This window comes from Gymnoscopelus microlampas (genome assembly GCF_963454915.1).
Source record: "Gymnoscopelus microlampas genome assembly, chromosome: 22".
Classification (NCBI taxonomy): domain Eukaryota; kingdom Metazoa; phylum Chordata; class Actinopteri; order Myctophiformes; family Myctophidae; genus Gymnoscopelus; species Gymnoscopelus microlampas.
Window position 1 is genome coordinate 12,796,860 of NC_139959.1, and position 134,663 is coordinate 12,931,522.

Consider the following 134,663-nt stretch of genomic DNA (forward strand, 5'->3'; position numbering starts at 1 on the left):
ATAGTTTGACTGTTCACAACAATACTATCTATCTCGTTACTTCCACTTGTCCCCGATGCAGTGCCCTCCGTATGACCCCACACACACGTGTCGTGCACGCGTTTAGTCACAATGCAATGCTCTCCACACAATGCCCCGTGCGCACACACACACACACACACACACATACATACATACATACATACATAAGCAAGCACGCATAGCAACCCAAGTCCACAACATCAACATTCCATGAATCCCTCATCGTCTCCTCCTGTAACTCAGTTTGTCAGTATATCCCCCACAGTATATTGACTATACTGTGGGGAATGCGGTTATTGACTGAGTTAATATTCTAATGCAGTCAACAGCATTCATCCTTCAAAAGACTTTTCCTTCAAAGAAAAAAAGAAGCACACTCCCACCGTCTGTTTATCAGTTCTTCATCTGTTCTCAGACAGGAAGGGACCACCCCGCCCATCACCCTCTGTATGAATGCATAGATAAGAGGAATGTGAGCTCTTTTCATCCGACACACGTTTTCCATCATATGTCAGTTGCTCAATGTCAGTCTGCTTCATGTACGTATGTGCGTGGGTGCGTGCATGCTTGCACAAGTAAAGAAAACTTCACCAGGTAAAAAGCAAACATTTCAATTTATTACACATGACAGCTCACTCTTACTAGAAGTGATAAACCGAGCAGGAGCAAAAGTATGATCAATCTTGAAGACAGAAACCTAAAATTGGACAAATCAATAAAGCATGAACGGCACATTAAATGGTATAGCGCCCACCAGTCTCTGTGGGAAAAGGCACAAACGGAGCGTAAAGGAAATCTCACTGGATACATGGTGAGTCACCTGTGTGCACGGTGACTAGGTAACACATTTCACAGGAAGGCTTTTCTGTTTGTTCTGGTTGCACTCCCTCTGGTCTGTGCTGCTGTTCTAGACGTACTGGTATGTTAATGAGTCACATTAGTCATCCACTGACCTGGAACTAGACCATGTTACCAGGCACAGAAGGACACAGTCATGATTTATACCCCACTACCATCCTCCTACTCCTTTGTCTATGGAATCCTCTCTCAAACACCCGCTCTCTCTCGCTCTTTTCTCCTGTGACTCCTCCCTTCTAATTCTCCGTCCTTCACCTGCCATGGATTCTGTCTCCCCGTCATTTCCTCGGATCAATAAGATAGGTTCAAGGAAACGACCTGGATGGAAATCACAAGACAGAAATAGCGCAGGTTTGACATCGTCTTCCCCTTTCTTAGTTACCCTTCACCCACCTCCTCTCCTGACCTTTTCCTCTGAAGCCTAGCTTATATGTATGCACTGTACTGTATGTATTGGCCTTACCTCAAACAACTCAATTTCTCAGAATGACCTCTGGCCATTTTTTCCCCCCGCAGGCCGTCAGGTTGGCTTAACAGCTCTCACAGAGAGCCAGAGAGAGCCAGAGTACATGCATTTAATTGTACTGTAATAACTACTGCAACGGAGTGGTCCCGTTCTGGAGAGCGGTTTGCCACTTCACACTCGACAATACACCTGCCATGGGTTAAGTTGATTGAATGAACAATTGAAGATATGTCTATGACAAACAGAGTTCCCTGGAATGTACAGTATAGATAGATAACGATACAAATAAAACACTCAAGTTGAACTTGAACTTTAATTGGAAGTGGAAGGCAGTACTTTGCTTGAGCCTCTGGCCAAGTGAGTCCAGTAGTCCATTGACCTTCAGAGGAGGAGCATTCTGTCTCTCCTCCAACACGCCCCCTCCGTTTCTCCATCTGAAATACCTACGGGACTATTCATGCTAGTCTTTAGCTGCCGTGTCCGCACCCCTCTGTCCCAGCACCCTCTTCTTGAGTAGGTCCAGTTTATCGGTGGCCAGAGCCTCTCTCAGGGCCCTGAAGAACGCGTGGTAGTGGGCTGTGTTGTGGAGCATGAGCAGCACTCCCGCCAGGAGCTCATTGGTCACCAGGAGGTGGTGCAGATACGCCCTCTTGTGGTTCCTGCAGCAGTAGCAGCCACACCCTTCCACCAGGGGCCTGAAGTCCTCCCGGTATCTGGACAGAAAGACGGGCAAGGCAGAGACACGGTCAGTTACGGAGTTCAACAGAGGTCAACAGAAAATTACACGTTTTGGGTCACTGTGAATGAGTGGCGAAGAAATGGTGGGAGCAACCACACAATGTCAACAAGCGATCTTGAGCTGGTATTTCAGAAGTGAAATAAAGGTTAGGATAGAACAATAATGGTGGGGGGGGGGTTGTATGTGTGTTTATGTAGTCTTGTATGTTATATCAACGCAATCTCTTTTTTGTATACAATGCTATACATTTGTATGTGTATATACGTGTATGTAACATAAAAACTGTAAAATAAAGTTGTAAAAAAAAAAAAGGATAGAACAATAAAATAATATTAACAATAAAAATCTCAACAAATCTCCAGGAATATATTAACGCGACAAACCTGTTATCCTTCAGGTTGATCTCAAAAAGAGTTATCAGCTGTGCTTGGTCTTCCGCATTAACAGCCCCATTCTCTTGTGACTCCCCTACAGTGTCTCTCTCTTCATTCAGCTCCAGCACTGCCAACAGATGCATTAGTCACGTCAATGCAACAATCCCTAAACACTGTGCACAATCTCACCCCCTGCTAAAAATAAATATTTTCCCTAAATGATAATCACACCTAAAAAAAAAACACCCCATTCAGAGAACCCAACCCCAATTACAAACAATGCTGTGTGTCCTTTCAGCCATTTTCAACCGATCTTCAAATAATTGGTCCTCACTAATGCTCATGTTGGTACCATTTTTAGCTGCGTACTTGGTCTGGTGTCCCAGAGGGCTGTGAACAGTTCAGAGAAACCCGCCTACCAGTGACAAAGCGAATAGAAACTGTAGGCTTTCTATTCCTGGAAAGTTGGCAGCAATATAAAAAATAAAAACAAAATTAAATGAAATCTTGTTTGAAATGACCAAACCTGCCGATGATGTCACTGGTAGGCAGATTTCGGAATTGTTCACAGCCCTCCTCTGAGACACAGACCATGAAGACAAAAATGGTACCATATTATAATTAGTGAGGACCAGTTATATGAAGACAGTGTAGGTTGGAAATGGGTCAAGTAGTCCTTTAAGAGTTGTCAAACACAAAAGCGGCACGGCGGTGAGTAAGGACATAAAAGAGAAGAAAAGAGGGAGAAGCGATGAATAAAGAAACTGGGCTACAGCAACACACATGAGAGTGGAGATGAAGGGAAATCGAACAATGCCATTAAGTGCTGGTGCTAAGGCAGTAAAAGAGAATGGGAGATGATTATGAGTCCAAAAAAGGGCAAAGCATAAATTAAACATGAGAAAGTGAAGAGGATGGGGAGTGCACGAGACCAGTGGTTCTCAAACCTTTTCGTGCCAAGGACCCCCAAATTGATAAATATTTGGCCAAAAAGTTTTTTTTGCTAGAGACCCCTAGAAGAGAAGATTTGTGATTCTTGATACTTTAAAGATAAGGAAAAAAAATAGCAGATGTACAAGCTTGCAGCGTGGCACGAAGTGACGCGCTGTGAGCTTGTATATCTGCTATTTTTTAACTCATTGAGTGCCACAATCCGTCAAATCCGTCACGTGGCCTGACGCCCAGAGCGCCACAATCCGTCATAAAAAAAAAAATCAAAATAAAAGTTTTTTTTTGTTTTTTTTTTTGGGGGGAAAAACATGTTCAGAGCCCAAGATATGATGATTTGAAGATTTGCTTTTTTTTTTACAATGAATTTTGGCTGTGGCACTCAGAGCCAAAATTCCATAAACATGAATAAATAAGCTTGGCACTGAATGAGTTAATAGCCAACGTATAAATGGATAAAGTGCTTACAATTATTGTCATGCTAATATTAACACATTTTGCTGCGGACCCCACCTTGAGAACCACTGCCATAGACAGAATGTAAGGTTAAAAAAGCGGGAGTCTATTATTTGTTTATTAATGTAACGCCCGAGAATCTAACCCGGGTCTCCCGTGTGGAAAGCCAACATCTTACCCACTAGCCCAAAGGAGAATTCTCCTTTCGCCGGGACAGATATTAGGCTGCTTCACCAACTAGTCGACCAGTAAAAATCTCTGGTCGTGAAATCCCTACATCAGACAGAGTCTCTGAGCCACTACTGCTACACTCACCCCCCCTTTTGACCTCCCCCTACCGGGAAAACCGATTCCGGGTCACGACACCAATGTAACGCCCGGGGATCGAACCCGGGTCTCCCACGTGGAAAGTCAACATCTTAACCACTAGCCAAAAGTGGAATTCTCCCTTGAACAGGGGATATGTTAGTTTTTTTGGGTCATCAGGCAGAGAGGCTCTGAGCCACTACTGCTACTATACAGTACTCCTTCCGATTTCGACATCTGGAGGTGCCAGAGTTCAGAGAAAAAGTTCTAAGACCGCCCAGCCAAAGCATCTCACAAGTCATTTATCACAGAAGAAAAAAGATTAAAAAAACAACCGGAATTAAAAAAAAAACAGGAATAGATGGCGAGAAGGAAGAGTGAAAAGAGAGAGCACGGAAAAGAGGAGTGTGACCAGAAAAAAACAAAGTGAGAAGGGTAGCAGGTGTGCTAGCATATGGTCTGTCGTGTCGGTGTAGAGGATGATTAGTCTCCACCCCACAGGGTCTTCTAATTGGTCCAAGAGGGGAATTGGAGTCTCTCGTCTGGGTTTGCTGGTTGGTACAGCTCTGTTCTCACCTCGAATGAACTCCATCACAGTCCCTGAGCAGAACTGATTATCAGAACTTCACTTTGTCACATGACTTTAGAAATAACTTTCTTAGCTAAACAAAAAAAAAGAATGGATGGAGGCCACAGAGGGCACTGTCATTGCCTCCCAGATAGCACACTAATAATGATACCTCTTCTCTGCTTGTTTTGCTGGGGACAACGAACAGAGTCTAGGGCAGGCTTTAATGGCTACCTCCAATTAAATAGATGCAACGACTTTCACTCTACATTGATTTGATTTCACCGGTAGACTTTCTTTCAACCCAATTATTTGAACTGACCCGAGGAAAGTGAATCAGGGGTCACCACCATGCCAGCTTTTTAAGGGAATATTGCCGTCGGCACCGTAGTACTTGTGATAGATCCACAACTTCCCAGAGCGTTCTAGTCCATAGGGAAGGTCACGAGCGTCCTACCCAGAAGAGACAAGCGCGGGAGAGCAGCCGTAGTAGAAGTGAACGATCGTACCTATACACGACTCGTAGCGCATTTGATCAGACTCCCAGAGTTACCAGCCAACTAGCCATCAGTAAGGAGTAAATCATTAAGATTCCATGAAAGAAGAGGTGAATTTGAACACGAAATTCACAGGGCGGCTGTGACCAAGAATACGACGCCCAGCATGAAGATCGCCTAATTTGGCCAACCCCAGTGTGGCATCACAGCATGATGTCACATCTCTAGAGATAAATACTGGCACTGAACAGAAATAGATTCGGAATTCTTCGTATTTCTGCCACAGGAGATAAGTATTTGATCATATCAGTTAATCAGATATCACCATATCTTTGATACCAAGCATATAATTGACTGCCAAGGAAGAAGAACTCAACTTCCAAACCACGGGATTGAGCCTTACAACCTCCACAAGAAGAAGACGAGCAAGAAAGATAGCTCTATCTTGCATCACAGGGGCTATCCTACTCAACACCCCCCATAAACCAGTCCTACGGATATAATATAATACAAGATAAACAATATCTTCACTACAGACCACATGGTCAAATACATGCATGCACTGTCAGTAAACAATAATGCACAGCTAATGATGCAAAAACAGTAAAACACTGACTACTAAAGTTACCTGTCTGCCCCCCTCTCTCTCCGTGTGTTCTATCTCTCCCTCCCCCCTCTCTTCTCTTTCTCTCTGTGTTCTCTCCCTCTCTGTGTTCTCTCTCTCTCCGTGTTCTCTCTCGCTCTCTCTCTCGACTACAACAAAGAGCAAGCAATTCGTGCTGAATTCCATAGTTGACATTGAGCAGCGACAATAATATTACATTACTATGTGCACAATAACAAAACTGTATATAAAGCCTAGCCTACATCTGCCATAGAACACGTCCATGCCCTCCTGGGACTCATCGCTGTTAAAAGTTGTAACACTCGCTTGTACTCACCCAATAATTAACTTGGGGTCAGCTAATTGTCCTCTAGTTTCATATCCATTTCCATTTGAGACATGCATTTAGTAAAATCTCCACTTTCCCACGAGACAGAATGCAATATGTCATCCTGACACTTTACTTTACCAAATTAATACATCATACACATTCGGGAAATATTAGAACACACACACACACACACACACACACACACACACACACACACACACACACACACACACACACAAGCTGTTAGGCACATATTAGTATTCTAATACCGTTGAAAATATACTTCCCCCACCCCCACTTTAAGCATGCACACCTCACCTCACACCACACACTACCAGCATACTCAAACATTGAATATTTGTTGTTCCACATCAGGGATTGTTTATGAGAGATTATAGTTACAGTAGTGAAATCATGACTTTCAACCATGCGCGGATGCAGACAGATTTGTTTGTCAGAGACAGTTATATGGGGCGGCAATAGTTGTGTGGTTAAGGCACGTACTGCATAGGCTCTGATACCTGACAGCAAGTTCCGGGTTCGATTCCCAGGCCCTGTGGACCTTTGCTGCATGACTCCCCGACTCTCTCCACTTAACTATCGCATAAAGGCATACAGTACATTCTTGGTCTTTGATCAAGGGCAGATGTGGCTCAGAACATACTCTTGAGTTACTGTGGCCATCTAGGAACCAAAAGTTCCCGGTTCGATCCCCTGGTTATTATTCAACAGCATGCCACCATTAAGAACGTTACCCTTGTTAAACACACTGCTGCATATGGCATTTCAAAGCAGTAGTGTATCTACCATGTTACGCTATATACGTAGTATGCTGTCCAAGATATATATTCTTTTATCGTATACCCTCTACTAACCATTTCATTTGGTGACAACGCGCATGTCGCGAGTGTGCGAGGGAATAACATTGTATACCCTCCGAAAAAACTAGAACACACCACTGTTTCAAAGTGTTTACTCAAGCAGTTGGGAAGTCCCTTTAATTTTCTAAGAAGAAAGCAATATCGTTCCATGAGGAATGGAGTTTCACACCACACTGCTTTCCACTAGGTATAATCTATCTATGTATATTCACATTGTTGAAAGAATGATTTTCCTTGTCAGACAATTCCATGGTGAAATCACAGCTTTCTATGGGTGGGTCTTTCTCTGCATACGGCGCTGACCCTCAGGAGGAGATACTTCAGTTGTTTTTCACATTTTGGCATTAAGAACAAACGAGAAAGAAAAAGAAAACCTGGACCAATTCCCTTTGGCGGCATAGATGGCGCTTTACATGAAAGGTCACTTGCTTACCGGAGCAGCAATGTGAAAAATAACAAGGAAGTGCACCCAAATTCTAACGTCTCCTTTGATAAAACATGTGTGTAAAAGAAAAAATAAAGAGAAATAAGTTACAATCAAGCTCTCAATTCCAACAAAAGTCAAATTGCTCCTTGTGTGCTTTAACTGAAATGCTTCGTCAACAAAACTTCAGGCAGTTATCAAAATTAATGACCGAAAAGCAATTTCTCTCCATAAAAATGGGTTCTGCAGTGTCAAAATGAGGGATTGTGGCATTAGATATACTTGTATGCCTGTAAGCAGTGAAGGGAGATTGACAGGAGTTTAAATGGGGCATTGTGCAGATTAGAAGATGATGTGAATTTGATCTGCATTCTCCTGACAAGCTCTGTACATTGAACAATACTCTAGACTAGAGGTCTACACTTTATATATTGAGATTGTACACATAATCATAATGCATATATAGTATACATACACCTATATACATAGATAAGTTCTTATGATGGGTTGTCCCTTTCCATAACACCAGATGTACTAGTTCTACTTTTGGGTGTCAAACTTCACTTGCACACTCATCAATTTCTCAGAAGATAAACATTATTGCTTACCGCCCTAAAGACCATGTTAATAACTATAATTTGAATACTGGAACAAAGTACCAAACTGTTCTACGTCAAGAGTTGATCTAACACCGAACTTCATGTCATGTCATAACACCGATGCACCACACCTGTAGTTGGCGCTGTACCTGCGCGCTCCGGGTCTGAGGAGATGTCGAAGTCGAACGAGAGAGCACAGCCTCGCTCTGTCACCTGGAACGGGAAGAAGCTCTCAAACAGGTCCACCCCCGCTTCTGCACATGCCAGTACCTCGTCAGGCCTCCCCACTCCCTGGAGCAGTCTACGTACAGAACACACAGCAAGCACAGGTATCAAACGGCATCAAAAAAAGAACAAATACAATGAAAGGAAATCATGCATGACCAAAAGGCGTTGGTCAGTGCGCTTTCTTTGGCCGAGCGGAGCACTTTCAAAAGTTGAGAATAGTTTTGAGAAATGCGCTCAGGGACGTGGGCCAGTTTTTAGCTGACCAATCACGATGGTAGACAAATGCAAAGCTGCATATCCGAGCTTATGGTCTATAATGGATGTACTGTTCTCCATTTTCCCCGTTGTCGGCCGTTCTGCTGTCCCAAAAAAAAGGACATTGCGAGTTCAATTTATCTCCTCTTGTTATATAAAATGGCCAATGCAGGATAAACAAAGTGCACATTGCACGATCCCTCTAGGGCCAGGCAGTGTCTTTTCTTCATAAAAGGCGGATAGTATGTTGCATTCACACCAGACGTGACAATTCTACTTGAGCGATATTTGCACCACACACAAACAATGGGTGTCTCTCTGTTTCGACAAAAATAAGTTGAATTTTTTTTCAACTAACGCAATTCACGTCACTTCGTGTGCAGACATAAAACATTGTTCTTTGTTGCGTCTTTACATTGAAAATAGCGTTACTCCAAAAATCCACATTGTGTATTTTTCTCCCTTCTAGTGTGTTCCAGTTTATTGGCTCTCTCCCTGACCCTCTGCCTGTAGGTACCATGGCCAAATCCATTTACCATTCCATAATGACCCTACACGGCCCAGAGGGAACCTCTGTATCTTACGGTAGCCAGAACACCCAGCAGCGACTCTGATCGGACACGATTCATGACTCAGCACTAAACCCAATAAGGCCGGCAGGGTGCCTCTGGGTAGCTGGATGTTGCACTTTGCTCCTTGAGGGTTCAATCTCAGCCTCAATCCTCAGAGTCACAGCCAGCGGAGATTATCCTTCACCTTCAGAAGAAGGGTTAGGGACGGTAGTAGTGTCCTCCAACGAAATGCCACTGAAATGCCACCGCTGGCTGGGAGAACTGGGAGACTCCTGGGAGAGATATTCTTTGTGTGAAACAAAGGCGGTTGTCATAGCTTCCAAGTGGAAAGGTGGGCGTTGCCATGGCTTCCAGGGGAATTAGCCACCATAATGGGAGAAAGGTGATGGTTGGCAAGGAAGGTGTGGATCAAAGAATGGAACGACAGGGGGCCAATAAGTCCGTTCTGGCAGTGTCTAGGTCAAGCAGAGGAGGAGAATAATGATATTTCTGACCCAGTATGAATGGGAGGTGTTGGGTGGTGCACATGGCAAAGAGCACAACGGAACTGTAAGGGTGTCTCTGTGTGATCGAGCCATTGGATACCTAATTGGCTGAGCTGGTCCCCCGTAAAAGGACACAGCTGTTCTCTGAATCAGATTATTATCGAGTTGAGGACAGAACATAGATGGCCACAGCTGTACCAGAGTCTGACAATATAAATGGCAGTCATGCTTGCTTGGTCTCATTCTGGTTATGCGCAAGGAAATGATGATGGAAGCTAAAAATATGTGTCAAGGGTCAAGTTATTTTCTCCCTTTTGCTATAAATAACAAGGCTAAAAATAGAATCCGCACACACACTGGTATGGCAGCTCCACTTAATTGTTTATTGCCGTTCTCAACATGTGTAGAAACGTTGAGAACTGCAATAAACAATTAAGTGGAGCAGCGATACCAGTGTGCAAATTCTATTTTTATTTTTGACTGTTGATCATTGTTTATCCAGCACCTGAGAGATGTGGATGTGCATGCATTATCTCCTTTGTTAATGAATAACAAGGCAACCTCTAGTGTTCAATAATTACAGCTCCTTACACGGAAAGCAAACAACGGCAGAATGACAGAATACAGCACTGTGTAAACAATAGGAAGAGGTGTCCTAGATTAAGTAAGTGATGATAATCAGAAGCATCAGTGTGTCTGTGTCAAAAGAAAAAGTAACCCAAAAACCATTAACCCATTCAATCCAGGAACGCATCCGTGTCATTTTAGATTTGAGCTGTAACCATTATTGTATACTTTGGCTATTAAAAAATAGCAGATCTACAAGCTCATAGCGTGGCACAGATCTGCTATTTTTGAAAAGTCTTGAACATTTGTGCAAATCTTTGAATACATATATATTTTTAAACAAAATTTGTAACTAAAATCTCTGCTTCTGGGGGTCCCTCGAAGAACATATTTTGATGGGGATCGGCTGCCAAAAACATTGACAAGAAAGAGTTTAAGAACTACTGATATAACATAATTTCTTTCAAAAAACTGTTAGGATTTAGAAGACATTTGTAAAGATTAGCAAAAATGGTCATGATTTTTTTTAAATAGCAGATCTACAAGCTCATGTGCCACGCTATGAGCTTGTATATCTGCTTTTTTTGAATAGCCAAAGAAATCTAAAATGACAGAGATGCGTTCCCTCAGCACTACAGCACGTGAAACACAATGGCCACCTGGGTTTGTCCTCCGGTAGCTCCTTGGTCACGGCACTGATGAGCTGGCTCCTTAGAGCCTGGTCCATGGAGCCCGCCTGGAGCCCGTCCAGGCAGAAGCCGGCTACGGGCCTTTTAGCCGTTTCCTTGGCTGAGCGCAACCTCTCTTCCAGGATGTCGCCTCCCTCCACCACTCCAAACACCTCCACCCCCTGCAGCTCCTGGCAACGACGGGAATCGATAGATAATTAAATTGGCCACGGTTCATGTTGTTTACAGGTGCCCGATGACTCACTTTAACAAATCCTACGCACATAGAATCGACGGTGAACATTAGCCATGGCTAAATAATGACATTTGCCACATTTCATGGTTACAGTCAGATAAATGGTGCATTTATAAAGCGCCTTTCATCAAAAGCGCTTTACAATGTGCATTACATTCACCCATACACAGACGCTTTCACACAATGTTGGCGGCGGAATCCATGCAAGGCACCAACCTGCTCATCGGGAGCAGTGAGGGGTTAAGTGGTTCAAGGCAACGGCGCCGGCATGAGGGAAAAAGTGAAGGGACATTAGTGGGTGGGTGGGGGGGGGGTCTGCTTCTTTCACACCCACACCCAGCATACAAAGATCAACGATTTATTGTGTATTAGCTTGTCTGGCACCTAGTTGATGGAGTTGAGAGAGCAACTGCACGTAGCCAGTAACAGCTGCTGGCCCTTCTGACCCCCCTTCCGCCTATGGTTCAAGGACACTTCCAGAGAACCTTCCGATTCCCAAGCGGCCGCAACACCTCCTGACCACTCAACCCATAGTGCCTACCCCAGTGAGCTGTTAGGGGGACCATTTGATAGTTTGAAAAAACTAAATGGTTTGAAAAACATAATACTAGTAAACCAGCATTATGTCCATAAGCTGAGCTACTGTCAATAAGGTCTGGCCGATAGTACATTTTTATCTAATGACTAAATTTTCTTTCTTCATTGCGAACGCGGAAGGAGGCGCGGCAAAGCCGCGCCTCCGCCCAAGTGGAGCATACTATGAAACTCTGCTCTCATTGTGTCTCTGTCTGTGTGCAGTATGTGTGCACTGCACTGCCTGTGTGCAACCAACAGAGTGGCGCCAGAGTGCAGTCAAAACACACACACACACACACACACACACACACACACAGTCCGTAAATGCACAATATTTTCGAGCTGCGTTCGCTTCCAGCGTTCGCGCGTCTTACTTGTAATAAATTGATGTATTATAGACAGTGGGACAATCAATATTTTCAGTGACTAATAGCAGCGGCTACAGTAAGTTCACAACATAACCATAAATTTACTTCATACGGTTAAATGATAGTTTGAGAAAATACTTTATGGTGACTTGCTCTTCTACTGTATGTTCTCATGTTATGCAAACTGTTCAAAAGTGAGTGGCTTTCTTCGTTCTTCAGGCTTAGGCTATTTGGTAAAGCAGCTATCACCACCCCACAGGGTGAAAACCAATGTCTTCCCTATCAGACTCTCATTTAGAAATATCACCCCAAAAAACATTACAAGCTATCAACGCACCGCGTCATGGTTGTGTCGACAGCTTATAGATCTGTCCTTTTGGGCACAAGCCACATAAACAATGAGGCGCGGCGGAGTATACAAATTCTAAGCATTTTGGTTACCAAATAAGCCTGTAACCTTAGCCTGTAACATTACGTGGTGAACAATAGACATGCTACTTGCTTGGAGCTTACGTACCCTTACGGATGATCCGATCATCTTATTAAAATATTAAGCAAATGCTTTCAGTACGTTGGGGCCCTCGCATGATCTTCTTCTACGCACCTGTCGCCTTTGTAGGTGTGCAAAAGACTTGCTTTTTGGTATTTCTTAATGTGAATTGAGAGAAGATTAACTCTTATCTCACCTGCACAATCTGCTTTTTTTATGTTGTTACTGGCTATGTTGTTTTGTTCTATTGTGCAAATAAACAAATAAGAAATACACTGAACATAATCATACAGTCTAATACCTCCCTTGGGAGACCAGTGCTTCGTCGCATGTACCTGCATGTTGTGGTGCAACAGCAAACACTCGTCCAGGTGGGCTAGAGTTCGGTCCACTGACTTTCGGACCCTTTTACGAGAGGGACTGCACTGCCAGGTCTCTCCGTCTGCCATGCTCTGGTACCAATCCGGCAGCACTGCCTTCTGGAGAGCCATGAACTTGGCTACCGTCAGCTCTATCCGCCCCCCACTCCCCCACACAGACACCGTCTGACAACGGAGATGTATAATTTGACAACTCAGTTATCTCAGACATCCAATGTCAGACAGCCACAATGAAAAATGCATCATTCATATATACTGTATATATAATGGTAAAAGCAGTGGTGGAATGTAACTAAGTACATTTACTAAGTACAGGTTTACTTAGTACTAAGTTTACATAGGTACAATTTTGAAGTATTTTTTACTTTAATGGAGTATTTCCAATTTTAAGTACTTTTACTTCTACTCTATTACAAAACATACATTACCCACTTCAGGCCTGTATACATTTCGGCAATTTGAAAATAGCCGATCTACAAGCTCACAATGCGTCGCATCGTGAGCTTGCAAGTCTGCTATTTTCAAAAGATTTTTATACATTTTATAAATTTGAAAACTTGTGAAATGGGACATTCTGAATAATGAGTACTTTCTACTTTTGGTACTTTAAGTACATTTTGATACCAATACTTTGGTACTTTTACTCAAGTAAATTTTACTTGTAACAGGTCATTTCTACATTGCAGTATTGATACTTTTACTTAAGTAAAAGTACGCAAGTACTTTTTCCACCACTGGGTAAAAGGTCATATTTATGTGCATCTCTCTGTTGATGAATATGTAGGGGAGGGGTGGCCCCTGACCTTGTTGGTTGTGTGGCCTGTAGGGCATTGTGCTGCAGGGTCATGGAGAGAGCAGTACAACACTGTATCATGAAGACCTGTGTGAGAACAAGAACATACTTTCATCAACAGAGAATAAACGCAAAGATGACTCACCGAGCAAAACAATATAAAAATGTTTATATAGTATGAAAATAGACGTTTACAAAGTGAGGTGATTAAGCTAGGCAGTTCAAGACTCTTAACCCTTTAAGACCGGGAACGCATCTGTGTAATTTTAAGATTTATTTGGCTATTCAAAAATAGCAGATCTACAAGCTCATAGCGCGGCACCGAGTGCCGCGCAATGAGCTTATAGATCTGCTATTTTTTTGAAAAATCGTGAAAATGTGTGCAAATCTTTAGTTTGAATATATATATACTTTTTTAAAGCGAAAGTTTTTAACTCAAATCTTAGCTTGTGGGGGTTTTACAAATGTCTTCTAAATCCTAAAGTACTTTTTTCCGAAAGTTTGAATTTTGTAAAAAATGTTTTACTTAGGTTGCTATATTATCAATGGTTTTCAAACTTGTCAAGGACCCCCAAAATAATATGTATTTGACCGCGGACCCCCTCCCATCTAAAAATATTTTGTTCCAGGGACCCCCAGAAGCAAAGATTTGAGTTAAAAATGTATAAAGATTTGCACACATTTTCAGGATTTTTCTAAAAATAGCCAAAGAAATCTTAAAATGACACGGATGCGTTCCCTTCCCGGCCTTAAAGGGTTAAGTTAATTCTCCAGACAAAGCCCAGCAGCAAACACCTCATATTTACAACTGGCCAATCACTGCTCTCACTCTCCACAGCCCCTGGAGCCAACAATTTAATAATGCTGTCCATGATGAAGTGATCAGGATGGCAATTATATTTGTAATTTCAACTTTGGTTGCCTGGGGCAGCATACTGCTTTGAGGTACACTTACTATACCATAGGTAAATGAGGTCATGCGTCTGGGGTATACTGTATATATAATCCTCAAAGGATAACTAGTTTTGAGTTGAGCTCCTTATGCAAATGGATGTTTTAACGCATTAAGAGCGGGAAAGCATGCGAGTCATTTTAGATTTGAGCTAAAAATCTGTATTTTATACTTTATAAAAAATAGCAGTTATACAAGCTCATAGCGCGTCACTTTGTGCCGAAAATCTTTTTTTTATCGTGACAATTTGTGCAAATCTTTGAATATATAAATATATTTAAAGGAAAAGATTTTACCTAGAATCTATGCTTCTGGGGGTCCCTGGCACAAAACATTTTCAGGTGGGGGTCGGCGGCCAAACACATAATTTTGGGGGTCCTTAACATGAAAAAGTTCCAGCACCACTGATAGCAACATTTTTCAGAAAACTGTTCGAATCGGCCTCAGGTCTTAATGGGTTAAGGGTAATTTGCTTGTGTCTTTGCAATTTAACCAGCACAAACACACTAGTGTATACACCAGAGTGATTGTAATTGTTAAATACTGTATGTGTGACATTTCCATTGCTATAATTATACCGACACTGTAAAAAGACAAGGCAAGTAATTTTGTATAGCACATTTCAACAACAATGCACCCGCCCCCTAACAAGGTAATTCAAAGTGCTTTACACAAAACATAAAAAAGGAATAATAAAACAATTGAATACACTTAAAATTAATTATGCAGGAGCTTTGATGGCAAGGTACATTTTAGACCATTTCAGAGACAAAAGGCAATTCAAAGTGTTTTACATAATGCATAAAGAGCATTTAAAGAGAAGAAAGAATGGAATAGGGAAAGATTGAAAATAGCATAATAGACTAAAAAGGTCCAAATGCAACAATCTACTTTTTCTACTCAATCAAGTCGCACACTATTGACAAAGATTGCAGGATGAACACTAATGATTTTGGCGACTCCCATGGCCTTTATTCTAGCGCAGTGGTTCTCAACCTGTGGGGGGGTCCCTAGCCTAGATGACAGTGAATTGACAATTTAAGACCTTTTTAATACCTCCAAAAAAGAAAAAGAAAAAGAAAAGACAAAATACCATTACTGCTGGATCAAATGGATAATACACAAGAACTCTAACAGAGACAAGGTTTGTGGGAAGGACATCTGATACAGAGGAGAGAGACTACTACAGTATAAAGATGTGACATTGTAGTAATGTGATTCCAAATTGGAAATTTAACAGTTGTATTTTGGTTTATTGTTTGGTTATGGTTCTCTTTTCGTTTGTTTTTTGTGTCTTTTTCTGATGTGGTATGTTTGTGTGTGTGTGTGAAACAAAAAAAGCAATAAAACTTTAAGTGACAAAAAAAGACCATTACTGCATCAAAAGTAATCAACAAACTATACTATAAAAATGTTAAAACATTGGCCAAATTGTCAAATAATATAAGTAAATGTTGAAAATAGCCGATCTACAAGCTCACAATGCATCACGTTGCGAGGCGTTGTGAGCTTATAGATATGCTATTTTCACAATATTTATCTTGTTCCTTGTGTCGTATCCTTCTCAAGATGTGAAAGAGAGGATGTTTGTCATTTTTGTAGAGACCTTTTCACAGCTGGTTACATTTGGCTACACATGCCACTTGATAAAACCCTCAAAAACGGTAAATATAATTGCAATTCAGTGTAAAAAGGCTGAATGGTTTTTATTCATACCACAGATGAGTGGCTTTCATTCCGCTACACTGCCAACAACAGACTGTTGATGATATTGCACTGTTAATTCAAATTGTTGTAATGCATTTGTAAGTGACTTTGTTATGGTTTATTATGGCAGGAGATGCAGTCGGGCCGTCGTCCCTAAGGTATTTTCATATCTTCAAAAATGGCCCCCTTTGAAAACAGTTTGGACACCCCTGCTCTAGTGCCTCCTTCAGCGATTATACATTATACTGTATGCTTTCCACCTCCACCCAATAGTCATTTTAATAGCCTTTTTTGATTACATCCCTTGTGGCTCCGTTGTCCTTACAGTGTTTGTCTATACGGAAGTAAGCTAAAAAAGGATTGCCACAGATAAGAGACCAGGCACCCGAGGATGTTTTGGGACAGACTACTACTACTACGATTTGAAGTTTAACCCATTAAGACCTGCGACCGATTCTACAAATGCCTTCTAAATCAGTAGTTCTCAAACTTTCTCGTCCCAAGGAACCCCCAAATGATATGTATTTGGCCAACGACCCCGCCCGGCCGCCTCATCTGAAAAGGTTTTGAGCCAGGGACACCCAGAAGAGAAGATTTGTGTTAAAAAAAATCAAAATGATTCAATATTTTGGGGGAAATTAAAATAGCAGATGTACAAGCTTGCAGCGTGGCATGAAGTGATGCACTGTGAGCTTGTACTGTATATCTACTATTTTTGAATAGCCAATGCTAATATCTCAAATGACACAGATGCCTTCCCAGATTTAATGGGTTAAACAATTACACTCGCATACAAATAAAATCTTAAAACACCAGTAATATTTTGAAATTTAGTTTTTGAGTATTCTCCTCCGCTATTGCCACTGGTTGGTGCGAAGAAAGAGAATGTGACGTCAACCAATTGAAAGTAATAGCAAAAAAAAAACACCTCTCAAGATGGCGCCACCTGTCCATTGAACTCCTCAAGCTATATTCAGGGATATTTGGCTTTCCCAAGTTCACACAAGTCACCGCCAATGCATCCCTGATAGAGAGGGCGGATCAAGTTCACATCCGGGCATTGTACTGTTCCTGGCTAGACACAAACCTTTTAACTGGGACAGTAGTTTGCAACATGTACAATGTACAATTATTGAGAAACATCCAGAGCAAAGTACCAAAACCAACTACAGACATAAAATGCCATGAAGCATCAAACATTAAGCTTTCAGATGTGACTTTGACAGTTCATCAACAAGCAACAGAAATACACTATAAGAAGGATAGAGCTCAGCATAACTACCCCAAACCTAGTTAATATTCAACACTGTTGTAGGTCTTGTTTATTTTGCATGTTTGTTCAACCAATTGATTGGTATTGTATTATTCAAATTATATTTTCTCTAGTGATTTACAAAGTGGTGTGTTCTACCGTCATACACTGTATACGGCGTACACAGTCCAGATTATTTTGGGAAGAAGCGTATACAGTCTAATAACCATTTCATCCATTGAAAACGCGAGAGCGTATACCCACGACCACGCGCATCGTAGCGTATACCCTCCGAAAAAAACTAGAACACAACACTGGATTTACAGTACTTGGTAAGAAAGAAAAAATAATTCATTAGAAATATGAATCAATCAAAAAATCATCATGGAGCTTGTGCTTGCATTACCTGAAAATGTCCTGAATCCATTCTTGAACTCCTCCAATACTTCCTGGTGTTCTGCTCTTGAGGAGAGGAAAGAGAGACTAACAATGTCAGGGAGAATGACCCAGCCATACATGAGAATACATGCTATAGATGCTAAACACATACAGTATCATGTATTCTACGGACGTACGTACGAGGTTCCGTGCATATAAGATGCAGTGGTGGTTCCTGGCATATTTTTCAAGGAGGGCGAATTTTGAGAGTATATATATATATTGTCGCTGTCGGCCAGAAACCTCCTATCTCCATATTCTATTTCTAACTTTTAGTGTTGTCGTAAATTAATGCCCTACTTGATCATCCTACAGCGGCGCGAAGATTGTGGATCTGCTACTTTTGCTATTTTTGAATTTGAATCCTGAAAAGTAACAGTTTTTGTTAACTTGACATTGTCTTATTGCATTTCTACCTACATGCAAACTACAAATACAGTATGTGTTTGTGTTCTGTTCTCATCTTATTAAGATGACTCATCTTACTCTCATCATGAGAGAGAGGCACACAGACAGACAGACACACAGACAGACAGACAGACAGACAGACAGACAGACAGACAGACAGACAGACAGACAGACAGACAGACAGACAGAGAGAGAGAGAGAGAGAGAGAGAGATAGATGGGGTGCTTACATTGTGGACAGGGTGAGCTGAGTGACAGAGGGCAGGTTGGTCAGGGTGTGTAGGGTGTCCTGTGTGAGGTGAGGTACCGTCCCACAGCGTGTGTACAGTAAACATCCAGGGACCTCCAGAGAGTGCTGCCCGGCCCTGCCGAGCCCTGTCAGAACACCAAGCCGGCATCCACCGTGAATCACACGGGACAGTTCCAGTTTCATCCTGCTGTTGTCTGCAACACAAGCACTGATTGATTGATTGAATACTTTATAAACAGTTTGCAAAAAGTAAAGAGGTAGTGGTACCAGTTATACAATAATGCTAAAAGGATAACACAAAAAGCCCAGATACCAGGGCTTGTTTCCATTGTGGACCTATGTATCAATTCATCAAGACATATTGATTGATTGATTGATTGATTGATTGATTGAATAACTTATTTAACAGTTTGCAGATTGTACAGAGGTACGGTTTACAATGATGCTAAAAGGATAACACAAAAAGCCCTAAAGGCTTGTTTCCATTGTGGTCCTGTGTATTCAATTCATTAAGACATTTAAAGACATACAATAATATACAATAATAAACAAGACATAATCAACACTAGCAGCAATGAACGTATATCTTACATTTTATACATATGATAACATATGATAACTAAATAATGACTACTTTTGTAGTTTTACTCAAGTACATTTTTAATACCAGACTATTACTTGTAACAGTATTTCTACATGGCAGAATTGATACTTTTACTTAAGTAAAATGTGTGAGTACTTTTTCCAGCTACAGTTATGTTCATCATGTTACGACGTTACACGTCATGTTACAATGAATGCACAGCACAGCCAAAAAAAGTGCTTGTATTTATTTAGCCACCACGTTGCTAAGTTCCACAATCACGTGCTTTATGCCTTCTAAGCATAATGCTTCGTGTACTCTTGATACCAAAATGGTGGCGTTTTCAGGGTTTGGAATCATAAGTAACATAATCATAATAATGTTTAAGAATGCATATTTAAAATACATATTTTGATATATTTTCCACTTACCTTCAGTGTGCTGTTGTTGGTAGAACGTGAATTGAGTGTCGCGTAAATATGACGTCACTCAGTGTTGTTGCCCCTGGAAACAAAAACAGCTGTTTGTGTGTCACTTAGTCATCCCGTTTATAAAACGGCCTGCTGCTATATAACAATTACTAGTGTAATTCATTATCGTATGAAATCAGTGTTGTAAAGTAACTAAGTACATTTAGTACCGTACTTAAGCACTATTTTGAGGTACTTTACTTTACTGGAGTATTTCCAATTTCCATAGCCCTAGATTAGAATGTCATCTTACATACATTTCATGTATTTCAAATACATGAAATGTATGTACAGACATTCTAGGGCTACAATTTCCAATACTTTTACTTCTACTCCACTACATCTCAGAGGCAAATATTGTACATTTTGATGCCAATTATACTTGTACTTTTTTTTCACTAAATTTTGAATTCCTGACTATTACTCGTAACAGAGTATTTCTACATTGCAGTATTGATACTTTTACTTAAGTAAAACATTTGAGTACCTTTTCCACCACTGTATGAAATACACTTTTACGGAGGGAGGGGAGCATAGAGGTATAATATAACGGAGGGGAGGGGCAACAAGGTTTGTTACCATGGTTACCAAAGAGACGCTTTAGGTGCAACAATGCTTTCGGGACTTGTAGTGCAGAGATGCTTGATTAGAGCGACCCTCACCATCAGGGTTCAAATGCATTGAACTACAATACCCAGATTACTCAGATGATCATTTCATTATCGCAGACAGAATGTTGCACGTTATCGACCTATTTTTATGATTGGTTTGTTTTGTAAACTATGTTTGTTGTGAGTAGGAAATAACGAAGAACAGTTTACAAGAAAATTGGTCGACATTAATGTAAATCACGTGTAAGAAATAATATTATCAATAGAGGTTTAAAACTTAGTGAGAATGGCATCACCAGGACACAATCGCCATCTCTTCACCTGGAAGAGATTCACTACCGGTAAAACACCTGCAAAGAAGAAGGTATGTTTTTCTTGGGTGAATAATCAGCCAGCACCATTTGACTTTCACTCAACATCATTGAGAACAGCATTGATAAATATGTTGTTGATTTAGTAATGCTCTGTTCCTATCCACAAGTTTCCTAGGGCATTGTGGGCATCACTTCCTGTCGATTTGATCCCTGATACCTGATCAAATCGACAGGAAGTGATGCCCACAATGCCCTAGGAAACTTGTGGATAAGAAGGTGACTGTATAGACGGGTTTCCGAGCGACGTCATCACAGAGCAGAATGCGCAATCTGCGCATGCCTGGGGGTGGAAGGCGCGTTCGAAAATACAGCCCTGAGCGGCAGTGAGCGCACTGGCCAATACAAACTAATAGGCGAGTGTGCTCCGGTGCTCCGGTGCGTAATTTCCAAACGCACCCATAGGCTTCCCCCCGCAGCTGCGCGGTCATATTCCTCTCAATGTTTACTAACAGGAAACCTGTCTATAGCCTCCCAGAGAACATGGGCACTTGAGGTAATCGGTTTTGGTGTCCAATTCACATGTATTCGTGGTGACTGGTCATGCAATTGAAGTCACATTACGTGACTGGAAGATATGTGTGAGTCATAACAGATACAGAAGCAGGAGGATGGGATATGAATAAGAACACAAGAGATTGTACAGCACTTCAACATTGCATCCTGTATCCTTGACATTGCAATGTCCTGATAAGGCAGCACTCATGGTGTTACAAACCTATGCTTATGCACGGTCGCTTATGCATATGAGAGTGAATCAGAACAGGGGTGCGTATTATCAAACCAATACTGCAGGGTGCAGGACAGGTAAAACCTATAGAATATCAAACAAATTGCTAAATCCCCCCAGGCAATAATCGTAATGATACATGTCAAGTGTACTCTTGGCTATGTGAATAAAGGAGAAGGGCAAAGGTATGAATTCATTGCCTATTTTCTCATTGCCCAGAAAACGGCTTGCTTTTCTCAGATAGATGCCTGTGGTGTGTGAGAAAGCTACGAGAGTTATTGACGTCTGGCGGGAAATGATTCCAAAATACTCTGTTGATTTTGAAGTGGCTTAACTATCCTGAAATAATCCACCTATTCCGTATTGGCTGAGCCATCAATTTACTCTGCCTGCGGCTCACTGTGAACTTTTCTGGGCATCAGGAAAAGGTAACAGAGAGAAACACGGTTTAGGCCATGTAGCCTCTGTGGAAAATCAGCTTAGCTTGAACTCATGTTTTTCAATAACAGGTGCAGTTGAATGATGGTGATATTGATCAGTGGATGAAGGTAAGAATTCTTTGACATCCTGTGTGTGCGTGCATGTGTGCGTGTGTGTGTGTGCGTGTGTGCGTGCGTGCATGCGTGCGTGCGGTTAATACCTGGTCCACACATTATAACACAAAACACCCACACAAACATTTACTCATCGGGGTGGAAGTGGCTCAGGGAGTAGAGTGGCCACATGTGTCATAAAGGTCCATAAAGGGTTATTGTTGAAGTGTCCTTGAGCTCCTCCAGCGAATGTAATACACGTTACAAAGCGCTTTAGATAAAGGCGCTATATAAATGTACCATTTACAGTACATTCCACATACCTCTCTCACCCAAAGCCCAGATTTAAGTGTAAAAGTGAAAACACTTTCCTAAAATGGGATTCCTAAGATTTTTTTTTTTTTTTTTTTAATTGCCTGAAGGTGTATCTTTAGGGCAGTTTTGAAAGTGAGTAGGGTTTTACACTCCTTTACTCCTTTTGGTAGGGCATTCCACATTTTTGATGAATAGCATGAGAACGAGACGAGTTCATTCGCTTTGTTGAGCCAAATCTGGGTTGAACATGATTTGTGGAGCTGCCTCTGGTGTTATGATCGTGGACTTGAACATTTTGGAAGTATTTTGACAAATACAGGGGGATCCCAATGTTGTGGTGTATCTTGAAGACCAGGCCCATAGCAAGTTGCTGTACTCTGTCCTCAACCCTGAACCATCTAATCCTAGCAAAATGAGCAGGGGTTAGATGGGTTTTGTGATTGACGCCAAGAAGTAGCCTTACTAGTTTGTTTTGGGATGTTTGGAGCCTTGTTTTTAAGGCCTTGGAGGTGTTGTGATACCATGTGCATGCATAATCAATAACCTTTTATGAGGGCCCCTGCAAGAATCTTCAGAGTATTCTTACTGACTAGACGTCCAATCCTATACAAAAAGCGTATTCTTTGGTTAACCTTTTTGATCACTCTTTCTGCGTTTTTGTTACCGGAGAGGTTTGCCTCCAAGATGGAACCCAGGTAGGTAATTTCCTCCTTTCTTGTGATAACATCATCACCCACTTTGATCGTAAAACTCTCAGCCTTGCTAAGGTTAGAACTGGACCCAAAGAGGATGGATTCAGTTTTACCCAGGTGTAATGATAGTTTGTTGTCGGAGAGCCAGATGCAGATCTTGTAGAGTTCAGAGCTGAGAGTTTTCTCAACCTGCAGCCTGTCCCTGTCCGAGACCAGCAGAGCCGAGTCATCTGCGAACAGGAACAGTTTGCAGTCACAAGCTGAAGACATATCATTCACATATATCAGGAACAGTAAAGGTCCTAGTATACTTCCTTGCGGAACACCACAAGTCACTGGGAGGGGAGGGGACTGGGTGCTGATACATCCTTTAATTAGTGTTTCGACCGACAGTCTAAACACAAAAATCCTCAAAATGTTGCTAAAATCGTTCAGGATTACAGTTGAAGTGGGCGGCGTCCGATAAAACAACTGTTGTGCTCAACAACCGCATCATCACAGATCCGCTTGTCCATGCATTAGGCGGGTGCATCCTGCATATATGGGAAAAAAAGCACCTTACACTAAAAAAGAATGCTTTACAACAACAGGTTTCTCATAATTTTTTTGTAGTATTAGGTGTCCTGAATAACGTACTAAAAGTTTACCAACGCTTGACCACTGGAAAGGTGTTCTTTTCAAGATGGCGTCCCAAGATGGACAAAACATCATTAAAATAGATAGTGGGGCACTTGGGAGCCCAGGACGAGTGCTCATAGGCAGTTTGAAGTGACAGCAATTATGTCACACAGTTGGATTGCTGGACCATACCGGAGCTCGGAGAGTTGTCATGTGGAGGAGGAGAAATTATACACCACGCATTTCAATGAAGACATTTCACCAAACGATGCATAAAATATACGCTTGTATCTTTGCCAGATCTCACTCCAAGTGGCTTAGGGAGCCTGCGCTCTCCTCGTTCTCAGCTCCTCCAAAAGCAAATTAGCATTTGGGACGAAACGATTTCTAGTCACGGCACGCTGGAGGAGGAGGCAGGAATTAAGGTATTGTAATTTAGCTTATGCGTTAGGCTGAGAGGAGTGTCGCCTGGCTCACTGGATAGTCCCAGTTGTCCCAAGTGGACCTTCATGCCGGCTCCTACTCCCGAGATAGGCACTCTTGAGTTAGCATAGGTAGTGAGGACAGTCCCCAGTGGTGGTGGTTGTAAGACCTCCACATGTTGCAAGACTGTGTCAGGCAGACAGCCGTGTCCCCATATGTATGCTGGTCCCAAATGGACCGCCTGGCGGGTCATGCTGGCTCCTATGCCCTAGATAGGCGCTCGTGAGTGGGCATAGGTAGTGAGAGGGTTGCCCCCCCTCCCCATAGTGGTGGTTGTAAGACCTCCACGTGGTGCTTGACTGTGTGTCCGGCAGACAGGGGTGTCCTTATGTCGGACTGGCTCACAGGAGAGTCGGTGTCTGGTTGGTGGCTGACCATTAATATTCCCAGGGGCCCCCAGTGACTGATCATTATAGCTCAGAGCATCCTCTCCCCTCTCCAGAACAGCTCCAGAACAAAAAATGTAGTCTGACCATTTCTGGCCGTGTATGCAGAAAGCAATGCTTGTTTGTTGGATAGCAGCAGGGACGCAGCGTGGAGGTCGGTTAGATTGGGATTCTATGGGGAGACTGGAGCCCAGGACGTCATGGGCTGTCCCCTATGCCTTCTTGCTGTTAAAAGTATCCAGAAAAAAAAGATCAAGGTTCATGGCTATTGTCAGCAGTACCAATCACTAAATAAAGTCATTTGAAATTAATTTTGCACTAAAACCCCACACAACTACTACAGTCTCAGGAATAAGAACATGTCTGTGACATGCAAATCTGAACCCTATCAGCGCCACACTCCTCCACACCCAGTAGACAGTATAGACACTAGATACATGTTGTGATAGCTCTGTACTGACTTGCACACCCTATCTGAGGAGTCCATCTTCCCCATAGACCAGAGAAGTGGCAATGTTTACCTACTGAGTGTCTTTGGTGCAAAGACACTCAGCGTTGTGACTCAGCTCGATTCCGTGAGTGAGTCTTAAGAATCATTCAATTGTAACTTTAGAAATGTGCAGATACCCTGTATACACTTATATACTGTATGTTGGTTTGTTTACTGTTGAGTGAGAAAACAATGCTGCACATTGATTAGTGCAACATTGCACATTAAGCTAATCATCTGGGGACCCCCCAAAATCATTTGTCCCGACCCCCAGTTTGGGAACCAGTTTTTTTTTTTTTTTTTGCTAGACACCTTTACAAACAAAATGGTGAAGAAATGTCTCTGTAACGAATATCTTCCAAGATTTGTGTAATATTCCCAGTCTATCACTTGGCAGCCATGTTTTTACAAATGTCACAGTACCACCCAGCAATAATGAATTTATTCCTTATTGGTATCAAAATTAATCTCCTCAAAGCTTCAACAGAATGTGAATTACGTGTATAGGCGATGAATACACAAATCCTGGGCATTATGTCATGTAGAAAAGGAAGAAATGTCCAATTACATTGTTAAATATGCTTATAATAACTTACACCTGATACTACAATAAACCATTGTTCCAATTATTTTAGGGTCAAACCATATTTGCAACCTACAGTATGAGCAGGACGGTACGCACCATGTGCTGTCAATCAAATCCACGACCGCGAGAGCCTCCATTCTAGGAATGAAACAATCACACAGTGCACAACACTGGACAATTCGGAGGAAAAATGGCTTTTCTTCTCTTTGCAAACCACAAACAGTCAAATAATATAAAACAAAACACCCACACAAACATTTGCTCATCTGGCGGAAGTGGCTCAGGAGGTAGAGTGGCCACTTGTGAACAAAGCGGGGCTCGCAACTCACTTGTTAAATGCTACAAAGGTTTTTTATTTGTGACAAACAGCAGATACTGTATCTGCTGTTTGTCACAAATAAGACAAACCTACAGTTTGGCTCATTATTCGTTCTTTGAGAGTGGCCACTTGTGTCATAAAGGTCCATAAAGGGTTATTGTTGAAGTGTCCTTGAGCATGGTTTCCTCCAAAAAATGTAATACACGTTACAAAAAGATTTAGAGAACATTTATATAAATGTACATCTCTCACCCAACTCACCCAATTCAACTAACACTAATATACAGTCACGGTATTATGATAAGATGATTCTGATTCTGATGCCAAAAAGTTGATAATCTTTTACTGACTAACAGAAGTTTTTGTGCCTCCTTCTGGTTAAAAGTTAAACCTACTGTACAGTACATACAAACCTACACCTTTTCATGATACATCCTTTAATTTGTGTTTCGACCGACAGTCTAAAAACTTAAAATGGTGATGTCGGTTAAGAAATCCTTAAAATTGTGCTTTTGATCTGACAATATGTCATTAAAAGTATTCCACATAAGTCTTTAGTTGATAATTCTTGTTTTGATAATGAGATATTTTTTCAGTCAATTCCTTTTTCCTTTCTTTTTTGTGCACAGTATTTGTTCCAGTGAATAGAGTCAATTAATTCACATCAATTCTTGTACATGTATTGAATGTTCATTAACGTGCACTGTCCCGTAAATAAACAAATAAAGTAGGTAAAGTAATTTTATGCCACATTTTTCATCCCAGTGAGCAGTAATACCTCTAGGGAGCCAAGGCACAGACATTATTTTGTTGGAGTGTTGGATCAGCAACAGTCAATAACTAAAGAACATTGAAGTGCAACACCTGTTTCATGCACAGTGCATACTCTGCCCCACTGATCATTACTTAAACCCTATATACTTTATTGACCACAGTCTCCCATGGGTCTATGCTTGGTCCCCTCCTTTTTTCTCTCTTCACTCACTACCGCTATTTTTACTGAATGTTTGTCTATTATACAGCAACGTGTCCAGGATAGAGATTATAAACTTCTTTTCACAAAAGGATTCATATGATCTTTGAAACACAGTCCTTGGTCCAGCCTTATAATGCTTTAATTTTTCTAGCTATTGGCATTAATTATATTGTGATCACTAAAACCAAAGGGCAGCAGAGCTCGCTGGCAATAGAGTAAATATGGTCAATGCATGTGTATTTTGTTTATAGAGTCTAGGCATTTAGCAGATGTTTATGTGTCTATTTGACCAGTTTCACTCCGCTGATGAATGTTCTTTTTCCTCAGCGTGTGGAGATGGCTTCTGAGTTTGCCGTGTCTGAAGCGTTTCATCTCAAGAAGTCAAAATCGGGAATTAACAGCCATATGGTGGCGTTACAAAGCACTGACCAATTACAAGATCACGACAACGCTTACAGTGAAGGTAGGTCAACCGATACAAATAATGACAGTAATTCCCCTGGAGACAGACTGTACTCTACACAGAATAGCAATTTAGCCTATGAAGGTGCACCCAATGACCCGCTGATGTTTGAGGTTTTCTGTCCTGTAGCTCAGGCTCTTCTCAGCGATTGGATGAACAGTAAATTACGTCTGGAGCTGGAGATGGGGGAGGATGATGAGCACCTGATGGGCTCCACTGAGACGAGCGGTTCTGGTGATGCCTTCGACACTGCTCCCACTACTGCCATGGGCTACAGCAACTTTAATGGTAGTAAGCAGTGAAGGAAAAGGCCTTACCCCCACTAAACCCTCCCCAGCAATTTTTTAATGCTTGACAAATGTGACATCAATGGCACGAGTGGGAGGTTAAGGCCCAGAATGTACAGAGATGGTACTTATATTGACTCTCACAGCTGGTGCAGAAAATCTCTCGCAGTCACATATGTAGTCACATACTGTATATAGCTTTGTTGAATCTAGTAATGTCTACTATGCATAATAATTTATATGTCTAGTAATCATATTAAAGGACGACTTCACCCATTTTCAAGCTATCGTCATATAATTGGTCCTCACTAATGCTCATTATAATATCATACCATTTTTGTCTAATATCGTGTCTCAGAGGAGAGCTGTGGACAGTTCAGAAACCCTCCTCTGAGACACAGAGTAGAAAAATAATTGTACCATATTATCATGAGCAATAGCTAGGACCAATTATATGAAGATGGGTTGAAAGTCGGTGAAGTCGTCCTTTAATGGTTATGGATTACCTATACTGTATATTATTAAGTATACTGTTTGCCGCTCACTGTTACACTGGCCTGAGCGCCAGTGCTAAAGATTGAATGTCTCAGAAGCTCTTTCACTTTCTCTCTCACGCACTCACACAATAATACAAATGACTCACACTCAGAAATGTACAACCACCTGGCTGAGGAGAAGGAGGACTGTGCGGTCAGCAGCTTCCTACAAGACCTGATGGAGCGAGAAGTGCTGGACTCTGGCGTAGCGGAGGACATGGCGCTGGACACCGAACGGAAGAAGAGGAAGAAAATCAGGGATCCGACGATCGCCATGGAGGCGCGACACAGACAGGTACCTCATCACAATGATGTGGAGTGGGGCTCTGATGGCCAACTGGTTAAGGCGCGTATCACATAGGCCTTAATGCGTGTCCCGGGTTAAATTCCCGAGCCCGGCCCGAGCCCGGCGGCAGATTAGCTGCATGTCATTCCTCGACTCTCTCCCTGTTTCCTGTCTCTCTCCACTGTACCGCCTGGGCTAAATAAAGTCTGAAAAAGAATGATCAATGATGTAGAGATTTGAGCACAGATAAATCCTCAGTGTTAATGCAACTCGGAAAGGGTAATTGTTACACTTACAGAGTTGAACCCTAGAATCCCTATTTTGGGAGGCAACATTTTCCAAAAATAGTTGACCTACATCTGCTTATCGGCTATTCTCTGTGGAGAGATTTGGTGTAGAGGGGGGGGGGAGTACAGAGCCAACCCTGGTCAAATAAGTATTGATTTACTAAGTGCTGTTTAGAGGGGTCAAAGTGGTTAACGCAGAGGCTTTTGAAGCAATTTGAAGCCCCACATGGGGTCCAGTGCTTTGCGCTCAATCACACCGACTGTTGCTGATTTGACTAAAGGTGCGTGAGAACAGGGCACAGCGGGACGCTGAAAGGGAGAGGCAGCAGCGGGAGAGGGAAACTCGGCGGGAGGCCAGAGAGGAGGCCAAACGCAGAGAGCGAGAGGAGGAGGCAAGGAGAAAGCAGGAGGCACGCAGGCAAGAAGAGATGGTGCAGCAGGAGATGGTGAGACTCCGTCGCCAGACGGAGGACAAAAGAGGCCGGGAACAGCAGGTTAGACAAAGGTATGTATGGGTATCCTTAGCATGAAAGGATTAAATAGATGTGGAATTTTTAAGTAAGTAAGAGTAGTATGCTTGTGATGAGCAGAATACATACTGCAAACTTGGCAGTGCCAAGAGATTTAAACCTAACCATTCCAGTTGCCAACGTGGCAAAGTTACATTGTTGTGTTTAGGCATTAGTGGGTTTGGTTAAGGTGAGTGTAATGATCTGGGGAGGGCCGATTAGCCAGTGACATAGACCATATTCACACACCGGCCATTTTGGAATTTTACATTGAAAGTGCCACCCTGTTGCCCTGGCAACGGGGGTGGCATTTCATTAACTTGATAGAAATATGACCACCGTGTGAATATGGTCTATTAGGTGACATCAAACCTCCCGGATTCACTAGCTTGTTGTAAATGTTTTTAACCTTTTGACAAGTTCACAAGTTGTCATCACAACCTGCGGAAGGAGGAGTTACAAATAGTGAAAAGCTCACAATGTAAGCTCACAATAGTGAAAATAGCACATCTGCATGTGGCACAATGCAATTGGTTGTGAGCTTGTAGATCTGCTATTTTAGCCACATGTTTGCCTATCTTTGCCAAACGTTCACCTGGTATGACATGCCCAGAATAGGTACAATATGGTTCATGTGTGTAATGGGACCAAGGCAGAGTGTGTAGCCATGTCACGACTCACATGTGTCCCACAGGGAGAGGGAGAGACGGGACAGGGAGAGGGCAGCCAGCAGCCTTCAGTCAGGCCCTCCACTCTCCACCAAGCAGGGGCACCAGGAAAAAGAGAATATATACAGAGAACAGCAAATACAGGCCAGGAAACAGATGGTCCACCTCAAGGTTGGGGTGTGTGTGTGTGTGTGTGTGTGTGTGTGTGTGTGTGTGTGTGTGTGTGTGTGTGTGTGTGTGTGTGTGTGTGTGTGTGTGTGTGTGTGTGTGTGTGTGTGTGTGTGTGTGTGTGTGTGTGTGTGTGTGTGTGTGTGTGTGTGTGTTCTTCTCTATTGTTACCCCAAGGATCAATTTTCGCCAAACACAATATTGCTTTTCATTGCTACGCCGACGATGTCCAAATCTATCTAACCCTCACTGTCAATGGCAATGACTTACTTCAGCGGTTACATGACTGCTTAAATGATGTTAAAATCTGGATGGACACAAGCTTTTTAAATCTCAACGAAAACATATTTTTTGGCCATGACACTGCTCCATCCACCCTCCAGTGTGCTTTATAAATAAAGATTGATTTGTGTGCTCATTTGCATAACTATTATTTCTGTTATGTTGATGCGTGGGTTCATGTTATTCTTTGTGTGTGTGTATAGTGTCTGCAGAAGCACTTCTCAGGCTGGTATTCAGTGCTGTTGCAGCAGAGGATACGAATGGGTAAGGCTGCAGCCCTGTGTGATTGGAAGAGACAGCTGAGGGTATGGCGAGCCTGGCGAGCACTGGTTTGGGCGGGGACGCGGCAGCGGGAAGCGCAGAGAATGGAGGAGGAGCTCCGAGCTGAAAACAGGCAAGGGCCAATCACAGCACACCCTGGAGACGTCACTGAACAATAATTAACCTATGAAATGATTATGTCAATTATTAATTTGTATTGATTGATTGATTGAATACTTTATTAACAGTTTGCAAAAGGTACAATAATGAGGTACAATAATGCTAAAAGGGTAACACAAACATCCCTGAGGGCTTGTTTCCATTGTGGTCGTGTGCATTCAATTCATCAAGACATATAAAGACCCTATACAAGAGATCATCAATACTAGAACCAGGAAAAGTATATTTACAGAAAAACATTGGGTCGATTCCTGCCGGGGACGCTGTGGGCGCTGGTGGAGTGTTCAGTGCCGATACCCTCGTTGGGGTTGGTGAAAGTGCCTTTCTGTGTGGAGTTTGCATGTTTGCCCCCCCGTAGGTACCCTCACAAAAAACATGCAGTAATCCTGGTCTCTATACTGTCTCCCCCTGGGCAGCCAGGGCGCTTGATGGAATATGCATATATTAAATATTGGGAATACTCCAGTAAAGTAAAACTCAAAAACTCAAAACTCAAAATTGTAAAGTACAGTACTTGAGTAAATGTGTTACTTTCCACCACTGATGAGAGTACATAATAAATATGGTCGTGTCCTCCACTCCAGGCGATGCCAGATGGCCACAGAGAATGATCGCAGGCGGCTGCTGAAGCGATGTCTAAATGAATGGCAACTCTGGTATCGGAGGCAAAAGGAACAACGGGAGCTTCTGAGTCAACAAGAGGAAACCCGTCGCAAGATGGCCGCCCTGCTCAGCGCTGCGTCAATGGGCAAACTCAACACCATGATGGCACCCACAGCTCCGGAGACGATAGCAGCTACACCAGAAATGTCCGACCAACCAGAGACCACTGAGAAAGTTAAAGACATACTCACACAACCACACGTTGTCAGAAAAGACACACAGGTACAGATACTAATGTTTAATAAAGAAAAACATCACATGGATGCAACTGGGACGTATCATCAGTGTTGTAGCCTGGGGTCATCGGGTGTTTTGGGTCTCGCAACATACAACATACACCCTCGCCCAGGTGACCCAGCCAGCCCCGACTTACGTCCCAGTAGCTACCCACGGTCAGTACTATAGGGCAAGACAGGGCAGTCCGCTTCTCCGGAAGTACTCTGCCGGGACTCGGGGAGGCTCTGGCACGTGGAGGGACTAGGCTCTATGGGTTGTCTCCTGGCCGGGCTCCTCCTTCGTCTCACCAGGTCCAGGACCTGAGCGCTGTGCCAGATCAGGTGCACCGCCCCGATCCAAACATTTCCTTCTGGCGTGATGGTTCCTTGGGTCGATACCACTAGTGTTTAACCGTCTTAAAACCCTATATAGTACACCTTGTTGAAAGAGGGTTAAACTTGGAAATACATGAATGGTTTGTCTGTGTATCATCATATTTTCGAATGTGTGACAGATGTACATCTGTACATTTATTGAAAAGACCTAGATAGAGTTGTTGCACAGTGTGCAGACAGCAGACATCTTTTTGTTTACTGAATTGGTTTCTAATTCATGAAAACTTGTGCTTTTCTCTCTGTGTCCTCGTAGGACGATCATCAGAGGTCAGGCACCCTAGCCCACAAACGCCATCCGGGTAACACCCCAGTGGGTGCTGTGGTTACGCCCACACAGCCATGGCAGGTGACTCGACGCCACGCGGTGCTGACCGCCGGCGAGCTCCCGCAGGCACGGCAGAGAGGTGACCATGTAGGCGCCACCGCGGCATCTCAGAACAAGGTTATTATAGTTTTGCATTTTTCATTAGATTTGGATTTCTTTTTTACTTTGTTTCTGCTATTTTTGAAGATTCTTAGTTTAGAGAGACTAAAACTAAGGACATTTTCTCTCTCTATATCTCTTCATTAGATTTAGTTAGTTTAGTCAGTTAGTTGTCATTTTTGTGTAAAGCCTTTTTTTTATATTCTAGTTTTTGTTTATTTCGCTAGTTTTAGTTAACTATAATAACTCTGTCTCAGAGCACAGGGCTACCAGCTAGCCGCTTTGAGCACAGGCACGCCACCCAGCAGCAGACCATCGCACAACAGAGGAAGCTGCTCAGAGACCAGCAGCAGCAAATTGCACAGCTCCAGGAGGAACGCAGCGTCATCGGATTGAAGAAGCTGGAGGCACAGGGAGCAGCAGAATTGACCCTGCTGCCTTTCCACGCAGTTTCTAAGCCCGGGGCCGGGGGGCTCAACCTTGACCCTGAAGAGCAGAGGTATAGGCTGTCTCATACTGTGTGGGAGCATTACGTACTGTATTGGTACAGTACATTTAAAGCGATGATCAAACTTTGACAGAACCGTGGGTTGTACTGTAGCTACCTGGCCAGTATTGTCAATCACCTTTATTTGCTGCTTCTGTGCTCTGTGAGCAAGAAACAGGGAGTATTCATTCCATTCAGGTCTCAAAATCACACTTGTCAGTAAAGTAAGCCTTGCCGAGCCATGACGCCCATAGGTCAGAAGCCTATTTTCTGTTTCTGTAACATGAGGCAGCTTGATGTATAAGTACACCCTCTGGACATGACGCTAGTATGTTGCAGGGATTTACCCCCAATCCAACCCTTGTATTGATGCTGAATGCCAAGCAGGGAGGACACTCTGAGCTAAGCTGGTAAAATAAATCACACTTGTACATGACGAAAATACAAAAAAAAGGTGATTCTTCCGATATAACAAACAATAGTCCTGGTATGTAATTAGGGGAAAGTGAAATGGCTGTATTCCTATTGTATGAACAGAGAAGCCCTGCTCTATAGCAGTGGTGTTTCAGTAGTTTTTATAATATAGTTTGTTGATTACTTTTGCTGCAGTAATGATGCTGTTTTCCTCTTTTTCTTTTAGGTATCAAAAATGTCTTAAAAGTCCTTAAATTGTCACTTCACTGTCATCTGGGGACCCCCCTGAAAATCATGTGGGGGTCCTGACCCACAGGTTGAGAACCACTGCTCTATAGCAATGATTACTATCAGAATATAGAGCTTTAACTTTTTAACAAACAATATCACTTACCCTACCTTTAAAATGCCTGACTCTGCTTCCCTGCACACAGTACATTTTATATTTATTACTGTCTGCATTTAAATATGTTGCTTTATAAGAAGTGTACTCATCCTCAAGGATTAATAATATCTGTCTTTCCAACAATTGAATTTCCGCTTGTTGACTTTTTAATACCCCCACAGTCACATTCAAGAGGTTAAGCGCAATGCAACAACATTACTATACTCCTCAAGCTTAGTGGGATGGGGGAAGTTGTGAGTGAGTTGGACGGGAATAGAATTATGTGTGAGAGTAATTTGCAACGATAATTGACTTAATTGAGGCTAGGAAGCCAAAGATCATCTTTATTAAAACAGTATACCACATTCCCCTGAGGGATCACCCACCCGCTTGCTGGAGACTAATAATTCTAAATATATTCCAGCAATAACAGCACACTCTGTGCTATTCAGTGCATATTAGTCAAGCTTGAAAGAGTGTCATTGACGATCGGGGTGGCTGCCTGGCTGGGGATGGTTGGGGGCATTGGGATCTGAACCTCGGGAGAGATTTTGTGTGTGTGTGTGTGTGTGTGTGTGTGTGTGTGTGTGTGTGTGTGTGTGTGTGTGTGTGTGTGTGTGTGTGTGTGTGTGTGTGTGTGTGTGTGTGTGTGTGTGTGTGTGTGTGTGTGTGTGTGTGTGTGTGTGTCTGTAGTACGTATACAATTATGTTGTATGTACGTTGATGTATTTTATTCTGTTGTTATTATTATTACTAGCCTAAGGTCTCTCTCATTTTTATGCACATTCGTTTATTACTATTATTACTTATGCTGCTGCAATGAACAGGCCATGTATCATTACACTACTAGACGATAAAAGGCAATTTTATTTGATATATCCCACATCATCATATTTATTTTTAATGCTAATCATAATCATGATTTGCATAGTATATATAAAGACAAAGAAAAACATGCAACGCTATGCATGGCATTTTATTTAATAGGGTCTGCGTTGAAAACGTTTGTCTCTGAAGGTGGGTCTGTACACAGTTATTTCACTATGTTTTCTCTGCATGTACTACTCCAGGGTACAGAGTATCCCCGAAGGAAAGGATGAGCCCGGCATGGCTCCCAGGAAGGCAATCGTCCAGCCTAGCCCCCATCCAATTGTCATGGGTCAGTCAGCATATCACTTCAGTCTGATTTGTGGTTATGCAGTACATGCACGCACACGCACACGCACGCACACGCACACGCACACACACACACACACACACACACACACACACACACACACACACACACACACACACACACACACACACACACACACGCGCACGCACACACAGAACAGACCTCCTTGCAGATGGCTGCAGAAGGCTTGTAGTCGTTGTTGTCTCAGTACAATTGGAAAAAGTGAAATTTAATTTCATGGCTCTGAATTTTATGAATAGAGGATGAACATGAAACTTTGTTGAGGAAATAAACAAGAAAGAGGCAGCCAGGCACTGAGGCTTAGCTGAACTTGCAGCTATATGGTTAGAATACTAACCGTGCACACATCCGCTTGAGAGACACCTTGTACCAACTCACCTGTTGTTAGGGGCTCTCTTTTATCTCTCCCTAAAGCCATGGAGGAACGTGCTCGCCAGCGAGCGGAACGAAGGAGAGAGGTGGAAGAGCTAAAGAGAAAGAAGGAGGGGGAGAAGTTGGTAAGAGTTTAAGGAATTATTTATGAAATCTATTTGGCCGCAGGCTTTTGAGCACACTCAAGGGAGAGTTCAAGTTAGAGTTCAAGCTGTATACTGTAATAACCAAGCTGTGTGTGTGTGTGTGTGTGTGTGTGTGTGTGTGTGTGTGTGTGTGTGTGTGTGTGTGTGTGTGTGTGTGTGTGTGTGTGTGTGTGTGTGTGTGTGTGTGTGTGTGTGTGTGTGTGTGCGTGCGTGCGTGCGTGCGTGCGTGCGTGCGTGCGTGCAGGGGCTATAGATTGTGTAGTGTTTGTATGGGTGCGTCGTATTCAGAATGCATAACGATTAATGCACACAAAAAAAGAATAATGAACACAATCTTTTCAGGCTGGGATGAAAGCTGCCGAGGAGCAGAGGCAGAGGGAAGAGGAGGAAGAGAGATGCAGGGCGGCGGAGAGGAAGAGAGAGGAGAGAAGACTACAAAGAGAGGTGGGAGGTACTTACTCAACTGTATGACACTCTGACACCAGAGTCAGAATGCAGGAAGCAGTGTTCTGTCCTGTCAGATAGTTGGACACTGGCTCACAGTGTGCCTGCACTCCCTATCACACCTTGAAATAATGTCACAAACACACTCACGTAAGCCTGCAGCATACTCCAACCGAACACAAACTTTGTTCGGCTAGGCTAGGCTAGGGTATGTCATTATTAAGAACAGAATGATAATATATATATATATATATATATTTATTTATTTTTAATTATTATTATTTTTTCTGCAAATGTCTGGAAACCTGCCCAAAAATCAGGAGTGAAACATTGGAATATCTACCAACAAACTACCATGGACTTTAACAGTAAAGACAAACAAACTGAGATCTCTCAACAAAAGGACTGAAGTTACTTCAAATAAGGATCCCTCTCATTTCATCTGGACTGAATAGCCCTTAACATAAGAGTGTTAACTATACCAGAAATGTACTCATTTAATGTATATGTGATGCCCAACATGACCTAACTTGCTCCAAGGAAAAAGAATACAAAGAAAGTTTAAAAAAAAAAAAAAGAACAGAATGATAAGAACTCCAGCAGTGCTTTTCCGACATTCTGCTCGGTACTTCTTGCACCTCCAACAGCTTCTGGCTAGCCAAACACCTCCCTAGCCCTCCGAACATCTAGGCATGTGTGATTGGTCAGAAGTTCAAGGTGGGGACGGTTTTCTGGTTTATCTTTGTTTCCATATTCTGCCCAAGGCTTGATTTTGCCTGCACTGAACAGTGGATAGTTTTGAAGAGGCGTTTGTTGAGGAGGTTGGATTTACAAACACCTCTTCTATAATCCCTTCCTGAGGTAAATGGTAAACATAACGTGTGTGTGTGTGTGTGTGTGTGTGTGTGTGTGTGTGTGTGTGTGTGTGTGTGTGTGTGTGTGTGTGTGTGTGTGTGTGTGTGTGTGTGTGTGTGTGTGTGTGTGGCAATGCGTGGGTGTGCAGAGAGAGCAGGAAAGTCGGAAGCAGGTCGAACAGCTCCAGGTGCTTCAGAGACTGGCCCGGCTGCACTACCACAGAACCCTGTTGATACGGCGTGGACTGGCACCATGGAAATGTCTCCTTCAACTCAGCCAGGCCAATGGAGAGGTAATTACCGGCCCACACAGGAAGTACACTCCTAGTTGTGGGCTGTGAGAAAAGTGTTGTGATTCTGATATGCCCACACAATGACAAAATGAGACACCCCAAGCCTGACCATAACTACTCGCACGCACGTCGCACGCACACACACACACACACACACACACACACACACACACACACACACACACACACACACACACACACACACACACACACACACACACACACACACACACACACACACACACACACACACACACACACAGGCCTATCCTTCCAACATAAATGCACACAAACACATAATAGAGAGATTTTTCAGGTATTTACTTAATGTAAATGTGTTATCAATCAAAGGCAGATGCCTCATGCTTTCATGCCATCCCATTGTTGTGTACCTGTCTGGCACCTGTGGTTGAATTACGATCTATTCACCGTTATGCACTGCCGGTTTTCCTTTCACTCTGCTCCAGCTGGCCGAGGGCCATCATAATCTCTCTGTGATGAGGCGGTGTGTCCTCGCATGGCAGCGAATCGCAAGCCATAACGTCGCTCAGAAATGTGCCTCGGCTGACCAACTGCATCAACACTTTCTGCTGCGCAGAAGCCTAAGCTGCTGGAAAAGAGTATGCACACACACACGCACACGCACACAATCTCTCAATCAAACAGCACAGCCAGGGTTCCTTTATCTGGGTAGATGAGGGGTGATCCATTCCTCTGCTTTTGATATCCCTCCCTCTGAAATCTAGACATTCAGATATGTTAATACCACAATGTAGTGAGTAAGTGATATTTTGGTTTTGTTTTAATAAGTGTTAAATAGCTCTATATTATGACAGTAATTATTGCTATAGAGGTTTGTTCAGTTACAGCTCTTTAGTAAACAGAAAATAAAGTTTCAGGGCAGCAATTTCAACCAATCTGGAGAGAGAACTCATACAGGATACAAGTGCAATCGGAAGTGAACAACAAACAAAAATGAGTTGACATGAAATGAGTTGACTGGGACAAACAATTTCATCCTGATTGGATGAAATTGTATTTTCTGTTTACTAAAGAGCTGGAGAGACCCCTGTTACTGAACAAACACTCCTGAGCAATGATTACTATTGGAGTTTTTAACTATTTGTATTTATTAATTAATTTTTACCCCAAAACATATCACTATTTGTCATATACAAACAAATATAGGGCTTATAGGGCTTTTTCTTTTTACAAATGGAAGCCTGAAGACAGCAATGATTTTCCATCCAATTATTTTTCCTCCCCTACTTGAAAAATATATATAATCGCTCTCTAAATCTAATTGATCTTAGATAGAAATGTGCTTTCATCCCAGAGTCAATTTGAATGCTTAACAACATTAAGAGTTTTTTTGTTTGTTAATGGGAAGATTTGTTTTATAACGCTATGTATGTAGCATTTTTTTATCTCTTAATCTCGCAATGTTGCCTTTTGTGAAACTGTGGTAGGCTACAATCTGAGAAATAAACATATTATCGCATTGTATCTTATATTATGCTTTTCTAATTCACTTCTACCGTATAAAGGCCCCTTGCATTTCTTCAACACAAGCTTACTTATGAACAATTATGTTTGTTTTTTCGGTCTAAAAGGTAATGTATTCTGCTCTTTGCAGTTATTGTAAACCAGACAGTTGAGAACATTGCATAAATGCTACAGTATAAGACAAATACATTACCTTATATAAACTCTTGAACAACATGGCACTGAGTGAATGTCGCCTCTTTCAGCTAAAGGACTGGCGTATGATTCAGGAAGCGCGAGCAGAGCGCTTCTATCGCATGCACACACTGAGGAGGATTCTGCTGGCACTGCTAGACCATGTGACTCAGGAGAGGCTCACAGAGTGGGACCGCCAAGAGCTGGCTCAGGAACACAGTGACAGGTACAGGTGACAGGTGTGGGAAAGGTTACTAAAGGTGCACAGCACACCGGTCCTTGTGAGGTGCCAGCCACCGGATTACACACAAATAATAAAAGGGTATAGCCGCACACTCATAGCTGCCGATGCAAGTTTTATTGTGGACACAGAGACGGAACAATTACCAACGTTTCGGACAGACTGAGCTGCCTTCTTCAGGGTGGCCCATGAAGAAGGCAGCTCAGTCTGTGTGGTCGAAACGTTGCTCATTTTTCTGTCTCTGTGTCTACAATAAAACTTGCCTTGGCAGCGACGAGTGTGCGGTTATACTCTTTAATTATTAGGTGTAGGAAAGGTACCAGCACCTTTCCCACATGAGCACATGAACTGTATGAGTGTTGGTTCCTGAGTAATGTTAATGTGGCTAAATTATTAACCATTATATAGCTGATGGAATACGTTAGAGCTTGTGTTGAAACACCAGTCATTAGGGGGGGTTTACTGAGTTAAGTTGTGCTTCTAATTATGCGGGGGGAGGGCTGTTGGATCAGATTAATAACTTGACATGATGTAACATGATGTAACTTGGCACAAGATGCTTCTCTCCGTGTACTATTTATTTTTCCCAGGGCAAACCACCTACATGGTCCGCACTACAAGTAGTCTCCATATCTCAACAGTCCTCTTCAGATGATGAGCAATCTATCCACTTGGGCTAGCTTGCTCCAGCTCTTTAGTAAACAAAAAAAAAGAAGAAAACATTTTTTTTTTCGGTAAGGATACTGATTTCAACCAATCAGGACAGATAACTAATACAGGATGAACAGATGAAATGGAAATAGCTTCTAGATCTTTATAACCGATAACAGTCCGACACTTCACCTCGACAGCAGACTCGCACGTTGCCCCACGGTGACAGCTGTCGCTCATAACTTCGGACACTCCCCACTTATTGCACTGTGGACTAGCGGTGACTCTTGCTGGTGTGAATTGGGCATAAAGCCTGATTTATACTTAGTTGTGAGCTGGTGTCGTGCAGATCTACAAGCTTGTGTTGCATTGCAGGCTTATAGATCTGCTATTTTCAGCGTGTGATACAAGTATAAATCAAGCATCATAGCACCTGCAACTAACTACCTGCAAGATAAGTGGTATGGGAGAGAATAATACCTTGGCACTTCAGTAGAGATTACCCAAATAAAATACTGGAGCACTCGACTGGTCAGCACATATTTATTATTTTGCAGGGGTGACGCACGTTTCGACTTGCGTCTTCCTCAGAGTCAAACAGTCTCTCCCTTCTACCTTCAACTAGCTGAAGCGCGCTGGACTTCTCTTTGTACCTACTGTATAAGTGGTATGGCTTTGCACACAACATGTATTTGCTCAGAACTCACTGGATTCTGTCTTCTCTCTAACTCTGAACCTCAGGCGGGTGTTGGGAGGCTGTTTCCTGGCTTGGCGGCAGTTTCCAGGTCTGCTGCGCAAGGAGAGGGAGAGAGAAGTGCGAAGGGAGAAACTGAGACGAAGAGTAGCTGAAGTTCTGCCTGATTTTCACTCCTCTCCTCTGGAATGCCTCCGGGAACAGCCCTTACTTTAACCCTGGCAAAAATGTTCCAATTGATTTTATTTTAAATAACAGATCTACAAGCTCACAACATGCAACACATTGTGAGCATGTAGATCAGCTATTTTAGCAATTGATTGTTAAGATGCAAAATGCACATGTATTCACCAAAAAAGGGACAATTTTGTACTCTTATTTCTCTGTTAAAATTAACATTGAGGGTTGTACAATGTAAAAGCACAGCACACGAATCCCATAGTATGCCTTGCAAAGTTGTGGAGGGGACACAATTTTAGCACATAAGTGCTACAAATACTGTACATACGGTATCTCTCGTTATGTCTTTCTCACACACTTGGAGCCATGTGTTCTCTAAATCATATCTCAACACATTTGTTGTCACTTTCATTTTTATCAAGAACACAGAAGATACATTGATATATTTCAAGAGAGCATCATCTTATGCTGCAATGTTCAGTGTTGTGCAAAAATACTTTGGTATGAATCATGTTGAAATATCAATGAAAATGTCATCCATTTGACTATCCATTAAAAACAAAGCTGCTAAATAATCTTGTGTATGGGCAACACCTGAGCCTTTTCGAAATGTTTTGAACAGTGCTGTAAGGAACATAGGGCCCGTTTTGGATTGCAACGGGACTTTTGGCACTTTTTTGGTATTAGAAAACTGGATTTGGATTTTCCTTTCCCATTCACCAACTTGCGGTCCAGTTCTGCAGAGATCTTGTTGATTCTTTTGTACCTTGGACTTAACATACTGATTGGTTACACACTTCACTTGTGTCACTTAAGCTACTGATGGTCAAAGTAAACTGTGTTTCCTGGTCACTACAACTGTAAAGGTTTCCCTTGACGTCTAGGACTGGATCTAGCACCAGTAACTGTTACTTTGGGCTAGTTCTTATTTTTTCCTATGCATTCGAAAAGGGCCCATTGAGTTGCTGTGTCAGTCAGCAAGCCTAGAATGAAGTAGGAGAGAAAGAACCGGAATGTTCAGGTCTGAGAGAAAATAGCCAGTGTGAGGGGACTTATTGATGTTGACAGACAGAGACAGATGAAAGTAGAGCATGGCAGCAGCGATGGGGGGGTGGGGAGAGGTCAATAGGAAAGCGATACAGATATACAGAGGACATAGGGCTTGTAACTCATTGACATTAATAGCAGTGGATGCGTCTAGTATCAGTTGGTTCAGGAGCATCTAACAAAAGGTCTGCTGCTGATGAAATAGGCTCTATGCACAGCAGCCATATTGGGAATGAATTGGGCCCCTTCCTTACTTCCTTCACAGGTGTTACCAATTAATACTAATTAAGGCTCAGTTCCATTTAGTGTGGCATAGTGGTTGTCTTATTTTCAAGGACCCCCATAACTCTGAGTGTACAAATGGAACATTTGTACACTCTCAGAGTTACACATGCACCCACCATAAGGGGCCATTTGGGAACCAAAATGGAGTGTTTCTAGTGAGCCAACATGCACAATATCAGCACCCTGACCAGAATGGAACAGAGCCTTCATTAGTATCATTGGTAACACCTGTGAAGGAAGTAAGAAGAGGCCCAATTTCTTTCCAATATGGCTGCTGTGCATAGAGCCCATTCATGGTAAATATCAGTCTTGCTCCATGGCAGGGTCATGGGCAGAGACACAAGTCTGAAGTAAAAAGGAGCTCTGCTGCCATCCGGTGGCCATAAACAATATAGCCATTGCAAATCATACTTTAGTCGGATGGCTTGAAGGGCCACTGTCATTCGGGGAGGATACGTACAAATTGTCACCCATAGTCATGAACTCCACCCAGTTGCCTCGGAAACCTCGAGAGTGGACACCCGTGTCCACAACGAGTCCCCAGTAGGCACGGCGGGCGGTTTTCTCTCGTAGGGCGATGCGGGTCTCACGCTCCGTCACGTTGAAGCTGACATTGATGACCTGTAGCACCAGCAGGTGGAGCAGCCCACCCGTCACCATACTGCTGTACCACGCACAGGTGAAGCACAGTGCAGTGCTGGAACATACAAAGACCAACAAACGCACACGTGCATAAGGAAAAATTAAACATCCTGATGCTACAACAAATCACAATACTAAGTGAATTATAGATAACTCCAGTAGAAGAAACCATAGGACCCACATGTAATACATGTAACACTTTAATTATACATTGCGTCGCTGTCGGTGGAAACCTTGTATGTCCAAAGGGACACAAAGTGTTCCAAATGGATCCAATGCAGTTATTATTTAATGACAAGCTCTTGTTAATATTTTCATTGGTTAAATATCTATAAAACCCACATACACACTTAACCACTTCCACTTTTTTTTTTATTCAGAAATAGCGTGGCGCCCGCTGGCCTAGCGGTCCAGGTGCATACCACATAAAAGCTCTAATGCGGTTCGAAGATCTTTGCTGCGTGTCACTCCCCGTCTCTCTCTTTCCCTGTTTCCTGTCATTCTTGAAGGCTAAAATAATCAAATGAAAAAAGCTAAAACAAGCAAAACGATTGAGGTTCTGGAGTCTAAATAAATTGCATATGCACACATTTCTTTCTTTTTTTTAACCCCTAATCCCTAAGGAATGGGACTGTTTAAACCAATACAGAGGCTTCCATTTAGTCAATTTAACTTATCCTCTTTACGTTCTCTGAGGGATTGAGATGAACAACAGCATTATGCTGCTAATCCAATCCCTTTTCAGGTGTAACAGATTTAAATTGATGAGACACAGAATTGAATTATGAAAAATCGAAATGTATTCATAATTTGAAAACACATATTACATAACCACATATTTTTGTCATTATACTCAATTAACAGAACGGTCTGTTCAGCAGACTGAGCTAGGTCTATTTTCAGACATGAGAATTAAGAACCACAATAGGTAAAGTGGAAATGTGAGTGCTTTGTCCTGCATTGATTTCAAATTTTGGATGTGCTACCTTTTGGGGATTTTTTCAATTCCTAATTTTGATATGTATACAGGATTTTGGATCTAGCACTCCACTGAGAAAACCCATTGTTGATAAGCAACCTCTTTTTCTTATTTAGGCAGCATTCTCTATCTGGGTCAATAAGGAAAATAAGGTAAGGAAAATTAAGTTCAATAAAACCTCACAACAGAAGGTGAATTGACTCTTTGTGCCTGCTGACAAAGCGGCTCTTTGGGTACTTGAGCAGTTTTTGCGTACTTTGTGCCAAGTATGTACTTGTGAGTGTACTCACATTACCTGAACTGGTTGTACACTCCAGGGCAGTAGAAGAGGGCAGTGAGGAGGTTCTGTTGGGGACACACACTTTGCAGCACCAGGCAGATCCCATACAGTGAGGTTAACAGGAAGAGGAGGAGCATCAGCAGAAAGCTGCGGTGATTGGCCTGCCCCACACAGCTGTTTATCCTGCATTGGCAATGGCGGAGAAGACACATAATCATTATAGAGTACACACACACACACGTGTACATAGACTAATAAAATCTACGACCCAAGGTGTACAAACAACTATCAACTAAATCTTTTCTGATCAGCAGCAGGTGAAAAGAACAAATCACTTAAAGGGACAGTTCAGTAAATCTTGAATTACCTTTTATTTATGAATTTACAAAATAGAGATTGACTATACAGAAAAAGCGCGGAAGTGATGTAGCCTACAATAATGCATGGGGGGGGGCACCCCAATAAAAGACAAAAATGGATAAAAATAAAACCCACCAAACACAGTGGTGGTCGAGACGCTGCACACAGACACCACAGATCCGACAGTGCCCCGTTCTGGGAGGGCAAACCATTCTGCATGCCGGGCACCAGTTCCTCAGGTCGCCATCCTTCTCCTCCGCCCCCGCTTGCTCCGATGACGAACCCGCGCCGCGGTTGTTCACCGTGGTTACCACCTCCTGCCTAGTGCCGTCGAAGGCGGGATCTCTGTCAGCCGAAGGGCTGTGGTAGGTCACTGTGCTGTGGATGTTACCCTGGTTCGGCCGCACGACGCCCGGCCCCTTCCTGGTGTGGGCGAGGGCCAAAAGGGTGAGGATTGTCCCTGCGGTCACCACCGCCAACCGCACCAGCCCCACGTCCCCGCACGGAAACACCTCCGTGACGAACACATAGTACATGTAGCCCAGCGAGAAGAGGGCCAGGCTGAGGAAGAAGCGCGTCCGTCCCTTCTTGCGGTGGGTAACGTAGTAGTACCACACTACTAGGGCCGGCAGGGCCGTCAGGACCACCACGCCAAGGAGGACGTGAAGGGCTGCCACATGCAGCAGGACAGGAAGCAGAAAAAGAGGCGGGATCACGGACAGGTCCACTTTTTGGGCTCCGCCCCACAGCCAGGGTATGCGAACGCGGTCTGACACTGTGGCAGACAGCCGTGATATGGAGTCAGCCTTCTGCGTCTCCCTCTTTAGCCATCTGAAAAGAGGAAAGAAAACATGAAGTAGTATTGGGGCACCCACATGTGTCTGATTGGATTTAGGACCCAATCATTTCAGAGCATTTTCGCTCGAACAGTTCTCTTATTACACAGAAAAATTGGCTACACATATTGTTACCCAACATTGTCCAGAAGTAATCCTAAAATCCCTTCATTACCCATCAGTGACAAGAAAAGGAAGTTTTTTTCCCTCCTCATAATGAAAACAAAGTCTACACAAGAGCTGGAGGCTGTTGTGGAACAGTATCCTCTGAAAAGAGGTGCTATCTATTACAGCACGCCGAGTTGATTATCGGATAGTGCTTCAACAATGAGGCACGATGTCACGTCAAATGCCTCTCACCTGTCGCAGGCCTCATCCAGGTCCTCGCAGTCACAGAAGCAGGCGGCTAAGTGGCTCCGCTCCCCACGGCTGTTCACATACTCACAACAGCACAGGCGATCTTCTTCCTCCGCCACCAGGTTTTTAGCTCGCTTCTTCATGACCGACAGCATTGCAGCTAATCAGTCAGCAGGCCTCCCTGCATGTGAGCGCACAGGGTTTATCACTAGAGAGTAGAGACAGAGTCCATCATGTGAGAAAACCGCTTTCCGAAAAAAAAAAGGAGAAAAAATAAAACCGAAGAAGCACTTTTAGCCAGACTGACCATTGCAAATAGCAGTTGAGCTGTTTCCAAACACATCCAAACCACCACCACAACAAGCATGGCTCTTTTTTTTTACCCTCTTAACATTTCTTAGGAAGGTTAAACATCCCCCAGGAAGTGATGTTGTCCCGTCCCACTTATCAAGGCGGGCAGGGAGCTAAATGGGATTCATATTTTTGCTCAGTTAAATAATTCTCCATTGTGAACTTGCTCCATATAACTGAAGCGGGGAACCCAAACAGGTTTCTCATTAGATCTATGTGATGTATTGTTATTCAACCAATCCATCCAATACGGTGATATTGTTCAAAAGTAGAATTCGGGGCTAGTGCGGGGGTCACAACACACAAGAAGTCATGTGTCTACCTATTTAGTTTTTTCTAGCTGAATGTATACTGTATGAGAGAGACGTTGACAGATGGGACTGGCAGCCTAATTGGCACGGTCTGTGTAGCGTGTATACTAGCCTTGGATCAAGACTATCATAGATGACTTTTGCATCTATGAAGCAAAAGTCAGACTCGATAAAATACATATGGTAGTCTTGATCCAAGGTAGCCTTGGATCAAGACTATCATCGGTCATAATATACGACAGTCTTGTATCAAGGCTAGATCCAAGGCTAGTCTGTGAACAGAAGTAGGAGTCAAATACCATATCACATCTGCTGCTGTGGTCACATGTAGTATGCTTATCTATCTCAATGTTCCAAAGTCCAGTCCGAAGCGATGTAAATGACATGAATGAATAATGAAAATATTTTCCAGAGATAAAACAAGTTTGTGTTGGTGGTGCAGTCTACTACCAAGTTCCACCAGGAAGACATTATCTACTGTACATAACATGCAGAAACATTATCTACTAAACTGCATATATATGTCTTTTTTGTATTGTTTGTTACTTTGTTTGTTGTATTGTTGCTTGTAGATGTTGAAAGTTTTGTTTACATCAGGGGTCTTTAACGTTTTTCAGGCCAAGGACCCCTTAGCTGAGAGATTGATGAAGCAGGGACCCCCACTGCATGTTGTATAAAACTGTGTTGCAGATTCAACTTTTTCATAGATTTCATAGATAGCTAGCTTCATACACTTGATTGACAGCCCTATATCATCGGTGTTGTGTCAATTCATGTGTTTTGTTTATTTCAGACATTTAACCACTTAAACCCATACTTAGTAAACTTAACCTTTGGCTCTGTACTTGGTCTGCTCCTTTTTCCCTCTATACTAGTCTACACCAAACCTTTTTGCCGAAAATAGCCAATCTACAAGCTCACAACGCCTCGCAGCAAGAGGCATTGTGAGCTTGAAGATCTGCTATTTTCGGCTAAAGTTCTCCACAAAATAGGGATGCAAGGCAAGGGTTCAAGTGGTTAAAGTAAGTAAAAAGATCCTATCACACAAAGATTTGGCGCCCCCCCTGTAGTAACTGAGGACCCCCTAGGGGTCCCGGACCCCCTGTTGATGACACCTGGTTTACATGATGGACCACTATGGAAACAAGCCTGTATAGATTTAACGTAGGCTGCTGTACTTTTAAATTGTCAATACACAAGATCCAATAAAACTTTTTTTTAACTTGGACATATAAATAAAGAATTCAATGTTTATAAACACACGCCAAAAGCCTCTTAAAATACCAGTCGGACCTTAAGTAGTGTAGCCTATCAGTTTGTGAAACATGGTGGCTCAGCAGTGAGTGAGACGAACGTCCTTCCCAGCGCTGAAGACAATATAAATATATAATATAAATAACATAATAACGTAACATACCTGCAGAAAATACCGTTTCATGTTTCAGAATTCACAACTACACAAGTATCACTCCGCCAGACCAGGGATTCTCAAGACGTTATGGTGTTGTGTTCTGTGTCACGGAAGTCGCTAGCTACGCTGGCTTCTGTTGAGGCGGTCATTAAATTAATGCAAGTATCCTGTCCGAGAGAGAGAGCCGTCAGAACGAATTGTACTTTAGTACTCTGACCTATTTATCCTAGTCAAGTCCATCCATCCATAGATGTATTAAAGAAAGCTGTAGTCTTCTTGACAGATCTTCTCGCTATTATTATTGTATTAACTCCACTGCGCCCTCTACAGATCTGGATCTATCTGTAGAGGGCGCAGTGGAGTAAATAAGACAATTTCTATCTGGAGGATATATTTTATTTTCTGCCCAAAAAGTTTGATTGGTTGATTGAATACTTTATTTAGAAAAGACATGGAAACAGTACATGGAAGTACAATTCACAATACAAGGTCCTCTAAACTGGATCGCTCATAAAAGCACAATGTCTTATTTAAAATGAGATCCCCACAGCCCACACACTCAAATCATGACATATTTCTTATTAAAGAACACACACAAATTGGCTGCAAAAAGACTCTCTTTATTGAAAGCAACTATGCATTACAAACGAATGTACAGAATAAACAATCTTAAGGAAAGAAAATTCCCCAACGGTGATGGTAACAGTATAAATATAATAAAGGTGCAAAATAAATCGACATGCAAACTGTGCATACTAGCTAACAATTTCTGTGTCAAGAATTCTGTGAGAAATTATTCATGACAAAAACCCATGGCAAATTATTCCTTAAGTTATTGTAAATACAATAAAAAATAAAATAAACTCTTAAAACATCAAAGGCATTTAAAACATTAAAATGTGACTCATGGCTGCATGTCATTTTTTTTTACCATACTACCTACTCACTCTGGGTAGTTGATGAAAAATCAATGGTATGGCACACTTTCATGAGAATAAAAAAAAAGTCTCGTACAGGTTTAGAGTACACTACATCCTTTGGAGGCAGTACTGACAATTGAGGGGAATTCGAATGAGGTGGAATGATGCAGCCAGCACCACCATTTAAGATGAGTGAAGAACAAGCCAGCAAAATGAGCTGGCAACACAAAGTCCCCACAGAAAATTAAACCCACCGTTCCACATGTTGATGACAACTTTTACCTCCCCCCACCACATACCAAAATGCCCTGGGACCCATAGTCACTAGCAACATAGTCTGTCAAGAGGCCTGGGCGCACCCCCTTGGCAACATCCTTGAGTACCTAAGTCCTGACATCACTCCCACTACCCCTGGGTCCCAGTGATATTGTCAGGTTGTGTGACTTGTTTATGATATTGAGTTACATTTGAGAACGTCTGTGTTTAGAGAAAAACAAAGTATTGTTTGGATAAATTAGTACTTTGTGAGTAAAATCGCTGGGGTGATTTGTTTATTTCTGGAACAGAGTTCTTATATTCCCTATGGGAATCCCAATACAAAAAATAACGCTGTGACCTAGGGGGATAGCGCCCTCTAGCAGCAGTGATGTCAGACTTGGTGTTCTATAAGAGATGTCAGACTTTGGTGTTCTATAAGAGATGTCTTCAGAGGCAGTTCATTGGTGCAGCCTTCACTGTTACAAGGCTGATGGGTGTTCACTAGTGGTCACCAGGTGGGTACCGTCACTGCAATGTTGCCGTCCTGTTGGTCATTGCAAAGTTCTCCTGCAGCAACACCAGAGAACTTCGGAGCTGTTGGAAAAGGATGAGAGATGACTCAGCAAAAAGAAGCTGCCGATTTTCTAATTGGACAACACCCCAGGAAAGTGAAGAATTGTATTGTCTGATATGTACTGTATGAGTATGCTGGATAATAAAACCTTGGAAGACTGCCGGTCATAATCCAGTGTTAATTCAACTATCAACGTGTAGAAATGGACCCGTAAGGCGTTAAATTAATGCAGAATTTTGCTACACAGCTTTGAGCCTTATTTCACTTTGTCAGAAAAATCACAATATCCCAAATAAAATGTAGAAAAGCAGTATGGACTAATGCTTTTGATTAATCTTACAGTGATGTGTCAGACTCACCTGTTCTAAAAGGTTAATGGAGTCCTGGAGGACAGCTTTTAATAGTTGCGTCTCCTCTCTGGTCCTGTGTACAGGGGGCTCTCTCTGCGCATACTCTGAGGCTAGGCTATGGATGGAGAGATGGAATGATGATCATAAGATATTGATCCCTGAGGGGAATTCAGGTATCATAGTAGCAACAGCAATACAAATTAAACAAACGAGATACAGAGTCAAAACCAAACAAAGAAGAATGAAAACATAACAGCTTAAATAATGAGCTTAGATGCTGCCCCTACATATCTGCACTGGGTCTATGAATGGGTGAACATGTACAGTATGAATACATAAATGTACAGTGATTATATTAAGGACTATATGAATGAATATACATCTATCGCCAATGAATATATATGAATGAAGTCGGTCAACAGTGGTATATGGATGAAAATGCACAGTCTACAAATGAGTATATGAATGAATGTCTAACAATGAATATACAGTATATATACACATTAATATATTTACGGCCCATCAACAGTGAACATAAAAAGGTCTGTCAACAGACATTCAACAGTGAGTATCTGGATGAATACATGTACAATACAGAGCACCAACAGTCTATGAGTGAATATACTGTAAGTACAGTCTCTCAACAGTTATCCTTAACAGGTATCTGTTAAAGGTCTTCAATGTATATCTTAGTAGTCCATGTGAAATAATCACATTATTATAGCATAATATAATAATAGTAATAAATAAGGTAAGAGAGGTATTTATATACAGACAGTGCATTTAACAGAGGGCTGTGCAGGGCGGAGTGAAGGGGAGATATGAAGGAATGTCATATGAGATTATGTCACATACAAGAGTCACTTAAATAGCCACATACTGAGGTTGAGATGTCTCTTGCAAAGTGGCCGTTTCAACATCTGAGTCAAGAGCTTAATTATAAGTATGCTGTTTAAAATACCACAGACCAGCCTCACTGCTCTTCCCTGCACTCAGGTGACCATGATTACCTACCTGAATCAGATATGCGTCTTTCTACAGCAGAGAAGGTGGAATCAGAGATTAAAAGGACCCCTTCACCCATTTTCAACCTATCTTCATATAATTGCTCCTCACTAATGTTCCTCACTAACATTATAAGATGGCACTGTTTGTGGCTACTTGCTCTGTGTCTCAGAGGTTGGATGTGGACAGATAGAAATCCGTCTCCAAATCATTGGTAGGCAGATTAGGTAATTTCAAACTTTTATTTTGCAATGCAAGAACAGTGGCTTCTATTTCAGCATGCTAACTTTCCAGAAGAGAAAGGCTGTATGTTCTACTAGCTTGGAATCCCCATCAATGATGTCATTGGTAGGCAGGTTTCTGAACTATCCATAGCCCACCAATGAGACGAAGAGTAGACAGACATTGTGCCATCTTACAATGAGCATTAGTGAGTATGTGGGGCAGTACTGTTATGACGGCACATTTCTTTTCATTGAAACCTATTCAGATTCTGATGTCAATGTAAGCGGCAGTGAGATAATCTGACCTAGCCTCATGCTTCTCCCTCAGTCGGTGCTTGGTGCTCAGGTACATGCGGTGAGCCACGTCTTCCATTGCCCCGAGCTTGAAGAATAAACCCAGGTTAAGCAATGTCAGAATCAGCAGGCTGTGGGGGAAAAGGAGAGGAAGCGCTGGGTTTAAATACACACTTGCATGCACACAAATGGGGATAGAGCTGGTAGTGGCTTAACTGAAGAAAAGCGCAGCAAATTTGACCATTGTGTGCACTTTAGATTTTAAATCCAGAAAGTATGAAACTATGGCCATAAACAGAACTTTTATTTTTTTTGTAAAATTGTCAGTATGCTGCTATTTGTTTATTATTATGTATAATATTTTCTAATTAACATTAAAACATGCAAAAAATAAATCACAACTGACATTAGCAGGCTGTTGACTTACATGACACTCATCCCAGCCACTATGGTAGTGATGCTCCACTTGCATGGGCCTTTCATTTCTATAGGGCCTGTAACAAAAAAAGAGCAAATCGGTTCCGTTAAGGATGGATTGCACAATGAAAGTCATGAACACTTTATAAATTTCATTTTAGTTTCAATCAGCCTCTTGGATTTTACATTCCGATCAGTTGTATGCAAACACCTTTTTGCTACATAAGTGTATGGAAAGGCAACCAAATTGTTACATTTCCAGTTTTGTTCTAAAATAATACATTCACCATTTGCAATAATGTGACGCTTATTTCTACAAACCATGTGATGTACAAGTTATCCATTAAGACTAGACCAGGGGTTGGCAATCATGCCTTTAAGATGGACCGGTCAATCTAGAGTGGCATTTTGGTCGATCATGGAGAAATTTTAAAACACAGACAAAAACATCCAATCATATTGACTGCCTTGGAAATGGATAAGTAGATCTCAAGTCCGATAAGGTTGCCCATCCTTGTACTAAACTATGGCATTTGAGGATGGAATCGCCTGTTGCATCCGACTGCAGATGTACACGTAAACAGAGAAGCGTTAAATAACCACTGTACCAATGTTTGCCTCTCTGATTTGTTCCGAGTCCGGCCCATACTGCTTCGTGGGCTTCATGTGCTCCTGCATCGTCCTGCTGTAAGTCCGCCTCCTCCTCCGCAGCCCGCCCATCTTCCCAGAGTCTCCGGCCCCTTGGTTCATCTCCGCTTCCTCCTCCAGTAGTTCAGATTCTGTTACCATAGCATCACATGCACAGGGGCCACAGAGTCAGTGTCATGGCATCACAAGGACAGGTGGCACGGAGTCAGTACCCTTGCATTACAAGGCCATGAGGCATGAGAGTCAGACAGTCAGATAAAAGGCCAGAGTCATATGGGGAAAGAAGACTATTTGCTTTCAAGGTCCCAAAGACCTTCCTAGCAGGCACACATTTCACAACACAGGGCTTTTTTTCTTACATCTATTTAATGAATAATTGAACAGCAAGGAAACCCTACAAAATCGTTGTGATGGATCAAAGTTGCGTGCATGCTCTACTACTGTATATGTAGACAATAGGAAGTGCTCTGAGCTCAGGTGGGCAATGCTGTCCATTTATATTCAACAATCTCCTTGTTGGCAGAGCCACTAGTGGAAGCAAGACGACAAATAATTGCTAAAACATTGGAACAAAGAGCGTTACTCACCCAGGTGCCTAAAATAATCCTCTAGGCCACTCCAAGAGTTCTTAGTGATAAAGGACTTGATCAGACCCCATGGCTGTTTCTTGTACTTCACATCTGTATAGACCCTAACAGCAGCACAAGAAAAGCTCCTGTTTTAATTCCATCAACTTGATAATGTACAACACAATTTGCCAAGACAGAACTGAATGCAAATGCATCCAAAGCGTTGCGTTACCTGAGTCGACACTTGCGCTTTGAGTTGCGTATGATGCAGTAGCGATTTTGAGTGTAGAAGTAGTCGTGGTAGGGAACATCATGGGTGTACACCTCAGCATCCACAAGGTAATACTGACCCTCCCTGGACTCTTTGAACAAGGTCTGAGAATAGATGGAATTTGAATATACATAGAGCCACAAATGTATTTACACACTCAAACACCTGTATTGACCATTTAACTAGAGATGCCATATTCACAGTGATGTATGTAACCACACCTGGTTTTCAGTAGCTGTGGAGTACTTCCCAATCAGAGGATTGCTGATCGTTATAGTGTAATTAAGACTCCTCTTCATGTTTCCAGATGCCTCTCTTTGCCATGGATTAAAGCTTGCATCTGATAAGCACATAGAAAAATTATGAACCTACAATAGTATACGTAATACGATTTCCAAAGCTCTAGCAATAGGCTCTATGCACAGCAGCCATATTGGCTGCTGTGCAGCTTCCTTCACAGGTGTTCCTTCACAGGTGTTACCAATAATACTAATTAAGGCTCCGTTCCATTTAGTGTGGCACAGTGGTTGTCTTATTTTCAAGGACCCCCATAACTCTGAGAGTGTACAAATGGAACCAAATGGACCCGATTTGTACACTCTCAGAGTTACACACCCACCTTAAGGGGCCATTTGGGAACCAAAATGGAGTGTTTCCAGTGAGCCAACATGCACAATGTCAGCACCCTGACCAGAATGGAACAGAGCCTTCATTAGTATCATTGGTAACACCTGTAAAGGAAGTAAGAAGAGGCCCAATTTCTTTCCAATATGGCTGCTGTGCATAGAGCCTATTGGGTGTTGACTTTGGTGAGTTGGGAATGACAACAGAGAGGATCAGCGAGACTTACTGGTGATCTTCCTGACGTTCATGAACCTGCGTATGAAGTGAGAGTCTGTGAAGAGCAGCTCAAACATCTTCTCTGCACTGATGTGGAACACTTTGTTCAGGTAGAGTCTGCCCTGCTCCTGGGAGAGACTCACTCGCTCCTCCACTAGGAACACAGAAGGCAGTGGGAGAAAATAAATAAATAAAATCTCACACACAAAAGATAATCTGTCCACAAAACATTGTGTTGCAAAATGATGGTGTAATTCTTACCCTCCTCTGCGCTCTCAGAAGCACTGTGTTCAGAGACGGCATCCAAGTTGGCGTTGAGGTCTAGAGACAGAGAAGAGCGCTTGGACACCCGCTCTGCGGCAAACCGGTGAAGCGAGGGAGCAGGGCTGCGAGGGGAGTCGTCCTGATGGAGGACCAACATACACGTGCATATGTGCACAAAATGCCAAAATGAGTCACGTCACAAAATGAGACACATACACTCAAAAACAACTCTGTTTGACCCGAGTACATTTCTCTACATTATTTGTCATACCGTATTGTTAGCGTTCGTGCTCTGTGAGCCAATGGGAGATGGCATGTCCTCTGCCTGAGGTGTGGAGGAATCCAGTGGTCCCTGCTGCTCTAAACCAGGTTGACGGTGGGAGGGAGTCCGCTCCAACCGCCCCAGGCCGTCCTCCAGACTGGGCCTCATGGTCGGGCTACAGACAGACATCAGTGTGTGGTTGGTCACGTTGTGTGTTCTCTTGGTATCCATGTCTAGGCTACAAGAATACTCACTCACCTTGTCTGCGTGGATGATTCTGCTTTTGCCAATAAGCTTTCCATCTCTTCATGGCTTAGGCCCAGGTCATTGCCATAGTGCTGTTTAACCATCTGCCAAAGCTCCAAGCTAGTCAGAGGCTAAAAGGGACAGAGAAAGGTATTACAACAACACAAAAATATGTCCTTAAGTTTCCCACGCAAAATGCAATCCATACATACTTCTCCAGATATGAAGACATACTTCAACAGATGAGATAATAACCAGTACTGTCTTCACAACAAACTTGATAGACCAGTGCACTGCATGTATAAGCATAGGGTAATCATTGTCTGCAAAGACTATTTCACATTTCGTAGTTTCAAGTAAATGTAATAAATACACAATTCATAATACAAATTAAAATAATAATAGACCCGTCCCATCTCGATCACTATGACACCATTTTTATCAAAATGCAATGCTGTATCCACTATTAGGCCCAAATTATTTTAATTCCATTCAAATTCTTTACTGTCATTACAGGTGCAACGCAATCTCATTTAGTTTGCATCTCCAAGATTTCAATGCACAAACAGTAAAAAGAAGGAAGAATAGGCCTACACACCAGAATAATTTAGGAGAAATTGAAAAGGTTACAATGGTGGTCTATAAGTCAAATTATGCAATTTAGCATATGCCCATATCCAGAGAGTAACTTGCTAAGTGCAAGCAGAGCAAAACATGAACCCTGGCCTATAGTCAACAAACTCCAGGCTAAATGGTCATGTAATTAGAGTGCACAGAAAACAATTAAGTGCTAGTTACTAGGATACCAAGTAAACATCAAACCTAGCATCTGTCAGCCTATCAAATCCCTGTGAAACCGTATCTACATATAACATGAACTTGTGACTAACAAACAGCTGCATATAAACCGCATGAGCATAGATGCAAAAAAAAAATGCTGCAAGAATTATTTCAAAACCAAATGGACAGTGGTGGGAAAAGTACTAAAATGTTTTACTTAAGTAAAAGTATCAATACTGCAATGTAGATATTACAAGTAGTACAAGAAGTCAGGAATTCAAAATGTACTCGAGTAAAAGTACAAAAGTATTGGTATCAATCAAAATGTACTTAAAGTACCAAAAATAGAAAGTACTCATTATGCGGTTTTCAAATGTATAAAAAGTACCTAAGTAGTTACTTTCCACCACTGTTTATAACATTAAAACAAGAGAATACCAGACCTTAACCGTGGACGTGTGTGTCTCTCTATCAAGTACATTTAACAGGTAGCTTTATGGACTGTGATCCGTGCGTTCAGGAAGTACCCGACAGTGTTGCCAGATTTCGTGAGAGAAACAAGCAACGAGGTCTATGAAAACAAGCCCAAAAGAAGCGAGCCCTTCTTCGCCCTTGCCTTTAAAACATAATACATTGACTATTTGAAAATAGCCGACCTACAAGCTCACAACGCGTCACGATGCGCTAAACATTTTAACAACACAAATCTTGTATGGGGTCCCTGGCATAAAATGTATTCAGATGGGGGTCCTCAGACAAATAAATATCAATTTGGGGGTCCTTGACTTGAAAATGTGTAAGAACCACTGGTTTAAACAACATTACGCAAACAAGCCCAAATAAGAAAGTGCACTTTAGAAACAAGACCCCAAAAAAGGCAAGCACCAATATTTACAAGCAACTTACCAGAAAAACAAGCCCAAAGTCGCTTATAATAAGCGGACATGTCAACGCTTATACCCGTCCCGACAATTACTGTGGGAAAATGACGCGCCCCCCAGTTTCTATACCGAAATATGTAAATAAAAAAGCCTGTCTGCTTATTTAAAGTGAGTTCCGATTAGTCTTGTTTTGTTTTGAGTTTAAAGTTTCAATGTAAATCCAGCCGCTGGAAGCAGAGCTGTTCTCGGTCGGAGGAGCAGGTAGCGCTCTGTATGCAAATGAGCCCCGCCGTAGCCACACCTGGTGGTGAGGTCAATGAACCTTTGACAATAGTGTTTTCATTGAGCTGTTTTGTGCTTCAAGTTCAGTTCAGACCCCGAGAGAGTCTCAGCCCCAGAGGTAGTAGCAGTGGTGTAAAGTAACTCAGTACATTTACTTAAGTACAATTTTGAGGTATTTGTACTTTACTTGAGTATTTCCAATTTCCAATATTTTTACTTCTAGGCCACTACATCTCAGAGACAAATATTGTACTTTTACTCCACTACAATTATTTGAAAACTTTAGTTACTAGTTACTTTGCAGATATAAAATATTACATTCGAAAGCATACATTAACCACTTTAGCCCTATTTTATACCAAGGTTATTTGAAAATATACGATCCACAAGCTCACAACGCGTCAGATTGGCTATTTTCAAACATTTTAGTACTTTTACTTTTGTTACTTTAAGTATATTTTGATGCCAATAGTTTTGTACTTTTACTCAAGTAACATTTTGAACACGTGGCCTTTTACTTGTAACAGAGTATTTTTATATTGTGGTCATGCTACTGAGAAGGTTATCAGTAGGCTTAGGCCAAATAGAGTCATTCAAGTGGTATACATTGGGAACATGAGTATGCAAATAGAGTCATTCAAATTATATAGAGTATACATTGGGAATAGGATACTTTGGGAACATGAGTAGCCTATGCATCATTTGGAATAATAAGCAATAGATCATCTGAAGACAATCCTGTCACTAAGTGCTAAACTTTGGCCTACTTTCAATAGCGAAATAGAATAAACCCAATGGATGACACCATTATTGTACTCTGGACCGATGAGATAAGTGCTGCTGTACGACAGGGTAAAGCCATGGACCTGGCTTGTGCACTGGGGGAGAGCTTATTCAGACAGGCAGCAATGTTTGTCTATCAGTCAGTCATTTTAAAACCTCAGAACAACATACACACATTATTGTGATTCCTACAAATGGCAGCAGTAAAGTCATTATGAGTTAGTGGATCACGTGTTACTGGGTGTGCAAAATGTGTGGATATTTGTTCCAAGTCATATAACTGAGACATGCAGTTACTAACTTCTACAACTTAACATTGAACCTATAGAATGTATTTCTGTCTGATAGTGGCCACTTTGCAATTTAAAGAGCTGGGGAGGCTTGGAGCTGAGCAGGGCTTTACCTTATCCATTAGTGTATTTTGCCACATGCGGAAAATACCCTGGTAGCTTTTCTCCCTTGCCGAGAATGAAGTGAAGAACAGCTGCGGGTGAAAATGCAACGTTGTAAAAAAAGACAGTAATTGATTGTATGCTTTGTTTATTAAAAGGACCACTTCACCCATTTTCAACCTATCTTCATATAATTGGTCCTCACACATTTTTCTGTCTATTCAGTCTGTGTCTCAGAGGAGGGCTGTGGACAACCTGCCTACCAGGTTTTTTCATTCAGCATGCTAATCTTACAGGAAGAGAAAGGCTGTAGTTTCTGTTAGCTTCAAATCCCCAGCGATTATGTCATTGGTTGGTAGTCACTAGGCAGGTTTCTGAACTGTCCATAGCCAACCAATGAGACAGAGTGAGTACACGGAAATTGTGCCATCTTATAATGAGCATAGTAAGGAGTCGGACCAATTACTGCATATGAAGATATGGTTGAAAATGGGTGTGCTCCTTTAAGCAAGATTGTTGTAGAGAAATGGTAAATGTGATACCTTCTCTGTGCTTGTGCAGATCTGGATGGCATTAGGAATCAGCCTTGCTGTCTTTACTCTGCTCATGGCTGTGATGTCTTTCAGAGTCAATGTAATCTACAGGACCACAAAGCACAGAGGTCAAAGGTTATGTTGCAACAGAATACACTGGCGTATTACCTGAGACTGTCAAAAACTGCATGAGATCCTATACACCTTCATTTCAATTTTACCCCGGAAAGACTTAAGTATCTAAATAATACAGTAGTGCGATACTAAAGTGTGGGTGCAGCCAGTACAATTTCCTATACATGATTTCTAAAAACAGCCAGCAGCACAAATATAAGAACACTAACCAGCTGACAACAGGTCAATCTAAACTCTATGGTAACAGCTTGTTGCTCAGGCAGTACAGTTATTTGAATTGCTGCCAGCTTAATACATTGACGACGGTAGAAGCCTCTGTTTTCAGCTGGTTAGTGTGCTTTAATTTAGTACCGTTTCTAGAAATGGTGTATAGGAAATTGTGTTGGCTGCATCCAGACTTCAATATCACGCCATCATCGACCTCAAAGTCTGTCCGGGATAGTTGAAATAAAGTACAGCACAGATGACGTGAGTTATATGAAAATGTAACAAATTCATACAAATGACTTTACATGAGTTGTCTGACTTCATGGCTATCACCAAGGGAGGGGAGGTCCTATGACGTGCGTTCCCCTCCAATTGTTGCAATTTCAGAGCCCCGTTTCCCAAGTTACCTTCGTTCCCCGGAATACATTGCTGTAGAAGCAGAGCCAGTTCTCTGAGAGGTAGAGCCGTCCCTGTAGGAGGATGTCTCGCTGTAAGGCACATGGGTATTCTGAAGATAACACGTAGGACAGGGGAGAAAAGTGGATGACCCTTTTTTACTTGATGCCTTTTAATGTCAAAAGAGGGCAATACAGAAAGACTAATGAGGCATCTAAACCATGCTTTACTTACACTCCTCAGTTCTGCCTACGACTGCCTTTGAGTAAAGACATAGTTGACTAATAGTCAAGGATTTTATCAACTAATCAATTTAAGTGATTTGGCAGGAATCAAACTGGGGTTATTATGTGGTTAACAATCCCTAATTCCTTCTCCTCCTTTCAACAACCATATCGATCTACAAAAATAACTGATTTTCAACTGATGCGTTAACATTTTCGGTGATTGACACAGTCAAATGATGAATTAAGCTTAACCCAAGAACTGCTTACCAACTTCCCAGACACCAGCATTGGTCCATTAGCCTCAGGTGAAGAGACACAAATATGTCATTGAGGCACCCTTGACCTTATGATATGTTCTATGAATATCATAGAGTCAAGAAGCCATGGCACAAGCCTGGTATTTATAGTTTTTAATACAGCTTAGTCTTGTGAAACAAGCATCTCCTCTCTGATGTATAACTACGGTTTGATCCCTGTTTTCATCTGAGAACAATTTTACCCCCAACCTTTGTATTTCATGTACTTCTCCCATGATATCACTATTAATATCTTAGAAATATAAAGTGTCTCAGACATTCAACATCCTGATTTATCCAGAATACCTCAACACCATGAGACTGTTACTCTACGTATACTCACCCACTATTAATCTCTCTGACTCTGGAAGATCTTTGAATAACTTCTTGAACTCCTCAAATCTCTGTTTGTAGGTAGTGGGAGGGGCTTGGGGAGCTGCCAGGCACTGCCCTTGAAAATCAGAGGCCTGACATACAAAACATCGAGACAAATAGCATTTGTGAAGTCATCCAAATGTCACATTTTACACTAACTGAATCAACCACGTCCATGGTTGTCTATAACATACACCAAGTAATGTAAGTGGTTGACTTGAATGTGGATAATGTAGGCTGTAATAATGTAGAAACTGCAGTGTGGTTGAGCAGTTGAAAAACAACAGCAGCCCTTGAGCTTTGGGCTTTGCATCAGAGGGCCAACAGCAATACCACCTGTATGTGATGAAATTATTTCACATTTCTCACACTCCACCAGAGGGCAGTAAGGTTCATCACTATGATTTCATTAAACAACATGTATTATACATAGACACATCATCACTGTCTGGAATGGCTTGCAATCAAATACATCTGAGGGCCTACCTTGGGGGTGCAACAATTAATCAATTTAACAGATTATAATTTAATAAAACATCCAGTTAATAAACAATCAAGTTTCCAAAAATGTAAAAGAAAAGAACAGAGAATGACTTTTAAACAGTGAATCTACTGGTCAATCTACAAGGTCTCAATGTGTCACACTGCAACGCGATGTGAGCTTGTAGGTTGGCTATCTTTGCTATGTTTAGTATAGAAAAATGCTTATGTGGTTAATTGATTTATTGATATATATTTGAATACAAATAAAAACATGCTTCTCGATTATTCGAATGAGGAATCGATAGAATAATAATAAACAAGGTAATAATCAATAGTTGCAGCCCTAGACCTATCAGTGTGAATGTGCTGGGAAAATGCATGTGGTCCAGGTCGCAGGTGAATGAAGTTTTGAGTCCAACTAGTGATCCTTTTTAAGGTCAGGTCAGATCAGGAGAACACTTCACACATAATATTTCTTGAGACTCATAGGACAGGGACAAATGAATGGACCAAAAGCTGCAAACAGAAAAAGTCTCCCATTTTGCTTGAGGGCAAGCACAGAAACGTCACAATATCATTTCAAGTACAACAGTGTGCTGGATTTGTGTTTGCCAAATAAGAAGATGATCTAACTTTGTTAAATGAGAAGTTTACCTCACTATCCTCAGAGGAGCTCCACCTTATTTCCCCCATGGATGCTGTCTCATCTGTGACCTCATCACTGGCCATGTTGGATACCTGGTCCACCTGGGCTTCTGCACTGCTTTAAAGACAAAAAAATGGCTGATTTTAGTGAACTTCCATGTTCATCATCACGACACTGAAGATTTATAAAACATCTCCAATATTCAACATAATTGATTCAAATATATACAGTGCGGCCTTAATGGAGAGAAAACAGAAACTATGTGATAAAATGAATAAATAAAATAGATCATGCCCTGTATGCGTTTGACAAAGATTGCTCAGCTTCAAGGCAGTGGAAGACAACAACTGGAGAATAGAACTGGTTTGTCTTGTGGAGCCACCCTGGGGAAATTGTTGCCTAGAGACAATAGTCAGCCTACCGACACCTACATACATACCATGTCATGTCGTGACCAAACTGAAAAAGAGCAGCGCCAGATAGATTTTAAAGCTGGGTAAGCACTGCAGTAATCTGCGGCAATATTTCATACTTGCTACAACTTCAGGATGCAACCGGAAGACTCGCCCCAAAACACGCTCACCCCCATTTTTTTTCAAGGACCGCTCGCCTCCAGCAGTTCTCTTGTATTTGTTTTTACTGAGGATAAGGTCCCAAAATAAGTTTTAAGTTAATAAGGCATAATTTTACTAAGGTTACGTTTAGGAATAAGGCTAGATTACGTTTAGGAATACCAGGTAGTCGACGGTGTTTTGGGGCGAGCGTTCAATCAGATCAGGACACGAGGGATGAGTTTATACGTAAAGATCTTTGCGCACAGTGGCGCACGGCACGCACGCTTCTGTGACAGCCCTGACACCCGCGTGGCCAGAAAGCGGAATATTCAGTTTACAGTTTATACATAATTAAAGTGTAACGTACCTGATACAGGCGGCTGGATCCATGATTCTCTTATCCAGTGTATTGTTTTATCCGTCCGCAATGATAACAGGGAAACCCAAGTCCACACTGCCTAGCTGGTCCACAAAGCAGAGTTTCAAACCTTGTTCACAGTGAAACTAAAGCACCTTTGCGCTGCTGTCCATACTATTAAGTGGACTAACTGGTGGCAACAGGTAGGACCTAGGGGACACATGCATCTCACTCAGCTAACCACATGTGAACATACCTAAAGGGAGTTGTCACCTCCTCGTTGCTTTGTCCTTTTGCATTTTGCATATTTAATGGATAATCGAAAGGGCACAACACATAACCTTCACCACCTGGGCGTTCTAGGGGTGAAACACACAATACGTGCTTTTAAAGCACAAAGTGTTGTCTAGTTCCCTTAGCCTACTGGCAAAAATCTAACTATAATTTGAGGATTCACATTGCCTACTGCTTGAAATTAGTTGTGATCCCTATAGACTAGAGTAGGCTACTTGACACACTACATTGTATCTATAGACCCTACTACTTTAATTTTCTAAATGCATTAAAGAATATCAAAAGTTCTTCTAAGGATAATTCTCTATCAACATAGCATCTTAACAGGAAGGGCAACTGTCTGAACATTCCAGTGATATGCAGAGAGACCAGTTGAGCAAGAAGAGTGACAACATTGCATCCATGAAAACAATGAGGCTACACAGATTCTTTCCCCACAGTTTATTCTTTGGGAGTCACATCATTTGTGGACAATTGAGGGCCGGAGCCCGACTCTTTACACATTCACACAGCAAGTACACAATACAGCACAGCTCGAAACAGAACCATAAAAACAAAACATGAAAAGGACAAAGAACAAAGCATTCACGTCAAAATGCTGGCAATAAATAATTACTGTTCTTATTAAATTCATCCCCAATACTCTTCTGTACAGATGGTCTTTGAACAACGATAACATCAAATTAAGTCTTCGAGAAGACCTACACAGCTACAGACAAAAATCATGTAAACAGAGCAGGACATGGCAGGGTAATATGATCTCTCTTTTAAACACACGCATACATACACAAGTCACACACACACAAATTGATGAGCATGCAGAGGATCCAGAGTAGACCTGTGTGAGCCAGGCAACATAATCATGAATACAGTACATTCTCTTTTCCCTCCACATGATAATACAATGATATACTGTGTGTGTGTGTGTGTATACACAAACACACACACTATCACTCATTCACTCACAATGGGATTGGCAGAGCACTGGTATAGGGAACACAAGGTGGCGGAATGTGATCCTGCATCGGAGGTGTCAGAAATGAGATCGGAAGGCTGAGAGGTGAAAGAAAGCCTATTCCTCGAGTGTGCGGAAGGAGTTCTGCATGTCCTCCAGCAGCTGGGCAAAATCTGCCTTGATCTTAACTTCGCCATCCTTGACAGGGTCCTGTAGCAACGAGGAGAAACAAGTCACATTAATGAGCACCGCAAACCTGGGTGAAATTCACGTCGAGGAAGGCCGCTGGCCGAAACATCCGTCGTGTATGATCTGCTGCTGGGGCATTTGACTAAATAAACAAGAAACTATTAAAAAAGGACCAAGTGAGTGCTGGTGATCTTTTCTAAGTATACTATTTCTGCCTGAACCGAGCACCTGATACATGTGAACTGTGAACTATTCTTCTGATGAGTGCTCGCCTTTCTATTTTTCATGAAATTGGAGCACGCCATTATATGACTTGTATCATTTAAAAAAAGGCTGCACCTTTAAATAAATAAATATTGAGATCCCTGATGCCATTGCAAATCGGCGTTGTTAGGCAACAATTTCTATGTGTTACGTCTGACCAGTGCTTGATCAGTGAGAGAGAGAGGCAGAGAGAGGGCTGAAATGATGACGCCTGAGTGTCAGTGTCAGCGGTGTTGTTAGGCAACGTTTGGCCGAACTTCACATCAGTGCAAATCGGCATTGTTAGGCAATGATTTCGGTTGTGTGTGACGTCACTAACCCGGCCTATTCTGGGTCCTAAAACCTGAAAACCTGTCCATGCAATAACCTGGCCAGTGCTGGTACCGAAACCTGAACGCTCTGATCAACGTGGCTTTGTGATGCGTTGTCTGCACAATAACCCCGGTAACGCTGCACAAGCTAATAACGTACTGCCCTGTGCCACGTTAAATTAAAAATGTACACTGGAAGTCAATGGAGGTGGCTTGTGCTGAATCTTTGCCCAAATATGGTACTGTACTGATGTCAAAGACTTACATAAAGATATTACTTTGTGCCTATTTTACTCATGCAATAACCTGGCCAGTTAAGTGCAAGGGAGAAGAGAAGCCTTTGCAGGTACAGACTCAAACTCCATCGTGATCCATGATGACGTCCTCCTCTGCAGTTAGCAATGGTTTCTCATTTGACACACACACACACACACACACACACACACACACGCACGCGCCCACACGCACCTTGAACTTCATGGTGCTAATCCTGTAGAGGATTTCTCCCAAGTGCTCTTTGATCATGGCCCAGGTTATCCTATTGTCACTCTGAGCTGTGGTCTCCACTGCATGCCGTGCCATGTCATAAAAGGCTATCATGTTAGACAGAATACCCACTGTCTTATAGAATGGACAGAACCTGAAGAGATGCAAAAAAGAAGGGAGGGAAAAAAATATATTCTTTATGTATTCCATTGACACAAGAACTGAATGATTCAAGTCAGCTAGAGTGGCACATTAAAGCAATTACATAGGTAGATGACTGAGTAAGTGATTTGGACAGTGGGTAAGTGATTGTGCGTGACATTACCTGTCGTATGGTGTGTAACCGTTCTGCTGCAGGAAGTCGTCTTTGAGCAGCTTGGCAACCTCCAGGGTAATCTTATCCGATTCTGCCAGTGAAGCCTGTAAGAACATCATCATCAACTGTCACCATCAACCTCATGTTTTGATGTGGATTCTTCTGTCAAGCACTTTGTGACTCTGTTCTTAAAAGGTGCTATACAAATAAAGTGTATTATTATTATTATCGGTCTCTTAATAATCAGATGCACTTTCATGGGCTTCTTTGTGACCAAAAACAGACTTCTGTTTTGCTAAAATGTGTATATCTTTGCTAATAGTCAGGCCTGCTATTTAAACCAGTGGTTGGCTGGCTGTGAAATATTCCCTGACCATGAAATATATTAAATAACATCGTCGATGTTGGGTGGAAACCTCATATGTACAAAACAGTTCCTTTATATTAAAATTCCCAATGGATCACAACATGTTGTGAGCTTGTAGATTGTATATCTTCACAAATCTTGAAATATTTTTTTTTACATTCTTTGAAATGTTTCACCTACGATGACATAGGGATTGATTATTAATTCATTATTTTACTAAATGATCATTCAATTCAATTGATTAGTTCAATTAACAGTTGCATCCCCCCTTAACTCACCTTTCCAACCAACTGTACGATCTCAGCCAGGTCCTCCTCTTCCTGCAGAATCTCCTTAGCCTTAGTGCGGAGAGGCACGAACTCAGGGAAGTGCTTGTCGTAGTACTCATCCAGAGCACGTGTGTATTTGCTGTAGCTAATCAACCAGTTGACAGAGGGGAAGTGCTTCCTCTGAGCCAGCTTCTTATCAAGACCCCAGAACACCTATAAATTGAAGACACGTGAGATAACGTTAAACATAAGACGCCTTTGTACGACACCGATCTTCTTGGACACCAAAGAATTCATCTGAAAATTTGAGCGCAATATGAACTCGATTATACCTCAAATTATGGAAACGCAGTAAATGAAAAAGGTCACATAAACATTGTTTTCTAAACAATGGCCTTAATTTTTTTTTACCAGATTACAGCCATAAATTATTCCCAGGGATATTTGTGTGTCTTTAAAAGTGTCTAATATGTAATTGGATTATAAATTACCTGCACAATACCCAGAGTGGCCGAAGTCACAGGGTCAGAGAAATCACCACCAGGAGGTGACACACTAATGAGACACAAAACACATCACTTGACCATTTTTGTCACTGTCCAGAGATGAGTGCATAGACTCCCTTTAGTGGTAAAGAGATACACTCACGCTCCTACGATGCTGACACTGCCTTCTCTCTCCGGGTTACCCAGACACTTCACTCTTCCAGCACGCTCGTAGAAGGAGGCCAGACGGGCTCCCAGGTAGGCAGGATAGCCACTGTCTATTGGCAGAAATAGTTATACATTAAAATATAATTCTCATTCAGCAAGCCATAATTAGCTTGACTGACATGTTATTTTGTGTCTTTTTTTATCCCCATACTGTGTTCCCCTTTTTTCAGTGTCTGAATTTGTTTTCCATTATCGTCCACACTTACCTGCAGGCATCTCAGCCAGACGGCCAGAGATCTCCCTGAGAGCCTCAGCCCAACGAGACGTAGAGTCAGCCATCATGCTCACATGGTACCCCATGTCTCTGAAGTACTCAGACAACGTGATCCCTGATGAGACATGCTCAGTTAGCACACAATCCATCTGACGGTTCTCACAATGCATTCAATCTGTGGTTGTCATTGATTATCTCCTAAATGAGGCAGGTGATCGTTTCCCCCGTATTACTTGTGATGTTTCATTGTTCAGGATTGGTTTAAGATATTTATTTACTTTACAAGAGGATAAGCCTCTTGAGATGCAGCATCTCGTTTTTGAGGGGGTCCTCGAAAACTTGATTAATTCAAGAGAATTTTCTAAACTTTCCAGGCAATCAAAACAGATACCCCTGGATCAAGTAGGGTCAGCTGGTGTATTGTGAGCTGTGTGTGTTAGCTTAACAGATATACCTGTATAGATCGAAGCTTCTCTGGCAGCCACAGGCATATTGGAAGTATTGGCCACAAGCGCCGTTCTCTTCATGATGCTTTCAGTCTTGCCGTCCACCTCCATTGTCAGCTGATGGGCCAGACATGCTGTCAATCATTCTGAACACCAATAGGAAAGCAACTGCTATGTGAAAAGGTCATGAAGTGACTACAACCACGCACCTCAGGAAAGTCTCGCAGTACTTCAGACATCTCATTACCACGTTCCCCGCAGCCTACATAGACAATGACGTCACTGTTGGAGTATTTGGACAGGGACTGGGAGATGACGGTTTTTCCGCAGCCAAAAGCTCCTGGGATGGCTGTAGTGCCTCCCTGAACACACCTTCACATATACAGAAGTATGGGAAAATATCTTAAATGAGAACACAGCATCGATTCGGAGGAGAGCTACAGCAAGCGTATGAGGCAAAGAAATGTTGTTCTGTGAAGGGAGTGAATTCGACAGGAAATCTGAAAAGAGGACAAACTTACGGGAAGAGGGCATCCAGCACCCTCTGTCCTGTCAGCAGTGGATGATTGGCGGGCAGTTTCTCTGTGACAGGACGTATCTGTCTGACAGGCCACACCTGCACCATGGTAAACTTTTCTTTCACGCCTTCGAACTCCAGCTCCATCACCACATCCTGACACACACACAAGGCAAAAAGACAAGAAATGCACACAGACACACAACAAACCAGCAGCATTAACACAAAAGAGAAAGTGACACGACTATTTAATGCACAACTGTAGTGGTAGGTGATAGGAACTCACATCGACGTTGTAGTTTCCAGGGGGAGCCACGTAGGTCACAGTGCCTCGGTTTCTTGGTGGTAGCATGATCTTATGCTTGATGAGGGAGTTCTCAAACACATTCGCATAGATGTCTCCTCCAGTGATGTGACTGCCAACCTGACAGCAGGAAAGAAGGAATGCACAGATGGATTGTACAAGCCGGTTTCATTATCTGAATGGAAACCAAATATTATTTCTGCATAAAATACAACCATACCCGCACACTCTTGCCGGGAGTAAACTCCCATTGAATATCTCGATTGAGGGCTCCAATGTTCACACCGCGTGGGATGTAGATGCTTTGTGTCATGTCATTGATATCCTTCAGGGGCCGCTGGATGCCGTCAAAGATAGAACCCATGCATCCGGGGCCCAGCTCCACGGAGAGAGGCTTCCCTGTACGCAGCACAGGATCTCCCACACTTACACCAGCTGCAGCACAGCTCAGGAAAACACACCATGGTTTCAAACACAACTCATGCCTGCAGAATATATCCCAAATGGCTAACGGGATCTGCTATGCCTACACAGTCTTGAGAAATGGTCTAATAGTTGCACATTTTTATTTTCACTTTTGGTGGATACTTATTGAGACACAAAATGTTGATATCATAAATGCATTTTTTCTATTTCAAAACAAATATCCTGTACAATAAGATACCAGGGTTGTGGCTCTTTCGGAGCGGGAACTTTGGGGGGGTGGGAGGGGTAACATACATTCACTGTTTTTGTATGCCTTTTGTCATTGACCTGTATGTGAAAATATAAAATTAAAAAAACCTTGAACAAAAAAGATATATAATAATATCCAGACTTTAAGGAACAAAACTGCTGCTGTAAAACAGCCACCACTATGAGTTGATATGAAGGCAAAGAACAGAAGGCTGAGAAAAACAAATAAACGGAAAGGAAGAGCTTTGAGCTCGAAACGTCACAGCTTTTTTTGGTGCGATAAATCTGTCACATTGGAGCCCTCAGTGTGCAAGCGTTTATTTGTTTTTCTCTGCATACTGTTCGCCGGTCAGCAAGCTACGTCCCAAGCTACTACTGGCAGACAAAAAGATACATGTCTCCTCGTAGACCTGGATGGTGGCCATGTCTCCCTCCAGCCTGATGATCTCTCCTACCAGCTCACTGTGGCCCACACGAACCAGTTCGTACATGGCTGCTCCCGCCATGGCTGTTGCTGTCACCACTAGAGAAAACGGGACAAACAAGCAGTCAATATAGTACTGTAAAATGATAGAGGGGCCTGACCTGCCAATGAGTATACTTACTCCAATGGTCTCTTGTGTAAACTATGGAGATTAGACATGGATACTCAAGTATGCAGTAGAAACCTTACTTTTAAAATCACATAATGAATCCTCTCGTGTGGATTAAAAAAAAAGTTTATGTAGATTACCCAATTCATTAAGTCAACAAGTTTGTGACTTTTTTTAACGAACAATAACCAATTCTTCCCTACTTTTATTCTTGTTGTAATAACTTTTCCACCATGTTTTATGTACTTAATCATTATAAGCAAAAGCAAATTGGTGTAATCTCCATCAGATCCAAACATTGTCATCTGAAATTTGTTGTGGAATGAATAAAAGATGGACAGAGAGAGAGAATGAATGGAAATAGCGATAGTGCTGTGAAAGTGTGTCAGTTTTAACCTGGTCCGGAGACTCCATGGACGTATCCAAACTCGCTCTCCCTCTCCTCATCTCGGACCTTGGGCAGCTTGGACATGTCCATTTTAACTGGCTAATCTTTAACTGGGAATAGAAGAACAAAAAGATGTAGTAAGAGAAGCATTATGCAATAGAGGAATAAATAAAGTTACAAATAATGGAATGTTGCTGCCATTTTCTTCACTTCCTTATTGGTGTCGATTCAATGTCATGCCCTTTCAATCTGTGCAGCCAATGACTGCAATTGTATTTATGAATTAATTAATGAGCCACACACACACTCAGTGGCTGTAAGAGTATTTTGATTAACGTTTCAACCGCTCATTCTGCTCACATCTGAATTAAAGTCCTGGTTGAAGACTGGACTGATATTGACTTGGAGTAGACTATATGGCCATGTTGAACCCAACCTAGGGAAACCTATCATGGGCAATGTTTCAATAACAGTACAAAAATATTTTCTTCTTCTGTTTTTTTGTAACAGGCTTTTCTAATTACAACCAATTAATCAATACATTTTCTTCTATTCATTCATTTTATCTTAAAATAATGTATTGCTACAATGCTGATACTGTTATTTACTGCAGACTCTTATAATTATTATTATCATGATCATCATCACCATCCTCCGCACACTGACTAATTAAATCAAACCATTTCATGAATTGCATTCATGGATATCACAATCACTTGATCCTCATGGATCATTTGCCTAGCCAGCAGTCTGTATGTGTCTTATCCTTTCCCTTTATGGTGATATTGAGTTAGCTGCAGCTATAATCGTGACTTGTGAATCGTTACTTCAAAATTTCAGCATTAGGGAGTCCAAAGTAGGACACAAGGACACAAGTACAGCGCCAGCACTCTCCCTCACGCCTGCTTTGGCTACGTGTCCTCCAGGGCTGGTAGTAGTAGTCAGTGTGACGCAGCATGCTAACATTAGAAGGGAATCCCACACTAGCAGCACTGAGGGTACACAGTATGCAATGCTGTGATGGATGCATCATCTTTCTCCTTCACATATACAGCACGTAGTATATAATACATTTCAAATGTGATTCCCCTTTTGTTCTTACACAATTACCCTCTCACACTGACCCAATCCTTGTACAATATCCTACCCACACAAGCTGTGCATTCAGCAGAATCTGAAGTCTATGCTGTCGTCAGTCGTGACTCATGACAGAATCCAGTCCTGGCTTACAGGCATCTGACTGCAGGTGCTGCGACAGCATCAAAAACCACTTTCATCCTATGTTTACTGTAGCTATAGAGATGCATTGTATACACATTCGTGCTCATTGTCTGTCCTGAGACACACACACACACACACACACACACACACACACACACACACACACACACACACACACACACACACACACACACACACACACACACACACACACACACACACACACACACACACACACACACACACACACACACAGCGTGTACTGCACTAGTCTTATGCCCTTTTTATGTCCTTCCCACTGACATATACATACTCCCCTTTACGCTAGGTTGTTTGAGCCATCTGTGCAGTAATAAAGCAGCTCCATCAATAGGTCTCTCCTGGAACTACAAGGGTTGTTTGTTTCCAAAGACATATAAAGGCTGCATGCTTGTTTATCATAGTTGTAGCTCAACAACAATGATCAATAAAACACATGGACCTTGGTTAGCTCGAATTGCCTTACTTTCAGTCATTCATTAGGATTTTGCTCCATTTCAGATCCACACATAAGAAGTCATTTCAATAAAACACTCAATAGTGTTTGGGTAGGGTTACTGTAGAACACCATGGAACTGTCAAAAAACTATGACTCTCAGTCTGGGATTTGAACAGACAATTAAAAAGTTAAAAACAAGAGAAAAACAACCAGGTGCTCAATAGAGAAAAATGTTATATAACTAATGAAAGTATTGGTGGTACTCCTGGATCAGCTGGAAAATCAATGTTTTTCAGATAATTCAAACTTATCTATTTGGGGTTTTGTCTTGTTTTGTTCTTGTGGCTTTCTTTATAAAATAATAAACAGTTCCGCACCTACCCACTCAAAAAGAACCGAGTTAAGACCCACCACAAAACAGGGCATACACTGGATTGATACACTCGCATAATGATCATGCCTGTTGTAGACACTAACCTTCAAAGAAACAAATAATAATAAATAACTCTACACAGCTTTACTCTATTGCTTATTATTTCATAATCTCCATTTTCTTAGATCATAAATCTTGGCACAATAATGTAACAATTTTGCCTGATAATAATTTCCATCTAAATGAGGTTCATGGTAAGAAGAACCTATAGACATAACACACCATCACATGATACTGGCACATGACTGGCTGACTGCAACGAACCTGATTGAGGAAGTGGAAAGATGTAGTGGACTCAAACTGGGAAGTCCAAGGAGTGTGAGTGTGTGTGTGTGTGTGTGTGTGTGTGTGTGTGTGTGTGTGTGTGTGTGTGTGTGTGTGTGTGTGTGTGTGTGTGTGTGTGTGTGTGTGTGTGTGTGTAAAAAAAAAAAAAATCCCAACACTTGTTTTTTGGAAAAAATGTCCAAGGCGCTTACTCACCTGTTCCCTCTGTATAACTAATACTATTTTGCCTCAGTTGTAATTTTCAATTTGATCATAAGCATTTCAACAAGGAGTAGAGAAATGTAATGTAGCCTACCCCCCCAGTCCACCCCCATTAAATGTTAATACTCAATAGCCAAGCAAAAATAACACCAACATTTCTCTTGTTCAGAGCCAGAGCAAGAAATTGTTTAAGCACATTTTGTCATCTTAAGTTAATGTACAAGTAAATGCACTTGTCCTAGAGACCGAACATATTGAGAATTGTTAGGCCTTTACAACTACAAGTCTATTGTCATTTTATAAATGATAATGATAGCACTGAAACGCAGATATTTTTTAGGTGCAGTGATCAGAGCCCACGCACACAAGTCATGTTTACTGTATATATTTTTCTATTTTATTACAACTCGTACATGATGTTTTGCATATAATTGTACATTATTGTTTGTCTTTAAATGTCTCGATAAATTGAATACACAGGACCTCAATGGAAATAAGCCCTTGGGCTTTTTTGGGGGTTTATCATTTTAGTATAAATCTGTACCACTGTACCTTTTTTTGCAAACTGTTAATAAAGTATTCAATCAAACAAAAATGTTGCATGTAAGTGAGATGGCCATGCATGCACAGCAACATCCATACCTGACATGCTGATGTTAATTGTTAAATAACCTCTGTGTGTGAACCACAACCCGCAGCCAGGTCACATGACATGACACTAAATGATAACATAGGCCGAGACAGACTGACAATCGAATGCAAACACAAAGCCATATGAAACATTATAAAAGAGAATGATTGCCTGCCATCATGGGATATTGACATAGTAGATCCATGTCAATGCATGATCATGACCTTAACATGCAAAACGCTAAGCTTTACTCTTACTGAGTAAAAGCAATACATTACGCTGTATAGTGACACAGCGATCACAGCTCACCAACAAAATGCCACAAAATGTGACACACTGGCTCTGCACAATTCTAAACGTTAGTTGACTTATTTATAATTATCTTTTACAGTAAGTGATACAGCATTATTAGGCTACTTGTATTTACATACATATATGACAGTCATACATACTGACAAACATGATATGATGGCCTTGGCCTTGCAGAACATCGCTGGCTCTGCCATTTTGGCGAAATTTTGGATGAATTAAATCACGATCAACCCGAAATTTTACGTAATATCGTAGTCAAACAACATCATCACACAATAATAAGACCCACTGGTTAGATATGAACGTTACCTTGTCAAAATGACTGTGTGGTTTAGTGGTGTCGCTGCCTCGTCGGGAGAAATGAGATGCGATGCGATGCGTGACAGTAAATGGTTGGTCAGCTGACTTCATTCACTTGACTGGTGCTGCTCAGTGTTGCCAGGTTTTGTGAGATAAATTAGCAACCATGTCTAGAAAATAAGTAACTATATACCACATCATTACCTATTTATTTTAAAATAGCCGATCCACAAGCTCACAACACGTCGCAATGTGACACGTTGTGAGCTTGTAGATCTGCAATTTTTTGAAAACTCTTGCAATAAAATGTGGACAACTATTTTTTACAAGCAACTTTACAGACAAAGAAGCCCAAAGTCGCTTATAATAAGCCGACATGGCAACGCTGCTGCTGCTGCACCGCTGCAACTAAGGGTACAAACACACTTGTCCGTTCGCAACGGAACGAACGGCCGGAAGTCCCATCCACTCCCATGTTAAAAAAAAAAAACGGGTACACGCCCCCGTTTTTTTTTAAACATGGGAGTGGATGGGACTTCCGGCCGTTCGTTCCGTTGCGAACGGACAAGTGTGTTTGTACCCTAACTGCTGCCATTCTGGCTCCTGTCGCAAAGATTGTATACAAGACATGAGTCTTGCTTCTCCATGCAGTTGTGGAAAAAGTACTCACATTTTTTTACTTAAGTAAAAGTAGTATGCAATGCAGAAATATTCTGTTGTTACAAGTAATAGTCTGGAATTGAAAATGTACTTGAGTAAAAGTGCAAGTATTGGCATCAAAATTAGCCCTGATACGTGAAAGCCTTATTTTTAACTCTATGGTGAAAGCATATGGAGTAAATTACGGAGAAAATGGCCACCGATCGGGTTAAAATGCTTTTTATTGAACAATAATACGGGTACTTCTGAGGGCCCGTACATAATTGTAACATCCGTCCGTAGCCATGGCGAAAGCACTTTTATATTTGAAATCTGAAGGTTCCTGTAGATGTACAGACCAAAAAAGGAGGATAAAAAGCAGAAAGTGCAAACACTATTTTTAAGATCATCCATGACTTATATATGAATATGACAGTCATGTATCAGGGCTTAGTCACTGTTTGTCTTCAGGTTCAGACATGAAGTTTACTTATTATTTTTTCATGCGTGTTGCTGAACAGGTAGCCTTCCTCTCATCTTTTAGTCAGCTGAACATCTTTGCGCTGACGTTTGATCCGAAATGGGGGTGGGTGGTGGGTTCATGTATTTTTTACATATTTGTTTTTTACATTTGTATATGTTTTTAATCCATGCCATAATAACAGATATGAAACGTTTGCAAACAATAATGGACCTTGTATTTAGGTTTATGCATATCTGGGGAATTATGGGGATTCCTTCCTTCTTTCTTTCTTTTTCATTTCCTGAATTTATATATTTCTATGTCATATTAAAAAAAAAATACGTGTCCACTAGATCGGTCACATTTAGCTAGATGTTTCCACAAATGGTTGAAATCAAATCCCACAAGAAGTGAAAGTAGTGACAGAATGCATGCATGCGGCACCCCCAAGTTGCGCATGCGCAGGTCAGGGTTGACGGTCGTATGCAGTGTTGCCATGTCCGCTTATTATAAGCGACTTAGGGGTTGTTTTTCTGTAACATTGATGTAAAAATTGATAGTTGCGCTGGTTACGGGTTTGGGGCTTGTTTCTGAAGTGTAGTTGCTTATTTAGGCTTGCTTCTAAATTTTTGAAATGATGTTTTAATGGTGCTCATTTTCATGAAAATGTTTTGTACCAGGGAGCATTTGTGCTGTTAGAATGTTTCAAAGAATATTCCAAATTTTATTGCAAGAGTTTTTGAAAATAGCAGATCTACAAGATTGAAGATCCGCTATTTGCAAATAGCCGATGCATTTAAAGTGTGGCCAATAGCTTCTTTTGGGCTTGTTTTCACAGACCTGTTTGCTTACTTCTCTCGCACAATTTGGCAACGGAGGTTGACAGTCGTGTGGCTAACTGTGTTAGCATCGCCCAGTAGTAGCTACATGTGGAGGGTAAAACGGGAGGTAACCCCGACCCCAACAAGTCTTCCAAAACGATTCCCTCGGACATAAACGAATCTCAACTTCAAACACATCGAAACGAACGGAATAATAGAGGTTTCACGATGAAAGGGTGAGTACGAGCGTTTAGAGGCACGACTTGAAGAGGTAGCAAGAGTAAAGTTTTTTTTCCATGTCTCATTTTCTAACGGGGGGGGGGGGAGAGAGGCGGGGAGGAGGGGGCTACGAGGCTAACTGATAGCTGGGACAAACACACCAAGGTGTAGTCAGTGACGTCACAACTACGCGCCATATAGCGGAAGTACTTCGTTCCAACTGGGTGCATGGTTGCCATGTCCGCTTATTATAAGCGAATTTGGGCTTGTTCTTCTGTAAAGTTGTTTTTAAATATTGGTGGTTGCTGTTTTTGGGGACTTGTTTCTAATGTGTAGTTGATTATTTGGGCTCGTTTCCAGTAATTTTGCCACCACTGATACTTCCTGGTCTGTTTGTTGTGACATCACTGTCTTATCCTTGGTGTATTTTCTTGTGTTAGTCGGCAAGCTAAGCTCTTTTCATTATTGTTGTTTAAAATGTGCAAACGGCAGCACCTGGCTGCATGGGGAAGGCTGAAGTCAGGTCGCTGCTTAACAGTAGCTAATGGCCCTCGTGTGGTTAACGAGGAAGCTAAGCTAACTATCCACCGCCGGCCGTTCATCTGCGCGGCTAGTTAGCTGAGCTAGTCAACATACTTTAGCCAAGCTATTAGCAACAGAGTGCATAGTAGGCTAACATCTGGGTTAGCTGCTTCAAGTCCGTGGCAGCTTTAATTGTACAGGCAGTTTGTTATCTGGTGATAACAACAGTTAGTTATCCACGTGACCTGACCATCAGCTGGCCAGGTGGATAACTAACTGTCGCCCCCAGAACGTTCTCGTAACGTTACCGCTGTCATTAAACTCCAGTCAAAAGTAGCCCAGTCAATAGCTGACAGTCGTGATTTCTAGTCGCAATGTTGCATCACACTGGACTGTGTACATTTGAGTTGACTTGACTTAAGTGCGTGTCATTATGATTGTCAGTCGTCTATGATTGAAATGATGGCTCTGTTGCTGTCAGGGACTCCCTCTTTCATTGGTTTGTCGCCCAGGTTGCGCCTAAACCAACCCTGACATTAAACTTAACAAAAACTATGCCTAAACCTAACCTCACAAACACTATAAGTAACCCTAACGTCACAAACACTATGCCTAACCTAACCTCACAGACATTATGCCTAAACCTAACCTCAAAACCCTGTCCACCTGGGCGAAACATCGGGAAAAGATATTCTCCCGCTGCTGTCATTGCTGCCCGGTGAGACCAGTGACCACCCCTGGTGAACATCACACCACACGTGACCGACAGCTGTTGGCAGCGGCACAGAGATATTGCGTGTGCAGTTGCCCTATAAATACTATGAACTCTTTAGACTCTTTAGGCTTCTCACCAATGAACACAACTTACAGCTTGAATCCACTTAACTTTTTAGTAAAGTGTCATGAAATGTATAAATGTGTACTTCACACATTAGTTTTGCACAGACAGATGTCTGTCTGTGCATCTGGATTGGCTGAAGTAGGTTCAAGTAGATCCAAATAATCTTTTTTAGAAAAAAGAAAAAACCCTATCCATTCCTATCCTCTTGCAAAACCCATGTGTAACCCAGCCGTATGCCAATTTTGTGTTGACGTGACTTGTATATTTTGTTGCATTTTCGATGTTGTACAGTGAGCGGTGTATTCATGCATGTTTTTGTCAACGTGTCTTAGGTTTGTAACTAACTTGCCAACTTTGCCAGTCTTTGTGACCGTTTTGCTCTTGTTCCAGTAGCCGGATCGAGCTGGGGGATGTTACGCCCCACAACATTAAGCAGCTGAAACGCCTGAACCAGGTCATCTTCCCTGTCAGCTACAATGATAAGTTCTACAAAGATGTTCTGGAAGTGGGGGAGCTTGCCAAGCTAGGTGAGAGACATGTTAGATAAGCTGACATGACATCCCGCTCACCAAAAATATATATTTGTTACATTTCAGGTTTTTCTACACATGAAGTAGGAATTTCCATCAGCCACATTTTCTTCCTGGTCTTATGTACACATAAGATCACTTAAGACAGTGGTTCTCAAACTGTTTTATTTCACGGCCCCCCAGTTTGGTATGCATTAGGCAGCGGACCCCCATTTAAAGTTCCCTTAATAACTCGGAGAGTGTACAAATGGTTCATTAAACCTCATTTATCTCCAGGGTCCCTGGAGATAAGCCCTGGGAGTGCCCAGACCCCACTTTCAGAACCACTGCCCAAAGAAGATAATGTGTGGGCCATGTCTGAACTTAAGAAAAGTTAAAAGCATTTCCCCTCCTTCACGATATCTAACCTTAAAATAATTTAGCACTTGCCTAGTTGCACATAACTGGTGTCATCAAAGCAAACGGTTGCACTGACCAATCTATTAGTAATTTTCTATATTTCCATAAAGCTAGTATAAAAGTAGTTGGGGATTCCCTGCCTATTGATTACACTTAAGCTTCACCTTCTTCCTTTTTTGTGCTTCAGCATACTTCAATGACATTGCAGTGGGCGCTGTCTGCTGCAGAGTGGATCACTCCCAGAACCAGAAGAGACTGTACATCATGACACTCGGCTGCCTAGCACCCTACCGTAGACTAGGAATAGGTACAGTGTTGAGTATTTATCTATACCATTGGTTCTCAAATTTTCATTGTCATTTGTCCACTTTATTTGTTTTTTTGAATAGCAGATCTACAAGCTCACAACGCATCGTGACGCGCTGTGAGCTTGTAGATCGGCCATATTCAATAGCTGATGTATATAGGGTTAAAGAGATTAAACAGATTTTGAGGCTATATTAAGTCATTTAGCAGGGTACCCCCTTGAACCCTCTCGAGGACCACTGATCTATACAGTACTAGCAGTGAACTTCACTTGGGTTTTGTTATAAAAACTGTACTGTTACTCTCATTCTAGGTACAAAGATGCTTAATCACGTGCTAAACATCTGTGAGAAGGATGGTACCTTTGACAACATTTACCTGTGAGTATGACTGACTGACTGTTGTAGGGGTGTAACGATGCATTTTAACATCGATGCGATACGCATCACGATACATGGTTGACGATACGATACATGGACGACATTGGTTCATTCATGGAGATACGATTCAATGGTTTAAAATCGATACAGTAACTATTTAGCAAAAATCAGTGGAGGAGAGTGCATGTTTTTTTATGGGAAACATTTATTATTATGGATATAAATAAGTAAACACAGTGATTCTCTGGCAAATAAATGGACTCAACACATTGAACACGTATGGACAAACCCGCACCTTGACATGAACACAGAATACACACATTTACCGATAGACCAAGTGTAGCTATATGGAATGGAAAAGTAATTAAGGCCCTCTTTTTCTTAAAATTGCTAAATACAACGCTAAGTACAATACTAAGTACTTAGTATTGATACAATCGATTATTTGCATTGCAAAACGATTCGATACCGATTTATTTGTGTTGCAAAACGATACGATACAAAGTCAAACGATACGATATGTTGCTGTTTACACATCGATATACTTCGATTGTTGAAATTAAAATCGACGGTATCGTTACACCCCTAGACTGTTTGGTTTCACATAAACACAAATTCACCCAACAAAATGGATTAACTAAAGTCATTTTTGACACTTAATTTTTCTGTCACTAACCCTGAATCTCCCTTCCCTGCAGTCATGTGCAGATCAGCAATGAGTCAGCCATTGACTTTTACCAGAAGTTTGGCTTTGAGATCATCGAAACAAAGAAGAATTACTACAAGAGGATAGAGCCCGCAGATGCCCACGTGCTGCAGAAAAGTCTGCGCAGCCTGTGTCCACCCCCCGCTGGAGAGCTGCAGAAGGCAGAGTAGAGGGCATGGCTTTTGGAAAGGGCATGACTGTGCCCACCTCCACAGACACAGAACTGTGACAGATGCCCCAGGGTCGACACATCAAACATTTTCTTCAAAGGACTTTAATAAGAGAAAAACAAATTTAAAGTACAAAAATGCTGTTTATTTTACAAAGGGTCCCCTTAATTTTGCATCTTGTTTTATTTCATCATCCCCCCGCCCCCCCGCCCTCTTTTTTTTTTTTTTTGCATTTAGATATTTGAAAATGACAATATGTTCAGAAGCCAAAAAAAAGTGTTCCTGTAGACAAGGTCCAATGCAGTGTTCCTGCAGCCAACTTCAGTCCGTTTAAGGCTTGGTGGAAGGGGTTTGGTGGTGCTTGCAATTCATACTGTTCATATTTGAGTTGTTTTAACACGGTTCTAAAATGAAGGGGACATAATGTCTACTGTTCAGGCGAAAGAAAAAAGTTGATTTGAAGTTGGAAAATCTTTGAGAGACCACCATTGCCAAACAAAGTCCCAATGGATAAGCTTGGAGCAATCGTTCCAAGTTATCAGTGACATTTGGAACACTCGGAGATCCATCCCCTCACCACCTAAACCCAGGGACCTGTGGGAAGAGTTTGACCAGTGGATGAGACCTACCATTTCTTCTTCTGGCAATATGCTGTGTGAAACTTGTGGTACCATGCCTTGATGAAATGTCACATCCACAGCTCTGCTAGTCTAGAGGAGGAGAGCAGAAATTACCTGCCTCCGAATGGACTTGAGAAAGGAACGGTTTCGAGGTGGTGGAAAGAGATGGTCATCACTCATGTTTTCTGAATGATTTTGTTTTTCAGCCTGTTAAAATGAATTCTCCATCAGCTTTTTCTTTTTTTTACATTGAGTTGGTTAATGGCTCAGAGGTTCCCCTGGGTTTGATACAGCAGAAAGTATATCAATATTCACTCAAGAGCTCACAATAGTAGGGGAGAGAATTCAACAAAACATACAATAACTGTTTTGGAAATGTTGATGTGTTTTTGTAAATGGTACACCAGAATGTCCAGTATTGGGAACAGAGTAACAGTCAACAAGTGGTCAATTGCAATCAATTACCCCAATACAATGACATCTACATCAGCGCTTGTGCTTTTCCCCCCTCTTTTTTTCCAGTGCTTGAGAGGGGGTAGTAGACTGTCTCTGGATGCATGGATGTGTGTTTAATTTGGCACCTTATGTAGCACTAGCCACCCATCGGAAATCCAGTCGCTTCAAGGTTACTCACTTTCTGGACTGGTTATGTCAGTCTACCTCTGTTATTACCTATTCCCGTTAATTGGTGGTGGGAGGTTGCTCTATAGTCTGGATATCTGCTTAGTACGGCTTCTCTAGCCGAACACACTGCCCAGGGGAAGCTCTGACCCTCTGCATGCTGGGAGAGTTGTGTCCTCTCCACTGTAGTATAAGCATGTTTTTTTTTTCTTTCTTTGAAGAATTTTATCTTTTCTGGAGCTCTATATTGTAAGACTTTTTAACCTCTAAATAAAGGAAATACTATTTGCATTAATTTGCATTATTTGCCCTTCATACAGTACCGGGGACCTGAAGAACAGTATTCATCCAAACAATACAATACATTATTGTTTACAATGATGCAAGGATAGATTTATATGTCTTACAGATTGTGTAGTGGAGATGTACTATACAGTAGTCGCTCTCAACCTTTTAAGCCATGACCCGCCAAAAGAATCATATTTGAACTGGGTAACCCCTATATGGTCTATAGCCGTTAGAAGGAGAACTCCCTCCTAGGCTATCGACCAGAGCTACATACCCCCCACTCTGAAAAGCACTTGGAATGTAGGAGTTGATAGCAGTTGAGGCATTCAATTCTCACAACTGTGAGCTTGTAGATCGGCTGTTTTCACAATTTTTGCCTTATATCGTTTGACAATTTGGCCAATATTTGACCAGTTTTTATTGTATAGGTTGTTGATTACATTTGATGAAGTAATGGCCTTTTTTCACTTGATTTCTTTTTTTATATAAATGTTTTAAAAGTCCTTAAATTCTAAATTGTCTCTTCACTGTCATCTGGGGACCCACTCAAAATCATGTGGGGACCCCGACCCACAGGTTGAGAACCAGTGCTATCCACTGGGGTCTCCCCTTAACGCACACTGATTGGCTCATATTTCCAACATCGAAAATGCCATTGGTTGGCAGCACCACAGAACCCTCCCTTTCAGCGCTGGGTTAGATTGTCAGTGGATCAGCGTTGCCATGTCTGCTTATCATAAGCGACTTAGGGCTTGTTTATCTGTAAAGTTGCTTGTTAAATATTGGTGGTTGCGGTTTTTTGGGCTCGTTTCTAAAGTGCAGTTGCTTATTTTGGGCTTGTTTCCTAATGTTGTTTATAAACCAGTGGTTCTCAAGCATTTTCAAGTCAAGGACCCCCAAATGGATATGTATTTATATAGTGTGTTGTCCACGGACCCCCATCTGAAAACATGTTGTGCCAGGGACCCCAGTACCAGATTTGTGTTGTTAAAATGTTTCAAAAAATATTGCACATATTTCAAAATTTCTTCAAGATTCTTTTGGAAAATGGCAAATCTACAAGCTCACAACGCGACCCGTTGTGAGCTCGTAGATCATTGGTTTAAAGTGCTCATGTGGCCTAAGTTGCTGCTTTTGGGCTTGTTTTCCTAGACCGGGTTGCTTGTTTCTCTCACAATATCTGGCAACACTGGTGTGGATTGTTGTGAGAGAGAGTTGAGTTGAATGCTCTGCTAGCCCAGCTAGCTCCAAAACCCCAAAGTTTGGACAGTCAGGGCACAAGGTCCCTGAAATGTTGAGGCTACTGCAGGTCAGTGGGAAGTCGCATCAGTTGCTAAGCTAAGCACCGCAGGGATCTGTCCTTGGCTTTTGTTGTTTTTAAAGTACTGTCGCCAACGGTAGGCGAATGCTAAGCTAATTCGGTACTAGCTAGCAGTGTTGCCATGTCGGCTTATTATAAGCCACCTAGGGCTTTTTCTGTAAAGTTGCTTGTAAATATTGGTAGTTGCGAGTTGCGTTATTTGTTTGGGTTGTTTCTAAAGTGTACTTGTTTATTTAGGCGTGCTTTCAAAGTTTTTAATTATTGGTTAAACCAGTGGTTCTCAAATATTTTCATAAATGTTTCGTGCCCAGGGGAGCATTTGTGGTGTTAGAATGTTTCAAAGAATATTCCACATTTTATTTCACGAGTAAAAAATGCAAATCTAAGTAGGCTATTTTCAAATAGCCGATAAAGTGCTCTTGTGGCCTATAGTTGCTTCTTTTGGGCTTGTTTTCCTAGACCTGGTTACTTATTTCTTTCATAAAATATGGCAACACTGCTAGCTGGGTAGCTAGCAATACACAGGGCTAGTTAGATGCATAAATACCTAGGTTGTCTGTTTTTAAGCTAAAACTAATACAGTCATCGTAATACCGACCATTTTTGTCATTGTCACACACCTCATAAAATATGCACAATAGATAGTTGGTGGATTTAGCTGTCTGGCTTTGTTAATCTGTCTCCATTACCTTGTTAGCTGGTTGGAAACTTAACGTTGTCTTGCAAAACATCTTTGGTCTTTGCTCCAGACTGTCATCATATCAGACTGTCATCATTAACAGGGATCACACACAGTGATACTAGGTATTCCTCATGCTTTTGGAAACACTGGAGGCTATGATTGTATGTTTTTATTACTGATCTGGCCTTTATGGAGTGAAATCAGTCTGGTACTCAGGCTATCTCTGTGTTGTTATTGTCTGTTTTGTGTCCCTGTTTTTTTACATGGACCTATTGTGTCTGAAATAAAGTTCATCTATCTATGATGCGAAAGTAAAAGTCAGACTCGATAAAATACATATATGATAGTCTTGATCCAAGGCTAGCAAAGCATACAATATCCCACGACTCCTACTTCAAATCATATCACAGCAAATTATTACATTACTCAACATTGAATACAGATGTCTTCATTTGACGTGGCACTGTTGCCTAGGGCAGATTTATAATTCATGTCACCCTGATGCCAAATCTTTTTGTTTGCAGATTGGTCAGGGAAGGGTCCAGCATTTGAGGTCCAGCTGGTGAATGTGTTACCCTATCATATAGGGATTTAGGCAACTGTTGGGACAGGATGCCAGAGATGACCGAGACCCAGACCCCTGGACGCAAGCCTAAGTATGGATTTATGAGAAAACATCATCTTTATTGTGATTATTATTAAGATTAAACAACATCAGAGGAGGGAGTTCCTTGTATATTAGGATCATAGCCATTGAAAGCCTGTCACATCAGCTTCACTTTGACTTGTAATCTTAATTCTGTTTTTCAGAAAGAAGAAAAACAAAGAATCTCACAATGCAGGTGAGACAATGTTGTGCATTGGTGTTCTTCTCATTTGCGGAACCTCCTGAGTAGTGAATATTGTTTTAACTACTAGAACAGGGGTCTTCAACAGGGGGTCCTCAGAGCTACTATAGGGGGTCTGCCAAATCTTTGTGTGATAGGATTTAGTTTTTTACATTAACCACTTGAACCCTAGAATTCCTTTTCTGAGGGGAGAAAATAGCCGATCTACAAGCTCTCAATGCCTCGCGCTGCGAGGCGTTGAGAGCTTGTAGATCGGCTATTTTTGGCAAAGAGGCTATAGGTGTAGAGGGGGAAAAAAGCAGACTAAGTAAAAATAAATGTTTTTATCTGAAACACAATTGTATACAATATAGAGGGGGTCCTTGCTTCATCTCTCTCTCAGCTAGGGGGTCCCTGGCCTGAAAACATTGAAGACCCCTGTACTAGAACCATTTTAGTTGTACCTAAAAATAAATAAAGAACTTGCTTTTGTTTTAGTTGAGAGACACAGGAAAGAAAAGATCAATGCTGGAATTAATCGCATTGGCAACCTTCTGCCATGTTCCCAGGCTCTGAAACAGGTAAGACACAGGCACCATTTCCCTGTCACATTCAAATGACGGTAATTGTGATACAGATTTGTGTCAGAGTTGGTCGGGGGCTTTAGATGTTAACATTTATCCCCTTGTTTTCAGAGTAAAAACATGATCTTGGACCAGGCTTTTCGCTACATCACTGACCTGAAGAAACAAAATGACACAATGCTTCTGGAAGGAGGCGATAAAGTGCAAGGTGAAGTGAAAGAAATACTGTACTCATAGTTTCAGTTTGTTTTGGCCTTTATTGATAGTATACAGTATACAGACAGGAAATGGGGAGAGAGAGACGAGGGGTAACACGCAGCAAAGGTCGCCGGGATCGGGATTTGAACCCGCGACACGTTGTCAGACTGCAATGAGCCTAGGTTATACTTATCCCTCCTTGTACTTTTTGTTTGTCACGTGCACATAGCAATGAATGTTTTTTAAGTATATACTAACAACAGAAGATGTTCCCCATTTTTCGCTGTTTTGTATTACACTATGTATTCTATTCTGTGTGCATGTTTGTGTCTTTGCACCACTGATTTGTCTCTTTTGTCTCTGCAGCGGAGGAGATCCGTCGACTGCGGCGTCAGATGGAGGAGCTGCGGAAAGAGAGCGGCCACTACATTGAGCTTCTGAAAGCTCATGACATCAACTTCCTCGAAGACCCCACCATCCACTGGAAGGGCAAACAGCGCTGTGCCACGGTGGCCAAGGTTATGCCCACTCAACAGCTCCCAAAGGGAATCATCGTCTACTCAAACGGGAACGTGCTGTGCCCCGCAGGGAAGGAAGCGAACGCTGGGAAACAACCCTCTGATGCTGTGATCGTTCAGCCTTCACCGGAGGTTGTTGCCGGAGTGAGGGTGAACGGAGCCCTACTGCAGGTCAACACCTCTTCCCCTGCCCCTTCGCTTCTTCCTGGGGCAGCCATAGCTGCCACAGAGTCCGTGCCGGGACTGAGGGTTGTAGAGCAGTGTTTGTTGGAAACGCCGGCCGCAGTCTCCACTCTGCCACCCTCCGTGTCCTACATCACCCTCCAGATCCCTGCCGTCACCGCCGGCCTGCCTCAGCTGCCCCAACCCACCATTCCAGCACAGAGCCTGACTGTAGCAGCCTGTCCAGCCTCTCAGCAGCTTGCTCAGCCGGTCCACAGCCTCAGCAATCTACCCGAGGCTGTAGTTACATCCCGAGCTCTGGCCCCGCAGGTCGGGTCTGTGGTCACACAGGACACTGCCTACAGGACCGTCAGCTACACCACTATACCCAATAGCTCAGCCCACCTCAGGGCCGGAGCAGCAGGCAGCACACAAACAACCTGGACCACACTGCAGTTGACGGGGAACACGGTGCAGCCGGTTTGTCAGAGCACCACCAGCCAGACTGTGCAGCAACTGACCGTTTGTCCCACGGGAAACAAACCTTCCATTCAGCCCATTCAAATCCAGGTGCGACCTCAGCAGGCACCCATCACAGCCCATATCCAAGCGCAGCCCATTCAGAGGCCTCCCCAACTACGAGCAGCCATCCCGACCCCTGCCCAGCAACCTATCCTAGCCCCACAACCCCAGTGTGCTGTGCTTCCCCAGTCTGCTATAGTGGTGTCGCAGTCGCAACCTGCAGTACTTCAACCTGCATCTGTTATTGCTCATCCTCCAACGGCCCTCATCCCGCAACCCCAGCCGCTCACACAAACCCTGGTTCCCCAGCCGCAGGCCACTGTGCTGCCCTTGCTCCAGACCATGCAGGTCCTACAGGTCAACCCAACAGGGACAACTGTGTCTGGGGTCACAGCTTCACAGAGCACCAACAACCAGAGTGTGGTCATCCTACAACAGGCCAATGCCTGCCCGACCCAGTCTATTGTCCGTGAGGAGCTAACAAATCAGACACCGTGTCAGCATATTGTCATCATCCAAGCCCCCAATCAGAATGCACCTGCCCCACAGACCCCCCAGGTTGGTATGGTGTCTGCTACCGTGCCTACTGCAGTGCCTGCTATGCCCACTCAGATTGCCACAACGAGCTGCGCAACCTCTACAACTTGCATACAGACCGTTGGGGGAAAGCAGCTGGTGCACATTCTGCCACGTCCCATTCAACCTCAAGTAAGCCAGACAGTGCAGGTCACCCACACTTCCTCTACCCCACCAGTTGTTGCCCCGGCCCCACAGACTATCACTGTGAATGGCCAGGTGTTTGCCCTGCAGCCCATGAAGACCTCTGACAAGGCAGGCTCTCAGGGAAGCCAGAGTACACTTCAGCTGGTCCAGCCCACCACCACTGAGGAACCAACTACCAATGTGGCCCTCAACAGTCTAGGAGCTCTCAGCAGTCTCAATCAGAGCATTTCTCAGGGCCTCCCACTCACCATTTCCAGCCAGAACAGTGGACATCTTCCTGCTGCTGCTGCTCCACCACCGTCAGTTGCTCAGCAGCAACCGCCACCTCCACCCTGTGTCACTGTCCCTGGAGAAACCCTGACTCTCCCTGTCAGGCAGCTTCAAGTCCCTGCTAAGAGCCCAGTCAAACCAGGGCCGGTGGCTAATCCTACTAAGGTCTCCGGGAGGAAGCCGCGCTCAGCCTCGACTACTAAAAAGACCTTGACCAAAAGGACCAAAGCAGTCAGGAGAAAAGAACTCAAACCTGCACAGCCTGCTGTCACCATTGCAGCCAAACCAGCAGCCACCCCAGTAGACAGTCAAACGGTTCAGGTGACCAGAGCTGAAGTTGTATCGTCTTCTGTCGTAAAAGCTGTGGACTCGACGTCTGCAGTTAGTATTGCAACCAGTAATGCCGCAAATTCTAGTAAACTGTCCACACAAAGCAAAAACACAGAAAATGCTGTCACTTCTACGCAAAGCACACAGAAAATAATCACCATTAGTAGTTCATCCATTAGTAGACTGACTGTATCCAGTGAATCTTCAGTCCAGAATACAGTCACCACCAGTAGCACCCCCCAGGCCTCTCAGAGCGCATCTGTCATTAGTGTCAGCACAGCACAGAGTGAAGTCAATGTCAGTCATACTGACAGTAGTGGTATGGTATCAGTCATCCCTACTGTCAGTGTCGCAGCGGTGAAACCAACTGTCAGCAATGCTGCGCCGACACCTGTAGTTGCTGGCACCAACTCCACTGTAACCAAACCCACCATTTCACAAAATAGATGTCCAGACACCACTACTGCAATAAGCACAGCACAGACCAGACTAGCTTCCACGCCTGCCAGCACCACCAGTTCTACACAAAACAGGTCTTCGATCAATGATGCACGTGCCTCTACTACGAGCGTGACTACTGTTGCGATCCAGCCTCCAGTTTGTGCTGTTAGTATCTCCAAAAGTGCACCAGTGGTTTCAACCCAGGCAGCCCAGCCTACTTCAGTGTGTCAGTCCACGACAGCCAACACCCAGGACCCCCAGCCTTGCTCTAAGCCCCAGCCGCCTCCCACTCTCTCCATAAATGTATCTACGACAGCGTCGCCCTCCTCGGCTGCTCTGACATTTTTGACAGCCTCCACCCCAGCCCCCATGACTTCTGAGTTCAGGAAGCGTGTGTCCGTTGGTAGAGCTTCTATACAACAACAGCCAGAACTGAGCATGTCCACCCCCTCCCGTCCTGCGGAGGTCAAACTACCACACGGTTCTGGACGGGAGATGGAGTCACAGAAAGAGACCATGCAGAAAGAAACATTGGGGACAGGTACTGCTACAGCTGCAGACATCCAGTCTGGAAAGGACTTTGCTTTGGCTCAGCAGGTGTACACCAACCTAGATCATGGGACGATAGAGCATCCTTTGACCTCTGGCAGGCAGACAGACTCTCCTATGTCTGCAGGTGCTGGGGGAGGAAGGGGCTTCTCTGTGGCCTCCATGCTTCCTCAGGGCCACAGCATTAGTTCCTCGTCTGGCTCATTTGGATCTTTTACGTTTACCTCGGAGCAAGCGGAGATCTTGGCTTTGGCTATGCTGGAACAGGAGAGCCCTGGGAGAAGGGGTGGCAGCTGCTCTGCGGACAACGTCACAAACCCCTCCACAGCTGTATGGGAGCCCCCCAAGACCCCACCGACTTCCAACAGTAAAGACAGAGGCTTGACTGGACAGCATGCTAAGTTGACCAAGACCATGGATGCTAAACCCCCCTCCCAGGTGTCTATCAGTGGGACCACGGTAACCAGACATCCACAGAACATCTCTTACTCTCAGGCACAGTCTCACCCCCAGGTCCAGTCCCAGAGCCAGTCCCAGACCGGTACAGTCGCCAGCCTCAGTGTGAACAACCTGATCAGGCCCAGCTCCAACCAGCAGCTCTACCCTGGCTCTCCCAGTATGTCTGGTCAACAACAAGGCCCAGTCCCATCCCCCGTAGGGACCTCACCCCACATAATCCAAGCTTCAAATAATGCTCTCCCTCCCTGCTCGGGCGCGGTCCAGCTGAACGACTACACCCCTCTGAAGAGTGCATTGATGAGGGCTCAGGCCAGCGTCGGAGTGGCCGAGCGGCACGTGAAGACCGTTTCCAAGCGCCAGGCCCAAGACGAGGCCATGTTACCAACCGGTAAACGGCCCAAGGCTTGTCCGCCGCCATCCTCTAACGTGGGTCGCATGGAGGTGAAGCCCTTAGACCACAGTCAGATGATGGTGGGACAGCTGCCCTCCAGCTCCTCTGCCATGATTATGCCCAGGATCAACCCTGACAGTGCAGGCCCCCTCTTTTCCACAAACTCCTTCATGAGCACGGTCCTCCGGCCCACCGAGAGCCACTGCCCTCCTCAGGGACCCCTTGAGCAGAATCAGCTAGGGGTGCTTCACTTGCCCCAGGGCCATGCCCACCACGCCATACCCCAGCCGGGCCAGCACCTGGGGGGGAATCCGTACATGAAACAACAACAGGAGCAGCAGAGACACCACCTATACCAACTGCAGCACCACCTGACCCAGCCTGACCCTGCACAGCTCCACACCCTCCACCAGAGAGCACTGCAGCAACAGGACCAGCAGCACGTCCAGAAGAAGAGGGGACTGGTCAGAGGAAACCAGACAGGCTCGCCCGCTGCTGGCCTGCAGCAGAAACAACATCACCTGGAAAAGCCTGGAGTGCAGCAGCAGCAGCAGCAACAACAACAACAACAGTCACAACACCCCCATCAACAACAGGCGACGCAGCATCAGCAGCACACACAGTCCCAACAACATCAACAGCAGCAATCACATCAACAATCACATCAGACACAACATCAACAGTCTCATCAGCAGCAGCAGCAGCATCAACCCCCACCACAGCATCAACAACAGCATCAACAGCAGCAGCAGCAGCAGCAACAACAACAACAACAACAACAGCAACAACAGCAGTTACAGCAGCAGCAACAGCAGAGCTCCCACTCCAGGCACCAGCAGCATCTTCAGCAGCAGATCCAGCAGCAGCAGCAGCACTTTGGGCCTCGGCATCAAGAGAAAAGCTGTGAGGCCCAGGGATCAGGACCCAGAGCCCACCACAGTGGCCACCTGGCCCAACAAGACCATCTCAAGGTTGGTAGAGGGGCATTGTTTTGCTTGTCAGTGCAAGTATATTGAAGAACGAGTTAAAGAACTGGAAACATACAGTATATACATGAATACTTACCTCAATAATACTATTAAAAGACCATACTGCCTTCGATAAGTCATCTATTCAATTCACAGCTTTGATCATATATTGTACATACACATATGTTTTCCGTTAATTGCTTTATTTAATTTAATTTTCTTTACCTTTTCATAGTCATTAAAACATTACCGAACATACCTTAATAATTGAGTGAATGTTGGGTAAACATTGCGTGGTGGTCGGTAATAAGTCATGGATGTTTGAATTCTCCTCCATAATTTATGCTTTTCTCTGAATATTTTAATACATTAAAACACAACAGTAACTGAGTTTCATACCATACTCAAAGTATCATCATATATTGGCAATAATGTCACGTATAGAGTTACTTGTAGTCAATGGGCTAAACATGCCAGACCACTGGTATGGTCCTTAACATCTTCATATAAACAGACAAAATCACAGACATAGTTGTTTATGTAAACTACATATTAGTATAGTATTAGTACCAATATTGAAGTATTGGAGAAAACGGGACCTGTATTTATTTCTCAATTGTTATCAACATTTCGTTCCAACATATCCGTGTTCCCTATTGCACCACTATAACGCCACTTAAGTTTCACAATAGCAAATACGTGGGGTGCTTCTAGTCTGACAACATGAAAGTCTGTCTATATTAATGAAGCTCAATATCTTCTTTCTCCCCAGCCGGGTCAGGACCACAACAACATGCAGAGGCTGATGAGCTCCAGGAATCTAGAACAGCAGCTTATCCCAGTGTCCCGGGCCTCCGAACTGGTCTGCCCTCCATCACGGCAGGAGCGTCACCGCGTCTCCAACTACTCTGCCGAGGCCCTCATTGGTAAAAGCCCTTCGAGTGGTGAGCAGCAGCAACAACAACAGCAGCAGCAGCAACAGCGCATGGGGCTCCATCTGCAGCCCGGTCGCAGTGCCGCACAGGAACAGGCCGACCTCCGCGGTTACCTTGATACTTCCAGAGGAAAGGCCAACATCGGACATAACCCCCAGAATCGCCTCCCGCAGGACCATGCAGGGCCCGTCGACATCCAGCGGGTCTCAGAGTGCCCCCCATTCAAGACCATGGGAGGAGGAACTGGCACGGGGCACCAACTTGGCGGCTTTGAAGCTCAAGTGTCTCGCGGCGGAGATATGGCCCCAAAGTCGGTGCCTTCCTCACAGAGAGGGCCACAGGGGCAGCAGCAGCAGCAGCAAGGGGGTTTCAGAATGGGTGTAGGCCCTCCAGGAGATGGCAGGGCCCGTGGGAGCTACAGTGGCCCTCACCCTGGCTCTCAGGGAGTGCAAATAGGGGTGGCCCTGCCCCGGGAGCAGGAGGGATGTCACCAGAGCTTCATGCAGAGCCTTCTGTCCCCTCATCTGCCTGAACAGAGCAACCACCAGCGGACTGTGCAGTGCTGTCCCCCAGTAAGCATGGACTATAGCTGTGTGCCGTGCAGTTCCTCAGGAGATATGCAGGCCAAGGCCTCCAGCCCCAGTGTGTCTCAGACACAGAAGGCCCCAGCCATGAGGCTTGGAGACGGCAACAAGGGCCACATTCCTCAGGTGAGTGGGAACATGCATGGAGGCCCCGCTGTGCGAGCAGGTCTCCCCCACCCTCCGACCCCACACGGCAGCTCCGAGCCAGGACGCTCCTCTGTCCCCTCTAGGCCGCATACATCCGTCAGCCAGCGCTCTCGTCATATCGGCCAGGACAACCAGACCACCAAGCTCAGACCCGGTGACCGTCCTCGATCGGGTACGCTCAGGCCCAGCAACCCCTTTGAACCCGAGGGACACCTGTCTCTTCCTTCTGGAGGAGGAGTGCTGCTGGGAAGACCACAGTCTGGCGGCGAGGCACGTCGCAGCAGTATTGTCCGCTTTATGGCCGACAGTGCTCAGGTTACCGCTGACAACAACCTGGTGCCCGACCAACACTTGGCTCAGAACTTTGGCTTTCCCTTCATTGCTGATGGAGGGATGAACCCTCCTCCACCCATCAATACCAACTCGGCTCCGTTTATTCCTCCTGTCAGCCAGTCTAGCTCATCCCGTACCCCTGCTCTTCTGCCCGTGGAGCCCCAGAACACCCTGCCCTCCTTCTATCCTTCCTACTCCCCAGCCGCCCACCCCAGTCTCCCCAGCGACATCCCTCTCCAGTACTTTTCCAACCAGATGTTCACCAGCCCCAGTGCCGACAAGGGCAGTGCTCCTCCTCTCAACAACCGATTTGGCTCCATCCTCTCCCCACCTCGCCCTGTGGGTTTCGGCCAAGCCAGCTTTCCTTTGCTGCCAGACATGCCACCCATGCCCATGGCTAACTCCTCTGGCATCACCCCTCACTTATCCAACTTCAGCCTAACCTCTCTGTTCCCCGAGATCGCAACGGCTATGCCGACGGATGGCTCGGCCATGCCCATGTCCCCCCTGTTGTCGCTCTCCAACACCTCGTCTGCCGACTCTAGCAAACAGCCCAATCGCCCCGCCCATAACATCAGCCACATCCTTGGCCATGACGGCAGCTCTGCTGTGTAAGCTGTGCGGTCTTGTGATGCTGAGCTGGCATTCCTGAAGCATCCACGTTACATTTCTGTTTGTAAGACTACCAGTCATATGGGACCGAGTAGAGTCCAACAGCTCTACTGGTATTTGCTCTTTTTGGTGTTTCAGCACCTCTAGGAGGAGGGAGATCTTTTCGGTATATTGACTGGACTGCAGGACATGACTGGTAAACTGGTTGTGAGGCTGGAAGAATGCTTCTGCCTTCACACAGGAGTCTATATCCAATAGTAAATCACATTTATAGCACTTATCTTCCCTATCAATTAGGAGGAATGTTTTGTAATTACACACAGACGAGAACAATACGTTTCTACTTAACGGTTCAGTTAATGGCAGTGAAGCGCTAGCTGGTTCGGGAATCTAGACACGGTTGAAACGATGTGATTGCAGGCAAATGGTTTTCATGGTTTACAAATTGACATTTCTTTTTTTCTTTGTCATATTATGTCTTATGTCATAATTGTTAATATTTTAGACTGGGGAGATACAATCCAGGCAACCCTGTTGTCTGATACTTTGGTTGGACTATCAGTTAGTAAAAGTTTAGGTTTGAAGAATTTATTTTCTGTAACCCTCAAAGGGTTAATGAACTTGTGCACAGTACCCACAAATGTAATTTACTAACTTATATCAGGTTGTATTGTACAGAATCCATATGTGAAGAGCTATTTTGTAAATAATTGTTTCATATGAGAATTCTTACAATATGTATGTATTTGTAAATACAAAATTGATTAATAAAGTTTATAAGGAGACTTGAATTGTTTTAGCTGTGAGCTGTACTAGCCATCATGTGTGGTAAAAAGACAAATAATTCGTACAACTATAAAGCAAAAAGATTTTAACCCCAAAAAATAACCTGTTATAGAGGTGCTGCCTCAAAAAGTGAAGATCCATGGAGTCCACTAAGTTTATATATTTTTTGTTACAATAAATGTGGTGCCAATTCCTCAGACAGTGGTGATTGTGCCTAAGGCAAAAAGGGCATTTAAAGATTTTTAAAAGATGTAAATGCATAAATAGAGAAATAAAGCATCATAAAAAGAATAAAAGTAGTGCAATATATTGTTAAACAAGTTGCTACAAATCAAGCTTTCTACGATGAAATTTCAACATTGGTCTGGAAGACATAGACTAGAGTATACTCGATATTTCAAGTTAAAGCTGGTGTAAGGGCGCGCTCCCACCGCACTTTTATTTTACCTCTGGGGCAGAATCTGCCAATGCTTTGTCAATGCAAATGCGTGGATTCTTGGAAAAAATCTGCAAGACCAGGAATCCACGCATTTGCATTGACAAAGCATTGGCAGATTCTGCCCCAGAGGTAAAATAAAAATGCGGTGGGAGTGCGCCCTAAGTGATTTATTTGCTTTAAAAAAAATACCACTTAGAAAATAGAACCCTGCAAAGATCATTACCGTATCGGCTTAAATTTTATAGCGTTCCAGTTATGTCTGCTCCCACCCCCATCACTTCCAATTTCACTAGTTTTTCCTGATTGGATTAAAAAATATCCTGAAGCTTTCTGGTTACTAAAGAACTGGAGACACCGGTGGCCTATTACACGAAAGGAGAATTAAGTAAGCCTGGATTTAAGTCAAATCCTGGTTTGACAAAGTCTAGTCCGTACAGCCTGGTTTATTCCGTTCCATGAACGCCAAGCCAGGCTGAAAACGAGCGACTTTGTCGAGCCAGGATGGTAAAGCCAGGCTTCACATATTCCTATAAAAGACCATGAAAGTCGATAGCAGAATCCTTGAACTTGACCAATAATGGAGCCCAAAACCAGAGCGGTGTTCTTCTCTGTGGCTGAACAGCAGCACTGCAGCAGCTCATGGAACAGTGGCGTTCCCAGGAATTACATTTAGGGCAAAATATCGGGGGAAACAATTTAACAACACTACACACACTGACTACAAAACTGAAAAACGTTAATAAAAACAATATGCAAGTAATTAGTATAATCAATCAATCAATTCTTCAGCGGTTCTTCATGTTGTAGTTTAGTAATGAATGGCTCAAGCTGCTCTCGGAGCCCCTTTTAAGCCAGGTGAGTACAGGTAATGGCCTAGACCCCCACCCCTGGTACCCCATGAAGACAAAGGCATACATTTGCATCACTATATAGGCGAGGGTCGCTCTGCTGAATGGATACGGTGGTGATTAGCTGCCTGCCTGACTCTGAGTCTGTGCTCAGGAATGTGTCAAAAACAAAAAAATCTCCATGAATTCAAGGCTTCATGGAGTGTGTAATTGATAGAAAATAAGTATTTTTTGGGTGAACTATTCTTTTAAGTGTCTTGACTCTTGTTCAGGGACACTTTGACACATTGCTGAGGCCCGGGATTGAACTTGGGATTTATGGCTTGACAGGCAGCCTCTCTAACCATTCAGCTATGGCCACATCATCAGCAGTGATTCTAAGGCAGTTGTACTCTGTAACAGTAAAGGGGTTTCAGTGGAAAAAGTCCTCACATTTTCTACTTAAGTAAAAGTATCAATACTGCAATGTAGAAGTACTCTGACACAAGTAAAAGGCCTAAAGTACAAAAGCATTGCCATCAAAATATACTTACAAGTTCCAAAAGTACAAGTACTAAAATGTTTGAAAATAGCAGATCTACAAGCTCACAACGCGTCGCCATGCGTTGTGAAAATAGCAGATCTACAAGCTCACAACGCCTCGCGATGCGTTGTGGATTATATAGGGAGAGAGAGAGAGAGAGAGAGAGGGACGGAGAGCATACTCAAATACCTTGAGTAAAAATACTTCAGAGTACTCAAAATGAGTAAAAATACTTAAAAGTACTCAAAATGAGTAAAAATACTTCAAAGTTGAAAAAAAAAAGTAAACATACTTAAAAGTTGATAAAAACACTAAAAATACCTAAAAGTTGATAAAAAGAGTAAAAATATTTAAAAGTTGTAAAAATCTGTACAAAATACTTTAACGTTAATAAAGTGATTAAAAACACTTTCAAGTAAATACATTGAGTAACAATACCTAAGAGTACTTCAAATGAGTAAATACTACTACTACAAATACTCTTTTAGTACCGCCTCAATACCAGCTTCAATGCCAGCGCCCACACATCAAATAGATTTGTACCAACTGAATGACAGCACACACTCATCAAACAGAGTAGGCACCGCTTACTCACACTGGGTTTGATTTTTCACTGTTTTAACTATTACTGAAATGACATTTATACTAGACCATGCCCGTAGGGGAATATGAGCACCCAACGTGTGCAGTTTGGCTTATGCGCTGAGAACAGACAGTATCAGGGATAGAAAGTGAGTTTGTACTGTGTAGTGGAGTGGTTCTCAAACGTTTTTATGTCAAGGACCCCCAAATTGACACTTGTTAGCCCGCGGACCCCCATTTGAAAAGATATGCCAGGGACCCCCGTAAGAGCGTTTTTTTTTTACGGCTCTAGCAGTGAATCTCAACCATTTTAATTTCAAGGACCCCCAGTTTGACATGCATTAGACATGCAATGGGGAGACGAAAATGTAATGGACACGTTAGTCAACGAATTAGACCCCCATCTTGTCTCTGCCCTTCATCTCCACACCACAGACAGCCAGATTTAATTCAGGTACAAAATCACTGCTACACACACACACACACACACACACACGCACATGTGTATGTGTGTATTTACTGTATGTACGTACAATCTAATAATCTGGCAAGATAATTCAGCTTTCATGAAACCGATTCATCGCTAATCCTGGCCAAATTAAGCCAGGATATGTGTTAAATCCAGGCTTAAGCCCTATTCTGCTTTTGTGAAATAGGCACAGGTCAGACATATATTTTACATTTATACCAAGCTCGTGGAAGCAATGTCATTGGGCATCCAGGTGTCAATCAACTCTAGTCAACATCAGGTTCTGACAGGGGGTGGGACTAAAAAAAGCAGGAAGGAAGACCGACAGTCTGAGAGTGAGAGAAACAGGTGAAAACAGAGATGTCTGTTAAAATCTGGAAAATGAAGAGCTAGGGATTAATATCAGTGTGGATATATCAGCATGTTTGTGTGTTTGGAGCTGGGTTTTCACTCAGTATTTCTACCATAACCAGCTGACAATAATAACAAGTTGGGCTGTGGCTGGTCAACTAACACACTAGCCTGGAGGAGAAGAGATTGTGTGAGACATTTCAACATGTTTCTGAGTGAGTATGGACGCTATCTGAGAACTGTAATGACATGGACATGTAGTTAAAGTATAGGACCTTTAATAGTCCTAGAAGGCTGTGATACATTAAATTGACACAGGAGGGCATAGGAGTGATGTGTGACTTTGTATATGGAATACATGGAATGAATGTAATATCACAGCCATTGCAGGACTAGGACCTTCAATAGTGTTGTGGTGTTTTGGATAGTGTGCTTCAGGACCTGTACCAAAGCTGTTACAGTAGAGGCGCTCAGGACTTGTCACTGCATACCAGAGGATCCAAGTGGACACAGACAGGTGCGGTACTGGGTTATCCAGCACACAGACAGACAGGTGGGGTACTGTACTGGGTTCTTGGTGGGGTACTGGGTTCTTCAGCACACAGACAGACAGGTGGGGCACTGGGTTCTTCAGCACACAGACGGGTGGGGTAGTGGGTTCTCCAGCTCATCTTGTTGGGAAACTGTTTGCAGCAGCTGTCTAAAGTTTTCAGTTCAAACGAACTGAGAGACAGTATACTTTCATTGACGATTTCAGATTTCAACTCTGACAAGCCTTCAGGACAAAAATAAATGTGGTTTGTGAAGCTAACTGTTTAAAATGTTCCTTTGGACTGGATGGGTCCTTCATGTTAGAATCATTTAGAAATGAAAGCAGAGTGATCCACTGCTTCTTTCTCTTTTTCATCTGTGATTGATTGATAGGCGGCCTGTCACAATAATGATATAATCGGCGTCATCGTTTCCATGTTGCAAAATGTTCCTATATTTTCAAACGTTTTCAAAAGTAGTGGAACTAGCTGATCTATAAGCTCACAACGCATCGCAATGCGACACGTTGTGAGCTTGTAGATCGGCTATAATCACTACTTTTTAAAAAACATAATTTTTAAGATAAAATTATTAAAATATGGCCTATTTTGGCCATAGTATATTATTTATTTTAATTATTGTTATCATTCATTTTGTCGTATATTTAAGTTATTTGCATATGCAATTTTTGTTTGCAATAAAGCCTATAAAAGCTAAACATAAATGTAATTTATATATTCCAGAAAAAAGACAATTAACAATTAAATTGTTAATCGCAATTATTTGTACAGTATGACAATTAATCGTCAAGTGGAATTTCATGATTGTGACAGCCATAATCACTGATCTAGGATCTGATCCTTATACTTCTTTACTATTGGTTGATTATAACCGTTAAAACACTAAAACAGTTTTTCTTTTTCCACCCCTGTCACTCACAGTGGATGTCTTGTCTTCTCACCACCTCAAGCTGAATCCAAGACCGAGCTTCTCTTCTTCCCAGGTAAGTCCTGCCCCGGACAGGATCTCACTGTTTCCATAGACAACTCTCTGCTGGCTTCTTTTCAAACGGTCAAGAACCTTTGGTGTTGTCCTGGACAGTCAGCTCTCATTCTAGGCACACATTGCAGCGGTCACTCGATCCTGTAGGTTTACACAACATTCGAAGGATCAGATCCTTCCTCACCCAGAAGTCAGCCCAGTTCCTTATCCAGATCTCAGTCATATCAAAGCTTGACTACTGTAACAACTCGCTCCTTACTGGTCTCCTGGCATGTGCACTTAAGCCCCAGCAAATAAGGCATGCCTGGTTTTGATGAACCAGCAAAAGTTTTTTTCCCCTTCACTCACTCCAATGGCTCCCAGTTACTGCCCGCTCAGAGTACAAAACACTGATGCTGGCCTAAAAAGCAACCAAAGTCATAGCCCCCCATACCTTCAAAGCCTGATTCAACCCTATAACCCCTCCCACTCACTCAGATCAGCTAACAGAACCTTCGCTAAAACATCCGGAACAACGCTCCACATGTCCCAGACTCTTCTCCCTTCTGGCTCCTAAACTGTGGAACGAACTCCCCATTGCAGTTAGAACTGCAGAATCACTCCCAAACTTCTGCCGTAATCTGAAGACTCACCTCTTCAGTCTCATCCTCAGCCCTTAGCACTTCACTCTCCCCATACACCTTCACTCAGTATTTCCACCATAACCAGCTGACATTAGTAACTACAAAGTGAGCTGTGGCTTCAACTAACACAGTGGTTCTCAACCTGTGGGTCGGGATGATTTTTTGGGGGGTCCCCAGATGACAGTGAAGTGTCAATTTAAGGACTTTTAAGGCCTTTTTAATACCAAAAAAAAGAAAGAAAGAAAAGAAAAAGACCATTACTCCATCAAAATTAATCAACAAACTATACTTTAAAAACTGGTCAAACATTGGCCAAATTGTCAAATAATATAAGAAAGAAGCAAAAAAAAAGAAAATAGCCAATCTACAAGCTCACAACGTCTCTCGTTGCGAGGCGTTGTGAGCTTGTAGATCTGCTATTTTCACAATATTTTTCTGTGGAACTGAGTCAAAATAAATGTAATGCCTCAACTTCTACAATTCCAAATGCTTATCAGGGTGGGGGTTCCGTGTTCAAATATTTTGGGCGACTCATCTGTGACGTTAGTAGGTCAAGAGGCCTTGTTTCCGCATTGTATGGTTTTTTATTAGAATCTAATTATGGGTCCCTAGCTGTGGATACTCTATGGAGAAATGATATAGGGAATTTGGAGCCTGATTTTGATTGGGACACAGTTTGGTCTAATATATTGCTGTCTTCTAGGAATCCAGATCATCAACATATTCATTTAAATTTTGTTCACCGTACATATTTGACTCCCCGTAGATTATGTGCTATGAGGTTTATAAATAGCCCCAACTGCACATTTTGTAATCCAAATGTTATTGGTACCTTTTTTCACATGTTCTGGGAATGTCCAAATGTTTCCTCTTTTTGGAGTATGGTTGCTGCTAAATTGTCATTACTTTTGGGAGCTAATATAACACCTTCTCCATCGGTATTTATATTAAATGATGTGTCCCGGCTACAACTGAACTGCACACATAAGCGCATCTTCTTTGCTGGCTTAACAGCTGCAAAGAAAATGGTAGCTACAAGGTGGAAACCTCCTCATACTCTAACTTTTCGCCAATGGGCTTATTTTTAGATATTGTTTATTTAGAACTGTCAACGGCAAGGTTGCATGGAGCAAGTGAGAAGAAGATTGATATGTGGTCTAACGTTGCAGATAAGATTAAAGACTTGGTTTAAGTGTTGTATAACAGTGTTATGACCTTGCACAGGTATAGGCATGGTGTTTGATCCTTACATTTTGAGACATTGTTGGTCCGGGGAGGGGTGGGTGGGTTTATTTTTTATTTTTATTATTATTGTTTCTGTTTTAAGTTATTTGTATCTTGTTTTTGTTGTTGAAAAATGTATTCATTTAAAAACGTGATTGTACTTTCGATATAATAAAAACAATTGATAACAAAAAATATATATATTTTGGGCGGTCCCCAGTTCAAATATGTTTATTTTGGGGGCACGGCCTGAAAAGGTTGAGAACCACTGGATTAACACACTAGCCTAGAGGTGAAGAGAGTGTGTTAGACCCTTCACATTCTGTCGGTCATTTGTTCTCATGAGTTTGTTACTTAGGCTTGTTTTTCTTGACCACAATGTTAACATTTTAATGTAGATGGCATGTTATGTAGACAGATGCTATAGGTTCAGTGTTTACCTGGTATAGTTTCAAAGTACAGATAAAAATGTGTCGCAGATCAAACTTTCTCATAGATTTCATAGACATGTTTGACAGCACTGTCATCAGTGTTGTGTTGGATTCATGTTAATGTGTTTTTTCAGACATTTAACCACTTAAAGGGATATTTCACTTTCAACAAAAGTTTTGGATATTTTATCGTCTACTCGGGCTTTTGTGAGCCCACCAGACAGTTTTTAAGTTGCTTGATTCAGTATTTAGATATTTGATATTCATTTTATCAGATGCTGTACCACCCTTTACCCTTCCTATACAAACCCATTGTAACTTCAAACTCCATGTTAGATTCATCGAAAACACCCGTCCTTGGTTCTGGTGACTCACCCTGCCCTCCTAATACGCGAGGGGGCCGTGTTTTTCGGATAAATGTTTTCATTTATTTTATTTTATTTTTTTATTGTATTTTATTTTTTTCATTTTCCCCCAAAAATATTAAAGTAAATGAAAAAAGTAATTGAAAAAACACGGCCCCCTCACGTATTAGGGGGCGGTATGAGTCACCAGAACCAAGGACGGGTGTTTTCGATGAATTTAACATGGTTAAAATGGAGTTTGAAGTTACAATGGGTTTGTATAGGAAGGGTAAAGGGTGGTACAGCATCTGATAAAATGAATATCAAATATCTAAATACTGAATCGAGCAACTTAAAAACTGTCTGGGGGGCTCACAAAAGCCTGAGTAGACGATAAAATGACCAAAAGGTTTTTTGAAAGTGAAATAAACCCTCAAAACTTATTTTCAGAACTGTTCTGTTCTGTTCATTTTTCCCTCTACACCAAATCTCTGCGATGCGTTGTGAGTATAGATCGGCTATTTTACGGCAAATATTTCCACCAGAATAGGGATGCTATAGGGTTCAAGTGGTTAACCCATTAAAACCGAGAAAAGCATCTGTGTCATTTTAGATGTTGCTACAGTATGTAGCACTGTACCATAACCACTACAATGTCTCTCTGCATTCTATGTACTGTGTTTACCTTGCTTAATGTAAGTCGCCCTGGATAAGAGTCTGCTAAATGCCTACATTTTAATGTCACTAATCTAGGATTTTATCCTTACTCCTCACTATTGTTTGATTGTGATGATATGTATCAGTGGTGTAGCGTTATGGCCCCAGTGCAGGCTGTTTAGGACATATGTAGTTTTTATAGCTTATGAAGGCTAAACAAATAAATAAAGTGTGTGCGTGCGCACACACACACACACACACACACACACACACACACACACACACACACACACCCCAGTGAAATGAATGGATTATAAATATCACTGTGTGCATCGGTTTGTGACCTATGACCTTTTTGTTTGACCTCAGTGTGGATCCATTGTTGAGGCGATCAGGATCCTGATGCAGAGAACTCCACCTTCTATAGACCATGCACACCCTGGTTGAATGTTTCCAGAGGGTAAGAATTTAACCCTAACACCACAAGAATATACCCTGACACCACACTAACACCACACCTACCAGAATGTTACCAGAGTGTAAGAATTTAACCCTAATAACACACCCTGCCTGAGTGTTATCAAAGGACAAGAGCCCACAAAACGACACTATTTGAGATTAAAAGCAGGTTCTATACACTCATAATGTTATTTTAGTTGTATGGTTAATTGGACATGTTATTAATTAATTTATTATTGATTTTGTTTTTCTGTAATAATTATATCTGCTCTCCTCCCTCCCAACACACACACACACACACACACACACACACACACACACACACACACACACACACACACACACACACACACACACACACATACACATACACATACACATACACATACACATACACATGCACACGCACACGCACACACACATTTCATTCAATATGCATTTGTGTCAATAAAGAACAGTTAAACAGTTACAAAACAGAATGTAGTTGATAACTATTTGGCTCAGCATATAATTGTTCATGAATGTGATATGCTGCGTGCCATGAATGATATATATAATGAGTTAAACTCATTTCAGATAATCAGAGAGAAGTTTACGTACAAGTACAAGTTTACGTATGGGTGTAATACCACACTGTCTGACAACCCTATAGCCACTAATTATTTGAATGTTAAGACCTAAATTATTGTAAAAACTCAACAGCTAATGTGTTTGATTAGGAAATAACATAATCCACCATCAATTGATGCAAGCTGGCAAGCGTGTTATAATTCAAGGTGTGTTTAACTCATTCAGTGCCAGACTTATTTCTGGCTGTGTTTGCCCAGTGCCAGAAAATTCAAAGTACGGTAGTCACAGAATATTTATCTCCAGTATGATCGATCCCCTGATGGTTGCTAATCACAGAGGGTTTCACTGTGCTTCCGCAAAAAGGTCTTGATCAAAGATACATAAATAAATACATAAATACAAAAAAAAAGTACACAGGAGCCGAGATACAGGATTTTTAAGTAATAAGTAAACCAAATCTTTGGATCACGTTATATTGGGTTCTGGACGGGTTCTAAAACGGACGTCGGCGACGTCGATGGCACTGGATGAGTTAAAGACCAGTCCACACCAAAGCAACTCCTTGCAATATGCAACTACTTGCAACGACTTGCATATTCCGAGCTTGATCATTCTGAGCCACAATCCCAGTTCCCCAGACCATTCCTTGTGTCCCCTGCTGTACCCTGTAGCCATTACAACACATCCAGGAGGAGCAGAGCACAACACAGTAAGAATATTAATCTGTCCAACAAACTACAGCATGGCCGAAGGCCAAGCACAGTGCACAGTGGGGAGAGACGACAACCTATTCATCCAAAGGGTCCTTTTTCAGGACATGTTTAACCTAGAAGCGGATGGGGCAGGGTCACTTTGTTAGCTAACTTAATTACTTTATAAAGTGTTGTACATACGCATGTATGCACTGTGATTAAATGGGATTTTAAGGGGTTGAATATACCCAGCTTTTGTCTTCTTTCCAACTTCTTATCCATGCATATCTCTGACTTACAGGGCAACATCCTGGCCTTTCTGCAGGTGTAAATGAACCAGTAGATGAACCTGATAGAAGAGGGAGTGTATGTCCACAGTGTACAACACACCACCATGAACACTCAGCACGTAAGCTATTATTATTATTATTGTCTGTCTGTATAATAGTTGTGCATATGATGTTTTGCTTTCTGTCTTTATTGCTGTCTGTCTGTTTGTTTTTGTCTCTCTCTCGCTCTGTCGCTCGCTCTGAGATAAAGCAAAGTACCCTGCCAAAAAAAAAGAGTACCCTGTATGTTACTGTATGTTACGTATAGCACAATAAATGGGTTATTTATTAAGGGGTGCCTACAGTACTCAAGAACGATGCATGTCGGGAACGATGCAAGTTGGGAATGCATGCCCCCCCTATGAAAACCCGTCGTACTTGTTGAACTTGAGTACCCGCTTTACCCGTTGTAACAGTGCGATACAACCAATCTACACATATGGAGATACAAGGATCCCTGATGTCATCAGAAACTGCTGACAGTTGATGACCTACATGGGCATAAATGGGATACATCCCTGGGTCATCGGTGACACGCAAGCCAAGTTTAAAGTCAGTCGGTCGGACAGTGCCCAAGTTATAGCCAAGAGAGACAAGCACGCACGCGCGCGCGCGCGCGCGCGCGCGCGCACACACACACACACACACACACACACACACACACACACACACACACACACACACACACACACACACACACACACACACACACACACACACACACACACACACACACACACACACACACACACACACACACACACACACACACACACACACACACACACACACACACACACACACACACACACACACACACACACACAGGTTCCAGGAATGTATACATAGATGTATGTACAATGATGAAAAAGGAAATAAAATGGAGATCTAATGAAGTACACAGAGAGTCCAGGGGTTGGTTGTGCTTCCTGTCTAGAGTACGTCTTGATTTGTCCCTGTGCATGTATTGAACCATGTGTGTGTGGCAGAATGTATAAATCTCCGCCAAGATGTCAAAAATGCCTCTGCACCAATGCCACCTCTAATGCAGGGGTTCTCAAAGTGGGGTCCGGGGACCCCCAGGGCCCTAAATACATTTATTTAAAAGACAGTGTTTTTTACATTTTTAACACCACTTCTGAAAATCTTTTCAGATGGGGGTCCGCTGCCAAATACACATTCATTTAGGGGTACTTGACCTGACAAAGTTTGAGAACCACTGTTCTATGTTTCACAGTGTGCAGGAGTGAGAGAGAATCAGACCCCACCCACCGAGGCTGCTGCCAGTCATCACACTCCATGGACAGAAATGTAAAAGGGGCTTACGTGCCAGCGCCCGGCCCGGGCCCCCTGTGCTGGGCAGTGTGCCGATGGTACAGTGTGTGCCAGTGTGCCCGGCGACAGTTCTGTGAGTAAACACACACCCACTCCCCCAGACACATGATAAAGTACCCATTAGATTGATTTCATCCACAACCTTTCTCTGAAGTCAGTCTTAAGGAAATCCCCCCTCAGTGCAGAAACAAGGCCACCCTCTGAAATGCTGATGGGGCAAAACTTTAATGCATGAGAATGTTTTATGAATGAGACAACTTTTGCTCAGTTAAAAAAAAAGAACGAATCAGTAATAATAAATAATAAGTTGTAGTAACAACATTTCCCAAAAATATACCTGTAGGTTGCCATGTTGCCAAATTTGTCATATATCTGCTCTTGTGACGTTTTTTAAATGAAACATAAATGAAATGAACACTGTTTCTGACAATTTCTAATAACATTCAACCATTTCATAGTGAGCTAATTGTGCATTAAAAGTCCCATAAGCACTATAAATAGTTGTCTCCCAGGGTCAAATAGCAAAAACGTTATTGTCTCCCATAATTTTTTCCCTCTACAAGCTCACAACGTACACGACGCGTTGTGAACTTGTGACGACACGCCTCTCGACACGTTGTGAGCTTGGGGATCGGCTATTTTCACCAAATGTTCACCGCAGAATAGGGGCGCTAGGGTTCATTTGGTTAATATCCGGTCATGACATCGAATCCCTTTTCCACTCAGGTTTTACCCCAGTCCTGTGATCAAGATATGGACTCTTACCCAGAGGCCCTGCGTGTGCCCTAGAACAGCAGTGGAGGAGCACCCTCAGGTGTCAGGGGTCGCAAGGAGGCGAGGGGTCATACGAGTTCCCTGAGCACCTCCCTTGACCGGGCCATCCGAGCAGCTAGAGACATGAAGCATACCTCACGACGCATGGCTCGCTCTCTAGCTAGTGGACTGCACTACCAGGAGCTACTGTCCCAGTCCTGCATCTACTATAGTCCCATGTTACCGTCTCAAATTTAAAATATATACGTTTCTGACGCTGTCGGTCAGAAACCTCTCCATATTCTAACTTTTTGTGCTTTTTCATAAATCAATGCCCTACTTGATCATACTACAGCGTCACACAAAAGTATCAAAAGTTTGCGTCGCGTTTCAAGCTTTTTTTTGCTATTTTTGAAAAGTAACAGTTTTGGACACGATACATATTGAATGTTTCAAAATAAACAGCCAAATATAAACATCCTAAAGATGGAAGCTTGCACAACAAAGAATTTCACCTACTTTTTTACACTTGTAAACCTGTGATTTTAGCTGAAGTTGACTTGAAGAAAAATATATTGTGGGAGAATATATATTGTCAGTTGCTAAAATATATTTTTGAAAATGGATTTCTAATTACCAAATTATATTTTTTACAATACTTTACACTTGAGTTCCTAAAACAAGCCACTAGAGAAAGTTTATAGTTCCAGAACTAAGAGTTGCCATGTCCAGCGTATAGGATGAAAAAGAATTGGGGGCTGAGCACTGGAGATGGGGACCATAATAATCAGTGTTGGAAAAAGTACTCAAATGTTTTACTTTAAGTAAAAGTACCAATACTGCAATATAGAAATACTCTGTTACAAGTAAAAGTCCAGTATTCAAAATATACTTGAAGTACCAAAAGTAAAAGTACTAAAATATTTGAAAATAGCAGATCTACGAGCTCACAACGCGTCGCATCGCATTTTCAAATAGCCTGGGTATAAAATAGGGCTAAAGTGGTTAATGTATGTTTTATAATGTCATAATTTATACCTGCAAAGTAATTAGTAACTAAAGTTTTCAAATAATTGTAGTGGAGTAAAAGTACAATATTTGCCTCTGAGATGTAGCGGAGTAAAAGTATTGGAAATTGGAAATACTCAAGTAAAGTACAAATACCTCAAAATTGTACTCTTAAGTACAGGAATGTACTTAGTTACTTTCCACCACTGATAATAATGTGCCCATTTTCTAAACATTGTTCATGTAAGGAAAACATCCAATCCGCTTCAGTAATTGCTTGTCTGAATAATTGTAATTCTGTGTCTAGAAACCTAGCACTGCACCAGTCACTCATGTGAAAGATGTTTACTTGCATCTCTTTCAAAGAACGGTTTACAGTGACTGTACGGTCAAAATGAAAAGGTCATCAGAATTTCAAGCCGGAGATGGAGCCGCCATGCAAGGGAAAGATGTTTCGCACAGAAAATAGAAGATGTACAAGCTCACAATGCGTCACAGATGTGAAGCGTTTGTGAGCTTGTAGATTGGCTATTTTAACCATGTGACGCCATTGTACGATATAAATCAGGCATGAAATTGCTTTTAACCTCAGGATGTGCTTTCTTTATTTGCAGGGCGTATTGAACAAACAATATCAATCCCACTGTAGACTCTTACACAATTTTATATTTATGTTTGTCTGTATTGCAGTTGTTACAATAATGAATTACTCTGTCATCATTTATTTGTGGATCCTTGCAGTGAAGTAGAATCATCTGTATGGGTTCATTTGTTTTTATCTCAGGATTTTTCTACATCTGTAGCAGATGTTATATTCACCTGTGTATACTGCTGTACATTGCAGTGGTAGAACTGAAGTCAGTTCTTCATACTAGCCTTCAGCACGCATCAACCGTTTTAAATTGATAATGCATCATTTCTGTCATACAGTGCTTGTCTTAAGGGTCAGGCAACAAAGCCGTAGCTTTTTAACAGTGTTTTGTTGAACAGTTTGGATTTAACAGTTGGTTTTTCAAACCAACGATGAAAGAATAAAGAATCGCTGCTATGCTGTGCTGGAAATGAGGCGATTCTGACAGGCCTCAGAATGATTTTGTTCTTAAATTATTGGTAACGTAGTTGTAAATGTTTTTTTTTTTTTGTTAATTAAATGTGTGTTTACTCAGTGTTAGTTATTGTACAACACTATTCTTTTTAACACTACAGGTATAATTGGCTGAACATCACTCCTTTGTTGTCCCAGTTGAACTGGGCCACGCCATTTAGACTTACTATGAATCGAAATGTTCACTCCGTATAAATTACATTTTGACAAAATCATAACCTGAATTAAAAGATGATTTAACATAAATTGTTATACATGAATACAGCAAAAGCTAATAAATCAAGCATGTCATCGGAACCTGAACTAATATTAGATTAATTTAATCTAGGATTTAATGTTTATTTTCCTCTAATTTGATTTATTGTTGATCATTGCAAGTAAGAGTGTGTTGTGTTGTGTTGTTTTGTTTTGTATTTCCAAAATTTATATTTTGGGCTTTTTTCTAACCAGATTATTTTCTACCTTTGTACAGTGGTTGATTTTCTTCATGAATATTTTGTAGTTGTTTTAGTTCCTATTGTTCCTTGAGAGCCAAATAAAAAAAATGTTATTTATCTCTGCCAGCTAAAGCCTGGATTATGTTTTCTGAGTACTTTTTTGGCACCAGGTTTACAATTCCTGACATAGACACAGAGAGAGAGAGGCGATTTCCTAATTAAGGGGTCTTTTAAGTGGAATTCATAATTAATAATGTGCCTGCCCCATAGATAAGGATGATGATGATGATAACAATGATAGAATATACTTAAACCGATTTCATCTTGGTTGAGTGTCTTGCTCAAGGACATCTCGACACATTGTTAGGGCTGGGATTCCAACCTTGAATACCGCCCAACTCACTCCAAATCCAACTCACTCCATGAAGACTTAAGAAATATTTGCCCAACTCACTCCAGGGCTCGCCCAACTCACTCCAGGGCTGGGACAACTCCCTCCAGGACCAAAGACCAACTCCCTCCAGGACCATAGCCAACTCACTCCAGGACCAAACCCAACTCACTCCATGCAATGTCACCAGTGTAATATTGGTTCAATGTGTCAGTGGTGTAAAGTAACTAAGTACATTAACTTAAGTACTGTACTTATGTACAATGTTGGGTATTTGTGCGTTATTTGAGTATTCCCAACTTCCAATGGTTTTACCTCTACTCCACTACATATTGGATCCACATATTGTTTTTTTACTCCACTAAATGTATTTGTTTTACTAGTTACTTTGCAGCTATACATTATAATATTATAGTGTGTGTGTGTGTGTGTGTGTGTGTGTGTGTGTGTGTGTGTGTGTTAGTGTGTGTGTGTGTGTGTGTGTGTGTGTGGGTTGAATCGGTGGAGACTCTTACATTCTAACCCTAACCCTAACCCTAAACCCTAACCCTAACCTGGATGGAGGGTGATTATGCGGGTGAACTCAGTGGAGGAGGGCCAAAACCTTAACGAGGAATATAAAAACACCTCTTGATTTGACCAACAATAGAATAAGACATCTAACAAACACTGGACTCCAAGTGCCAAAGTAATATGTATTTGGCAGAGGACCCCCAAAATCACAAATTGAGCAAATGTCACACTATACTAGGCTACATCAATAAAAATATGCCAAGTCTACGGTGGATTTTTATGACATTAGCTCATTAAACATTGATAAACTACATGAACACACTGATGTAAATACATTTGATTACATAAGGCCTGTTGAGGACCCCTAACCTAGTGTAAAAATTATTTAAAATCTGAAATACATTTTACACCCGCTATATCCTCAGACAGATGTAGTGTCATGTAGCCCGGGGGTCGCCGTTACCCGCAGCGGTAAGGGGTGTTTTTTTGGGACGAGCGTTCCGCAAATGTAGATAAGCAAACTCAGAAACAGGCTAACGACTAGCCTGAATTAACATGCTGCACGCGCTGAAGCTGCGTAATGCTATCAGTCAAAGATGTTTACAGAAACGGGAGTTTACCTCCCGTTTCTGCGTGACGTAGGTGAACACGCCTTTTTAGGAGACCGGAAGCAAGTTGCAGTCCACCTACGTCACGCAGAAACGGGAGGTAAACTGGAGAATGCGTATCTTGCTAAATTAACCATCTTTGACTGATAGCATCACGCACCTTCAGCGGGTTCAGCCTGTTAACTGAGGCTAGTCGTTAGCCTGTTTCTGAGTTTGCTTATCTACATTTGCGGAACGCTCGTCCCAAAAAAACACCCCTACAGTTTTGGCCATAATGAGGTTTCCGCCCGACAGACAATATATTTATATTTATATTGTACATGCAAAATTGCTGCTATACGAAAACGTATTGTTACTGCACTGTTTCTTATTTTTATTTTCATTTGTAATAAAATGTCACTGACATCACAAGGTATTCTTCATTATTTTTACGTATGGTCCCAGTATATTATTAATTCATATCAGTCACTGTATTCCAGTGGGACATGGCAGCCTACTGTAAGTCTTAAACAAATATATAAAACAACCCTAACAGTGGGATAAAATCAATAGAGAGTAAGCACATGCGTCACTTTTCCACCGGGAGATCTGAAATACATTTTACACCCATATCCTCGGACAGATGTAGTGTCTGCTGATGGACACTAGATGGCGTCCAAACAGCAGTTTTTAGTCTTTTTAGTCAGTCTGTCCAAAAAGAGGGTTAAACACTCAATCAAACATACCCCAAACACACATACACGAAACTTATGTTTAAAAGCTGTTTATTTAAGATGTGACGGATGTCAACACAACAATCTGAAGGGAACAACAAACGCTTCAGTTAAAATAAGGTCACCGTTATTTAAAATGATTAAGCAACAAAAACAGAACAATTGATGGAGTAATAACCAAGAATTAAACATGACTAAATACAATAATTGGTCATCAACCAACTGTAATCACAAAGAGACACAAGACACAATTATGGGAACATCTTTATGTATCAGCTAACAGTATGGAAACTGTATAAGGCTATAAATATGATTTGTAATCAAACTGAACAATTTATTCAGTTAAATACAAAAATGTATCAGTCTGGTATTCACACTGTCACAAAATAATATATTTAGAGATTAAGCATCATTAGAATAATCTCATTGCGTTTATATACAAATGATGAAATTTTCAATACAAATAATCAGTTTTCTTCCCCTACATATTCTGATCACACAGGGAAATATGTTTGTCACAGTCAAGTCCTGACAGTAGTACTGTATATCTGTGCTGTCGGGCAGAAACCAGCTGTGTCCAAAATATTAAGTAATTGGTTCGACTCAAGACCCAATAGAGTCTTGAGTCGAACCAATTACTCCTGCGAACGCATTAGATCCAAGTAGACATCAAATTTCTCTTTTGGGCCTTTGAGTCTTGGGACTTAAGGCCCAAAAGAGAAATTTGATGTCTACTTGGATCTAATGCGTTCGACTCAAGACTCTTTTGGGTCTTGAGTCTTGGGACTCAAGACTCAAATCCTGGAAATCAAATCCTGGAAATGGCAAATCAGCATGTGTCTGTCTCCCTGGGGTCTAGTGCTGTAATAGGGATAGACTCCTGTGTTCTTGGCTGTTGCTGACAATAAGCCCACTTGTAAAGTGCATGAGCCAAATGGCTTTAATTAATTTGGTGGAATGACCCATCACGTTCATGTAATGCCAATGTACGAAGGTCAGTGTGCTTGGTTAGCTCTGTTGGAAGAGCTCTTGACTTCAGACCACAAGGTCATGGGATTGAATCCCAATACAAGATCCTTGGCATCTGAGCAATCTGGCTCCTACGGGTTTACTATCGTTTTTCACCTTTATCATAAAGGTTGCTGGACAATATATAGAGGATGAAATGCATAATTTATTAAATAATATAAAGGTAATATCAAATACATTGTAGAAAATGAGAGACATGACGCTTTATTAGCAAGACAGTCTTTTTTGTCACGCCGAAAATCTCAGGTTCGATCCCAGGCCTCAGCAATGTGTCAAAGTGTCCTTGAACAAGACAATTTAAAGAATAGTTCACCCAAGAAATACTTATTTTCTATCAATTACACACTCCATGAAGCTTTGAATTCATGGAGATTTTTTAGTTTTTGACATATTCCTGAGCACAGACTCAGACATATTGGTTGGATGCATGGCGCATATAATAGGCTATCGCATTGTAGATTAGTAGGCGATAATTCCAATATTCACCATACATTCCTCATGTTTAAGCCTAACTGAATTATATATTTATGAACTTGCATATACATTGTATATATTTTTGGACGACTTGTGCATTTAATTTGTTGGCAATACTTTGCCACGCTTTCTCCCTGGATCCATTTATTGCTGCCATGTTTCCTTTCTTGCTTATTATACATTTTACTTCCTCGTATGATTCCGGGGAGACATCAAATTTCTCTTTAGGGTCTTGAGTCGAGACAGAGGCTCCCGCGGAGACATCAAATTTCTCTTTTGGGACTCTAGGCCCAAAAGAGAAATGTGATGTCTCCGCGGCAGTAATTGCTCCAGATTGCTCTATCTAAGCAATCTGGCTCCTACGGGTCTACTATCTTTTTCAATTCCCAAGACAGCTAGTTTATCCATCCTGGCAATGTTTCTTTGACACAGTACCTCTAGTAGCCTACTGCTGGTTCTATGTCCTACCAGGACCTCATGTAGGCTACTGCTGGCGTTATATCCTACCAGGACCTCTGGTACTGCTGGCACTGACAGATCTAACCTGTCAGTGATTACACCAGGAGAATACCAGGTTAACCACTTAAACCCTCGATATACACAGTGAAACGGATCTGAGTTGCAACTGTACAGCAACTGTACTATACTACACCAAATCTCTTTGTCAGAAATAGCTGATCTCCAAGCTCACAACGCGTCACATTTTGACGCGTCATGAGCTCGGACATCAGCTATTTCTGGTGAACGTTCCCCCCAGAACAGTGAAATTTGGGGTTGAAGCGATGAGTGGTCCGGCACTACGCTGTGCTCCTGGGCGATGGCCGCCAGCTCTTTCAGGAACTCGGCATACAGGATGACAGCAAACACTCTGCTCCAGGCCTGGGGGGGATGGGCGGGCAGGTGGGGGGTGATGGGTGGGCAGGGGGGCAAGATGGAGCCATCCGCCGTTCTAGAACCACATGACGGTATGCCAGACTCCGCTGTGAAGTCATCACCTGGAGACGACTGGAGCAGCTCTGTGTGAGAGAGAGCGAGAGAGAGAGAGAGAGAGAGAGAGAGAGAGAATGGGGGAGTTATTAAAAGTTGAAATGCTAAGTTATAACTTTCTTCAATATAGTTAAAGGTAGGGTAAGTGATTTATTAAAATAAGTGTTAAATAGCTCTATATTCTGATAGTACTCATTGCTATGAGTGTTTCTTCAGTAAAAAGGAGTCTGCTTGTCTCTCCACCTCTTTATTAAACAGAAAATGCATTTTTGTTTCAGTTTCAGTTTCATTTCCAATTTTATCCAACCAGGACAGAGAACTCAATCAGGATACAGATTAAACAAGTGAAATTGGAAGTGATGACACTACGAAATTAGCAGACAAAATTGGAACTGGAACACTATACAAATTAAGCTTAAAAATGGGTACTTTCTCCTGATTGGCTGAGATTTTGACACCTACCAAAAAATGTATTTTCTGTTTATTAAAGAGCTGGAGAGACAGGGAGACTCCTGTTACTGAAAAAACACTCTATAGCAATGATTACTATCAGAATATAGTATTTTAACCTTTTAACAAAATACTTTTTGTTTTAACCCAAAAATATCACTTACCCTACCTTTAAATATACGACAAAATGAATGATAACAATAATTAAAATAAATAATATACTATGGCCAAAATAGGCCATATTTAATCATTTTATCTTAAAAATTATGTTTTTAAAAAAGTAGTGATTATAGCCGATCTACAAGCTCACAACGTGTTGCATTGCGATGCGTTGTGAGCTTATGTAACGGATACCACTTGGTAGGCAAGGATGAGACCAGGAACCACGTTTGACAGTTTATTCTGTAGGAAACAGACAAATAACACAATATTTGTCTTTGGATGGGCACTGCATATCATCAAGACTTTCCTCAGCAGACCAGGAATCCACTCTTTTATTTTAGCCTGACCAATAACAGAAACCTCTATCTAATACTGTTTCCCTGACCAATAACAGAAACTTCTATCTAATAGTGTTTTTTTTATATACTCTTAAATAGAGTAGTTAAGTAACAATGCCATTGCAGCATACTGGACTCAACATTGAGTTTACAGAAAAACTACCAGCCAGAACATTCAATGAAAACAACTGTTATACAATTGGTACATTATATATTGCACATACCTGTAGGAAACAAACAAATAACACAATATTTGTCTTTGGATGGGCACTGCATGCATATCATCAAGACTTTCTGTGTGCAACACAAAACAAAAAGTACATTCATTTCATTTTCGCGGAAAAAGAACAACACTGAATGACGTCATCACTAGTCCCAATGTGATGAAACAAAAGACTTTTACAACAGGGTTAATTGCACTCAGAATGATATCCTCATAATGACCCAACGTCATAAAATAATTAAGCACTGTGTGCTTCAACTTACATCTGAAATTAACTGTTTTTCATAGCAAAATCATAAAAATACATCACTGTGTTTTAAGAGCACCGCTTACCCTCAGCAGACCAGGAATCCACTGAGGCAGCTACAGCAACACCACTAGGACATACAGTGCGATATGCAGTGCACCAGAATACCACAGTATAAACATTAGTTTGAACCAACAAATATTGGCTGGTGCTGCTCAATAGTGGACAGATTCTGAATGAACTTTTAACTCTGTTACACTTATAGATCAGCTAGTTCCACTACTTTTGAAAACGTTTGAAAATATAGGAACATTTTGCGGAACCATCTCCCAGTCTCAGTCCGCAAAGCAGACACACTCTGTATATTTAAGACTAGACTAAAAACCTTTCTCTATGATAAAGCCTATAGCCGAAGTGTATAGACTCAGTCACCCTATAGTTATCCTCTCTCCCCTCCCCACCCTCCCCCCCTCTCTCCTCTCGTCCTCTCTCTTCTCGTTCTCCCTTTGGTTGTGTGGGTTTGTGTCCCAATGGTACAATCGTAATTAACCCTGTACGGATTCACGCTCTAGTAAGGCCTGCCACTAATTCTACAACCGGGGACCCGCTCCCCGGAGTTTCTTTTATTTCCCACGTCGCAGGTCCATGGACTGTCAATACGGACCCCCAGCTGCGGCTCAAGACTGTGACTGCGGACCGGGCCTCTCCATGGAGCACGACCGTGGATTTCTACTACACTGCACTATACCACTATACTATATATACTGTATATTATCTTAATATTCTTATATTATACCATTATATACTACATACACATTATTGCTGTACTATATTATACTATCATATATATCATATATTACACTATTATATGTGCTACTATTGTTACTGTTACTACCTGCACTGTATCTCTCTCTGTCTCTGTCTCTGTCTCTGTCTCTCTCTCTCTCTCTCTCTCTCTCCCTCTCTCTCTCCTCTTTCCCCCGACACGGTCGAGGCAGAAGGCCCCCGCCCTAGAACCTAGGGTCTGCCTGACGTTTCTTCCAGTTAAGAGGGAGTTTTTCGTTGCCACTGTCGCAAAAATTGCTTGTTCAGGGTGGGATTGTCGGGTCTCTTCTCTACATGTAAAGTGTCTTGAGACAACTTGTTGTGATTTGACACTTTAATAAAATTGAATTGAATTGAATTGAATTTGCAACATGGAAACGATGACGCCGATTATATCATTATTGTGACAGGCCTATCAATCAATCACAGATGAAAAAGAGAAAGAAGCAGTGGATCACTCTGCTTTCATCACAACAAGGCAACGCACAGAGTTACACAGCAGAGAGAGAGAGAGAGAAAGGGCGACGGCTTCAGCCAGGAGGGTTAGCCTAAATGCTAGCGTGCTTCATTAGACCTAGTTTGGCTATTAAGTTATTATTTGCCCATGTTCACACTGACTTCAATCTCAGCTATTGTTGGGCAGACCCGTGTGGTGTCACAAAATGTTGCCACCACTTATATAAAAAACATTCGAGCGTTAATCTGCGACGCTAAGGCTAATGTTGCCAGGTTTGGCGAGAGAAACAAGCAATCCAAAAAACAAGTAATCAGGTGTATGAAAAGATTGGGGCCAAAAAAGCCTGCCCCATGCGGCTTTATTATGACTTGTCATTCTTGTTTTCTATCAATTACACACTCCACGAAGCCTTGAATTCATGGAGATTCTTTTTGTTTTTGACACATTCCTGGGTACAGACTCAGAGACCAAAATGTAGTTTACATTGATACTGCCACTATCTGGCCATTCGGTATAATTGTTTTTGTCTGATTAGTGGGAGAGATTTCCAACAGGTTATATTTGAGAGACCTTCATGAGAGGCAAAAGAAATGGGAGGCAGAAAGAAATATAAACGTTTTGCATTTATGCACCCCCTGGTGGTAAGAAAGTTTGCATCGCAAAGCTCAAACCTAGTATCCTTTTTTCTGTACAATTTAACAGGTTTGAAATGTTATAATTTCAAAACTATATGGTTATTAAAAAAAAAAACTAATCTGCTATATGATGAATGCAATTCAGATTTCTAAGTTTGTAGGAGTAACGGGAAAATCCATCTCAAAGTTCAAAATGTGTGTTTGCAGTTATATGAAGGCAGGATAACCATATTAACTATATGTTCAGACCAAGACTAGCAAGACACATTTTATTGTACAAAGAAAGAAAATAATACACAGAGGAATATGACTGATTTCATAAGCTTTATTTACATGCAATAGTGCTCCAGCCTGTGTAACCATAACAGCTACACCAATAAGGGAAATACAGATTCAGGAGCTCCTTCATATAGATCTCAGATGCCTCTGACAAAGGCTAATACTTATTCACCAGTTTATAAAGGGAAGAATAATACTGACGCACCTGTCAAAAATCCCCCACTTAGCAGTATTTTGGTGACCAGAAAAATGGTAAACAGAAGTGGTTTTAGTGTAAAAACTTTAATTCAGCTTATCTGTGACTGAGTAGAAAATGTCTTCCAGAATCTCTCCCATTCAGTGATTAAAAAAGGCTCCTAAAAAATAAATAACTATACAATATATAATCTCTTTTGAACACTACAAACTACTGAAGCAGAATTCTTTTATGTTGCATACATTTGTTAATACCGGTAGTTTGTTAATGATGCACAATACATTTGTGTTACTTCTATACACAATCGTAGACAGACAGATGTACCTTGAAATCTCGGTAAAGCAACACTTGAACATTTTATTGGTTTCGTTATCTGACATTTTCCTTTTCTTATAATCTACTGTATGTTGTAACTGCAATTGGTGGGAGATTTACTAAAAAAAGCATTTCACCCACTCTTTTACACCTGTAAACGTGTGTGATGTGACAAGAAGAAACTTTTAGTTGGAAGAGATGGGAGCACCACAGAATTAAGCCCGATTCACACTTCGTTGCACGTTAAAAATGGCCGACCTACAACGTCACACAATGCGCCGCGGATGCATCGCGTTGTGAGCTTGTAGCTCTGCCATTTTCGGCGTGTGCGATGGAGCGTAAATTAGGCTTTACAGCATCTGGATCGTCAATGTGGTCCCTTTTGTTTTCTGCGTATGTAAAAGCTTTTATGCTTCAGCGAAAGACAAGTGTCATGTGACGACATGTTAAGACGAAAATGACTGAAAAAGCCTTTACGCAAATCGTGTAGACACTTTCCAGTCGAAAATATGGCATTTTTGTCTAGCAGCATGTCGCACAAAGGTTTTTCCACTGAAGCATAAAAGCACTGACGTTTATACGTGAAGAGGGAGGATGGAGGTCTGCAAGGAATGATTTGAGGAGTGACGAGAGTCTATATCTGAAGGGCTGCTGCTGATGTACGCTCATGAGACACATTAGCTGTATTGACACGAGAGGAAGTCCCTTCCAGATTCAAGTTCCCCTGACTGATCTTCACATAAGGAATATCAGACACATTTCCCTCCCCAAGAAACGCAGACATGACTTGAGATTACAGCATGAGTACAGCATCACACCATCATACTCCCTTTGTCCATAATGTAGTGGGGAGGATGTGCTAATAGTCTTTTTTTTTCAATATGAAAATAACCTTATATACAGTATAACAAACACTTTTTTATGTACAAAAGCATAAATATATAAATATCTGTGATACAAAAATAAATACTTTTCTCTTGTTTTGCTTTTGTCCGACAGTCTCATGCATCTGTTGAGTCCACTGTCCCATTGTCCTCGGGGGACACCTCACTTGGGAGGATGCTGATGTCCTGTATTCCTGCATGTTGGGGTTGTGGTATTGTCGCTGACGCAGTGAAGTTCCCGTCATCCTCCACAGGTGACATCGGACAGGGAGCTGGCTCTACATGGACAAACGGGAGGAGATGAGGACAAGTCAGCAACTTTCCTGGATTGTTCAGGGTTGTTCGACATGGAATAACCTTCCATTGGCCATAAGAGATTGACCTACTTTTCCATCCTTCAAGCACTATCTAAACCAAACTTGCGACCATTCACAATCAATCCTGCACTTTATTTGACAACATATCCTCTACTACTTGAAAGCAATACTGCACAACTCACTTTAGTATACAAATAACAACATATTTTGATGGGAATCGGCGGCCAAAAACATATCATTTTGAGGGTCCTTGACAAGAAAACGTTTGAGCACCACTGGTATAGCAACAATATTTTTTCAGAAAATGTAAGACATTTGTTGAGACATTTGTCAGTTACAAATGTTCGCAAGCAGATCTACAAGCTCATAGCGCGGCACTTGGTGCCGAGCTACGAGCTTGTATATCTGCTATTTTTGAATAGCCAAAGAAATCTAAAATGACAGAGATACGTCCCCGGATTGAATGGGTTAATAGATCTAATCCTGTTGCGTTCTCTGTTGCAGTGAGGCTGGGTCCTGGCTTGAGACCACACACACTCTTGGGTGAGAAAGCTGGCACCGGGCCTGTCATTTGTTTTCGACAGTGGACAGTCTAATTTTGTGTTATTGTCACTCGGTGACCAAATTTACGATTTCCAGTTTACACTCAGCTGGGAGCCAAGAAGTCTCCATTTGCTACGTGGCCAATAAAGCTGCTGTTCATTGACCGTCCATGTCTTGTGTTCCCTCATTCACCCTGGGTTTGTGATGATTTGGTCACACTTTGCAAATTGTGTATAGTAGCAATATCAGACAATATTGTCCCGTGTCTTTAATGTCAGGAAATTACTCTTTGGGCAGTTTAGTGTCCTAACTGGTACAGATTTTAAACCCTATATACTTAGTAAACTGGACATGAGCTGCCTCTATACTTGGTGTGGTCTTTTTCCCATAGACCAAACCTCTTTGCCAAAAAACGCCGATCTACATTACTACTTGTGCTTGTGGATCTACTATTTTTGGTGAATGTTCACCCCCAGAATAGGGATGCTGGGGTGCTTAACCTAAGACATTTTCAACCCATCAACGTTTGAATACTTTTCATAACATCAGCCTATCCCAACGTCCCCCTGATGCATATGCTGTACATTTACCACAATGAGCTTCAGTGGTCTGGCATCATGACCAGTAGCAAAAACCTCTCGCTGCCACGCTGCCAAGAGTGAAAACTCTCCAGTGCAGCTTTAGTGTTATTTATGTAAGTACTGCCGTTGAAAAACACTAGATGTTGGGCTCACTACATTCTACATGATATTAACATCATCATAAATTGTGAGACTAGCCATACTACAGATGTGTCAATGAAATGGACAATTTTATTCACTGACCAATTAGAATAGTGGTACTGAACCTTTTCAGGCCCCCCCCCTGAATAATCATATTTGAACTGGGGACCCCCCACCTTGACAAGCACTTAGAATTGTAGGAGTTGAGGCATTACATTTAGTTTGATTCGGTTCCACAGATACAGTACAGTACATATTGTGAAAATAGCTGAAGCTCTTGTGAGCTTGTAGATTGATTTTAGGTATTAAAAAGGTATTATAAGTCCTTAAATTGTGACTTCACTGTCATCTGGGGACCCCCCACCCCCCGACCCACAGGTTGAGAACCACTGAATTAGAACGTCTCTCAGTGGACTCGTACCTTCAAAGCCATCCTCCTCTATCGTGTCCCCGTCGTAAAAATTAGGATCACCCCCCAGGTCCTGTGAGCTGACGGGCTGACAGCAGGGGTCCAGAAGTTGAAGAGTGGAGTCATCAGGAGAGCAGCAATCCTGTCCATGATGCTCAAGGCCACTATGGGAGATAGTGAAAATAGTATTTTTGTAGATACATGTATATTGGTTTGGTTTTCTATATCATATTGTTTCGATATTGTAGGATGGTATATTGTGAATATGTGTCTGATGTTCCCTTAATTTGTGGACATTAACATTTTTACATTTATTGTATCCTAGCATAACTGCACCATAATGTACAATCTTACAACGGTTACACTAGACAGACAATTCACATATAGATGTACCTGGGAGAGTAGCGGTAGATGGGCAGGTGTCCATTTGCCTGTGGCAACAATGTGTCACATTCCATATCACAATCCACTTCCTCCTGCAGAAAAAAACAAATACCGGTAAGTATCTCTAGTTAAAAGATACATAAGAAATGCCCATCAAATAAAAAGAGAATGCAGTCATAGGATTGATTTGAAGTAATAGTGTGGTAAGGAATGACAATCGACTATATATATGATTACTTTAACTTTCCACGACCTCTAATGTATGGTATACCTGGTGCAGTCCTGGATGACAGTGCATGGGATGGTGGGGTTTCCCGTTGGGAGTGTATTCCCCATTAGGAGGATATAAGGCGTGTGGCTGGGCCATGTGAGGGTCTAACGGGCAGTGGCCGACCAGCGCCAGCCCCTGAAGGGGAACCATGGTGTACTGGCAGGAGGACACGGGGGCAGCCACGGCCGGGAAACACAGGTCAGTCGTTTGTTCTGAAAACGATAGAAGATGGACACAATGACATTTAAACATTATGTGAACACGGTTACACATTGTCACAGTATTATTATTTTCATATGGGGGTCAGTGGCCAGGATTAGGATTAAATTAGGATTTAGAAGACATTTGCAGAATCTCCAGAAGCAAATATTTGAGCTACAAATGTTTGCTTTAAAAATATATCGTCGGTGTCCAGCCAGGACCAGCTAACTCCATTTTCAGTTTTTTTTTTTTCATAAATCAAGGCTATTGAACACCCTTTAGGTCTGTGTAAAATATCAAAACATTTGAACCAATGAAAAGTATTAAAAAGCGCCTCTGACGAAAACTCCCAACTCCATTGGATCCTCAAACTGTCCGTCAAAAACAAACAACTCCCCCTCTCCTCTACAGCGCTGCTTTTCAACAGCATGAGTAGAGCGCGTTGCGCAGTGAACGAGGAGGAGGACCACGTAAACAAGCTCCCCGTAGTCTGTTAAAACTATGCAGTGTACCTGTTTATCAAACTTAGCACTGACGCTAATGTTATGAAAACAAGTCATTATATTTCTAAAATCTATTAAGTGTTTAATGAGGAGAGCAATGTGACAAGAAGAAAGGCGTTCATAGCATTTCTGTCGCGCTATTCTACTACCTCTTTGCAGAAGTTATTGTAATATTTAAAGTCCTGTTTATTATTGTAGGCCTATATAATAAGTGGCATGAAGCATCAGGGCATTAATTCACACGTTGTTGTGATGCATTGTGAGCTTGGAGATCCATTGTTAGCTTTTGAGAATTTGTACCCTTTTGAAACCTCTCCCTCAGCAGCGAGTGGAGCTACTGTTGTTTGGACACCTAACTCCACTTCAGCTTGATTTCTGCTCGTCTGAAACTGCTAACTCCACTTGCGCTGGGTAAAGTGTTGATTTACCCGCGATTTGGTTAAAGTGTTGATAATATAATGACACATGCAAGTATCTGACAATATATAAAGTCACTATACCAACTTTGATGAGACAGTATTGCTTTGTTTTAAAAATATACGGTTTTCTTCATTTCCTGAAAAACGTATATTTTGTTTTTGCGTTTCCTGAACAATGAGCGTTTGGAGTTAGCAGTTTCTGGCTGGACAGCAGAGATATATACTGTATATATATATATATTCAAAGATTTGCACAAATGTTCAAGATTTTTCAAAAATAGCAGATCTACAAGCTCATAGCGCGGCACCGAGTGTCGCGCTATGAGCATGTAGATCTGCTATTTTTGAATAGCCAAAGAAAACTAAAAATGACGCTTCCCCGGTCTTAATGGGTTAAGAAGAAAAAAACATTCTTGCAACGTAGCATCGTTCTCAACTCACTCTGCTTGGCCCAAGCCCTCCACAGACAGAAGGGGATGAAGGCTACGATGATGAAGACGAAGGCACCCAGCACGACGCCCACGATGAGGTAGGGCAGGTCACTGGGCCGGGGCACCGGGCCACCAGCGTGCTCTGGCCCGTGGGATGGAGACTCGGACGTAGGAGGCCGTTGGTGGTTAGGACGAGCTGAGGAAGAAACGGGGGGTCAGTCGACATGATAGTAAAGAAATATGTGCACCATTACGCCATGCTAGACGTTGACACAAAAAAAGCCACACTGTAGCCTACTATGTCATCCAAAAATGTCATACAGTATGTTGTAAAAGAAGAAAGAAAAGTCAGATTCATTAACCTTACCATCGACTATACCACGGGCATTTGTTTTTCTTTCGTTTTCTTTAGTCCGCTTTTTAACATTTTTATGTTTCAGTGTTGCGGTTACATATCATATACAAGTATCAATTTCATGAATTTTATTTATCCAATATTGTTGATAATGTCATCTTGATGGGTTCTGTATTCCATCAGTTTTCCCCAGTTTTCACTGAATAGCCTCTTGCACTCTTAGAATATGTATAATATAGTATCATATAGTATCTTATTCAACGCCATTCAAACATTATCTTCCGATGGTTCCAGAATAAATGTGCACGGTCTGCTTCTATGTGTCGACAGCAGGGTTGTTGAACAGATAAATGTCTCACCCTAATCTTTGGGGTTATAAAACATTTCTAGAGAACAGATGTTGGGTGACTTATTTTGTCGTGAGGCTACTCTGCACTTTACTATATTGATCTGGTGTGCGTGCATGTAGCCTACGTATGTGTGCAAATTACCAGATACAGTGTGCGGGCTCAAGCCCGGATCTGAGCAGTAAATAGAAACTAGGCTCTCCACATGTACTGAGAGAAGCCTGGTAACGCTGGATTAAGTTTCAGGACATTACAGTATATCCTGGGGTGGTTAGGAGATATGAGTCTGAGGTGTTCAGAGGCGGTATAACTGAACATGGATTAATCTGAACTTCATACTAATTAGGGAGATTTAGCACAGACCGCAAGTGATGACGGTTGGTGGCTTAGCATCACTAGCAAAGAGTTGCTAATGACAGGGCAGGATACATTAAAAGAAAGAGAAGCAGTGAAGATTAACAAGTAATGATAATGACAATGGAAATCTTTCCATACAGTCATATTTCCATAATCAAGGAACATGGACTTTTCAGAGAATTTCTAATGGCGCAATGACACCCTGCCCTCACCCACCCCAAAAAAATGTAAAAATGAAGCTTGAAAGGTTCATTAGCAAATACCACTGAAAGTTTGAAGCCTAAAAATGCCATTAAGGCCAGCACTAGTGTGTCAATAACCTAAGAAATCCAGTGATGTACGAGCTCCAGTTAAAAGTCATGATCACATTCACGAAAAATGGCCTTACCTTTGGTCTCTAGGATCACCACGTTGCCGAACTCGCTCTCTCCTCCCTCGTTGAAGCACTGCATCTTGATGTCATAGGCCGTCTCAGGCTGCAGGTCGGTGATGGAGTGCCAGTAGCGGTCTCCCTCCACCACGTCCTTCTTATAGTCGCTGTCATTGTCACTGTCCGTGGGCCGGTAGTAGATGTAGAAGCCGTAGATGGGTGTGTTGTTGAGTGGAGTGTACTGGTGGGAGGAAAACATTTTTTTTTACAAATTAGTCACATTTATCAGCATTTTCGTTTTAGTGAGCGCATACTTAAAACTCTCTTCAATGGGTTCATTTTTCATCCATCATCTGTATTCATTTGCACATACAGACTTTCTCCCATATTCTCTCGGCTACTCACCGTCCATTTGAGGATGATGGTGGTCTCGTTGATGGCTTCGTTGTACGTGATATACGGTCCATCTATAGGGCGTTCGTTGGTCCTACCACCCACCACTGTGTAGGCCTTAGATGGGGCACTGGGTGGACTGGAGCCGATAACATTCACCGCAACAACGCGGAACTTATAAGATGTACCTACAGGGAAGATCAATAAAACTCATTAATCTCTATTGTACATCATTTTTCTAGGTGCCACAGATGCACACAAAACGTCTTTCGTTGTTGTGTTAAGTTGTGTTGGCAAATAATGACATCGCTTTGCTTTGTGTTTTTCTATAAAGAAATTAAGTGAAATGCTGATTGCAATCTGGTTATGGTTCTGATTGATGGCGGCAATTACTCAAATGACTATAACAACACTCATTATGTGGATGAGCCTCGGGGTCCTGGGAATGTAATTATGTAGGACAACATCATCATTGTAATTATATGGTACAACATCCTACGTGCACACAAAGACACACGCACATGGACAAACACAAGCTTGTGATGTGGCTGATGATAATGGCAGTGATGCAGTGCAGTCTTTTGAATAAATACGCTGAATAGCATAACCACTCTGGCCCTATTTTAAACTTTGTCATGCAACAGTGTAGCACAGCGAATATAGCTGATCTACCAGCTCATAATGCATTGCAGCGTTGTGAGCTTAGTTTATGGATCTGATATTATTATTTTGGACAAAAATCAATTGTAATTTGTGAAAGTATTTGCCTATAATGACATGCCCAAAATAGGGACACCAGGTTTAAAGTGGCTAACGTGAGCCTGAAAACACCAGCCAGTGGCAGGGTGGACACCCACCTTTTTCAAGGCCTGTGATCTCCACGGAGAGACGCGATGGGGGGATGTTGGCCACAGCGGTCACCCAGTCCTCCCCCGCCTTCTTCACCTTCTTATATTCTACCCGAAAGGACTGGATGGGAAACCCGCGGTTGCCGCGTGGGATCCAGGTCACATACGCAGACGTCTCCGTCGCCGTGGAGATCGTGGGCTTGTCAGGGGCCTCGGGGGCTGCGGAGTAAAGAGAAGTCACGTCAGACATACACAAAAATGGCAATTAAAAAAAAAAATGATCACCATTTTTGACAGTGGAAAAAATGACAATGCTAAAGAAGCAGAATACATCTACAATCACTTACTGTAATCTCATCCTTCAGTGAGGGAAATGAAAAAAGAGATTGAGAAATGCATATGTTAGTTAGGAGAAGGGTTAGCAGTTGATAGCTATGAAGGGCATATAGTCGAGGTGAAGTTAGCACAGTAGAAACAGAGGATGTAATGGAGCTGTTAATCAGAGAAGACAGTACAGGCCTTGAGTGAGCAGATGACTTACGCGAGAGGCTGGGCGATGGAATAGCAGGAGTTTTCGGGGGATCATGCCCTCCTGGACCCCTGCGACCTGCGAGGAAAACCAAGGTAAAACAATCAGGATATTGAATCCAGGTGCTGTCTTCCTCCCACATAAACCACATATTTTTTTCAATGTCATTAAGCCAAATTTAAAAGTGCATCTTGTATTTTCTTAGGCTGTGGTTAAATAATTGCAATTATAACTAATAACTGTATTGCTAATATGCATGAGGAGAGACTGGAAGCATTGCCAGTGAGCTAGCAGTATGCTGCATGTGCCTGGAGAGCCTGTGTCTATTTCATCTATTTATGTCGTGTGGCAGTTGCATCAGAAGGGTGCCTTACCTTTGCCGGTTCTGAAGGTCATCATGGCAGGCTGGCCCAGTCCAGCACAGTTCCTGGCAGCCATCTCCACCTCATACAGGCTGTCTGGCTGCAGCTTGGCCAGAGTCAGCTTGTGGAGAGAGCCTAAAATACTGCTGGACGTCCACTCAGCCAGGGGGTCTCCCAGCTGGAAGAGCAAAAGAAAGAGGGCTTAGAATGGAAATAACAGAGAGGGGCTAACTGCAGTATGTGATTGATGGCGCTGTCTCTAATAGAGCCCAACGGATAAGCAGATCTTTGAGTGCAATGCTGATCCCGATTTTAGGAGAGTCCTAGACCCCCAATTACCATGTTTTGACTGATATTTCGACAAAAAGTGCAAAATGTTTGACTGATGTTTCGACAAAAAGTGTAATTTCTTTTTACTGATGTTTTGACAAAAAGTGCAAAATGTTTGAATCACTTCAGAAAGCAAAGAAATATAAACAAATAACTTTATTTAACCACTTAAGCACTATTCAAAAAGTTTAAAAAAATAACCAATCTACAAGCTCAGCTTGTACATGTGCTATTTGAGAAGTTTTGATGTTTTCATGTAATGACATGCAAAGAAAATAGGGACACTAGATTGAAAGTTGGTTAAAAAGTGGGACATATCAGCTACATAAGTGCTAATACTAATGTACTAAGTCAAATAATATACATATCGGTCTGACTCTAGTCTCTAAACTATGGTTCTAAATATAATGCACTGATTTGTGGGTGAACTGGTCTTGCAGTGAGCTTTGTTGCAGTACCTTTCTGTACTTGACCATGTACTCCAGCACGGGGGCCCCTCCGTCATGACGGGGCCTCCAGGTGAGCTCATAGAAGTCAGCCTTGCCTGTGCGTGGCTGGCTCAGGATGATGGGGGCATCTGCTGGGGAGATTTGCCCCGGGAGTTCCGAGCAATCTAGGGGCAGAAGGGTGCCAGAGGGCCCGGGCCTCACCGGGGGCTGCTCTCTGAGCACCTTGTCTGGACTGAGGGGCCGCAGTATTGAGGGCAACTTCCCACGTGATGGATTCCCTGCTAAAATAAAAAAATAAAAAAAAATGTTAAAAAACACCATGAATGTCAACAGTCAGCATCAAAAGGCCTCTAGGGGGAGTCGAGAGGGAGGTTTGCGATTAATTACAACACATGTTTTTGATGAATTGAGTACAAAGGACCCCAATGGAAACAAGCCATTGTGCTTTCTTGGGTTTAAAATCCTCTTAACAGACCGTGTATTGAACTGTACTTCCCTGTGCTCGTCTTTGCAAACTGTTAATAAAGTATTCAATCAATAAAAGAAACTGTCTGCTTGGGTTACGCACCGCTTGGAAGGGTGACGAGGCGGGCTGCCGCCTGCGAGCTGCCCACCCCGTTCTCGGCCATGCACTGGTACAGCCCGTCGTCCTGGGGGCCCACGTTAAACACGCGCAGCACGCGGGCCGACAGGCGGTGGCGTGGCGACGGGGCCAGGGGCCGGGCGTTGTGGAGCCACACCACGGACGGAGCCGGCTTCCCCCGGGCCTGGCAGCTGAAGCGCACCGTCTCCCCCCACGACACGTCCTGCTGCTGCAGCTCCACCGTCACCTGAGGAGGTTCTGAGAGAGAGACAGAGGAGAGCGGGTGGATTAGAGACACAGACTAGTGTGCATGGATGCTTTGCTTCTTTTGTACCAACATTGTGTATGTGTCTGGGCATATTTGCACTCGAGTGTGAATGCCTGCCCTGTGTGTGTGTGTGTGTGTGTGTGTGTGTGTGTGTGTGTGTGTGTGTGTGTGTGTGTGTGTGTGTGTGTGTGTGTGTGTGTGTGTGTCTGCGTGTGTGTGTGTGTGTGTGTAAAGGTAGTGTGACAGGGGTGTGGTAAGCCAGGCCAGCTAGTTGATGGTTGGCTGCTTGTGAATCAGGGGGAGGCAGCGCTCATTAGAGCTGCAGCAGTACTCTGGCTTTAATTAAGGCCAGCTGCTGAGAGACAAGCCCAGAACACACACACACACACACACACACACACACACACACACACACACACACGGTCCCACACAAAATCACTGTAAAAACAGTCATCCATAACCTAGACGTACTCAATCAAGTCCTGCTGCTGCACACTAGCGTGCTGTCTCCATGCACTCATTCTTACACAACGCCACCCAGTCCTATAATGCTCACATGCACGGGTGTGAGCACGTGCACACACACACACACACACACACACACACACACACACACACACACACACACACAACCCTGTGTTCTATGCCCGCCAAGGAGCCAGGAGTCTGGCTAATCATCAAATCCATGACGCAAATAAAACTCCACTCATGTAAAATCCTGCAGCCAGAGGCGTCCAAGTGAACATGGCTTTGCTTAAGCAAAATTAACTAAACTGCATAGTGAAAGCTGTGTTAAATGAATCCTTTCTGTGTCTTCAGAATATTATCAAACCGTCAAAACAAATCATTTGACGGAGAGAATATTAAAACCAGAAGGAGGACTTAAAATAATCGTACTCCCAACTCTCGACACATACCTGCACATGTATTTATACAAAAACGTACAGGCCCTTGGCCTTTTACTTACCGAACACCTGCACGTCATAGAGAACGGTGGCAGAAGCGTCCGAGCCGATGCCGTTGTCGGCGCGGCACGCGTAGGTCCCTGAGTCGCCCTCGCCTGCCGCGTCGATCAACAGGTTGCTGAGCAGGAAGCGCGTGTTGTTATGAGAGCGTAGGTCCTGTCCGTCCTTGGCCCAGGTGACATGCGGGGTGGGGAAGCCGCTGGCCACACACTCCAGCACCAGACGCTGGCCCTTGGTCACCATGATGGAGCGAGGTGCTGGAGGGTAAATGATGCGAGCAGCCTCCGACGTGGAACCTGGCCAGGACAAGTGAACTTACACATTAAAACCGGGAAAGCATCTGTGTCATTTTAGATTTTTGGCTATTCAAAACTAGCAGATATACAAGTTCGGCACAAAGTGGCGCGCTTGAAAGTGTGAGAACCACTGATTTAGAAGTCATTTGTAGAATCGGCCTCAGGTCTTAATGGATTAAGGCTCTTTTCGACTACAAGAACTAAGTGAACTGTGCCGTGCCATGAAACGTATTTCACTGCAGGTTCTGGATCTGTTTCCATACACTACGGCTCAGGTTCAGATCGACTCTTAAGTTCCGGGAACGCAGAACTCATACTTTCAAATTATTTTAAAAATAGCAACAAAAAAAAATGTGAGCTTGTAGATAATTTATTTGCGCTTTTTATAAATGAGTTCTTATTATGACGAAAACCCCATAGTGATGTTATTTTTGAAGAGCATCGTGGTGATATTAGACTTTAGGAGCAAGTCACACCTTGGATTTCGCCAGTCCAAGTTTTACCCGATATGATTATTTATGGACTGTTTAGTTGCATGTACAACAACACTATGTCAAATAAAAATGAATATAGTACATTTTATACATGATAATGCATTACATGTGCACAGGTGAAAAGTAGGCAATGGGGAATTGTGTGCGGATGACTCACGGCGTATGCGCAGCCGGTCAGCCGAGGTAGAGGTCTTGACCTCCTGAGTGACAGGGTTGTAGGCAGCACACTTGTAGGGCCCCTCGTCCTCCTGCGTGGCGTTGGCGATCTGCAGGTTCCCTGATGGCATGATGAGGTAGTTCCCTACGAGCGACAACACATAATTAGCCTTTTAAAACAAAACAGTACACACAACTAATCGACACATAAGCCACGGCCAGGCCAGTGTGACGGTTTATTCTCGATTACAACGATACAGTCCAGTTGTTTCCATTTTGAATCATCTCAAAAGGGGAAGCAGATCAGTGTTGTTATTCAAACACAACAGATAAACAATGGGTTGAATGAGTAGAGAATATTGTAGGAGAGGCGGAGGGTGTAACATGAGTGAGATGTGCCATTACAGTGCAGCTTGTCAAATACACAACTTGCTCTGTCAGCATCTGCCACACGGTGGCACCGTAGAGTTTGACCAGGAAGAGGCAAGGAATGCTTCTCAGTATGGTACTCATTTGCTTCCAGATAATCTACAGATATCAGTACCTACAGCTCCCGGGCATCATCAGCATACCAGCTCTTCTTTTTTTTTTCTTTCTCTCCGCCAGACAACTTAGAAATAAATGGTTGAAAAATAAACAAGAGTATTCCCATGTTTCAACATTCTGCAGATAACTCCCTTATTATCGTTGGTTTTATGATGGCCCTGATAGTGCGATTATACTGTAGCATTCCAGTATGTCACGAAGAGAGATAGTGAGGAGGGAAACAGCTAGCGAACAGCCACCAGAGAGCAGGGAGACGTAGTTCAGCGCAGTACCTTTGGAGGTTTCCAGCCATTCCTGTTTGACGTTGTAGCGGACATGGGCCTTGGGCTGGCTCTCCGGGAGGTGACACTCAATGACAGCCGTGTTCCCTTCGTCCACTTCAATCTCCTGATGGTCATCAGGCTCAAAGTCACGCATCTCTGCAACACACACACAAGGAAGACTAACGTCAACCCACAGTCCATACCGACACATTATCTACCTGTGATTATCTATCATTTATTTATCTGTCATCCTAATGTAGTGTGAAATACATACAAGAATACAACAATATACTGTACACGGTCCATTTAGAGCCTTAGAAGTGGAAAATTACAATTATTACAGTTCTTCTGTACAATAATACATTTCAGCAGTTTTGTAGCATTGCGATAGCTTATCCTGGCAGTGCTACATTTGGATTTTATTAATTGTGTCTATAAATACTATAATGGGGGAAGCGGCCTGGCCCTGGCTTGCTGGCTGGGTTCAGGTTCTATGGGAACGGGACGGGGGAGTGGGATTACTGGGGGCCATGTGTGCTGTGACTCTATCCCACAGACACACAGTCTGCGTAGGCACAGACACTCATCTGACCCCTGACCCCTAAGCCCCCATATGGGGGCCTGGAGGCCTGTACACGGGGTCGAAGGTGAGAGGTGTCCACCCTCTAGAGTTTCAGGGAAAGATAACCAGTTTGGATTTTGCGAGGAAACAAGCGCAGCTACTCGGAGAAACAAAACAAAAACACAACCTACGAGTGGCAAAAAAACGCCGCCATTTTGAAAACGAAAACCACAAAAAAAAGTAATACAAGAGAGGCAGTGATGGAGTGTAAATTAGTGAGGGGAACGAGGGGGAGGAGAGTGAGAACGAATGGGTGTGTGAAAACTTTGTAACAAATGATCATACCCGTCGTGAAGGAGTCCAAATGTGAAATGGAAGGTAAATAAAATTTCCCCTAGAACCTAATTAAATGTCTACCAGCCTTTGTTGATTTATTCCTGACAAACATGGCCGCGCTCCACTCTTTCCAGAGGTGCTAGTGGCGGGATTGTTTTTCTTGGACCGTCGACTCTCTCTGGCAAACAGGCCGAGAGAGAGAGAGAGAGACCCAGTAGGGCTGGTATAGACATAAAGACAGCTGACGAGACTTTGTACACAGTTCTAGCTCAACGAGCAAAGTTTAGTTAAGGCCACGGCATCTTACTGATAGGGAGACCGTTGTGATTCGACTCAAACGCGCTGAATAAACACCTTTGCTGCGGTCGACTGGAGGTGGAGGATGTTTCCCCATATCTGATCTATACACCATGCATGCTGGATCTGTCCCCCGTTCCGACTGTCTGGGGGACTTTTAATGGGACTACCCACATACATACAGACATACTACACACATTATAGCTTCGACTCCGTTCCAACCTCTAGTCCAAAAGATGAGAATCCCAGGACATGTCACACAGAGTGTGTGTGTGTGTGTGTGTGTGTGTGTGTGTGTGTGTGTGTGTGTGTGTGTGTGTGTGTGTGTGTGTGTGTGTGTGTGTGTGTGTGTGTGTGTGTGTGTGTGTGTGTGTGCGTGCGTGTGTCTGTGTGTCTGTCTGTCTGTCTATGTGTCTGTGTGTGTGTGTGTGTGTGTGTGTGTGTGTGTGTGTGTGTGTGTGTGTGTGTGTGTGTGTGTGTTGGGGGGGTGGAGCCTGTGACGCTCCATTTGCTAAATCAATCAGTTCTTGTTTTTACAGCCACCCTCTCTCACACTCACACACACACACACACACACACACACACACACACACACACACACACACACACACACACACACACTGCTTCAACCAAATTCCTCTAGTTACACCTTTTAACTACCCCCCACCACCACCTTGCATCCTCCCACCCCGCATCAAACCCACCCCGCACCTCCCCGCGTCCTCCCACCCCGCATTCTTCACAAGAACAGCCCCGCATGGGTGCCTCTCAGGTGTGTGCGCATACATGTGTGAGCATGCGCGTTCAACTTTTTGTGTGTGTACGTGTACGTGCATCCTACTACTGGCCCCATGCTAGAGGAGGATTGATGGTATTTATAAAGTGAAGCAGACCTCCCACCCCAGGACTGCTTGGCAAGGCCGACTTTAAATATTTCTAAAAAGACAGTGCATCCATCATCTTTATGTGGTGGGGGGGGGGGGTGCGGGTGTGTGTGTGCGTGCATGTGTCCGTGCGTGTGTGTGCATGTGTGTATGTTGTGTTGTCAAGTCCAGTATAGCACGTTGTGCATCCATATTGTGTCGATTCTCTCTCTTTGTGTGAGTTTGTCCGTGTACGGGCGGTGCAAAGGGACCTTGGCTGTCTACAAAGGAATTCAAACAGGGAGTTTTAAATAATGCCTAAACAGTTAGGATCCCTGTGGGGGAGAGAGAGTCCAGACTAGATTCTTTAGAGTCGAATAGAAGGGAGGGCTTGGAACCAAACTATCATGCATACATACATACACATACACACACAGGGCCTCAGAGAAAACATATGCGTATATAACTAAGAGGGAAACTATACGCACATAGAAATAGAGTCACATTCACACACTCCCTGCAGAGGGGGACTGCTTTAGTGGTTTGGGGGTAGGCGAGATAGAAGGTCATTATTAAATTAGAGGGGGACAAATAGTCTGGCTCCGTATGTGGTTACCTCAGTCCGATTCATAAGACTTATCAGACCTCATCTGTCACATGCAATGCCTTGAGCGCGCAATATGATGTTTGTCCGTGACACTCCCCTCTCTGCACTCGCTCTCATAAACACCTAGGGCTTGACAGGTGACAGCTTGACGTCGCCAGCAGCGAGAGGAAGAATGAAAACAAGGGAGCGAATGAGGAGAAAAGAAAGAGAAAACAGAGAAAGTGAAAAGATGAGAGGTGGGGAGGGAAGAGAGAATGACAGGGTGAAGAGCGAAAAATGTGTTAAGGGAGAGAAATGTGCGTGCGTTGTGAGGTTTACGGAGGACTTCAAGGAGACAGAGAATGTGACATCACGTCTCATCGTGTGTAAGGATCCTGTCTCAACTGGCCTAAAGCACCTCCTGCTTCTCAAGCCAAGGCAAACTTATACGTGCACACTAAACAACACAGTTGGTCAAATGACTGCAGTTGTTTGCGGCCTCTGTCTATATTCAACATGTGCTTGCCTGTATACTTTAGTATAAGACTGTGCCGCTCGCCGAAAAATCGGCTATTTTTGGTGAACGGCATAGTCATAGGCATAAGTGGGATATTCACTCTTATGTATGCTCATCCTTTTTACCTTTACCACACACACACACACACACACACACACACACACACACACACACACACACACACACACACACACACACACACACACACACACACACACACACACACACACACACACACACACACACACACACACACACACACACACACACACACACACACACACACACACATAACCTATCCCCCCCTCTCACAGAGAGCAGTCCCCTCCCCAATTATGGGACTATAATTCCTGCCGAGCCCTGCTGTCGAACCCTGTAGAGAGGAATGTGGTGTTGTGGGGAACAGAGGAGCAGAGGGACAGCGGGAGGAGGTGGGGAGGGGGTGCAAGCCCACATTCTGGCCCCTAGCCCTACTCTGAGTGGCCCCAGCCCTAGGGTCCCCTACACAGCTCAGGCTCAGGTTACAATGCCTCAGCCTGCCTGGAGTCCCCTGATACGTATCAAATGCACTACACACTCACTCCAGCACTGCCCTAAAATGTCTGCATCTAGAATCATTTCCTTTAGCTGCCATTAGGTCAAGACATACCGAGGGGCTTTTGTGCGGTTTAATGTCGACGCTGCACAAAAGCGGTTCCAAACCAACAACCGCAGATCCATCTAATGAATACTGCCATCATCACTGATCCACAGTATGCCGCCAGCCCATTATGCTGGATTTCAACTAATAAGCATCTAAACGGTAGCTGTGCCTTTTTTTTTATAGTCAGCAGAATAAGACTAGTCACTAGCAGTGGGAAAGTACATGGTTTACTTCTTGAGTAGTAAACAGTCGTCTGACCATGGAGCATTGTGACGAAGTCTAATTGCGCTTTTGTTCCAATCCAAGGAAAATTCAACTCTGAGGCACTCTCTGGTGAATATTCAAAGGAATCCTGTGTGTTTCATTTGTTTTGTTTTGTTTATCTTAGTGTGGGTGGGGGTACTCACTGGCAGCAGTGACGTTAGCAGGCACACTGGCCAGGGCTCCTACACCGGTGCTGGCCACACACTGGTATCTGCCCAGGGTCAGGTTGGAGAGAGCAGGGATGACAAGCATGCCGGCCCCCAACCGCGTGCCCAGGTCACCGTCGGCAAGCTCCTGGCCATTGAGGCGCCAGCTGATGTTGGCGGCGGCGGCGGGGCTGGCGCTGCAACGCAGGGTCACACTGCCTCCGAGCTTCTGGACCACCGACAGGGGCTCCTCGACGAACACTGGCACCTCGTCTGACAGAGGAAGGAGTTATGGGATAGCGGTCAGCAGCAGAAACAATGAATGCATACAGTCCGCTGAATACGAATCTTTTCCTTGTACTGTGCTCTCCATGAAGAGTCACGGACTATTCTGATGAAAACATGAATATGAGGCAACAAGAGCCGATCAGCTACATATTTGTTTACATGTTAAAACACGTCAGGCAAGCAGCACTCGTTGGCAGACAGCAGCCACAATTAGAGAAAGAAAAGTCAGAGACAGAAGGTGAGAGGAGAAATAGGCAGTAGAAATCAGAGATAAACAAGTAAAACAGACAAATGCTGTAGGACAGTGGTTCTCAAACTTTTTCTTGTCAAGGACCACCAAATTGATTTGTATTTGGCCATGCCCCCCCCATCTGAAAATGTTTTGTGCCAGGGAACCCCCAGAAGATGTATGTTTAAAAAAATCTACATGATTAAAAATGTTCCAAACACAGCAGATGTATAAGCTTGCAGCACGGCACGAAGTGACGCGCTGTGAGCTTTTATATCTGTGTTATATAAATGTGTTAGCCACGTTAACACATTTTGCTGGGGACCCCCTAGCACCCCTTCAAGGACCCCACTTTGAGAACCACTGCTGTAGGACATGCAGATGCACTGCAAAGTCCAGAGGGTCAATTTAACCCTTGAGAGTGTAGAAATGGACCTGGATCCAAACTAACACTGACGGCGCCAACGGCGTGCCAGGTGTAA

General features: G+C 42.6%; 8 protein-coding genes and 1 long non-coding RNA gene across 15 annotated transcripts in view; 4 read left to right on the forward strand and 5 right to left on the reverse strand.

The window, feature by feature from the left end:
• Positions 1-616: 616 nt before the first annotated feature.
• On the reverse strand, positions 617-19,760 carry qtrt2 (queuine tRNA-ribosyltransferase accessory subunit 2). 2 transcript variants are annotated; one of them, XM_084048916.1, is made up of 9 exons: positions 19,731-19,760; positions 18,697-18,910; positions 18,028-18,083; positions 13,721-13,797; positions 12,873-13,082; positions 10,839-11,038; positions 8,204-8,373; positions 2,468-2,585; positions 617-2,058 (listed from the first exon to the last, which is right to left on the reverse strand). In XM_084048916.1, the coding sequence occupies exons 2-9, from the start codon at positions 18,897-18,899 to the stop codon at positions 1,806-1,808; spliced, it is 1,287 nt and encodes a 428-aa protein (XP_083905042.1). In that variant the 5' UTR covers positions 18,900-18,910; positions 19,731-19,760; the 3' UTR covers positions 617-1,805. The 2 variants fall into 2 exon arrangements, with proteins under 2 accessions (XP_083905042.1, XP_083905043.1); XM_084048917.1 differs by lacking the exon at positions 19,731-19,760 and having other exon boundaries at positions 8,222-8,373; positions 18,697-18,921.
• Positions 19,761-20,666: 906 nt separating this feature from the next.
• Positions 20,667-40,939, forward strand: ccdc191 (coiled-coil domain containing 191; the record flags this gene model as incomplete). The annotated part of the gene is made up of 18 exons (XM_084048765.1): positions 20,667-20,744; positions 21,991-22,029; positions 27,207-27,342; positions 27,472-27,633; positions 28,279-28,460; positions 29,020-29,243; positions 29,942-30,086; positions 30,569-30,759; positions 31,391-31,691; positions 32,334-32,522; positions 32,762-33,003; positions 34,861-34,949; positions 35,403-35,485; positions 35,849-35,950; positions 36,954-37,097; positions 37,565-37,717; positions 38,849-39,003; positions 40,411-40,939. The coding sequence occupies 18 exons, from the start codon at positions 20,667-20,669 to the stop codon at positions 40,577-40,579; spliced, it is 2,784 nt and encodes a 927-aa protein (XP_083904891.1). The 3' UTR covers positions 40,580-40,939.
• Positions 40,940-40,947: 8 nt separating this feature from the next.
• On the reverse strand, positions 40,948-47,719 carry zdhhc23b (zDHHC palmitoyltransferase 23b). Of its 3 annotated transcripts, none has more exons than XM_084049082.1 (5): positions 47,409-47,719; positions 45,333-45,510; positions 44,272-44,967; positions 43,792-43,959; positions 40,948-42,572 (listed from the first exon to the last, which is right to left on the reverse strand). In XM_084049082.1, the coding sequence occupies exons 2-5, from the start codon at positions 45,482-45,484 to the stop codon at positions 42,281-42,283; spliced, it is 1,308 nt and encodes a 435-aa protein (XP_083905208.1). In that variant the 5' UTR covers positions 45,485-45,510; positions 47,409-47,719; the 3' UTR covers positions 40,948-42,280. The 3 variants fall into 3 exon arrangements, with proteins under 3 accessions (XP_083905208.1, XP_083905207.1, XP_083905209.1); XM_084049081.1 differs by having other exon boundaries at positions 45,333-45,537; XM_084049083.1 differs by lacking the exon at positions 47,409-47,719 and adding an exon at positions 46,291-46,578.
• Positions 47,720-48,001: 282 nt separating this feature from the next.
• Positions 48,002-62,187, reverse strand: gramd1c (GRAM domain containing 1c). Of its 2 annotated transcripts, none has more exons than XM_084048294.1 (18): positions 61,882-62,187; positions 60,969-61,074; positions 59,800-59,923; positions 58,945-59,045; positions 58,205-58,300; positions 57,674-57,754; positions 54,557-54,675; positions 54,308-54,473; positions 54,034-54,175; positions 53,783-53,926; positions 53,154-53,272; positions 52,894-53,036; positions 52,680-52,783; positions 52,053-52,223; positions 51,455-51,521; positions 51,039-51,158; positions 49,514-49,619; positions 48,002-49,174 (listed from the first exon to the last, which is right to left on the reverse strand). In XM_084048294.1, exons 1-18 carry the CDS (start codon positions 61,902-61,904, stop codon positions 49,106-49,108), a joined length of 2,001 nt encoding a protein of 666 aa, XP_083904420.1. In that variant the 5' UTR covers positions 61,905-62,187; the 3' UTR covers positions 48,002-49,105. The 2 variants fall into 2 exon arrangements, with proteins under 2 accessions (XP_083904420.1, XP_083904419.1); XM_084048293.1 differs by having other exon boundaries at positions 60,969-61,077.
• A 405-nt stretch (positions 62,188-62,592) lies between these two features.
• On the reverse strand, positions 62,593-73,147 carry atp6v1ab (ATPase H+ transporting V1 subunit Ab). The gene is made up of 15 exons (XM_084048331.1): positions 73,044-73,147; positions 69,182-69,283; positions 68,587-68,715; positions 67,738-67,952; positions 67,500-67,637; positions 67,218-67,369; positions 66,906-67,068; positions 66,705-66,813; positions 66,243-66,365; positions 65,972-66,086; positions 65,815-65,878; positions 65,333-65,536; positions 64,697-64,791; positions 64,354-64,525; positions 62,593-63,331 (listed from the first exon to the last, which is right to left on the reverse strand). The coding sequence occupies exons 2-15, from the start codon at positions 69,261-69,263 to the stop codon at positions 63,239-63,241; spliced, it is 1,854 nt and encodes a 617-aa protein (XP_083904457.1). The 5' UTR covers positions 69,264-69,283; positions 73,044-73,147; the 3' UTR covers positions 62,593-63,238.
• A 1,868-nt stretch (positions 73,148-75,015) lies between these two features.
• Positions 75,016-80,562, forward strand: naa50 (N-alpha-acetyltransferase 50, NatE catalytic subunit). Of its 2 annotated transcripts, none has more exons than XM_084048540.1 (5): positions 75,016-75,193; positions 76,933-77,066; positions 77,656-77,775; positions 78,088-78,154; positions 78,853-80,562. In XM_084048540.1, the coding sequence occupies exons 1-5, from the start codon at positions 75,186-75,188 to the stop codon at positions 79,028-79,030; spliced, it is 507 nt and encodes a 168-aa protein (XP_083904666.1). In that variant the 5' UTR covers positions 75,016-75,185; the 3' UTR covers positions 79,031-80,562. The 2 variants fall into 2 exon arrangements, with proteins under 2 accessions (XP_083904666.1, XP_083904665.1); XM_084048539.1 differs by having other exon boundaries at positions 75,020-75,193; positions 76,930-77,066.
• Positions 80,563-81,752: 1,190 nt separating this feature from the next.
• On the forward strand, positions 81,753-92,895 carry usf3 (upstream transcription factor family member 3). Its single transcript, XM_084047986.1, has 7 exons — positions 81,753-81,868; positions 83,087-83,218; positions 83,373-83,404; positions 83,888-83,970; positions 84,085-84,181; positions 84,538-89,507; positions 90,277-92,895. The coding sequence occupies exons 2-7, from the start codon at positions 83,175-83,177 to the stop codon at positions 92,116-92,118; spliced, it is 7,068 nt and encodes a 2,355-aa protein (XP_083904112.1). The 5' UTR covers positions 81,753-81,868; positions 83,087-83,174; the 3' UTR covers positions 92,119-92,895.
• Positions 92,896-96,129: 3,234 nt separating this feature from the next.
• Positions 96,130-103,024, forward strand: LOC311038993. Its single transcript, XR_014600118.1, has 4 exons — positions 96,130-96,328; positions 97,586-97,647; positions 101,295-101,385; positions 102,948-103,024. It is a non-coding gene; the product is annotated as an uncharacterized lncRNA (long non-coding RNA).
• A 12,952-nt stretch (positions 103,025-115,976) lies between these two features.
• boc (BOC cell adhesion associated, oncogene regulated) overlaps positions 115,977-134,663 on the reverse strand; it is a 32,706-nt gene continuing 14,019 nt past the window's right edge. Inside the window, exons 3-18 of one of the 2 annotated variants that reach the window (XM_084049112.1) lie at positions 133,662-133,937; positions 129,460-129,606; positions 128,643-128,786; positions 127,698-127,991; positions 126,448-126,720; positions 125,889-126,157; positions 125,113-125,278; positions 124,751-124,816; positions 124,219-124,428; positions 123,374-123,549; positions 122,987-123,209; positions 121,550-121,735; positions 119,986-120,197; positions 119,724-119,806; positions 119,343-119,494; positions 115,977-117,617 (exon numbers count right to left, since the gene is read on the reverse strand). In XM_084049112.1, coding sequence (XP_083905238.1) covers positions 117,457-117,617; positions 119,343-119,494; positions 119,724-119,806; positions 119,986-120,197; positions 121,550-121,735; positions 122,987-123,209; positions 123,374-123,549; positions 124,219-124,428; positions 124,751-124,816; positions 125,113-125,278; positions 125,889-126,157; positions 126,448-126,720; positions 127,698-127,991; positions 128,643-128,786; positions 129,460-129,606; positions 133,662-133,937 — 3,038 coding nt within the window. In that variant the 3' untranslated portion in view covers positions 115,977-117,456. Of the gene's footprint in view, positions 117,618-119,342; positions 119,495-119,723; positions 119,807-119,985; positions 120,198-121,549; positions 121,736-122,986; positions 123,210-123,373; positions 123,550-124,218; positions 124,429-124,750; positions 124,817-125,112; positions 125,279-125,888; positions 126,161-126,447; positions 126,721-127,697; positions 127,992-128,642; positions 128,787-129,459; positions 129,607-133,661; positions 133,938-134,663 lie in introns of both variants that reach the window. The other variant, XM_084049111.1, reaches the window with a different exon arrangement.

Excerpts from the sequence above, each read along its gene's own strand:
- qtrt2 (XM_084048916.1), bottom strand. The coding sequence starts at position 18,899 with ATGAAACTGGAACTGTCCCGTGTGATTCACGGTGGATGCCGGCTTGGT. Across the intron at positions 13,083-13,720 it reads CAGGCCACACAACCAACAAG|ACGGTGTCTGTGTGGGGGAG; the intron begins GTCAGGGGCCAC and ends CTCCGTTGTCAG. Across the intron at positions 11,039-12,872 it reads TGTTGCACCACAACATGCAG|GAGCTGCAGGGGGTGGAGGT; the intron begins GTACATGCGACG and ends CGTCGTTGCCAG.
- zdhhc23b (XM_084049082.1), bottom strand. The coding sequence starts at position 45,484 with ATGCTGTCGGTCATGAAGAAGCGAGCTAAAAACCTGGTGGCGGAGGAA. Across the intron at positions 44,968-45,332 it reads CTGGATGAGGCCTGCGACAG|ATGGCTAAAGAGGGAGACGC; the intron begins GTGAGAGGCATT and ends TCCTCTTTTCAG. Across the intron at positions 43,960-44,271 it reads CTCGACCACCACTGTGTTTG|GATAAACAGCTGTGTGGGGC; the intron begins GTGGGTTTTATT and ends TTGCCAATGCAG.
- gramd1c (XM_084048293.1), bottom strand. The coding sequence starts at position 61,904 with ATGGATCCAGCCGCCTGTATCAG. Across the intron at positions 59,924-60,968 it reads GCTCCTCTGAGGATAGTGAG|GCCTCTGATTTTCAAGGGCA; the intron begins GTAAACTTCTCA and ends TTTGTATGTCAG. Across the intron at positions 58,301-58,944 it reads ATGTATTCCGGGGAACGAAG|ATTACATTGACTCTGAAAGA; the intron begins GTAACTTGGGAA and ends GTGGTCCTGTAG.
- atp6v1ab (XM_084048331.1), bottom strand. The coding sequence starts at position 69,263 with ATGGACATGTCCAAGCTGCCCAAGGTCCGAGATGAGGAGAGGGAGAGC. Across the intron at positions 67,638-67,737 it reads CTCCCGGCAAGAGTGTGCGG|GTTGGCAGTCACATCACTGG; the intron begins GTATGGTTGTAT and ends TCCTGCTGTCAG. Across the intron at positions 67,370-67,499 it reads CTGGAAACTACAACGTCGAT|GATGTGGTGATGGAGCTGGA; the intron begins GTGAGTTCCTAT and ends TGTGTGTGTCAG.
- naa50 (XM_084048539.1), top strand. Across the intron at positions 77,067-77,655 it reads GGGGGAGCTTGCCAAGCTAG|CATACTTCAATGACATTGCA; the intron begins GTGAGAGACATG and ends TTTGTGCTTCAG. Across the intron at positions 78,155-78,852 it reads ACCTTTGACAACATTTACCT|TCATGTGCAGATCAGCAATG; the intron begins GTGAGTATGACT and ends CCTTCCCTGCAG.
- usf3 (XM_084047986.1), top strand. The coding sequence starts at position 83,175 with ATGCCAGAGATGACCGAGACCCAGACCCCTGGACGCAAGCCTAA. Across the intron at positions 83,219-83,372 it reads ACCCCTGGACGCAAGCCTAA|AAAGAAGAAAAACAAAGAAT; the intron begins GTATGGATTTAT and ends TCTGTTTTTCAG. Across the intron at positions 89,508-90,276 it reads CCCAACAAGACCATCTCAAG|CCGGGTCAGGACCACAACAA; the intron begins GTTGGTAGAGGG and ends CTTTCTCCCCAG.